The sequence below is a fragment of the Neolamprologus multifasciatus genome, chromosome 23 (genome assembly GCF_963576455.1).
Source record: "Neolamprologus multifasciatus chromosome 23, fNeoMul1.2, whole genome shotgun sequence".
Lineage (NCBI taxonomy): Eukaryota > Metazoa > Chordata > Actinopteri > Cichliformes > Cichlidae > Neolamprologus > Neolamprologus multifasciatus.
The window spans coordinates 23619801-23742115 of record NC_140460.1 but is presented as its reverse complement, the minus strand read 5'-3'; the positions used below and the strand labels follow the sequence as shown (position 1 = coordinate 23742115).

General features: G+C 40.7%; 2 protein-coding genes and 1 long non-coding RNA gene across 8 annotated transcripts; 1 reads left to right on the top strand and 2 right to left on the bottom strand.

Annotated features, from left to right (window-relative positions):
- Window positions 1–2146: 2146 nt before the first annotated feature.
- LOC146491614 (fibronectin type III domain-containing protein 5b-like) lies at window positions 2147–66489 on the bottom strand. Its single transcript, XM_085152242.1, has 7 exons — window positions 65610–66489; window positions 31459–31574; window positions 24329–24430; window positions 19813–19915; window positions 13189–13278; window positions 12814–12980; window positions 2147–7282 (listed from the first exon to the last, which is right to left on the bottom strand). The coding sequence occupies exons 1-7, from the start codon at window positions 65692–65694 to the stop codon at window positions 7241–7243; spliced, it is 705 nt and encodes a 234-aa protein (XP_085008368.1). The 5' UTR covers window positions 65695–66489; the 3' UTR covers window positions 2147–7240.
- Window positions 66490–91728: 25239 nt separating this feature from the next.
- Window positions 91729–122010, top strand: LOC146491612 (poly(rC)-binding protein 3-like). 6 transcript variants are annotated; one of them, XM_085150915.1, is made up of 13 exons: window positions 91729–91834; window positions 101749–101917; window positions 102054–102077; window positions 102178–102210; window positions 102301–102417; window positions 108506–108637; window positions 108948–109076; window positions 112017–112160; window positions 114477–114518; window positions 116452–116530; window positions 117045–117103; window positions 117789–117958; window positions 118727–122010. In XM_085150915.1, exons 2-13 carry the CDS (start codon window positions 101843–101845, stop codon window positions 118779–118781), a joined length of 1059 nt encoding a protein of 352 aa, XP_085007041.1. In that variant the 5' UTR covers window positions 91729–91834; window positions 101749–101842; the 3' UTR covers window positions 118782–122010. The 6 variants fall into 6 exon arrangements, with proteins under 6 accessions (XP_085007041.1, XP_085007045.1, XP_085007042.1 ...); XM_085150916.1 differs by lacking the exon at window positions 91729–91834 and adding an exon at window positions 93152–93427 and having other exon boundaries at window positions 116455–116530; XM_085150914.1 differs by lacking the exon at window positions 91729–91834 and adding an exon at window positions 93152–93427.
- Window positions 105168–107556, bottom strand: LOC146491613 (uncharacterized). Its single transcript, XR_014872310.1, has 2 exons — window positions 106949–107556; window positions 105168–105802 (listed from the first exon to the last, which is right to left on the bottom strand). It is a non-coding gene; the product is annotated as an uncharacterized LOC146491613 (long non-coding RNA).
- Window positions 122011–122315: the final 305 nt, after the last annotated feature.

The window sequence follows — 122315 nt, the reverse complement described above, 5'->3', positions numbered from 1 at the left end:
AATCAAAAAAGGCAAATAAAAAAACCAAACAAACAAAAAAACCCAGAACATAATAATTTTGAGTTTAATGCAACTTAAATATATAAAATCAAGGGTTTATTTATTCAAATGATTAATTGTTAAGGAAAATATGGTTGGTGTAAACTGACTGTTTAACAGTCAAGTCAGAATAGATTCCATTAAATTAAATATTTTGCATTCTACTTATGTTTATATGTAACATAATTACACACAAAATGTAATTAAATTACTTAAAGTCAATATCCTTTTGAGAGCAGTCACTTCAAGGTGCTTTATATTAGGGTAAGGTAAAGACCCAAAATATTAAAAAGAAACCCCAGCATTACACAAGTCTCTTTGAGCAAGCATTTGGTGACAGCAGGAAGGAAAAACTCCCTTTTAACAGGAGGAAACCTCCTTCAGAAACAGGCTCAGGGAGGATGGCCATCTGCCATAAAAAGGACAATTAGACTTTGAACAATGAGTTAACGTTAATGTTTGTTCTTGTTCTTCTGCAGGGCTCCAGATAAAACTGGGAGCATTTTAGAAGCAGTAGTCTGGCTGGGGTCTTTTATTTTGAAAATTGGCCTTATTCTTTATGCTGTTTAGACAGCTTCATGTGTCTTCCCAGAAAATAGAATCAGTGCCGTCTTAAATGACACAGACCAGGTGGACACTTCTGGGATGCTTCTTTATGCAAGTCTCGTATTGAACGTGTGCGATCAGCTGGGCCCATCTGATGTGATCTGAAATGACCTGTGATTGGTCAGCGTCTCCTATCATGAGCTAGGGTTTTCAGAACCTTACAAAAAGGTGCAGAGTCCCCATCTTTGAAGCAATCATTTAAAAGACAAAAAGATCTCAAGTTGCGCATGTCCATCATTGCACATGATGGCAACAGCTGTGTTCCCCAGCTGCTGTTTGCTTGTTTTTTTGTGGCATTTTTGCCTTTATTAGATAGTTGAACAGTGAAGATAGACAGGAGAGTGGGGAAGAGAGAGCGCAGGAAAACATTCAGCAATGGACCCCAGGTCACACTCAAAGCTAGGCCGCTGCTCTCCGGCTAAGCTAAACTACAACCCCCCAACAACTGTTTTTCCAAGTGTGACTGTATCATAGCTTTACACTAGGGCTTCATGAGCAGTGTTATACTGCACGGCCTACACACAGACATAATAGTGTATTTACAGGATTTTTCATTCAGGCAATTTTGAAAGGAAACTTGTCAGGTCAGTTCTTTGGATAAAAATATGGCCACTTTTATGACCCTCAAAAGTCAGGCTTTAGGATCAGCTTACCTCACTTACCCACAAATTTTGCTTTGTAGTATGTTTCTCAGCTGGCGAGACCGCTTCAGTTTAAACATGCTGAAAGGTTATGGATGTTTTTTTGTCACATTAACTCACAAATTTCCTATTTTAAACAGAAAACTTTACATTAAGTCTCATTTACTGTATGTGTTTTTCAATTACTTGATTTTATTTCTATTTATTTTACTAGTTTCCCTCTAGTAAATAAAACTTAAAAACAAAACAATAGTTTGTCTTTGCTGTAGGTTCCAGCAAGTAAACTGATATTTTCTTTCTGTAATTTATTAAATGAGGATATAAAGTGGATGTTTCACATTTTTAAAGCTTGATATTAGATGTTATGACATCATGCGTGTGCTTGACAGGCTTTTCGGGGTTAATTTTAATCACATTTGCCATAATCCGGCCTCATCATGCATATGGTTGCAGTGTTAGCATCTATTCAGTCCCATGAGCTCGAGTGCCAGTGTCAGTAAATTCTAAGTGGGAATTATCAGCTATTCGCCCAGTTTGCACAAACAAGTTTCAAAATAATGCCCTTTTGATGAGTTTTAATTAGAGTGCACCGGGACCAGAGGGCCCCACAATGACCCGCCAGGGTGTTAATAATTATGGTAAGTAAGGAGATAATTAACTGATGGCTGGAGAAATTAATCACATCGACCACTTGTGAAGAAGGAAATGTTCAATTATTGATATGAGAGGGCAGGTCTGACTAATTTAATATATTGCTATTTAACATTTTTTTTGATGTACAGCTGATTGCAAGTGGAAGTCGTTAAACCTGAGGTGGTTTTTGAAATGCGGATGCACTAAAATGACTACCTGCAGTCGCTGATTGATTCTCCAGGGCGCTCTTGGTGACTTTTAGGGGGGTCCGAAAGTGAAAAACCTTCATTTAATGGGGGAAATAATGGTCCAGACCTTTCGGGGGCCACTCTTGAACCTTCTCCCATTGAACAAAAGGTGTCCTGACATTTACCTGGGTCATTGGCAGGCTTTGTGCCTCTCAGCGTGCAGACGGGAAGTTCTTTTAGCTGCGTTTCAATGGATACCTGCCAGTCAGCCGAGAATCTCAACTCCACAATCATACTGAATCCGAAAGGAGAAGAGGAACATTAACATCAATAAAGAAAAAAAATCCCTTCTTCTCAAACAAGGCTTTTTTGTTTCAAAGAGCCACCATTGGCATGACCAAATATCTCAATGAGAGGAATGTGCACTGCAGTTTAGTGATGCTGGCTACTTCTGATTCCTCCTACGCAAGTGAAAATTGAGCAGTGTCTTTATGAAGAGTTTCCTAATCTTTTGCCTTCCTCAGACTGTGTCCATGATGTGTTTCTCCCTGGCAACAATGCCTCCTTTCACGTTGGACTCGGCACAGTGAGTCATTCAGCTGAATGTCCCTGGCTCTGAATGATTTTGAGTGGGCTGACCAAATGTGTTGGGAGATTCAACACTGAAACAGCTCTTTCTCTTTGAGAGACTGGATGCTTCACTGTCATTTTAGACATATTTTGTTAGAGTTCTGCAAGGCTTTCATGGAGGCATGCAAGGTCAAAATGTTATAAGACTCCCAGGAGAGTTGTGGTTTCAATCCAGTAACACTTCCTGTTGCTGGACATTTAAGAGTTTTAACTCTTTCCTCAAGAGGTTGGGTGCCTCTTCCAGAGGTTCAGGACTAAATATTTTGACCGGTAGAACATTGGTCGACTTTATTTTCTTTACTAAATGTCTCTGACGGTGAAAAAAATATAGAGATTTGATAAATATTAAGGCAAAATAAATAAATACAAATTGAAGACTTCTTCAAAAGTATGTCTGACAGTTTGCTGAGATGGCTCTGCCGGGTAAGGCCCTGCTCTGGAGCTCGTGGGTTTTAATTCTTCTGTGTGTCAATGAGTTTTAGGCAAAACACATCATGAAGCCTGAAGAGCTGGAAGAAACTAATTTGAAGTAATTGTATAAATGAATCTAGCAGTTAAAGAAATGCCTCAGTATCAAGCTGTGTTAGATTCTGGTCTTATAGACCTTATAGAAACTTGGAGTTTGGATGTTTGTGGGTTTCATCCTCTCAAACTCAGACCAGTAAAAGTCCTATTTCTGTCAGTATAAAGAAGTTTAACAACACATTTAATCCTTGAGGTCACCCTTAATATGAGGGAAAAAGAGCAATTTCCACAACACATCTCAGTGTTTTCTACATGATAAAGAAATGTTGGAGTAAACGAAAGAAATGTGGCAGCACAACTCTTTAATTGGAAGAAATACATGTGTAAAATTGCACATTACAATTAAGCGTATAAGCATGTACAATGGGTACTGTGCAGTCTCTACACAGTGTATCTTGTGTATCCATTGAGCAAGCTAATGTGTGCTGGTTTGGGAATATTTTAGCCTATTTATATGATCATCTGACTGGTGGCGTGACAGATTGTTAATTTGATCTTTAATTTCACTTCAGCTTGAGAAACATGTGAGGGTCCCTTACCGAATTTTAATTGGATGGAATAAAATAATTTAAAAAATACATATCTGGCCAGGATGTGTGTGGGTCGAGCGTACTGTAGAGAACATTCAAACACCTAAGGCAAACCTTAATGACTTCTTTAAATGTCAGTGTGGAGGGTGCTGTTATGTATGTCAGATTAAAATCTCATTAACTGAGAATGAATCCCTGGCACCTGCAGGAAAGTGGATGTTTTTTTTCCCTTTTAAAGAGGAAATGTGATGGGAGAGTCAGTACAACATTAAAGAAGAGGATTTATCCACAGTCAATGATTCAGTCAGCAGCGCTTGATCGATCCTGATCCCTCGCTCCTCTGCCTCAGTATTACCACAGACTTGTCGCAGACTCCCTCAGAGCATCAAAGAGGATGACGAGCCCCGGGCAAGCCGTGATATTTCAGACTGTTGGTGAAGGCGACCTGCCCTTTACCTCCGCAGTCGCTGAGGATTCCTCCACTCCTCTGTCTTTTTGTTTTTAGGAGGAGAGGACAAAACATTTCAGGAACATATTTCACTTTTAACTCAGAAGGTCGACACGTGCCTGAGGTGGAAGCCCTTCCTTCCTGTGACCTCTGACCTGGAAAGCCTTACAGCTGCAAATCACGCTCTGTGTGAGGTGAATTAGTGACATTTCCCTTTATTCAAATGAAGCAGAAATATACGCTTTCTTCTGAATGATATGCAGACCTTGCCTCTTGTTAACTGCAGGCCAGGTTCTGATGGTGTTGTTCATCCGCTAACGTGTGAAGAATGGGATGAATAATCCTCTGAAAAGAGGATAGTATTAAGCTAAATTCTTTTTGCTTTGAAAAATAGATGTTTTAAGATTTATAATCACTGAAGTCACTGAAATCTTAGAGAAAAAAACTTTCTCAGATTCTCCATGTTTTTAAGTTTTTTTAAGCATCAAGAGCAATCCAGTACAATAATAGCATTAAAACAAACAAAGAAAAAAAAGCTCATTTTAAATCTATGAGCTCGTCTTAGATGCTTTACCTGCACGGACAGAGATGCAGATGCACAAATATTGCTGCAGCTTGCAGAACAAAAAACTGTATGTGATGGAGTTCAGACGCCACCTTGTGTCCAATCTGCATACAGCAGTTATCAAAATTGATATTTCTTTAAGTCCATTTATAAAACCTGGCAGATAAAAGCTTCAAACTCAGTCTTAGCTCCATCAAAAGGATTTTTCTGTTTGAGCAGCAAAAGTGTCACGTGTTTGTGTGCACTGATGCAAAACCTTATTGATGTTAACATCTGCACTCCTGCAAACGGTGCCTATTGATTAGCTGGTGATCTGCTAATCATCCTAATGCACCAGCAGGCTCACACTGACAACATTTCATGTTAATTTCCTGCTTGATGAACCCATGACAGAAAATAATGGCCTTGCAGATAATAGCATTTGATGCAGTTTGATTATGTACCCTGGCCTAAAAGCTTTTTCAGAGGACCTTTCCAAAGACAGAAAGTTTGGCTTTTGGCACGAGAAAATTCACCAAGTGTCCATATTGTGCATAATGGCAAGGAGATGTCATCTATCCACATATATTATAGGCTTTAAACTCAATATACTGCAACCAGTATACTGAGAATACGTCATCCATCCCAAAATATGGCTTACTCTTATGAGGTTGTCATTGGTTGGCTGTATTGCACTAACCAATAAGAATTCAGATCCACTGGGAACAAGGATCAGGTCATTTCAGTGTGCGAGTTTCACTAAAAACTGAACAGTTCTGCAGCAGGAGAACAAACGGCTACAACAGCTGGTTGTGTTGTAGATGTTTAGTAAACTTACATTTTTTAAACAAATTTAGACATAAAGAAACGTCTTTCTAAAAGTGCCCAGAGGACAACGTCCAGGGATGTCTGGTGTTCGGAGAGTACCTCTAATTGCTTCACATTTTGTTTTCTGTTGGCAAACACAACTGCAAATGGTTTTCTACCTAGTTCATGTTGTTAATGTTGTGATTTACCAGACACTTTATTAGGTACACTGGTTTGGCCTTTCATGATTAGAATTTGCTGTTCAACCACATTCCAAATGTTCTCAATGGGATAGAGATCTGGTGACTGTGGAGGCCATTTGAGTACAGAGAACTCATTGTCATGTTCAAGAAACTAGATTGAGATGATCTAAGCTTTGTGACATGGCGTGTTATCAGAAGATGGTACACTGTGGTCATAAAGGGATGGACATGGTCAGTAACAATGCTGTGGTGTTTAAATTATGCTCAGTTGGTACTAAGGGGCCCAAAGTGTACCAAGAAAATATCCCCCACATCATGACACCACCAGCAGCCTGAACGGTTAGTACAAGACAGAATGGATCCATGCTTTCATGTTGTTACACCAAATTTTGACTCAACCATCTGAACGTTGTAGCAGAAATTGAGAATCATCAGACCAGGCAACATTTTTCAAATCTTCTATTGTCCAGCTTTGGTGAGCTTATGTTCAGTAAGTCATTTTGACCATGTCTACATGCCCTGAGTTGCTTCCACTTGATTGGCTAATTAGAAATTTGAATGCTTAATGAGCTGTTTATCAGACAAGCATAATGAAGTGGCCATTGAGTGTAAGTTAAGCTGTAAAAATAGGTGTTTTTGAGGGACAGACAAGGTTTAGCGCTGTACTTTTAAGTGGCTCAGATAGAAATAAAACCTTTTAACAAAATCCGAAACAACAAGGGAAGCTGCTGGAAACTTCAGGTGATATATCTTGAGGGTTGTTCACATCATTTCTGCTTTTAGAAACAAAAAGCTTAAACTTAATTTAAAAGGCGATCACACAATTTCAATGATTTAATTAAACTAATTATGAATTGTTTTACAATGTAAATTCCCCACTACCACCTTCTACATTCAAATGCTTCTGTGAGTTACCTTTACAATCACCTTCAACCTATGTACAGATTTGAATCGCGATGCTAAACTACTGAACATGAAAGTAAAGTGAATAAATCCCATTAAATAACCATTAGACAGGATTTCAAACGTGTGGTTCTACAGCGGATAAAAAGAAAAAGGGATGAGCTGAACACCTCAGCGAGATGAAAGAACGTCTGCTGAAAATGAATGAGTCTGAGGCGAGTGGGACTTGGCACACGGTCGGGCCGACATGCTGCAAATATTCACACTTCAGTCTTTGACATCAGAGAGAAGAAAACGGGAGATTAGTTTGGCCGCACTTCAGATGAGTCCAGCTTCCTTCCAGCTGTTTCTGAGCCCCCCCAAGTCTCTGGCCACTAGAGAGCAGCAGCCGTCCACGGTCTCCGCAGCATGGCTCCTCGCTCTCATTTCAGTCTGATTTGCATGGAGTGGTTCCTTACTCTGCCCATATTTTACAATAGATTGGACTCTGAGTTTGTAAATCCTCCTCGCTTGTCCAAGAGGCTCCGATCCGGCACCCACATCTTAGACCCTGATGATGCTGATGGAGGAGGAGGCCCTGTGCAGCTGAAAGAGAAGGAGCACACCGTGAGACACATGAATCACAGACCACAGCATGTCATGCATGTCAGAGATTTACTTAAGATAAGATAAAGATAAGATAAAACTTTATTAATCCCTCGGTGGGTTCCTCTGGGAAATTCGGTTTCCAAAAAAGCACAGCACCGACAGAAGTTACAGAGTTACAGAATATTATATATATATATTAGGGGTGCAACGATACTCGTATCGATATCGAACCGTTCGATACAGTGCTTTCGGTTCGGTACGCATATGTATCGAACGATACAACATTTTTAATTTATTTTATCAACTTTCCTTCTGATGATGCTGTCTGTGTTGAGCGCTCAGTGGATCTGCGCTCGACAGTGCAGCCTAGGCGGAGTAGTCGAACACAGATTCACTGAGCGCAGGGCAAGCTAGCGAGACAGAAGCTAGGCTAGTTGCAACATGGCAAATTGAACCTCCCCCACCCTCATTCAGATCTGGCGTTTGGAACTATTTTGGTTTTCATGTGATGTATGACCCTGAAGGTAAGCCTGTCATGGACAAAAGTAAAACAGTATGTTGGATGTGCCAGCAATGCTCAATTGGTGGGAACTAGTGTGTTAGCGCAGTTAGCTCGTTAATGTGTTGACGTCTTCCAGCCCCACTCATGAGGTGATCCGCGGTAGCTCGTTAACGGAGATTTGCCGTGTTGTGACGTTAATGTCATTTCAGATTTACGCTGACAGCACTAGTGGGAACACAACCAATATGACTGCACATTTACTCCGACATCATCCTAGTGCAAAGACAAGTGGAAGCAGAGAAAAACAACAAGCAGCATGCTACAAACTTTACCCGAGTCATTTAGACAGCCGTTAGCACACGATTCTCCTTATGGGGACCTGATATGTTTAATATGCTGCTGAGAATATAGCCCAGAAGAAGCGTATAGTATAGCTTTTATTTTGGAAAGAGACATTTCTCCATAATAAACTCTCTTTTCCAAAGATGAGTGATTCCTCAATCAGATACAGGGCTCGCAAAATCGCTAGCCCGACGGGGCTTTTTTCCAGTCGGGCTACCAAAATCTATCTCTGCCCTGCCCGTCGGCCTATCCTAGGAAGGAAAAATATATGTCAATGCTTTTGCATTCTTTTGGAAATGTAGCTGGGTAATTATGTCATTGGCATCGGCCACTGTCAATATGTGACATACTGAAATCGCGTTTGAATTTGCGCTTGTTTTTTGCTTTCACTTTGCAATCGCGTGAACTGTGTATAGAGAGCGACAGTACTGATTGGTGAGTGATGATAATTTGCGCACCAATTCCTCTGACATCGTCTTATCAGTCGTTAGCTTACTATGCAAACATGACAAGTGAAATCTCCCGCAGCTTAAACATGTGAGAGGTTGATCGCGCAGAGAATCGCTGAGCGTTATGTTAGTGCGTGTGTAAAAGCAGCAGGATATATATTTTAGTTCTGCTGAGCCAAATAAGACAGGTCAGCGTGAAGAAGTGACAGCCAAAGAAAAGCTTACCACAAAACGGAAAGGTTATGACAAATCAGACTATAAGGAAAAAAGAAAGTGCAGCTTTATGGTTTCATGGACAAAAGAATTTCTGTGGCTGCAATATGACGAGCTAAATAACCAGGGCTGCACATAAGTGGTCCGCAGGTGCGCATTCGCTGTCAAAATAAAAACCCGCACAAGATAAGAAGTTGCAACGCGTGTTTGCGTACATAAGATTTTCAGGAGGACAGACATTTGTTTAGAACTCTTAAAGATGTCGAAGAAGCTCCTTTAAGCAGTTACTGTGATGTTCCTCCACCTCCAAAGAAATGTCAGAAGGAGTCCGAACCACAAAAGAAGCGCGTATTCTCTGAAAAGTGGTTGCAGGAGGTGAGCTGGCTTCAAACAAATGATGAACGCACAGAGATGTGGTGCAGAATGTGCCGTGAAAATTTAATAAATGACAAATTAATAAAAAGGCATGAACATTTTTTTTTGTATCGAAAAAATATCGAACCGTGACACCAAAGTATCGAACCGAACCGAACCGTGAATTTTGTGTATCGTTGCACCCCTAATATATATATATATATATATATAAAAATAAAAATACAAGTGAATTGCACATTTCAAGTATTGAGGTCTATTGCACCGTTGACTATTAACAAAAAGTATTGCACAAAAGGTAATTGCACAGTGAAGTGAAGAGGCACTACAGCTTGGTTGTTCCCCCCTCTTTTGTCCTCCTGTTTCCCCTCCCTCTCCCCTCCAGAGAGGAGTTAAACAGTCTGATGGCGTGTGGGACAAAGGAGTTTTTAAGTCTGTTGGTTCTTGTCTTTGGGAGAAGCAACCTGTCACTAAACAGACTCTTCTGGTTGTTTATGGCCGTGTGCAGAGGATACCCAGCATTGTCCATAATGTCCAGCAGTTTCTTTAGTGTCCTTTTCTCTGCCACTGTGACCAGAGTGTCCAGCTTCATGCCGACCACAGAGCTAGCCTTCCTGATCAGTTTCTCCAGCCTGGATGAGTCCTTCTTTACTGTGCTGCTCCCCCAGCACACCACAGCATAGAAAAGTACTCCAGCAACCACTGACTGGTAAAACATCCTCAGGAGCTTCCTGCAGATGTTAAAAGACCTCAGCCTCCTGAGGAAGTGCAGTCGGCTTTGGGCTTTTTTGTACAGGTGCTCTGTGTTGCATGACCAGTCCAGTTTGTTGTCCACCCACAGCCCGAGGTACTTGTACTTGTTGACCACCTCCACCTCCTCCCCCTCTATCTGAACCGGCAGTGGACCTGCTCTGGACCTCCCAAAGTCCACAACCAGTTCCTTAGTCTTTGGGGTGTTGAGTTGCAGGTGGTTTGTGTGACTCCAATGTGTGACTACTTGCCAATCAACGCGCGAGGGTGAGCAGAGAACTAACTGCTCCCAGGAGCTTTTCATTTAAAGACTATCCTATTTAAAGTAGGATGCTTTTATTTTTAATCCATCATTAGGCTTTGGTATTTAAATCTCTGCAGAAATCTGTGTGTGCACATATATCCCCAGGAAAGTAGACATAGCCCTAAATGAATTATTTTTTTAAAGGATTAAACTCACGAGAAGTAGCTAATAAACTGTAAGGACACTTAAAAGCTGCAGAAATGCCAATAAGAAAAGACTAAATTAAGATAAGAGTGGTGTTTTTATAATTAAATTAACCATTAAATCCAGCCAGTGCAGTTTCAGCTCCGTAAACGCTCAAAGTAACGCTGCCTTTCTCTCATTTTGACACCACTGGAAGCCGTCCTGTATGAATAAACAGTGCGAGCTGCGCGCGGTGGGCGGTCAATTGACCCATACATTGCGAGCAGTGAAGTCACAGGTTCTTGCAACGGGAGAGACCAATTAGAACGGGAAGTGTGAATTAACTTCCGACAGACAGATGCCCTGCCAAAATGTTCCGGGACGTTCTCTCCACAAACACTCTTTTATACATATAGACAGGCTAATGGATTAAAGGAAAAGATTTTAAAACAGAGCGCAGCAGAGGACAGAAATCTGTAAACTCCACATTTATGATTTGGAGTCACACAGGCTGTCTCTCACTTCAAACTCACCATGTCACATAGAAGCTTTTAAAGGACTCAGTGGCATTACATCTAAATGCACTGGCTGACCATGGTTCATTTTGTGAAGGGCCGTATTTTAATCCAAGCTGTGAACCTTTCCCAAACCAAACTGACTGTCTCCGTCACACTAAAGTAAAAACAGCATGTCAACCTCTTTGCGACCAGAAAATTGAACTAGAAAACTAGAAAAACTGGTGATTGCACTGCATTTTTTCATGATCGAGTGCTGCAAGTAGTTGCGACACCAAAAGCGTGACCACTTTTGATTGCCTGGAGGGAGGCAACCTGTCTTGAAACAGACTGCAATCACTCTGAGACAACTTGGCAAAAGTTTGCAAATGATCCTAAACGCAAATTCAGAAACACAGATTTCCAGCATGCAATCAATCTGAGTCAGTCTGCACCAAATGAGCATGAATCTCTGTGCAACATGAGACTCAACTTAACTAATACTCCCCCTTGTAAAAGCAAGGCTGCTGAGCACCAAGACCATTTTGCAGTTAAATGAGTCACGAGAGCGTCTGCTTCACGAAAATCCGCTGGCAATGAGTCTTTCACATCGCTGTGGAGGAATTTTGTCCCACTCTTCTTTGCAGAATTGTTTTAATTCAGACACATTGGAGGGTTTCCAGCATGAACGGCCTGTTTAAGGTCAGTGCTAAGCATTGCAATCTAATTTAAATCCAGAGTTTGACTTCACTCCAAAAACATTTTGTTTATTTCTGCTGGTGTGTCTCTGATCATTGTCCTGATGCATAACCCAAGTGCTCTTGAGCTTCAGGTCTTGAACTGATGGTTGGACATTCTCCTTCACGATTATCTGGTAGAGAGCAGAATTCATGGTTCTATCAGTTACAGCAAGTCGTCCTGAAGCAGCAAAGCAGCCCCATCACACTACCACCACCATGTTTGACTGTTGCTGTGATGTTCTTTTTATGAAATGCTGTTAGTTTTATGTCAGATGTAACGGGACTTAAACGTTCCAGAAAGTTCAGTTTTTGTCTCGTCAGTCCACAGAATATTTTCTTGGGATCATCAAGAAGTTTTTGGTAAATGTGAGACGAGCCTTTGTGATCTTTTTGGTCAGCGGTGGTTTTCTCCATTTTTGCCCAGTCTCTGTCTTATTGTTGAATCATGAACTCTGACCTTAACTGACACAAGTGAGTCATGCAGTTCTTTCAATGTTGTTGTTTTTCTTTTGTGACCTCCTGGATGAGACATCGAAGCTGTTGGAGTAATTTTGGTTGGTCGGTCACTCCTGTGAAGCTTCACCGCTGTTCCAAGTTTCCTGCATGTGTGGATAATGACTGTCACTGTGGTTCACTGGAGTCCCAAAGACTCAGAAATGACTTTTTAACCCTTTCCAGACTGATAAATGTCACGACTTAAAACATGATTTAATAAAGGGGGCAGTTACTTTTTCACAGCACCGGATTCAGGCTGCTGGATAGTTCCTTATTCTATTAACGTGCAGCCTCGCTTTCTCTACTCAACACCGCAAGTGAAGAAATCTTCTTCTATCTGATGTTATTCTCTGCACCAGTAATCTTGCAGATGACGAAATGGGTGATAAATGAAATGTGGCCATTAGGGGGCGCTGCAATCAGGACACCTGTAGCTGGTGTGTCTAATTAAAGCTGCTCGCATGTGCAAAAACAAAAACAAATCGTCTGCCTGCTCACTTTAACTGAGGAGATGCTCAGCAACAACTGAATGAGCGTTTGCGCTCCTCTCTGTTTTCAGCCCGGCTGTTTTATATTTAGCTGCGATGGCAGTAGCTCTAGTTGCTAGGAGATCTCTGATGCAACTACAAAGACTCTACAGAGGAAACAAAAAACTCCTGGCAGCCAGGAGCGAGCGTGCATTATAGAGTTCTGCAGCAAGACGAAGAGGGGAGGAAGAGGAGGAAGTTTTAGTAAATGAGTCACCCTGCTGCTGCGGACGGCTCCGTTGTGGTAGATGGGCGAGCTGCCAGCTGAGGCATTGTAGTAGGAGGAAGTGGCTCGGACCAGCGGCCGCTTGGCTTTCTCCTTGGTGCCGTTGGAGTCGTTGTCTTTGATGATGTCGTACTGCCGGCAGAAAAGGGCGATGACGGCTGGCGGTGTGGAAAGCAAAGAGAAAAGAAGTCAAAAACATCCCTCGCTTGATGAGTTTGCGGTCTCAAGCACTAGATTCAGGTCATATTAAATTAACACATGAATTTTATTGAATACATTAAGGCGGTTAACGGAGCTAGAAAGGAAAATTATTCAGAAGAGATGCTTAGAGTGTCCATTGGATGGTGTCTGTTGGTGCAAGCTGACCTGCCCACAGCAACAGCACAGTGGTGATGATCAGCAGCTCTCCAGTCTCCAGTTGTGGAGTCATACCCAGACCCTCCATCGCTGGCTCATCTAAGGACAAAGACAAGTCCGGTCAAACTCTACTCAACAGAATATACTACAGTTCTATCTTCTACCAGCAAATCCCATTAAAAAAAACAAAAAATCTGAAAGGCTCACAGTACATTTAATATGGACTATTTTTAGTAGTGGATTGATCCACATTTGCTGTTGTTTTCATGGTAATAACGGAACATGTGAGTCAGTGCAACAGTGTGACTCACTGATGTGTTTTTAATGACCACCGCAGTGGAGCTCTGAGGCACACAGGAGTAACATGTACGCTATCACACTTTGTAAACACAGTACTTGATGGGATTTTTTTCCCCAGATGTTTGTAGTTGCTATGGCTACTTTACAGGTATTATTTTTACTGCTACTGTTCCACCCTTATACTACAGTGCTATGCAAAAGTCTTGAGTCAATCCTTTCTTTATATCTTTCTAGGAAAATGTGATTTACTGAAACGTGCAAATATATGAGGCAAAAACAGAGTTTGTACAACTCTAATGAGTTGTACAAACTCATTAGAGAGTCACTCATGTGACCATCTTTATTCTTCAGGACAGTCTTAGGCAGCAGGAATAGTTCTCCAGGCTTCTTGAAGGACATTCAAAGCTCTTCTTTGGTTGTTTCTGCCTTTTGTTCCGTTCTCTGTCAGCATGATCCCACACTGCTTCGATAATGTTGAGATCCAGGCTCTGGGGAGGCTACATCCATGACCGATAGTGTTCCACTATGTGTTTTTCTATCCAGGTATTATTTTACTGCATTGGCATTGTGTTTGGGATCATTGTCACGGTGAAAAATGAAGCTGCTGCTAATCAGATGGTTTCCAGATGGTATTACATGATGGATCAAAAATTCATAATTCAACAATTGTGACAAAGATCGCCAAGATGTCAGCCTTTCCTCCCTGTTTCCCTCCATTAATGATTGCTTCCTGACAGCCACGCTTTCACTGAGACCATTTCAGTGAGGCTTCAATGAACAGTAGCTGGATCAGCTGAAGGTCCAGATGCATTTCTCGTGTCCTGTGTCTGTTAGGAGACCTGGGTCGTTCACCCAGAGTTTTGAGTTTTCATTATTGTTGAACTTTGATCTAGCCATTTTTGATCATTTCTAGTCTTTTGGTTTATTTGTTAGAGTTCTCTGTCCTATGGTTTATGTCTCTGTGTTCTATAGTTGTTCGGTCTCCTCTGTCAGCTTTATCCCCTTGTCAAGTCCACGTCTCTGTATTATGTTTCCTGTTTTACTTTGAAAGTCCCTGATTTTGCTTCCCTTGTCTCGTTAGCCCTGATTTGTCCCAGCTGTGTTTCCCTCCTGCCTTCCATTCCTTGATTGTGCCCTCTGTGTATTTAAGCCCTGTGTGTGTCATGATCTACCGTCTTACCATGCTGTGTGTTCTGCCTGTCAGCCTGTTTGGTTTTGTTATTTTCAGTTTAGTTTTTGGTTTTTATTTTACAATAAATCTAAGTTTGAGTTTACGTTCCATCTCTGAAAGTCTGCACTTTGTGTCCTCCTTACCACTACTCCTGCCTGCATAAAGCCTCACCTGACAGTGTCAGGCCTTTGCTGGATTTTTTCCCCCTGTTTCTTAAGAACGTGACTTTTAGATAGTGTTCATCTGCTGTACTTATCCAGTTTCCTCAAATTTTTTAAGGACACAGTGCACACCATGCTGAGATATTGCAAACTTTCAGCTATATCTCTTTGTGAATCACCTTGCTGGTGCAAAAATACAATTTTATGTCTGTCAAACTGTGTTATCTTTGATATTTTTCACAGATTCAACCAAAGAAATTGAAACAAATGGTGTGTTTTTATGATAGGTTGCTAATAACAAAGTAACTAAAGATACAAAAGAACTATAAGTCTGAGACCTTTGAAGTAAAACAAAGAAATGAGGAGTGGCTCAAGACTTTTGTATACTGAATAACTCGTACAACATTACAACTACATCATTTTATTATTATTGCCAACGTCTGTGAAGGTTCTCAGTCATCCAGGTCAACATAGTCTAAGGAGCTTGGAAAGAAAAGTGTCTGGACTTCTTTAAGTTGCTTGAAGACGTTTCACCTCTCAACCGAGAAGCTTCTTCAGTTCTAAGGTCAAATGGTGGAGAGTCCCAGATTTTAGCCCTGTGGGAGTATGCCCCCCGAGAGGGACAAAGGACTCCCTAATGATCCTCTACCTAATCACATGAGCCAAGGTGTGAAAATAGGTGTAGCTCACAATCAGCCAGGGTTTCGTGTGGGCTCATTGTGAAACCTAGCCCCACCCTATCATGTGAGTTCCTGAGTTCAGAAGGCCCAGGATGTGTGTGGGCGTTAAGGCGTCTGGGAAGGGATCTCAAAACTGAATTTTAGATAGCAGACAGTTGGTGTCGTAAAGCCCCGCCCTCTGTTCAAAGATGGTCGTTCACAGTGTCTATGGCTACGTTCACACTGCAGGTCTTAATGCTCAATTCCGATTTTTTGATCAAATCTGATTTTTTTGTCTGCTTCTTCACACTACAAATAAAATGCGACAGCAAACGCGCTCTAGTGTGAACCCTCAAAGCGGCCTGCATGCGCAAAAGAAGACGTCACACACAACGCGCTCTGTTTAGATCCAGAGCAAACAGTATTGTTTGACTGATGGCCGTTAATATTAAAAGATTTGTTTCGGACTTTACGTTTCCCAATATTGCTTTAAGTTATAAAGTTATTTTGTTATTTACGTATGGCCTAATAATTATCCTTATTGCTGTTTTAGAGAGGAGAGGTGCTTCAAAGGATAGTTACAGATTTCTGTCAGAATGTGCAGATTATACAGTACTCTTAAGGGTACACTAGTACTGAAGGTCCAGATGCACTCAACTCAAATGCTGCTCATGACATCCTTCCATCTCGTATTATTAAAGATGGGTTTAACATTATCGAGCCCTGTATTTTATCATTAATTAACCTGTCATTGTTATCGGGTTGTGTTCCGGCTGCTTTTAAACATGCTGTAGTGCAACCTATACTCAAAAAGACCTCCCTTGATCAGAATGATCTCGCTAACTTTAGACCCATTTCCAAACTCCCGTTTTTGTCTAAAATCCTAGAGAAGATTGTTCACTCCTAACTTCAAACTTATTTGGATGCAAATAATATCGAGGAAATTTTTCAGTCCGGGTTTAAGCCACGCCATAGGGTTAGGGTTAGGGTAACGTCCTTTTAATGAGGCTTGAGCATCTGGTGGGAATCACGGGCAGTGCCCTTAGCTGGTTTAAATCCTATCTCTCAGACAGGTCCTTTTCTGTCACCAAGGGTACCTACTCCTCCTCCATTGCCCCTGTTACGTCTGGTGTCCCCCAGGGGTCTGTGCTGGGTCCCATGCTGTTCTCTTTGTACTTGTTACCCTTGGGCCGAATCTTTGAGAAATACAATATTTCTTTTCACTTTTATGTGGATAACATTCAAATCTATTTTGAACTAGCTGAGGATGTCACGTTGTCGTTGCAACACTTCTCCGATTGTATGAATGAAGTTAAAATCTGGCTACTGAGCAATTCCCTCATTCTAAATGATAAGAAGACTGAAATTGTAATCTTTGATACTCCCTTCTCGTGAATGCTTCCTGGCTGAACTAATTGGTATTCTTGGGCCCTTTGCCTACTCCCTTTCTGACACTGTGAGGAACCTGGGTGTTGTCTTGGACAGTTCCTTCAAGTTGCACAAACATGTGTCCTTTGTAGTTAAATTGAGTTTCAATCAATTACGTCTTATCTCTAAGGCCAAGCCCTACATACCATGTAAGGACCTGGAGAAACTTATCCATGCCTTTGTTACATCAAGGTTAGATTACTGTAATTCCCTTTATACTGGTCTCCATTCTGCCCTTGTTCACAAACTGCAGCTCGTTCAAAATGCAGCTGCGCGTCTCTTAACTGGAACTGGCAGGTTTGAGTCTATTACTGCAGTTCTTTCCAACCTGCACTGGCTCCCTATTAAATTTCGTATTGATTTTAAAATCTTATTGCTCACTTTTAAAATCATAAATAACACCGCACCCAGCTATCTTACGGATCTCCTCAGCTTTTATACCCCTGGGAGAGCGCTTAGATCAGCAGGCCAAATGCTCCTGGTGCAACCTAGATCTCGGCTCAAGACCAGAGGTGACCGCATTCGCCGCTGTCGCACCCTACCTCTGGAATAACCTCCCTCTAGCTATTCGGGCGTCTGATTCAATTCAATCTTTTAAATCTCGATTAAAAACTTATTTGTTTAGCCTTGCTTTCCCCGCCTCCTAGAGCCTGCATTTTTAGTTTACTGTAACGTATCTTTTTAGCTTTATTAATGTTTATAATGTTTTAACCTTCAGCCTTTCAGGTTGTGCCTACTATGCCTGGTGTATTATTGGTTAGTTATGTCTCCCGCCTGTTAGTATATTTTATTTGTATTTTGTATTTTGTGTTTTGTACTTGTATTTATTATTGCTCTTAACTCGTTCTGTGAAGCACTTTGGCATACCTGTGGTTTTTTAAATGTGCTATATAAATAAAATTGTATTGTATTGTATTGTACAAATAAAATGTTCACGGTCTTAAAGTCCAGACACTCTTCTTTCGAAGCTCTTCAGACTATTATTGCCAGTATTTAACATGTGCATACACACCTTGAAAACTTGACTTACAGTTTTTCTCCATTGGTTTGGCTCATTTCTTTAAACAGAAATTACATTCTCAAAACTCTAAGATCATTTGGCAAAACGCTCTTACAGTTTAGCACAACACTATAGCTCACCTGCAAAAGCTCATATCTCTTCCAAAACTGTTCACTCAGGCTTCAATCTAAATCCCTTTCTCATTTAAACAGTCAGTGTCTCCAAAATGGCAAAGATCCTTCTCAATAGCTTTGGCTCATTTCTCGACACAGATCGGACATTCTCATCATTCTTGGTGCTTTTGTCAAAATAAACCTGGATGGTTGATCACAACAACATGGTCCACCTGCAAAAGCTCATATCTCCCCTAAAACAGTTCACTCATGTGTCAAAACTACATTTCTTTCTAATCTGAATAGTCAGTGCCCCCAAAATGCATCGTCCCTTTGGCATTGTGTGAGTACTGCCATACAAAATGTTTAGATGTTTTGTCACTATGGCAGAGGACCAACAATATACCACAGAAAAGAGTAGCCTCCAAGGTTTGACATCACAGATTGCACTCACACTACCAAGGAAATGATAACCATTTTTTATTCACACGCAAAGAAAGTTTCATACATATGTAAAAAGAAAATGTACATTACAGTAGTAAATTGTATGAACACAAAATCAAAAAACAAGGACTTATTCAGTGTTCACTGTACTCATTCTCCCGCTGCACAGTGACTGGAATACTTCTCTAAACTGTATAAATTATGTAATTCCATAGTTTACAGTAATTTGTTCAATATATTTCTTGTCATATTTAGTATCAAAACATTCCACTAGTCCTCTCCACCTGCTAGTATAGACCTACCACTGTAGGCAGATGCACACAAAATCTCTACAGTAAGTTATACATTTTTTGCCTCACGCACAGTGCCCTGTCCTATACAACATATAATTCCATCATAGATTACATAGAGTACATACCTGTTTTCCCTGCGAAAGGTTTGGATAATGGAGGAGACTGTAGAACGAGGCACATTAGGCTGCACTCGACGACCTGCCTCTGCCATTGTGAGGCCATGGTTTATGACATGGTCTATAATTGTGGCCCGAATTTCATTTGGGACAGCACAGCACCTATTCCTCTCAGTCCTCCTCTTCTTCTTCTTCTTCCTCCTCTTCCTTAAGGAAGAACTTCCCCTTGTCCGTTTGCTTTGCCTTGTCTATCCATGTTCAGAGATCGGACTGGCTCTGGTCAAGCTCTATATATCTGTGTTTGGCAGCACACAATCATGGAACACACCTGTGTGTGACACCTAGTTTCACCTGACTGTCAATGACTGTCATCAATTTATCAAATATTCAAAGAAATTCATATTTGGTATTCATGGCATTATGTTCTTGACCAATTTTAACAATTGAACAGACGGTTGTGCATGCGAGTACTTATACAATGAAATCATGCTGACATGTTTTGGAGGGAATGATCATTAGACTGAGAATCAACTAATCAGTTTAGATCTACAAGATCTATTCATTTGGAAAATGTGCTAAATGTGGGCTAACTGTATAACTGTAGGCTACTTGTACTTAATCATTTGCAAAGATGCACTGAGACAATTGAGACATGAACTAAGGCATTTGCCATTTGATAAAATGAATGAGAAATGCCATTCTGTTTTGAACATTTGCCAAGAGGTTTGGAGGTTTGTCCATGTTATTTTGAGAATGTAATTTCTGTTTCAAGAAATGAGCCAAACCAATGGAGAAAAACTGTAAAACAGCGTTTCTGAGACACCAAACTTCTGCGTACTTTATGCAACAATAAAATACCTCAGATTTGTGTCTGTGCTGCTGTAACACGGCACGTCATGTGTTTTACTTTGGGAAGCCCCCCTCTGGAGTGTGTTTATGAGCACTCACGGTGGTCCAGGACTCCGGCTGGATAATGGTCGGTCCTCTCCAGAGTCCTGAAGTGGACGGCACGGCTGGGTGGGCTGTCACCGTGCGGCCCAACGGACTGCACCTACATCCAACAAGGGGGAAAAAAGAGTATTTAGAGGGAATGTTAAGATATTTTTAAGCAAAGGTAGAGCCAAGCTGATGACAGCTGAGCACAAACTCTGGGTGCATTCTTACAGTGGCATTAACAAAGGACAACATTATGCAATGATGGTAAGAAACTGGCTGCCGAGGATATATTTAGTGAGCAAGCGGTGCTTTGGCTTTTGGCCGTGATCCTGAATGATCATTGGAGGACGCTGAGTAAAAGCTTGAAAGGCAACAGAGAGAATATAAATTTGAGCTATAAGCTCATTTGGGGACATTTTCAGTCACTGGGAAAGATTATAAAATTAGGCTTTGTGTAAATTAACACGTTAACACGTGTTAATGGTGTTTCACATTCATATCAAGCTGCAGTGGAGTTTTATAACAGGAAGCACTCAGTTTAACGCACACACAGGGAAATAAATCAATCACAGAGATAAAATTGCATCCACACGAGGTCTCATTGTGCCACAGATGCTCTCTCCACCTACACAACACAGCCAACGGCAATACACAGCAAGTTTTCTGTGGAGTTTATGAAGTAAGTCCTTGAATTTAGAGTGTTTGTTCTCCTCTAATTCTACAGTCTGATGCCTGCAAAGTGTCCTCTGCAAGCTCTAATCTGTCCCCTCATCCTGGATAACAACACCCAACTCCATTGGGAAATTCATCCTTTAATTTTTAACTTCCCCGCCCGCCAAAGGGAGGTCAGAGGTCAAATTCAGCCCCCTCTGGACCTCACCGGGCAGCAATGCATTGCTCAATGACACTTTCGCAGGACATCTGTCTGCTGACAAGCACATTGAAGCAAGTCCTGCAGCTGAAGGACAGTCTGCAGTCTGCATCAGTCTGTTAGGCTATAATGGAGCATAAAAATTTTAATAGCACCACGATAATGGAGTCACATTAGAGACTCCTTCTTCAGAGAGGAGCTGCAGTTTTAGTTTAAACTTTCAGAACAGAGAGGTGTCACTGTTTAGGTTAATCAAACACTGACACTTGATTTAAGAAAAATTGCTTTGTCATCATCTAAGAAAGTTTCTCAGCTGTGATGCAGATGATCCATCTATTCGCTAACCAAGCATTAAATGATACTGAAATAATTAACATAATTAAAATGGTAATTAATGTTTTTATGAGAGGTTCAGAAGTGTTTTTCAGCCCTGGATAAGCAATTTGTAAGGTTGCCAGGTTGTGAAAATATCAAATTATTTTATATTTACGTGGACTTGTGCTTAAAATATGAGTTTATAATCAGCTTTCAGCTTCATTACACTGAGTAATACATAGATATACAGTTTTGGTCAGACGTTTACATCCACTCATCATAGGCATGAATGTCGTGGTAATTTTGGGCTTTTAATTATTTCTTGGAACTGTTCTATTTCTAGGCTGGGATGATTGTACAGGATAAATCTTTAATGACTTTGAAAAACAAGAACTGGGTAAGTTTCAATTCAGTTATCTATTTATTTTGGATTTTTTCTAATCCAAACAGGCTCAAAAATATACATACACTCTTAAATCTTTTACTAAGTGGTGCTGATTGTTCTATGATGTCTTTTAACTCACAAGGCCTATTAACTTCTCGTTAGTGATCATGACTGTGTACAGCTGGTAGTTTCTCTTTGCAGTATTAAAAGGATTTGTTTGACGGCACTCATTAGGCTGACCAATACTCGGAACAATGGGAAAGTCCAAGGAACTCAGTGAAGATCCAAGAAGGAGAACTGTAGATTTGGGAAGGTTGTGAAGGTCTTGCAGCCATTTCTAAACAACTGCAGATTCCAAGATCAGTGATTCAAACAAATGTACATAAGTACAAGTTATTCAGATGTGTCACCACTTCGTTGCTACATCATGAAAATAATGTTGATCGTGGACCAACATTATTATTACTGTCAAGCATGGTGGTGGCAGGTTCATGCTGTGGGGCCGTTTTGCTGCCAGTGGTACTGGTACACTGCAAGAAGTTGATGGAATAATGAAGAAGGATGACTATCTCCAAATTCTTCAAATTCACCTCAAATCAGGACAATGATCCCAAACAGATCAAAACTAGTTGGGAATAGATAGAGCAGGCTAGCATTGAGCTTCTGGAATGGCCTTCCTAAAGCCCCGACCTCAATCCTGTTGAAAATTTCTGAACTTAAAAGCCATCCAATTAGAATGAACTGGCAGAAAGTATAATAGGTGAGTTTTGAAGGTAAAGATATTTGACGTCTCTTCTCGGCAGAATTGACAAATGATGCTAAAGTTTTAAATAAAGACCTAAATTTGTTTTCTAAAAATGTGTGTGTAAGTTGAAAAAGTCATTATACCCCTCTCATTATTTTTTATTTATTTAATTTTCAGAACAAGCTGCATCAGGTCATCAATGATTTATTTATATGTTACACTGCATGTCCATGAAACAGGCTAAAATGAGCTTTCAAGGTGTAGGTCTTAAAGAGCAGGAGGTAAAACTACTTGTTCCAGACAGAGGATGAACTGAGGAGCTCTATAAACAACCAGTCACAGTTTTTTAAATTGTGACTCATGCAAATGTACTCTAGCTGACTCACAGAATGAAAATAAAGAAGAAGAGGATGATGATAGGTCTCTTTTTTCCATACACAGAGGCAAAAAAAAATCTCTATTTCAAAGCACTTACAAAGACCAAATTGTCCAGTTTTATTTCTAAATGTATGGCTTTGTTAATATATCATCTAGACCTCATGTCTATTTGTACAAACATGATGAACATTTTCTTACCTTATGGATCAATACTATGAGTCCCTTTTTGCAACATGCTGAAAATTCTTTGGTCTGGCATCTAAAAGATTGTCCTGACCTGGACAGACACATACTCTTGTGACACAACTTCATTCATTTAAGGTGCACAGAGAAGAGCATTAATCTGAAGACATTAAAGTTCTTTTGCAGCAACTTTCGCGGAATACAGGACAACTTTATTCTTTAACCCAAATGGTTCGGCTTAGCTTCCATGATTGTTGTCAACTTTTTAAAATTTGCAAAGTTAGGAGGACACCGACGTTTTTTCTTTAGTTGTTTCCTGTTTTATTCTGCTGGCTGATGTCAAGTCTACTTACTTCCTTTTTCTATTTTTCTATTCCTCTGTTGCTTTAGCCACTTCCTGTTTTATTCTGAAGTCTCAGCCAGTCTTACACTTCAGTCAGACGTACTTCCTGCCTGTTTTCAACTGCTTTTCCATCATACCTGTGTTCAATCAGTAATCAATCTCTTAATTTTTGAGGTTTTGTAGACATGTGACCGCTAACCACATGATGTTAACTTGTGCACCATTTTTGGACACCTGGCTAAAGCAAAAGTGCCATTCAGTGTCCGTTTTCCTCCATCATTTTTCAACTGTTCCTATCATAACAGCCTAAAAGAAACATTTGAAATAATATCAAGAATGTGGAAGCTGGCAGACACGCCAGTGAGCCCCCAGCAACCATCTGTAACTAAGGGAAAATGAATATTCCCCATCTACCTGGCAAAAACTTTGTTGTGATTGATTTTGTTGCTAGCAGATTGCTGTGGCCGTAATTTGAATTGTAGTGATGGGCTTGCCTACAAACACCTGCTCTCTCAGGCGCCGTGAAACTGTGAAAAGTGTGACAGACCAGAATTGGAGAAGGTTTGCCTTCAAAACAAAAGTTGCCTCTTTTGAAGAACGCTGGCTTTACTTTGAAACTTCTCTATTTTCAGTTCACATTGCACATTTTCAAGTTTCACTACCACTTGTGTAACAGTGAGTGATTTGTAGGAAAATATGGCAAAAATACAGGCAACTGGAGGAAGCTTAGGCCTCACTCACACAGACCTAAGGACACAGACCACCCCCCCTCGGTAAACACTGGTTGCTAGGGAGCAGTGTGTATTCCCCAACTGATTGGCAAGTGGTTGCTGGAGGTCTCTGGCAGTGAGACATCACGTGAGAAACCTCCTTAAATTTGCCAGATTGCCTTGTTGCATTCCTCAAACTTCCCAGTCATCATTCCTGGTTATCCAGAGTTTTTTCTTGTTTCCTTGTGTACAGCTGTGGGCTGAACACTTCAGCCCTGTTCACGGTGCATCCTGCATGTCGTTCCTCCTCCTGGGTTTCACAACTGCTCCAAAATACTTCTGAATTATCAACTTCTTCTTCTTCTTTTGCTATTTTGTGTTTTGTAAGCCTACATTTGCATAAGATATTTTGTAATGGCAGTGTTTATGGGTTACATAGCCAATAAAAATGGTTAGTTACACCATTACACACCTGCCTTTTAGAAAAGGATACCATCCAACTAATACATACATCAGTCTAATTAGCTATTAGCTATTACATAGCTATCATTAAATAGGTAATAGCTATTAAACTTGTGTGTTTGTGTGTTTCCCTCACCTGGACACTGTAGTGTGTGTCTTCGTCCAGGTCCCACAGCACACACCAGCGGCTGGACGTGTTCACCTCTCGTATGGAGCGCTGCATCAGGCCGTCCTGCCTCTGGAGACAGGATACGTGCACACATGAGGAATACATGTGGTGGATGCTTTTGCATCCACACACAAAGACATTAATGTGCCACACGTATGGCAAATTTAAATCAAATCTCGGGATCTGATCAGCGTATCCGGCTGACAGCTTAAGTATTATGATCTAATAAAAGCAGTAATGGCCTCGTACTTTGCTCGAGGCAGATAGTGTTGTCTTAAAAGGAGAAGAATCTTTTCTGTTTTCTTTTAAAGTAAACTTTGCTAAACTAATTTACCAATAAAAAATTCATCATTATGTCACATTTAAAGGCAAATACTTGAAATGCAAGCAGAATCCCTGCAGTAACAAGCAGCTTTGCCTCATAGAAATTCCCCTCACACCCATAGAGTCCCAGTGGGAGAAATTAGGTCTGCAGGCAAGGTAACACCAGCAATAGTCATTCAAAAGAAACAGAAAAACACATGTTCAGGCAGAGATGCTCTGTTGGTATAAGGAGCTGCAGAATTAATGAAGAAATGTCACCTTCTGGATCAGCAGGTAAACAGATGGTGACCCTGTGGAGATAAATTTTAGTTTTTAACAGCTGTCTTTAGTGAAAATTTGGGGATGGGTGGATTTATAAATTGTAAATACAACACAGACATATTATCATCTCCATTTTTGCAATCAGAAGGTAAAACACAACAAGATAATTATTAATTTAGAGCCATGCTTTAATTCAAGGTCACAATTTAATCAGTTTTAGCTCCATTTTGGTCTCCACCACCTCCCTGGGGAAATATCTGATTTTTCAGCTGCTTTAGCACTGAGAAGATCACATTCACCGTGTTTATTTAAAGTCCAGTGATAAAAGGTGCCTGCAGAAGAAGACAAAGTTACTGGAAAGACAACACAAAGCAGCATACATCCATGAGGGGCCGCGAGAATCGAGGCAAGAACATTTTCACAAGGTTACCCACCAAACTCTACAGTTCATATCTTTAAAATGAGCTGTGGATTCAGAAGGTAATATGTAAATACACTGTACGCGTGGATTCAAAGTAACAATCGCAAATCAAATCCTTTATGTTACGTGAACATGAAGACTGGTGGAGTCCCAGGACCCTGAATTGATAAGAGGAATAAAATGGATGGTTAATAATAATAATGTCTGCAGAGGATTCTCTGCCAGGCAGATATCTGCACTATAGAGGTTTATGGAGTAAATAAACTTACTAGTAGTTCAGTTAAATTAAGAAAATGGCAAAAAACAAACAACAACAGAAAACACAAGAGCTGCTGCAGCAGGTTTCCACTTAACATGGCACCATGGTAACAGCAGTTCTTCATTCCCCTCGGACACAGAAAACAAGCTAAGAGTTTCCAGCATAATTTGCATTTGTGTTTGTGTGTCTGGAATTGCTAGGCCAACACAATGAGACCTGATTTTAGCCTTTAAGAGTGCTGAGTGCTGAAACTGCACATGTGGCAACGCTTGATTGCAGTTCTTGCGGCCAAGTGTGGCACAGCTAGTTATTAGATTTAATTTAATTAATTTAAATTCAATTCAGTTTTATTTATTTGGCGCTAAATCACAACAACAGTTGCCTCAATGTGCTTTATATTGTAAAGTAGACATTCTACAATAATACAAAGAAAACAGAGAAAACACGACAATCAGACCCCGTACAGGCTTGGCGAGAATGGGGATTAAAAAACTCCCTTTTAACAGGAAGAAACCTCTGCCAGAACCAGGCTCACTGAGGGAAGGCCATCTGTCACAACTAGTTGGGGTTAAGGGGGGAAAAAAAGACGAAAACATGTTGTGGAGAAGAGACAGAGATTAATAATAACTAATGATTAACTGCAGAGAGGTGTATAAACACATAGCAAGTGGGGAAAAAATTAAGTGAAGAAGAAACACTAAGGGGGCAATTACTCTTTCACACAGGCCCAGGTAAGTTTGGGTAAATTTTTCTTCTCCTAATAATCAAAATTATAATTTAAAAATTGCATTCTGTATTTATCTTGTTTACCGTGACAAATATGGAAAAAAAAAAAGAAATCATGTTTTTGTGTGGCTAAGTTTTCCCGACAACACGAGACTTGCACGAGACTTTAATTGATCTGATTGGAGACTCTGTATGAAGGAACCTTTAACTGTCTTCTTTTTAACTACAGACATCCTGATGAGCGCTGCTCAGAGATAATTGGTGTTCACACAAGAGCACCAGCCTGCATTCTTGTTTTTGAGATTGTAGAAAATGGCTCATCATATATTCAAGCTTTTCATTATTGTCATTTCCGGCCATTAAACACCAATTACACCAAATATTCTAAAAAACCACCAGCTCGGCATCAGAACAGCTCATAACGAGGATTTTTTAACAACTGCTTGGTAAGCATCATCTAGCGACAGCTAGTCCAGTTTTCAAATGAGAAAGTTTCCCAGATTGCGAACGTGCCTGTGGAGCACTGAAGGCTGAGGAAGAGTCAATAAATAGAAAGCTGTCAGGACGCTCGAGGCGCTCCAGATGTCTCGAGTGGAGAGTCAAAGTGGTGTTTGCTGCTCCTCTGGCAGCCCTGCAGGCAGCGAGTCGGCCAGGACACTTTGATCGTCCTGCAGCACTAAAAGGCTGTGATATAAAAGTATATACTGAATCGACGGGGGTTAAAAGGATTGTTAATCAGCACCAGTGACTCAGCTGGGATTGAGGCATTACCATTTTGGAATAAAAACTCCAAAACCATCTAATTTTGAAAAGTGCCGCTGACGTAACTCAAGATACTTTCTAATTTTCAGGATTTGTCAGTTTACCTCATAGGCACATTTAATTCTGCAGTTTTAAGTAAGACAGTAAACCAGGAAATCAAAACTAATGGACACTTGTCACAGCCATCTAAAGGTCTGTGCAAAAGTCTTGAGCGACCCCTTTTTCCTTTATATTTTTGTGCCACAAAGGTCGGCTCCAAAATAGATAACCGCTTTTAAAAAAGCTGGTCATCTTTATATATACTTTCTAACTGTAGTCAACATGGGAATACCCTCTCAGCTTTTTAAAAACTTAAAAGTAAAACAGATTTTTTCTAATTCTTAACAAGCAAAAGAGCATTTGATGATGAGCGTTTTATACTGTTTGGTGACAGAAGAAAGTAAAGCCTGCAGGTTTGAGGTGCCTGCTGAGAGTCAGTCTTTATATTTTCAAGGTAGGTAAAACAAACGTTCTACATTGACAGACTCTCTGGTTTTAGTTGATTTCATAAGTGTTTTATAATCCCTGCATCCATTTACAGGATGGCAAAAATAGGATTTTTAAAGTATGCATAATTCAGTAGTTTGTAGAACCACCTTGGGATCAGCGACAACTTGAAATATCAGTCATATCAGTCTCTCACATCGTAGAGGACTTTGGGTCTGCTCTCCTGTCCAGCGGTTCATTGAGGTTTGAGGGCATTTATTTATGCACAGCTCTCTTTTGCCAAGCCACAGCATTTCAATCAGGTCAAGGTCTGCACTTAGAGGTGGTCATTACTTTGATCCACACTTTAACTGCCTAACAGATGTCTCTAGAGTACTTTGGTATGCAGAGGAATTCATGATCGACTCAATGTCTGTAACTTGCCCAAATCATTACGCCTCCACCTCTATGCTGACAGCGGGTATGAGGTGTTTGTGGTGATACGCGGCATTTGGTTTTGTGCATTATGAGCAAACATAATAACAAACTTTAGCCTCATTCCAGGGATTTTGTGGGTTGTTAAGAGAGAAGAGACTTTCTCCTGGAAGCCCTTCCAACGACGCCATACTTTTTCTGTTTTTTTGCTAATTGTACTGTCATGAAGTGTGGTGTACCTCTTTTTGCAGTTTCTCTGAGCATTGCACAGTCTGACTTTGGGGTGAATTTGCTGGGACGTCTACGTCTTGAAAGACTGTAGCATTGTGATTTCTGAAGACCAGCAAACTGCCCAAATGTCTGCTTTTATAGAGGTGCTCACACTCACTAATGATCAGTTTATCAAATGGATTTGATTATCAACAGCTGGCTGCTACAAACCCTCTTAATCTGTGCTCTTGGAAGTTCTCTACATTTGACAATTGAAGTAAATATTTTCTTGTTCTTGCAGGGGGTTTCAAGCTTTCTTTTAATTTTGGCAGCAGTCTTAAAGTTTGATTTGTCAGGGTTCAGCTTCAGACACTTTAAAAAGGAACAGAAGGCGCCTTTACTTCAGTAAAATGTGACCGTGAAGTCTGCAGGTGAACACGAAGTTTGGGTGCATCGCTATTTTTAGGTCAGGAAAGAAGTCAGCAGCAGCCTAATGCATTTCAGAAGGAAAGTGGTGCAGAAAAACAAATCTCTCCTCTGATGTTGTCACAGTCTGACAATCTTCTTCTGGTACAAACATCACAACACAAGTTAAAAACAGGCACTCTCTGCAGGTTTTATTTGATAACCATTGCCCTTGCACTAATCATCAATTAACCCTGTGTGTTTGATATTTGAAGTCATAGAAACCAGGACTGCTGGGAGTCTCAGACACAGAAACTTAAACTGGGTTACTTCATGTGTTTGTGTGTTTGGGAGCGAGGTTGTGTAACGCGTGCATCTTGGCAGCCAGCACCGTGGGATTTGGAACAACTTTAGATGAGTGAAGCAACTCTTTGTCTGGGCACATTCACTCGTCCTGCTTCTCCTTCACATACAGAAGGCTCGGCATGTCACCGAAAGATACTGTGAATGAAATAATCCCACAAAGCAGCCATGTTTGAATCCTAATCAAGACTTAAGCCTGATGCGAGACCACTCTTGCAATAAGGAAAATAGAAATGGTGGAAAACATACTTGATTGACAGAGCAGCCTTTTATATAACAGCATTTTTTGCCCTTTTGTAGCAGTTCACTCTGATCCAAGGCAACCTTTGATGACTAACAATGGAAAATACGGTGTCGGTAGATAAAACCTGCAGCACGGATACCCGCTGCATCCACCTGCTACCATCACCTCCCCGATTAATATTTGAGTAAGGGTTTTTTACATAAGTGCTTTCTGAGGTTAAAGCAGGAGATGTTTTACATCCCGATCCTGTGTTTTCTTGAAAATGCCAAAAGGTTGATGGATTCTGACTCAGATGTGAGGTGACTTGGGAAAAAAAACCAAAAAAAAAAGAATAAGAGTAGTTTGGCATCGACACCGCTGTGGATGTTTCTCCTGTGAGACAAATCCTGGCCAAATAATTTCCGCTAATGGAGACGACACCCACTCAGAGCTCAGCTAATGTCTCATTCTCCTTTTGCCAAAACTGTAGGTGGTGAAGACTGATTAAAATGAGCCAAGCTGAGCTAGCAGCCGAGGTTTTTAAGAGATGTCAGACAGACAAAATGTTGTTATGTAACAGCAGAATTAATGTGAAACGTCTCTTACAGTGACGCAAACTTCTTGTACTTTAGGTGGCAGTTGTGTTCTTTAAAGGTGCTACGTGGAAGGACTGCAGCGTTTAATTAAATGAAATGTAACCAATGAATCGATGAATTCATGAAGAAAAAGAAATACATTCTGAACAATCATATTTTGTTCAACCGCTCATTAATGCAAATATCTAATTAACCAATCAGCTGGCAGAAACTCAATGTATTTACACAAGTGGACATGGTTAAGACGACCTAGTGAAGTCCAAACTGAGCATCAGAATGTGGAAGATTATGTTAATATGGTAATGTTGTTGATGATTTAAGTATTTCAGAAACTGCTGATCTGCTGTGATTTTCCTGCACAACCATTTCTAGTGTTTACTAGTGACCTGAAGAAGAGAAACTATTCGGTGAGCATCAGTTCACTGAGGGAAAATGCCTTTTTGATGTCAGAGGAAAATGACCAGTGTGCTTTGAGCTGATAGGAAGGCAACAGTAACTCAAATAACCACTTATTACAACCAAGGTATGCAGAAGAGCATCTGAACAGCAGCAGAAGACCGCACCTGTAAGCTGAGAGCAGTCTGTATTTCTTCTTCCAGATGTTAGGGTCAGAAAGAGGACAAAATACACTATTGTTCTACTGTCAGCTGTCTGAAAGGCACACAAACAGCTGTATGAAGTACAGCTGAACACAGTATCTATAATACTAGACAGAGCAGTAATGAGTGAATTCATGGCTTTTAATAAAGCATGTGCTACCAATGTGTCTGTTGCTTTCAGCTATTTGTTTGAGTCTTTTTTTTCCTGAATTAATTAAATACCTGCAACTTCTTATGAACATCTCCAAAGCCCATTTTTGCATTAACACACTGTTATGCATATGGCACGACAGCTGTGCAACTTAATTATTTATGATAAATTACCCCAAACACGGGCAGATCATATGACTTTTGTTAGCCTCACACAGTTGAGCTGACACACCAGTGCACAGCTGTGGATGTCTTACTTGTGGGCAATTTTTTCCCCCTCAAATCCACGGCAGGACCTTTCCTCCTGGGGGATATTTAAAGATCGATTACTTCGATTATCAGGTTTTTCTTGCTAATTGGATACTTGGAAAGTCCTTCTTTTGGCTGCACCTTATGTAATTAAGAGATTTGGTTTTTTATTATTACCTACGTCAACCAGTAGCTATCCTTGACATTAATGAGCTCCTTAAGAAGTAAAATGTTTATGAGCAAATTCCTCCGAGAGGTTTCCAAACTTTCCCACCCCTCATGACTCAAAGGGTCTTTGAGCCCAATGCTGACTGCCTACCCGGCTAATGAATGACGCAGCATTTTAATAAATCCCAGAAGACAGCAGCAGGAGGACAAAAGAGAAAGAAGTGAGCCCTCGTGAGATCGAGATGAGCACGAGAAATACATAATTTATCTTTGAAAAGCTGTTCCAGCCCCGAGCATGGCACCGGTCCAGCTTTTCTGGGCATTCAATTCATAATTTGGATCCCTGCAAAATTAATCGGCCTTCAGCTGAATGAGAGGGCACATCAGGATGTATTTGACATTCAGAAGAAAAAGCATGGTTCATTGGCCGTGCGTGCTCAGTGTATGCATGCAGCGATGATACGAGGCTGCTGTATTGTACCTGCTGTGAGATGGCGTATCCAATGACGGTGTCTCCCTGAGGAACATTCCAGGTCACCATGGCCGAGTGTGCCCTCAGCTGGGTCACCGATACATTCACCGGGGCTGCTGGCACAGCTGTTAACACACACACACATAAACACACGCATGCATGCACACACACACACACACACACACACACACACACACACACACACACACACACACACACATTTATATAGTTTGTTAGCAACCGTCAGTGAAGGCCAGGTAACACATGCAGTCTGCAGAGCATTTAAACTGAGATGATCACAAATATGTGGGCACACCAACATTACTTGCAATTCATTTATAAACTATGGGCTCCTTTTTTAAGTATTTATTTATGCCTTTATTTGATCAGGATAAACAGAACAAGTGGAAGGAGAATGATCAAGAGCCTTAATCGAAGCAAGGAGGACCTAAACCTTTGGTCCATGCAATATATTTCAATCAGTTATAACATTATTACCACCTGCCTAAAATTGCATTTGTCCACCTGACTCATCGAGGCATGGACTCCTCTAGACCCCTGAAGGTGTGCTGTGTTATCTGGTACCAAGATATTAGCAATAGATCCTTTAAGTCCTGTAAAATGTGAAGTGAGCCCTTCAGGGGCCAGACTTGTGTGTCCACCACATCCCACAGATGCTTGAGTTGAGTGCATAGTAGGGCTGGGCCATATCATACCGTTCACGGTAATACCGGTATAATGTTATAAGAAAATGAAATATCGCGATAGAATATGGGTAAAACGCGCAGTGCCTTTGTTTTCATACACACATGGCGGAGAAAGCACGGCGGAGATGGAGAATGAGAAGGCCGAAAGCGGATCGTTGAATGAAACAGATGAACCAGAATTGGTTTGTACAAACGGCGCAGCTCCAGTGGTGTGGAACTGGTTTGGCTTTTATCCGTCAGATACACGCCAAAGCACATTTTTTGGTAGAGCATGCAAGCGGGCCATCGTTATTACTGTTATTACCAAACCGATTTTATGTGGTACACGGCGCTCAAAAATCTGTCAAAAAATGTTTTAGTACGACTTTGCTAACCTACAGTCTGAACTCTCTGTTACGCCTGATGGATTGTTGGAGCATTACAGCTACCGTAGTCGGGAGCCTCGCGGAGTAATACATACTGTGTTTCAACATAATATTATGGTATTGTGTGTGTATAACCTCTTTTTATGTTTTGTGGATATTATACATGGTTATGCTCAGGATATGTCGGCCAATTTCCACTGGAAATGCCTTTTAGCAAGTAATTTGCATTTGCACTGTTAAATTTTTATATAGCTTTAATGCACATAAAAAACAGCTGCTTGTTTAAGTGAAAATACATTGATGGGTTTTTTTGCACTAATAAAGTTGTGGAGTTGTAAAGTATTTTGTCTCACGTCAATTATATCGTCAGTTGTATCGTTATTGCAAATTTTCAGATATATATCGTGATAAATATTTCTGGCCATATTGCCCTGCCCTAGTGCATAGTGCATCCTGGTATCAGGTGTTCCCCAGGTAAATGACTCACATGCACCTGGCAATCCACATGATGTAAAAGAAAATGTGATTCATCACAGACCACCTTCCTCTGTAGTCTAGTCTGATGCTCACATGCCCACTGTTGGTGCTTTTGACACTGTGCAAGGGTCTGCATGGGCAACCAGAGTGATCTGCAGCTATGCCGCCGCATACGCAACACACTGTGATGCTCTGTGTATTCTGTCAGAACCAGCAGTAATGTTTTCAGCAGTTTAAGCTACAGTGGCTCGTCTGTTGGATTGGACCACTCGGGCCAGCCTTTGTTCTCCACAAGCATCAGTGAGCTTTGGCCTCCCATGACTCTGTCGGTGGTTCACCGCTGTTCCTCCCTTGGATCGCTTGTGATACATACTGACCACTGCAGACCAGGAACACCCCACAAGAGCTACAGTTTTGGAGATGTTTTGACTCACTCGTCTAAGTCATCCTCAACTTCGCTTAGATTCTTACACTTGTCCATTTCCCTGCTTCTAACAAGTCAACTGTTTTTCACTTCACCTGTCATAATGTTGAGCCTTTTCGGTGTAGAGACATCCAGCTGCACCAGATGTTTTGTCATTTGCTTCCAATTACTTACAGGGGTATTAGTGAAGGCTGATGCTGATTTTCGATTTAAAATCTTTCCCATAGTAAAACTGAGCCAAAAGTTTAAAGTCAAATTTTAATATCTCTGCATCTGCGAAGTGTTCTAAAAGCTTTCAAGTCTTTATCTCTGTCAGGAAAATCTATCCATTAAAGATGGATTCACTCATATGAATAATGTACTCCAGCCCCCTGGCCTTTCATAAAGACCGTTCTCCCATTTATTCATAAAGAAATGCAATTTAAAAATGGCTTATGACCTAGAACACAAGCTGTGTGCATTTGCAGAATTATAAGTGAAACTGTATTTAACTGTAAAATAGCATTATTATGATAATAATTTAATGTACTCTGCCAAAAGTACAAAAGTATTTGTTGCTGTTTGTTGAGTGCCAGGACTTGCTCCAGTGGATCAAACAACAGATTTGAGAGGTCCATGGATCTATTCCAGCCCATATTTCATCTTTCATAGAAATTCTAGCAATTATTTGCAGTCCCTTCATTTTAAAGAGGCCATATGCTAACTGGGGGGTAACTGGATATTTTAAAATGTCTATGTTTAAAAAATATGTTTAAAATGACATGGCTGGATAATTTGTAAAGGACAACCATAGAAACACGCTGACAGCTGCACAGGCTGTGTCTATATATAACCAAAGCTAATGTCCAACACCAGTCCCTTCATGGATGTTGAAAGATGAAACTATTTTGTTTTCAACTGAGACAAGTTTTTGATGTCAACAGAAACAAACATTCATCTGTTTAACCTCGTTTCACTCTGGTGTGTGAAAGCCAGTGTTGGGTAAGTTACTTTAAAATAGTAACTTAGTTACATTACTAGTTACTTCTATCAAAAGTAACTCAGTTACTTCAAGTTACTCGTTACTTTCAAAGTAACTAGTTACTAGGGAAAGTAACTTTGGTTTTACTCAGAATTCTCTTGTTAATGTGTTGCTTCCATAACTTTGCCAGTCTTCTAGCTTGCTTACTTGCCACAAGTGCACTGTGCCACCTACCAATAGAAAGGAAAAGATAATGTGCATATTTCCACGAGAGAAATCCCACGCCTGGACCATCATTGACTGCTGCCATGATTCTAGCCTACGTCACAGCGTCATGTGCGCCTTTTACATCCAACACAAAAACTGCAGTCGTGGTGCTTTGATTGTACTCAGAACTCAGAAATTCTGCCTTCTGAATAGGAAGATGTAGGTAACACCAGACTGCAGATGAGCTGCATACAGGGCTGGACTGGGACAAAAAATCGGCCCGGGCATTTTGGCTAGAGACTGGCCCGCCATTATAGGAAAAATCATAAAGCCTTTAAATGAAAACAAACACTGTTGTGACAGTGATGTACACTGTTTTGATGGTATATATGCATCAATCTATCAATCCTTTGTTGTAAGATTCAGATAATTGTTTTTTAAAAGCTAGACATTTTAAATGAGAATAAGAAAGAAAAGTATTTCTTTGTGCCCCCCTCTCCCTGTTAATGCCCTACCTGGCCCCCCTGGCAAAACTTAGCTAGATCGCACCTGCACAGTTACCAGCTGTCAGCTAAAAAACAGGATCCTGGTGTTATTTGTCTCTCAGAAACAGTTCATAACTTCCCTTCAACTCATTCATATCACCTAAAAGGTAAACCTGTTTCTCCATCACCTGCTCAGCTCTGATGATTCAGTAAGGACATCTCCTGGTTTCATCTTTATGTTTCCCTCTCACCAGATAACCAAACCGATATCATGACCAGCAGCTTTTTTGCAGCTGTGGCTCCAGCAAACATCAACTGATACTAGAAAATATTATTAAATAAATTCTAACAACAGCTGATCAAGCTTAAACGTGCTGCTGTTGTTTAACGCACATCGGCTGGTTTCCTGTTTCTGGCGCAAAGTGGGCGATAAACAAACAAGAGAGAAAAGCCGATCAGCTGATCATTGATCAGTTTTCATGATTGAAGTAGAAACGGGAGAGGGAGGGGGGAGAATGAAAGAAGAAGAGGCAGCTGTGCAGCAAAGACACAGAATAACTCCAGCTTTGTGTCTTTTTCATTGTAGCTGAAGTCCGGGACAAACTGTTCCTGTTCACCTCAATAAGAAACGCGTAATATTTTCTCTGAATACCAGACAGGACGGTTGGCAACTCTAATAACTTATGAACAAAATAAAGTTCAACATCATTAACTTCATAGCACCCACCCAGCTGTATAGAAACTCCGTCATGCTAGCTAGTACGCAGTACGGAAAAAGTCAGAATAACGAAAATAAACTCCACCTAAACTTGGTTTATATCTGACCCAGATAGACTGCAGGTCATAACTTCTTACCTGAAGTTCAGTTCACACTTGGACCGGCGGCCGCCTCGGGTCTCTGCTCCTCCTGTCTCCCCTTTCCCTCATCCACCTGCTGGCCTCCAACACTTCCTAATGTTACAGAATCTGTGGAAGCTCCGCGATAGCCACCACACGAAGTAACGAGTAACGACCCTATCTAAATCCCAGTAACGACTAACGCGTTCCTGATTTTGGCATAATAACTAGTTACCGTGCTCGTTACCACAATAATAACGTAGTTACTGTAACGCGTTACTTAATAACGCGTTAGTCCCAACACTGGTGAAAGCCCATCAAAACTTAACCCTGTCATGCATGAATTATGACAACCTAAATCAGGATTTTTTTCTTGCATTTTTATTCATCTTTAGGCATGAAAAAAAGATTTTTGAACTTCATTTTTTAAACATGTACTTTTCAAATAGTTTTTTACATGTTCACTTAGTCAGTCCACTGGCTGACCAGTGGGTGGCAGGGTATGGAGTGACACATTAGTGTCCAATGTAGTAGTTTATGTGCAAGTATACCATCAACACTGGCACGAATACAAGAAAAAAGCCTTTGAATATGTTATAACTTCAGGATAAAAATGCTCGGAAACTCAGGTGCCACTTTTAGGATGTTTACTGACAACTTTTAGAAACAACCACAGCTAGTCGCAACACAAACAGGAAACTGTTTCTCACATAACATTCCGACAGAGAAAACCCTGAAAAACCTCTGAAGGTTCCGGGGTGCAACACCCCCAAACATACATTAACATCAACACTGTCTATAACAGAATAGCTGTCCACTGTTATGACCACTATGCGTGAAAGGGTTAATGCAGATGTTTGGTCATAATGCACAAAACCAAACACAACATATTAGCACAAACACCTCGTACCAGCTGTCAGCACGGTGGTGGAGGGGTCATGATTTGGGCTTTTTTTGCAGCCACATTAGCACCTTACAATCATTGAGTCCACCATGAACTCCTCTGTATTCTAGAGTCAAATGTGAGAACATCTGTGAGACAGCTAAAGCTTGGCTTAATCTGGGTCATGAAACAAGACAACGATTTCAAGTACAGCAACACATCTACAACAGAATGATTAAAAAGGAAACATCAAGGTACTGCAGTGGACCAGTCAAAGTCCAGACCTCAACCTGACTGAAATGCGAGAAAGCTGTGCATAAATGAAAGCCTGCAAATCTCAATGAACTGAAACAATGCTGTAAAGAAGACTGGGCCAAAGGTCTTTCACAATGATGTGAGAGAATGATAAAGTCATGCAAAAAAACAATTACTTTGAGTTATTGCTGATAAAGTGGTTTACAAACTACTGAATCACGGGGTGTAATTAGTTTTCCACATGACTGCAGAGAGATCTGCAAAAACGTTCTTTGTCATGGCTCTCTATATATCACAAGTTATTCCTGCTTTCCTGGCCGATTTATAATCTCGAGCTTGTTTTATATCTTGTCAATAGCAGGAAAGGACTATAGTGCCTATAAGGTACCTGCGGTAAAGCTGTAAGTGGTTATCAGCTTTGTGAAACAAATCATAAGATCGTATTAGATTTTGATAATGATCAGAGTGTGATTTTAGGTGTTGGAGGGCCACTGCAGAAGTCTTTAGTTTGGGAAGAAGTCAGGCACAGGAAGGGATTACCAAACTTTAGATGTTCTCACAGGTTGTATAACCTTTGGACAGAGTCAGAATAACAGTTTCCCCCTGAGGGTGTGCTATGCTACAAAACTGTTGGATCCAGCTTCATATATTATCATGACAGTGCTACCTGTCACCTGTCTCTCAAACTAGTCGTCTAACTCTCAGCAAGAAAATAATTACAGTGTTTTGTATTGTTTTGTATTTTGAGTTTGAACGATGAAGAAATCAAAGAAAAGTAAGAAAAATGACTGAAAGTCTTTCTAACTGATTAACCTGAACCTTGAAAACATGAGATAATATTTCCTTTAAAATCTTATGTTAGACAGGTCTTTTAAGGGGGTGTTAAAAATGTTTTTGTCCCCAAAACAACTTTCTCCTAAACCAAACTGAGTAGCTTTCTTCCTATAACTAACCAGACCGAGGCTGAAAGGCATTCTTTATCGTTTGCTTCCATCAGCGTTCTTTAGTACGACCGCTCCTCCCGCACTCTGATTCAGATTGAAGTACCAACTAAATGGCTGAAATGTAAATGTATGATCACACCCACGCACATACTGTACTTACAGGCATGAATGATTCTCTGGGGGCCGGTTAAAACTGATGGGAAATCTAAAGCACTCACAAATGAAGTGTGTGATTTCTTTTCTCTTTTTTGTATTTTAATGTTACTAAATCATCAGGAAACATCATGACCTTCACTGAGAGTGAGACAGGGAGAAAGTAAACTATAAATCGGAGTTTAAAAAGGGATATTTGCTTTTAATGGAGAAAACAGAAATGGAAAACAGGGGAAATGAACATTTATGGTTACAGTAACAGAAAGTGGATGATTAAAGGACTAAGCTTTTACAGAAACCACAATTTGTTTGCATTTATTTAGTTAAATCTATGAAGAAAGTCAAAGACAACAGTTTGACAGACATAAAGTAACATTTTTCCCATCGTTCCCTAAAAGCTATTAGCTGAACATTTGTCTAAACCTGACAGGTGAAGGACAAAAGAAGATGTGTCAGGCCTAAAAAAAAAACTATCTACAGCAGATGAATATTTTCTGAAAGTCACTCTCTTAAGAGACAGGAAAAAAACCCAGCAGACCTGAAACAGACCTGAGAGACACATCTGAACCTTCAGCTGATTCAGCTACTGTTCACTAAAGCCTCACCAGAAATGGTCTCAGTGGAAGAACTGGACTGAAAATCAGTGGCAACTGTTGGAGTGATGAGTCACTAATCGCTAACAGTATGTATGGAGGAGGTAAGGTTTGGGTCTGCATTAGAGCCAGTGGTGTTGGAGATCTTGTCAAAATTGATTAATTATAAACAAAGAAAAGTACCATCAGATATTGATCCACCATGAAGTACCATCTGGAACTGCACCTGATTGGCACCGGCATCATTTTTTAGCATGACAATGATCTCAAACACACTGCCAATGCAGTAAAGTCATACCTGGATAGAAAAACACACAGTTGAACTCTATCAGTCATGGATTGGCCTCCCCAGACCCCGGACCTCAACTATTGAAGCAGTGTGGGATCATGTTGACAGAAAATAGAACGAAACGCAGAAACATCCAAAGAAGAGCTTTGAATGTCCTCCGAGAAGCCTGGAGAACTATTCCTGAAGACGACTTAAAGACATGACAAGAAAGCTGCCTAAGAGAGTTCAGACTGTGTTGAAGAATAAAGGTGGTCACACCAAATGTTGACTTTCAAGCTTGATAGAATTGTACAAACTTAGGTTTTGCTTTATATACTGTATATAAATGTAATTTGCACGTTTCTATACATTGATGAACCTATTTCACAATTTCCTAGGAAAACACAAAGAAATGACGGGTGATTTGAGACTTTCCACAATACTTCAGACTAAAAAACAGGCAAAACATGTTAAAAAGACAGAAAACAAGATGAAACGAGCTTCAAAAAAGTGAAAAAAGAGAATACATAACGCAACAACACAAAAAGCTGAAGAAGTGAAATTTAGAGTCAGGACACTTCCAGGAAAAAAAATGAAAGTAAAAACAAGAAGAATTCTAAATAAGTCAGAGAAAGAAAGTTTGAAAGCAAGAGACACAAAGACAAACCCTGGAACAATGAAAGGAAAAGACAGATGAGCAGCCATCCCTACTTTCATATTACTGATGATAAAACATCTAATGGACTAAATAACTACTTCATAAGCCATCAATGGGTCTAGTCTGCCCACTCCAACTCCTCCTCCTTTACTGCGGGACAGGAATAGCACCCCACATTTCTCTCTTTAGTTTTCTCATCCTCAGAAAGCAATTAATGAGCACCCACTGGTAGAGTGTGTGTCCTTGTGTGTTGGTGTGTGTTTGTAGTATGGAAAAGACACAAATACACGATGATGAGGGAAAAGGAATCAGCGCAGCAGCCAATTAGGACATCAAGGCTAAAAAAAAAGGACATTAAAATGCTGCGATTTTGCATTACACAGCACTAACTTGCATTCCTTTCTGAAAAATGATGCAGCATATTGTTATGCTCCAGCTTAAACTGCATTTTACTCAAGAGCAGCAACCTCTTATTTCATGGCGGAGGAGAAAATTATGGTTTTCAATCATTTTTATGCAAAACTGAGTCAAACTAAAGACTAAATCCTTGACTCTTACTTTCTGCAAACCAGCATTTATTTGTTTCTGCAGTACTCAAAAAAGCAAACTTATAGATTAAGGTGTGTGAAATGGTGTCTTAAGTAGCATTATACTACCATGGTCAGGATGTTGTGACTTCTGTGCTACTGTTTCAAACTAAATCTGAGCAAACCTCTACTCTGGACATCAAATATTTTTTGCAGAAAAACTAATTAAAAAGTGAGGTCTGCATTTCTTTCGATGTTGTTCTGGGGTCTTTTGTGACCTCTTAGATGAGTTATTGAGTCGCTCTTGGAGAAATTTTTGTCAGCCAGCCACTCCTGGGAAGGATCACCACCTTTCCATCTGTGGATAATGGTTCTCACTGTGGTCCCACAGCTTTGGAAATGGCTTTTCCAGACTAAAAGATCTCAGTGACTTTGTTTCTCATTTGTTCCTGAAACTGCTTGGATCGTAAGATAAGATGAGATAAAACTTTATTAATCCCTCAGGTGGGTTCCTCTGGGAAATTTGGTTTCCAATAGCACAGCACCGACAAAAGTTACAGAACGTGAGCAGAATATTATATATATACACATATAAATACAGAGACATATATAAATAAAATATACAAAAGGGATAAATAGTATAAATAGGAATAAGAATACAAGGGAATTGCACATTTCAAGTATTGAAGTCTATTACACCGTTGACTATTAACAAAAAGTTTTGCACAAAAGGTATTGCACAGTGAAGTGAAGAGGCACTACAGCTTAGTTGTTCCCCCTCCTTTGTCCTTCTGTCTCCCCTCCCTCTCCCCTCCAGAGAGGAGTTAAACAGTGTGATGGCGTGTGGGACAAAGGAGTTTTTAAGTCTGTTGGTTCTTGTCTTTGGGAGAAGCAACCTGTCACTGAACAGACTCTTCTGGTTGTTTATGGCCGTGTGCAGAGGATGCCCAGCATTGTCCATAATGTCCAGCAATTTTTTTAGTGTCCTTTTCTCTGCCACTGTCACCAGAGTGTCCAGCTTCATGCCGACCACAGAGCTAGCTTTCCTGATCAGTTTTCCCAGCCTGGATGAGTCCTTCTTTGCTGTGCTGCTCCCCCAGCACACCACAGCATGGAATGATGTCTGGCTTTTGAGGATCTTTTGGTCTCCACTTTGTCAAACAGGTCCTATTTACATGACTTCTTGGTTTGAGAATAGGTGTGGCAGTAATCAGGCCTGAGGCCTACAGAAATTGAACTCAGCTTTCCAAAGATGTGATATACCACAATTAGTTTATGTTATAACGGGGCCATGAATGTTGCAAAGGAAATTGAGACTCATCAGACCAGGCAACTTTTTTTCCCACTCTTCTGTTATCTAATTTTAGGTAACCTGTAGACTCATTTTTCTGTTGTTAGCTGACAGAAGTGCCATCCAGTGCAGGCTTCTGCTGTTGTAGGCCATCTGCTTCAAAGACCAACTAGTCACTTAAATCACCTTTCCTCTCCTTTCTGATACTCAGTTTGAACTTTAGTAGGTCACCTTGTTAGTGTCCACATGCCTAAATGCATCAAGTTGTTGCCATGTGATTGGGAAATTAGATGTTTGTGTTAATAATCAATTGAACTTGTGTACCAGAGAGTGCAGCAGCATGCTGTCATTTTGGAATGACACTAACCAGCAGTACGCACTCTCTGCAGTGATTCAGTTTTAGGTTAGTGAACATAACGCTACCTTTTATTAATTATTTTTGGAGTGTTTCATTTCCTTTGAGGATGGCTTAGCCTTAGTTACGTTACTACTACATTATCAGACAAGTGTCTGAACATGTAGCTTCATGCTGAATCAATTTAATCACCGGAGATCCATATTTGTGCATGCTTTCTATTAAACTACATTAACTTTGAATCGTATATGTTGTTTATGCTGGTATCCAACTGTCCTCTGAGCAGGCTTCTTCTCTCTGCCATCATTGCTCTCGGGAGAGAAGGTGGTGGTGGGGGGGGGGGGGGATTTTTTCTGCTTAGAGGAGGCAAAACCATTTAATGAGCGCTGCAGTTTTCTCCATACAAAGGTCAAGTTTTGAAACATCCTCTTTATTTAATTCATTATGTTTTTCTGCAAATGACATTTTAGGCACATTCTGTGTGATGCTGGGCTAAAAAAAATAACATCATATTTGAGATAACTGGATATTTCTCTCATGAACAGGTTTCCATACCGGGTAATAATTACTCGACTTATCTTCTGTTGCCAGCTTTTTGTGCTTGTCCTCGTGATAAACAATCAATAGCAATAACTTAAAACCTGGTGGAGGCGTTACTTCAAGTGTAGAGAAGGGTGGACGTGGAGCCTTCTCATAGATTAAATTTGACCATATCAGGTTGGTCAGTTACCCGATTTTGTTCAGTAAATCTACCAAAGTCCTCTCCATTGATGGACAGTGATGCAGTTTTTGTGATTTTGCAGCTTCACACCAGCACAATTATTTTTACTAAAGCAATAAAAACACGATTCAAGTGGAGATTGTGAGCTTTAATTAAGGTTCTTAACAAAAGTATTGCATCGAAAGCATGAGAAAATAATGGGACAGTTGACTGATGTGATTAAAAAGCTGGCGATCACCCACTTCTCTACAGCCTCACAGCGCTGGTCTCTAGCCTGATTACGCAATCCGCATGTCAGTGCCACCTTGTCTGGAGGAATGACAACCAAAACAGAAATGCCAGCACTGCCTTTATTTTGTGGTAAGACAACTACAAAGGACACAACTCAATCCCAGGCTGGCGGAGGAGCCGAGCACGACAAGAACTCTCCAAACCGAAAGCATCTGGCTTGGCTCTGTGGACTGTGACCATGAATCTCAAGCTCTATCTCAGGCTAACAATCTAACCTCAGCTCATTATGCAAGCCAGCTTTCCCACACTCCCTGCAGGACACCCAGGCCTGGGTGTCCTGCAGGCTGCTTCAGAGTGGTTAAAGGGAAAAATCCACAAAGTGTCTGTAGCATGACGCAAAACAATCATCAATCTGCGAAAAAGCAGAATCCTGCTCCTTCTGTCTCCCTTGTCTGCTTCCATTTGTGACTTCTTACATTTCCCTGGTTGCCCTTTGACAGCTGACACAGAAGGATTATAAATCCGTTGCATCCATCATGTGTAGGTGGAGTGAATGAAAGCATGGCAAGAAGCACAAGTAGGTGGGAGTCTTTTTTTTCAGTTGAGAAAAAAAAAGCATTTTACTCAAACTGTCCTGTGGCTGCACTGAATTCTGGTCTATTTCCTGATGCTGTGGGCGTTAGAGTTGGCCAGTGTGCTCGTTTTCTGACAAATTCCTCCCTCTATGATAACTGAAGACTGTGGATGCAGAAAAAAGCACTTGCACTTTACAGCTGACCTGAAAAAAACAGATGTTTTTCAATTTCTCTTGCTTTATAAAAAAACAAAAACATTTAGGTGAATATCCAAAGATTAGAGTTGCATGTGTGACCATAGTTGTAGATTTTTTTCTCTCAATGAGCCACAGCAGCCTGTGGTATTCTTCAGATGAGATGCACATTTTAAAGCAGCAACAGCAATGAGAACATGCTGTATGAGATGAAAAAAACACATCCACATCCACTGAAAATGTTTTAACTTGGGCAAAAATATATGTGGTTCTACAGGAGCTCTATGAAACTAGAGCAAAACAGGAAAGCAATCGAGGGAAAAATCCTTGTGAGTTTCTTGTGAGATCACTGACAGGTTCAGGATGGGATACGCACTACCAAAACTAGACCCCCATGGAAGATTTCCCGATCTCTGATCTGTTTTTTGTATTTAAGTAATTCACGTCTATAGTTGAGTACAGTAGTAGGTTTAATCTTAGGGTCCAGCCTTTATCCAGCAACACAGCTATCCATGTCAGTTTGGCGATTCCCACCTTGAAAAAGGTGCAAGGCTTTTTTCACCACAAAGTTATCCTACCATCAGAGCCTCCTGTCAGGCTCTGTGGACTGTGACCATGAATGTCAAGCTAACAAGCTAACCACAGCTCAATATGCAAGCCAGCCTTCCTCCGCTCTCTGCAGGGTATATACAGACCTGTCTGCCAAGACTGCTTCAGAGTCATTAAAGGAAAAGTCCAACAATTCTCCATCAGTGTGACTTGGAGCTGCTTATTTCACATGGAGGCACCTTACTCTATAAGTCATTTCAAGGCCAATTAGAACTCAAACCCATCACAGACTTCTGAGCATAACTGTTTCCAGATCAAATTTTGTGTAGCAAGACGTTAATGATGAAAACCCTCATCGTAAACATTCAACATCTTAAAGTTAACTTGAACATTAGACAGTAAAGTCTCCAATTGGTGACTTTTATGAACTCTTCATGCTTATATTTCAAGGTTAGGTCTGGCTTTCAGTCAGTTTTCTAGTTCATCCCAATGGTTTTATGAAGGGTTGAGGTCAGAACAGTGAAGGCCACTCAAGTTCTTGTGCATCAAGCTTCTACTGGAGTTAATTTTAAGGGATTTCCTTATTATCCACATACATTTGTCCATGATGCCAGATGAAGACTTTAAATAGACAGTATTTAGGCATTTAAAAAAAGACAAACACATGTACATGTAATGAAAATATGCGGTGAAAGCACATCCTGCTCCTCCTCCTCACACCCTCCCTGTCTCTGCCAGTGACAGCCAGGATCCCCCCGAACTCCCATCGCGCTACGGCTGCTAAATCCCAACCGCTTTCATCTGCCAGCGCTGCAATGGAGTGCTCACACACTGAATAGACTTCTGCAATTACATTATACACAGGAGAAGAGAGGAGATGAGAGGGGAGGCTCGGATGGAGTCAGGAAGACAGAGGAAAAGAGATAGAGATGAAAGAGGTGGATAAAAGACGACAGGAATATGACAGAGCAAGGAATGAATGAGTCAGGAGGGGGAAAAAGAGATGGGAGAGCGAGAAGAAAGAGCAATTATCCTGCGCAGATATCAAGAGATGGGGACGGCGGGGTTTTCAATCTTTGGTTTTGGAGAGAAAAGACAGACGAAGGGCAAAGTGAGATGGATGGACGGAGGGGGGGGGGGGGGGGGGGGGAGAAAGATCAATGTGCAAGGAAAAAAAATGGAGAGAGGGTGGAGGGACAACGGGGGTGGGGAAGTAGTATGTGGATATTGATTAAATGATGAAATACAGCAGTGATCAGGTGGATGTTAGAGCACATACACACACACAGTTTCTACATGCCCTTGTTTGTCCTTCATGTTTGAGTCGGGTTTGTTTAATTACATATTTATGACAATCCATTTTTAACTTCTGGAATATTTCAGGACACATCTGGCTGCTTTTAAAGTCTGTGTTTCAAATGATCCTAACTTGAGATTTTCATTTGTTTTCTAAGATTATACATACACAACAGGCAATAAAATAAACTGACTTAATAAAAAAAAACATGTCAAGCACTCAACTCTTTTTATTCAAAAACGCCCCTAAAGCGGAATAGAGCTAAACAGCGGTTGATTAAGGGCTTAACTACGTTTAAGTCTAGCTTAGTCAAGCTTTATTTATTTTTACTGATAATTTAGAATAAATAAACTATTGCTGTAATTACAATTATATATGCACAATTATGTATTTATAATTTTCAAGTTTTTTGTCAAGGAAAAAGTGACTCTCCCATTTATCTATAAAATATAAGAGGTATGATCCAACTGAGCCAACCATCCATCCAACCAACCAACCGACCATCTATACAACAAACCATCCATCCCTCTCCAGCTTATCTGTGGTTCGGTTGGTAACTATAGGTAACCAGAGACTAGTGATGCGCAATGAGCAGTCACTTCCTGTGTGGACACCTCTTTAGCCTCAAGCCAAGAGCCAATTTTGGGGGGCTTCCAATTAATCCAGGGTATCCGGTAAATGGATAACAAACAATAGACAATGTCTATTCAAATCTGATTCCTCAGATTCTGTACACTGTTCACTCTTTACATCAGGGGTGTCCAACTCCAGGCCTCAAGGGCCGGTGTCATGCAGGTTTTAGATGTGTCCTTCACCCAACACAGCTCATTTAAATGGCTAAATTACCTCCTCAACATGTCTTGAAGCTCTCCAGAGGCCTAAGAATGAACTAATCATTTGATTCAGGTGTGTTGACCCAGGGTGATATCTAAAACCTGCAGGACACCAGCCCTTGAGGCCAGGAGTTCCCCACCGCTGCTTTAGGTAGATTTCTAAAAGGGTCTCTTTTGTCCTCTACAATACTTTTGTCAACACGTACCAAAACCTGCTTAAACATGAAATGTCAGAATGCAGGCGGATTACAGATGTGAACGAGGAGGTTGAGAATTAATTTAGAGCCAATCAACCTCATCTGGATGTGGAAAACCAGGGCTAACCATCTTGGAATCAATGGAGTTATTATTTTGCTTGGTTTTTGTTTTTTTGATGATGTACAGGGTGGGCCATTTATATGGATACACCGTAATAAAATGGGAATGGTTGGTGATATTAAAGTCCTGTTTGTGGCACATTAGTATATGTGAGGGGGCAAACTCCTCAAGATGGGTGGTGACCATGGTGGCCATTTAGAAGTCGCCCATCTTGGATACAACTTTTGTTTTTCAATAGGAAGAGGGCCATGTGACACATCAAACTTATTGGTAATGTCACAAGAAAAACAATGGTGTGCTTGGTTTCAACGTAACTTTATTCTTTCATGAGTTATTTACAAGTTTCTCTTTGTTCACTGCCATTGACATGTCGAAGAGATTAACACATGAGGAGCGGATCAAAATCGTGTTGATATCTGGTGAACGCAGTAACCGGGTCATTGCAGCAGATTTCAATGCAAGACACCCTACGAGACCACCCATCTCCCATGCTACAGTTAGCAAACTGCTTGCTAAGTTTTGTGAAACTGGTTCAGTGTTGGATTTGCCAAAATGTGGACGCGAGAAAACTGTCACTAATGAAGAAACATCAGTGGCTGTCCTAGCTTCATTCAGCAAGAGCACACAGCGTAGCACTCGCCGCATGTCACTGGAGAGTGGCATTAGTCAAACATCCCTTCGGCGGATATTAGCTACTCACAAATGGCACCCTTACAAACTCCAGCTACTGCAGCATCTCAACGAGGATGACCCAGATTGGCGCACAGGTCCATTTTTCATCAATGGAAACCTCAACCACTGGATATTTGAAATTGCTACATGATGATGTGTTTCCCTCTTTATGCACTGAAGCTGGCACGTTCCCTGAGTTTTTCCAGCAAGATGGTGCACCACCACATTATGGGTGCCAGGTCAGAGCATTCCTAGATGAACAGTTTCCTGGAAAGTGGATTGGTTGTCGTGGGCCAGTTGAATGGCCTCCAAGGTCTCCTGATCTGACCCCCTTAGACTTTCATCTTTGGGGTCATCTGAAGGCAATTGTCTATGGTGTGAAGATACGAGATGTGCAGCACCTGAAACTACGGATACTGGATGCCTGTGCTGGCATTTCTCCTGCGGTGTTGCTATCAGTGTGTGAAGAGTGGGAGAAGAGGGTTGCATTGACAATCCAACACAATGGGAAGCACTATGAACACATTTTATAAGTGGTCAGAAACTTGTAAATAATTCATGAAAGAATAAAGTTACGTTGAAACCAATCACATCATTGTTTTTCTTGTGACATTACCAATAAGTTTGATGTGTCACATGGCCCTCTTTCTATTGAAAAAAAAAAAGTTGTATCCAAGATGGCCGACTTTTAAATGGCCACCATGGTCACCACCCATCTTGAGGAGTTTGCCCCCTCACATATACTAATGTGCCACAAACAGGACTTTAATATCACCAACCATTCCCATTTTATTACGGTGTATCCATATAAATGGTCCATCCTGTATATTAATAGAAGTGCCACTGCTTAGAATATGCTATGTAAAAAGGGTGGGTGGAATAAGATAACTCTTTACAGCACGGGTGTCAAACTCATTTTAGTTCAGGGGCCACATGGAGAAAAGTCTATTCTCAAGTGGGCCGGACTGGTAAAATCACTGTATATATAACTTAAAAACAACAACAACTTCAGATTGTTTTCTTTGTTTTAATACGATCAACATAAAAAATAAAGCTAGAGCCTGTGGATAGTATGTTCAAAATAGTACAGGCACAACATAGCTAATAATTACAAAACATCTCAAGCTATTTGAAAGTTCTGAGGACAAAGAACACACAAGCACAAAGTGCCTCAGTGATTCACAGAAGTATATCACAGAACTATATCAGGGTGTCTCATGCAACACTTTCAGTGGGGTTGCATAGTTTATTTGACTCCTGATACCTGGCATCTTTTAGCTTTCACCAGCCCATCAATATCGATCGTCACATCCTGAGCGGCAGCTAACTTCAGGATGTGATTCAAGTGCTTGTGCGTGAGCCTCAGATAAAATAATTATTGTGGGTGATTTTAACATCCATGTAGATGCTAAAAATGACAGCCTCAACATGGCATTTAATCTGTTATTAGACTCAATTGGCTTCTCTCAAAATGTAAAAGAACCCACCCACCACTTTAATCACACTCTAGATCTTGTTTTAACATATGGCATAGAAACTGAACATTTAATAGTGTTTCCTGAAAACCCTCTCCTGTCTGATCATTTCCTGATAACATTTACATTTACAATAATTGATTACGCAGCAGTGGAGAGTGGACTTTATCACAGTAGATGTCTTTCTGAAAGCGCTGTAACTAAGTTTAAGAATATAATCCAGCCACTGTTATCATCTTCAATGACCTGTACCAACATAGAGCAGAGCAGCTATCTGAACGCTACTCCAACAGAGGTCGATTATCTTGTTAATAATTTCACCTCCTCACTACGTACGACTCTGGATACTGTAGCTCCTGTGAAAACTAAGGTCTCTAATCAGAAGTACCTGACCCCGTGGTATAATTCTCAAACACGTACCCTAAAGCAGATAGAGGAAAATGGAGAGGAAATGGCATGTCACAAATTTAGAGGATCATCATTTAGCCTGGAGAAATAGTTTGTTGCTTTATAAGAAAGCTCTCCGCAAAGCCAGAACATCTTACTATTCGTCACTGATTGAAGAAAATAAGAACAACCCCAGGTTTCTCTTCAGCACTGTAGCCAGGCTGACAAAAAGTCAGAGCTCTGTTGAGCCAACCATCCCTTTCACGTTAACTAGTAATGATTTCATGAACTTCTTCACAAATAAAATTTTAATCATTAGAGAAAAAATTACCAATAATCATCCCACAGATGTAATATTATCTACAGCTACTTTTAGTACCATTGATGTTAAGTTAGACTCTTTTTCTCCAATTGATCTTTCTGAGTTAACTTCAATAATTACTTCCTCCAAACCATCAACGTGTCTTTTAGACGCCATTCCTACAAAACTGCTCAAAGAAGTCCTGCCATTAATTAATTCTTCAATCTTAAATATGATCAACCTATCTCTAATAATCGGCTATGTACCACAGGCCTTCAAGCTGGCTGTAGTTAAACCTTTACTCAAAAAGCCATCTCTAGACCCAGCAGTCTTAGCTAATTATAGGCCAATCTCCAACCTTCCTTTCATATCAAAAATCCTTGAAAGAGTAGTTGTCAAACAGCTAACAGATCATCTGCAGAGGAATGGTTTATTTGAAGAGTTTCAGTCAGGTTTCAGAGCTCATCACAGCACAGAAACAGCTTTAGTGAAGGTTACAAATGATCTTCTTATGGCCTCTGACAGTGGACTCATCTCTGTGCTTGTCCTTCTTGACCTTAGTGCAGCGTTCGATACTGTTGACCATAATATCCTATTAGAGCGATTAGAACATGCTGTAGGTATTACAGGTATTGCACTGCAGTGGTTTGTATCATATCTGTCTAATAGACTCCAATTTGTGCATGTAAATGGAGAGTCCTCTTCACACACTGAGGTTAATTATGGAGTTCCACAGGGTTCAGTGCTAGGACCAATTCTGTTTACATTATACATGCTTCCCTTAGGCAGTATCATTAGAAGACATAGCATACATTTTCACTGCTATGTAGATGACACGCAGCTCTATCTATCCATGAAGCCAGATAACACACACCAATTAGTTAAACTGCAGGAATGTCTTAAAGACATAAAGACTTGGATGGCCGCTAACTTTCTGCTTCTTAATTCAGATAAAACTGAGGTTATGCATTTATTACTTCCAGGCTGGACTACTGTAATTCATTATTATCAGGATGTCCAAAAAACTCACTGAAAAGCCTTCAGCTAATCCAAAATGCTGCAGCAAGAGTACTGACAGGGACTAGAAAGAGAGAGCATATTTCTCCTGTATTGGCTTCCCTTCATTGGCTTCCTGTTAAATCCAGAGTTGAATTCAAAATCCTGCTCCTCACATACAAGGTCTTAAATAATCAGGCCCCATCTTATCTTAATGACCCTTGTAGTACCATATCACCCTATTAGAGCACTTCGCTCTCGCACTGCAGGCCTACTTGTTGTTCCTAGAGTATTTAAAAGTAGAATGGGAGGGAGAGCCTTCAGTTTTCAGGCCCCTCTTCTGTGGAACCAGCTTCCAGTTTGGATTCGGGAGACAGACACTATCTCTACTTTTAAGATTAGGCTTAAAACTTTCCTTTTTGCTAAAGCATATAGTTAGGGCTGGATCAAGTGACCCTGAATCCTCCCTTAGTTATGCTGCAATAGACGTAGACTGCCGAGGGATTCCCATGATGCATTGAGTTTTTCCTTTCCAGTCACCTTTCTCGCTCTCTATGTATTAACAGACCTCTCTGCATTGAATCATATCTGTTATTAACCTCTGTCTCTCTTCCACAGCATGTCTTTTATCCTGTCTTCCTTCTCTCACCCCAACCAGTCGCAGCAGATGGCCGCCCCTCCCTGAGCCTGGTTCTGCCGGAGGTTTCTTCCTGTTAAAAGGGAGTTGTTCCTTTCCACTGTCGCCAAAGTGCTTGCTCATAGGGGGTCATATGATTGTTGGGTTTTTCTCTGTATCTATGAAGCGCCTTGAGGCGACTTTTGTTGTGATTTGGCGCTATATAAATAAAATTGAATTGAATTGAATTGAATTCAGATAGGGGAAGTGAGCTGCATCACCACCAGCGAGCTGCGTCTCCCACAATGACAGCTTCAACTTGAAAGAACGTAGGCTTTCATAATACTGCGTGACAACTTTGTTGCGTCCTTGCAGCTGTTTGTCCAAGTTATTCAGGCGCTCTGTAACATCCACCATAAATGCAATGTCCTGCATCCATTCTGCGGAATGAAATTCTAACACTGGTTTGCCCTTTTCTTCCATAAACTGTTCAATTTCTTCTTGTAAATCAAAGAAACGTTAGTCCTTTATTTATCCAGGTAAAAAAATCTCATTAAGATTAAAAATCTCATTTCCAAGAGAGACCTGGCATGATGTGGTCTTTCTCTCTGAGAAGGCTGTCAAACTGAGGGTGATTGAGGCTTCTGGATCGGATGAAATTACCAGTTTGGATGACCACCTTCATGACGTTATCCATTTTCAGTGACTTGCAACACAAAGCCTCCTGGTGCAAAATACAGTGAAAAGTCCAAAAATCACGTCCTCCATTTGCAGATTGCACTTTATGTCTGAACTTTTTTACAACGCCTGCGTTTTTCCCGATCACTGAGGGCGCACCATCTGTAGCCAGGCTGACAGTGGAGGACCAGTCCACTCTGACCCTGTCCAGCACACTGACAAGTGCAGTGAAAATATCAGCTGCAGTCGTTGTATCTGTCATCGGCACCAACTCCACAAACTCCTCGGTGATGGTCAATGTGTCATCAACTCCGCGGATGAAAATTGCCAGTTGTGCAACATCTGTAATGTCCGTGCCTTCATCAATTGCAACTAAAAACGCAATAAATGACTTTATTTTTTTTGCTTCAACTGGCTGTCCAAATCTGCTGAAAGATCAGAAATCCTGTTGGCAACTGTGTTTCTTGTCAGGCTGATATTGTCACGGCGAGTGAGAAGAGCTGTGTGGAAGAAATGAAGGAGGGTCCAAACGCAGGCAGTTGTGAAGGTGTTAAGGTGGTTTATTGAACAAACGGCAAAGGGAAAGTGGCAAACGAAGACAAACTAAACTGGAAAACAACTGAACTACAGCGCAGAAACCAGAACACGAACATGAAGGAGGGCGAGCAGTTTGGATGCAGAGGCAACTAAGGTGTGTTGCTTATGTCCTCCAGTTCTGGGGGTCGGCCGTGCACACAGCAACGGCGGCGACTGGCAAACAGTTCTGAGGACCGACCGTGCACACGGCAACGGCGGCGACAGGCAAACAGTTCTGGGGGTCGGCCGTGCACACGGCAACGGCGGCGACGGGCAAACAGTTCTGGGGGTCGACCGTGCACACGGCAACGGTGCAGACAAAACCGATCAGGAGGCCGGCCACTTGGAAGGCAGTGGCGGCCACAGAGCAGTTCCGGAGGCCGACCGTGCACACGGCAACGGCGGCCACAGAGCAGTTCCGGAGGTAGGCCGCGAGGCCAGCGGCGGCGACGAACTCTTTCCGGAGCCATTTCCACAATGGCCATGATGCCAACCTAGAGGCCTGGAAAATGGCCGCCAGAGGCGAGGCAGAACAGGCCAAGTGGGCTCTGACGGTAGTGTTGCAACCGCAGGACCAGACGAGGCAGGACCAGACGAGGCAGGACCAGACGAAGGCGGAGCTGAGGCTGGACCAGACGAAGGCGGAGCTGAGGCTGGACCAGGCATGGATGAAGACACAGAGGCTGGACCAGGCGGCAGCGGGACGGCTGCAGAACCTGACGTCAGCGGGACGGCTGCGGAACCTGACAGTGGTGATGCTGCAGGTGGTGATGCTGCAGGAGTTGATGTGGATGCAGGCAACAGTGTAGAAGTCACAGGGGATGATTCAGCAGGTGGTGGCTGAACAAACTTCCCCGGACCGCCAGCAGACGTCATGTGCTTGCTGGGTCCTCCAGGACCCCCAGCAGACGAGGCGTGGTGCTGGGTGGGCTCCTCGGACCCACCAGCTGACTTGGCTTGAAGCTGGACGGGCGACTCGGGCCCTCCAGCAGACGATACTCGAGGCTGGACGGGCGACTCGGGCCCTCCAGCAGACGACACTCGAGGCTGGACGGGCGACTCGGGCCCTCCAGCAGACGACACTCGAGGCTGGCTGGGTTCTCCCGAACCCCCAGCTGACGACACTTGAGGCTGGCCGGGTTCTCCCGAACCCCCAGCTGACGACACTTGAGGCTGGCCGGGTTCTCCCGAACCCCCAGCTGACGACACTTGAGGCTGGCCGGGTTCTCCCGAACCCCCAGCTGACGACACTTGAGGCTGGCCGGGTTCTCCCGAACCCCCAGCTGACGACACTTGAGGCTGGCTGGGTTCTCCCGAACCCCCAGCTGACGACACTTGAGGCTGGCCGGGTTCTCCCGAACCCCCAGCTGACGACACTTGAGGCTGGACGGGCGACTCGGGCCCTCCAGCTGACGACACTTGAGGCTGGACGGGCGCCTCAGGCCCTCCGGCCGACGAGGCAGGACGCTGGCTGGGTTCACCTGAATCCCCAGCTAACGTGGCTTGAGACTGGACGGGCTCCTCGGGCCCTCCAGTGGAAACAGACACTGAAGCAGCCGGTACGCAGACCTCTGCCAGTGTGGACACTGGCTGGGACTGAGCAGCACAGTGGCTAGACTCAGGCAGCAACAGTGGGCTGCAGTCCTCAGAGGGCTGAAAGTGTTCCCCAAGACACTCAGCAGAGGATGGAAGCGGACGGGTGAACTCACTTGAACTCTCAGGGGGGGCTGAGAGCCGAGACTGTTCTGGTGAGTTCTCCGGGTGAGCTGCTGGCGCTGGCGTCTTGACCTCTAGGGGTCCAGAGTTGGCTGGATGAGCGACACCCTGAACTGAGGGCAGCTGGCCTGCTGACTGAACTGAGGGCAGCTGGCCTGCTGACTGAACTGAGGGCAGCTGGCCTGCTGACTGAACTGAGGGCCGCGGTTCAGTCAGCTGAGACAGCTGGCCTGCTGACTGAACTGAGGGCAGCTGGCCTGCTGACTGAACCGCTAACTGAATTGCAGACCCAACGTTAAACTGTGGTGAAAGTGTGGATGGGAAAACATGATCAGGAAAAACTGTTTCGGTGAGGTTTACAACTTCCCCTGAATGAATCAGTGCAGGTGAAAAAGGGTCCCAAACATCTCCATTCTCTAAATTCATAATACCAGGCTTGGAAACAGAATGGAAACGGTCATTAACACAGAGCGTGGGCTCAGGAGAAACAGTCTTTGAAGCAGCGGCCATAGAAAAAACACTATCATTTCCAGTGGAAACACAGAAAATGGCCCCAGAATAAATCGTCCTTGTTTCTGGCAACGCAGAAACAGTGTCCCTCTCACTCACCACTGCCGGTGGCTTACATGTCCCGACATCCGGCTGTGGGGTGCTACGCCGACGGCGCGAACGTCGCTTTCTTTTCGGAGACGGCTCCGACGGGCCGGGTAATCCCTCGTCCGGTGGTTCGGACGGCACGTCCTCCGTGGAAGCGAGCGGGCGAGCGGTAGCGGCGGGGGGGTGAAGGTGGAGTTCGTGGAGGATGATGTTTTGTACCAGTGGGTGCAGTGAGTCCAATAGCCAGGGATAATCGGAAATAAGCTGTTGTAGCCTGGCTTCCAGAATGTAGAGAAACGTTTCTCCCTCATGCTCTAACCACAGGTTGATTAATTTTGAAGCTGAGTCCGTTATGAAATTCCGAAGCTCCGTGGGTGGGGTGACTGCCGCTGGATCCATATTGGGCTGGTCCGTACTGTCACGGCGAGTGAGAAGAGCCATGTGGAAGAAATAAAGGAGGGTCCAAACGCAGGCAGTCGTGAAGGTGTGAAGGTGGTTTATTGAACAAACGGCAAAGGGAAAGTGGCAAACGAAGACAAACTAAACTATACTGGAAAACAACTGAACTACAGCGCAGAAACCAGAACACGAACATGAAGGAGGGCGAGCAGAGGCAGACGATGGTAGACAGCAGGGAACACACGGATGAAACAGGGTAGATACACAGACGGACCAGCGACTACAAACACAAAAGACACGACTAAAATACACTCAGAGAAACACAGGGAGATTACACACAGGTGGGGGACACAGCTGGGAGTCATTAACGAGACGAGAGGTAAAACTGAACACACTCACATGAGACGCAGACCTTCACAATAAAACAGGAACAAGAAACCAGGAACAAGAAACCATCACACTAAGACGCAGACTCGACATTGAGAGACAGACAGAAAATGACACATGGAACTAGACCAGGGGTCTGCAACCTTTAACACCCAAAGAGCCATTTGGACCCGGTTTCCATGCAAAAGAAAACACTGGGAGCCGCAAATACTTTTTGACATCTAAAATGAAGATAACACTGTTATTGTTTTTTTAACTTTATGCCTTGTTTGAAGAACTAAGGTGTGTTGCTTATGAAATCCTTGAAGTGCTACAGAGAAAATTACACTTTATTTATGTAATTAACACATTTTGAACTCTTAAAGAAATATAACAAAAGTGAAAGACACCCTGCTGAACTAAAATGATCCATGTAGCAAACAAAAACTGTTATATTGCCTTTGGGCTTTTGGAGCCTTGACCTGACTTTTAAAAAATAATTGGAAAAAAAGCACTATGCTGCTAAAAAATGAAAAATAGATATTTGAAAATTCTTCCTAAATATGTATTTTACCTGGTTAATGTGTGTGGCGGGGCGTGGCCTGCAGCGCCGCTGCAGGGGAGGGGGACGCACCTGAGCGGCACCCGCAATCACACCTCGCCGCCCTAAGTCTGTGCTGTTGTGTTGGTATGCATCGGGCTGTGAAAAGTGGTCAATAAAGAGGTGCTGAAAAGCGTGTTCATGCAAACATCGTTGGGTCTGCCGTGATATGTTTACAATGGGACTTCTGCTCCTGAACCTCTGCGCACAGCGTCTGCAAATCGGGGCTGTACGAAATCACTTTCATCTTTACGCGGGACTGTAAGCTGGTGTGAGCGTGAGCGGTGTTTGTTTTTAACATAGTTCACAGTGGAGAACAGCTGCTGACATAACATGGATCCCAAGATCCATAAATGGCCTACCCGGGGTTGAAAGTCTGGGTATACCGGCTTCCGCGAGTGTGACGCTTATTTTGAGCAATGAAAAAATAATAGAATATAATTTTATTTTTATATTTCAATATCACAATAATCTTCCAATTTAGAACTACAAGTTAAAAAAGAACTAACATAAATAAAATACATTTCAGCTAAATAGTTCTAATTTATTTTCCCAAACCACGCGGAGCCGCACTATAAGGACTAAAGAGCCGCATGTGGCTCTGGAGCCGCAGGTTGCCGACCCCTGAACTAGACCAATACAAAGCAGACACAACCAAAGAACAAATCCTAAACACAAATAAACAGAAACATGAAACTCCAATAATAAACATCATAATCATTAACACAACAAGAAAACAATCCCTGATGCAAAATTAAACCAAAACATAATAAACTCAAAATACTGGGTCCAACGGACCCAGAACCGTGACAGATATTTGCAAAGGCCTGTCGCTTTTCAGGGCACACAATCTCCGATGCCTTCATCATACATGTTTTTACAAATTCACCCTCTCTAAATGGTTTTGAAGCTAGTGCAATTTTGTTAGCAATGAGCAACTAGCTTTCATTGCAGTGTCACTGATGGCTGTGAGTAAACACAGACTGCTGTTTCTTCAGATCCGCCAATAGTTCATTCACCTTGTCTCTTCTCCGCTGTCCTTGAAAGTTGTCATATTTATCGGCATGAAGACTCACATAGTGGCAACAGAGGTTATATTCTTTCAGCACTGCAACATGCAGGGAACACACCAAACATACAGCTTTCCCATTCACTTCCGTGAATAAATAGGAGTATGACCATTTTTCTTGGAACACTCTGCACTCTGCATCCACTTTTCTCTTTTTTGACAGACATATTGGGGCAATAATAATAATAACAATAATCATAAAATACATAAAATAAGTTAAAATTGCAAAACAGAGCTTGACAACAGATAAAATCAGCACTAAAGCGAATAAACCAGTTTAAACAGATGTGTTTTGAGCTGTGTCTTAAATACGGAAAGGGAGTCAATATTTCTTATGGCTGGAGGAAGAGAGTTCCAGAGACAAGGAGCAGAGCGACTGAAAGCTCTGTTCCCCATAGTGATAAGGCGTGAGGACAGAACAGTAAGATGAATAGCAGATGATGATCTGAGAGGGCGGGAAACAGTGGTGATATGGAGCAGGTCACATAAATATGAAGAAGCAGATTTATGGATACACTTGTATGTGAGAAGTATGATTTTAAAATGTATCCTGGCTTTTATGGGCAACCAGTGAAGCTGCTGAAGAACTGGGGTAATATGAGCTCTTAACGGAGTGCAAGTTATGACTCGAGCTGCAGCATTTTGAAGAAGTTGGAGTTTATGAAGGGACCTTTTAGGGAGACCAAATAGGAGGGAATTGCAGTAATCATTACGGGACGTAAAAAGACTATGGACAAGGATGGCAGCAGCATGGGGAGTAAGGAAGGGACTGAGTCGGTTAATATTATGTAAGTGAAACTATGCAGACCGGGTTATGTAATTAATGTGAGACTGGAAGGAGAGAGTATTATCGAGTATGACACCCAAACTCTTAACCTGAGGGGAGGGAAGGGTAGGATAATTTTCAATGTTAATGGAAAAACTGTGGGATTTGGTTAAGATAGATGGTGTACCAACAAGTAAAAGTTCAGTTTTATTACTGTTAAGTTTGAGAAAATTGGAGGAGAACCAGGATCTAATCTCAATAAGACAGTTTGAGAGTGAGGTAGGTAGGAGGGATGAATTGGGTTTAGAATAAATGTAGAGCTGAGTGTCATCGGCATAACAGTGAAAATTTATATTATATTTTCGAAATATATGACCAAGAGGGAACGTGTAAATAATGAATAAAAGAGGCCCTCAACAGCTCATTTTTATACTTTACAAAAACATCTCTCGGGCCGGATTAAACCCGTTTGGGGGCCTGATCCGGCCCGCGGGCCGTACATTTTACACCCCTGGTCTACAGCTTCATGATCAGTAATTTAGGTTCTTTCTGTTTAATTCAATTCTTTGCTGTCATTTGTTTATGTTTTATTGGTTTTTTATTGTTCTTGTCATATCAAACTGCAGTATTGAGCAAAATAAGTTAAAAAAAAACCCTCTTTTGTTCTGGAGTCAACATTTTAAAATAGGTTTTTGTTGCAAAGGAGAAAATGCACAACATTTTTCCCTCTACGGCCAATTATCAGCAAGAAAATGCAGCCTGTTCTCAATCCCAGGGTTTCAGATACCTTCTTTTGTCAAAGCATGTCTGGCATCTCCTTGTGCGCACAGTGTCCTTCTGCACCTGCAGCAGCATGTTTGACCTGCTAAAGGCTGAAGGTAACTAGTTTTTGTGGCACGTTCCTTCAAAATCAGCCCTGGAATTAATAAATGCCACAAAATGTTATTGCATTTCTCCAAAGCAGACCTCAGAATGCAGAATAATAACCCCTTCTTTAGGTCTTAGAGTTTCTCTCACAGCTGAGTTTTGGAGACAGTAATCCTAATCCGGGTTTTAACAGGAAAATAAAATGATAATGTATCAGAGATGTGAAGTTTGGTCTGGATGTACTCACTTGGGAGAATTTCCCTAATCTTCCTGTCCTTATTTGAAGTTCAAAAAAAACCCCACCCACCCACACTGTGGTTTGATCTCTCCACACGATGCTGTATCCGTGTGTTGTACTATGAAATGGACGAAAGCCAAATCTACTAAATGTGGATTTTTTCGTCGGCCTCCGACCTCGTGTTTCTGTGCAGGACCACAAGATGAAAACAAAAACAAGTCCGGAGATGGCAGCTGTTTACCTGACGTGTGACTCGAGTCGGACGTTCAGCTGTAAATCACAGCGAAGAAACAGTTTAACGATTGACTCAGACAGCCTAATCTCACTAATGGCTCCCTATCACTCTCTGAGATGGATGGATGTCCGTGGATGTGCACGATCTAATATAGTAACATCCTCTCCATACTGATTAAATATACAGTATGAGTGCATTATGACACATTGTTCCCCTCACTCCTCTTACATAAGAGCGAGACAGAATGAAACTTGTTGTTGCTTTACTTTGTGGTCATTATGTCTTCTGTCCCTGGCCACCTTTGAGGTCATTTCGTGCTGCACTAACTTTCTTTGGTGTCTCTTTGCAACTGTTTGTGTTGATTTCCATAAAAGTCTTGATTCACCATTCATTTCTTTATGTTTTCCTCAGAAAACAGGAACTTAGGATGTATTGAAATGTACAAACATATAAGGCAAAAAAAACCCAACCTCTGTCAACATGATCCCACACTGCTTCAATAATGTTGAGGTCCGGACTCTGGGGAGGCCAATCCATGACTGATTATTGACAGTGTGTTTTTCTATCCAGGTATTATTTTACTGCATTGTCATGGTGAAAAATCTTGCTTTTGTTCATCAGATACTTACCAGATGGTATTACAAAGTGGATCAAAATCTGATGGCGCTTTTCTGTGTTCATAATTCATCAATTTTAAGTGGCTCAACAAAAAAAATGCCCCCCGAAATACTTGGGGGACTGGACTGGGCTAAAAATGAGTGGAAAAGTAGCCAAAAGAAACACATTGGAAAACCTCCACAAAGTTTTAAGAACTATTGGTCCAGAGACAGAAAGTCTGGCCCCTTGCCAATTTTCATCCATCCGTGACTCTCTCTGGTCACTCTGTAACTTTGCTGTTTTCGGATGTCTTCATCGTGTACCACGGAGGCTCTGCTATGCTTGTGATGATTTTGTGTTCCCGCAACTTAATTTTCTTCTTCTCTGTGAACCATTTGCAAATCTTTTCAGTCCTTTTGTGTCATTTTCCCATCATTTCTGCCTCAATTTGTTACTATTTGTTGTCATTCTTTGCCACTACTCATTTTTTAGGATGCTTTCCATTCTTGTAATAATTTTGCATGATTTTTCATTTGTTTTTGTTTTTTTTACAACTCTCTGTTTTATTGCTTTGTGCATTTTTTTTATGTGTTTTGTGATTATTTTGTGTTTCTTTTCCATATTTTTTGTGCTTTCTGTGTCTCATTATGATGAATTTAGGGTCATTTTTGTGTTGCTTTTCAATATATGTGTTACAAGGACACTTCATTTTTTTGTTGTTTTTTCATTTGTTTAGTGAATCAGGAGACACTCAGCTTTTGTGGTTATTTTAAATGTTCTATTTACACTGTGCATTTGTGTTGTTTTCCATTACTTTTGTGCCCCTTTGTACACATTTTGTGCTTTCCATTATATTCTTGCATTACTTTCCTGTTTAGTGTAACTTTTATATTGTCGCCTTTGGGTAAATTTTCAAATAGTGACTTTTTTGTTACTATTTGTGTAAATGTCATTCACTGGATGTCTGGATGTGACCAGGTGCACTACTCTTGTGATAGTTTTTGTGATCATTTTGTTTCTCTATCTACGTGGCAGAGCTATGCTTGTTTCTTTCATACATTTTTTGTTTCTTTGTGATTATGAAAGATTAAATGAACCCTAGCGGCTGACACTACGAGTCCTCCTTACCCCTGGGTGTGTGCCCTGCATGTCCTATTAGGAATCCTTTCATGAGAATGGCAATTTACGTTTGCTGGCCTAGCAACTGTAAACTGTAAAGGGGTGGACATGGTTGGCAACGAGTCTTAGTAATATCCCCCACACCATAACACCACCACCACTAGCAGCCTGAATCTTGAAAGCATGGATCCATCCTGCCTTGTATTAACCTTGTTTATACCAAATTCTGACCTTACCATCTGACTGTCGCAGCAGAAACTGAGACTCATCAGACCAAGCAACATTTTTCTAGTGTTACATTGTCTAATTCTGGTAATCCTGTGTGAATTTTCATTTAAATCATCAGGTTGCCATGGAAAGATAAGGACAATCAGCACTGAGCTGAGGTAGTTATGTGAGGCTGAGCTGAGTATAAAGAGAGGCTTCGCTGCTGGAATAAAACAGCACTTTACCCTGCTCCTTTTAAAATAAATACCTCCTGTGTCTGCAGTTGGTGCATTTTTATGATCCCCCTACAAGCTCTATGCTCATCTTTCTGCTTTGTTCTCCTTTCTGAAGACCTGTGTAGGACAGCTTTCGTCTCACTTCCGAGGTTTTCATCAGGGAGCGGTGAGATGCAACAGAGAGAAACACAACTGCAAATAAATCTTGGGAATTTATTCTTGGCTTTGACAGCATATGGACTAAAAATATTGTCGTGCGAGGTCCAGTTACTTGGCTAGACTTTTTAGCCATATCCCACGTAAGCTGGCAAGAGCTTTGCCACGCGATAAAGAAAGCTCAAATATATCGACTCCTTTACAGAGCGCACACACACGCCTTTTAAATATAAGTTTATAATGAAGGTCAGAGCTGTTGGTGGTGTCACAGTGGACTGCCTTATATTAAAAAGTGTGGCTAATACTCTCCTTCCTCTGTTAGAAATACTAGCTTGTAATCACTGTAGAGTACAGATGCAATAACAAACTCATATTGAAGTAGTGCCAATCAGAACTAGACACTGAGTGCATGCCAAATAAAGCAACAAAGTGGCCTCTGCTGAATTCTCTGCTGGTACAAAGACTAAAATGTCACCCCAAACTATTCAAAATATCAGCTGAGCATGTGCATGTGCAGCTTAAGCAAAGGACACAAACCTGCACGTGTTTAAATTTTCATTTTTGAAAAAAATGTAAGTAGACTGACCTTGCACATCACCCACATTTACTCTTAATATCCAAATTAGTTTAGACTAAACACTCTTTGACCTGTAACTGTTTTCTCAGTTTCCTTAATAAATAAGACTTGGGATAAGATATTCTAATTTAGTCTGTCATTCTAGATGTGGAATATTATTTGAAGGTTGACAACTGAAGCAAGAAATTGGCTAAAATGAAAAGACGACTGATTCAGCGATGCGTATTTCTTGCCTCAGAGGTTTTCAGAAACACATTTTGCTGAAGCATCTTCTTAATTCGTAAAATGAAAATTAGCTCCAATGTTTGTTAAAATCTGGGACCTCACAATCAACATAAGCTATTCCTCTGCATGGTTATACAACCATGTAGGAGAAGGAGATCACTGTGTAGTACTGGCCGTCAAGCATCCATTGCAGTGATGCAAATATGCCCCTATGGCTAAGCATATTGTTATTTTGTCAGAACCACAGGCATCCAGGTTCATGCATGAGGTGTCCTTTCGAGCGTGCACCCAGACAGACAGGGTTGTGGCATCGAGCAAAAAGATCTGGCACTCCCAGCTCATCATTTGCCAATATTCCTAAACCTAACCGAGTCAGGTTTTAGTGCCTAATGCTAACTACTGAAAGCAAAAGTTAAAAGTGAAAAAACAAAACAACAGAACAACAACAAAACAAATACGCATGTGAAGAACAAAATAAGCCAAAAGGAAAACACACGATGCCGCCTAGCTGAGAAACCTGCAGCCTCCTGAGGCAGACTCGGTAGGTCTCTAAAATAAGACCTTTATCTCTCTGTGTTAGAGCAGCAACACCAGAGAGCAGATTCCAGGAGATGCAGCTGATAAATCAGCATTTCAGACCAGAATCATACAAAGCAAAAAGAGATGGTCATGCTCAAATGAAGACTTGTCACATGTTAAATGACTTGTCAGGCACAAGTCATTAGCTGAGCAGTGTGTGGCTTCAGAGCCAGACGCTCAGTTCGAGGCTTCATAACAGGACTTCACTGTCGGGAGATGTAGCAGTGACTATGTCCATCTTCAATCTGTGGTCAGGATGACAACATGACGGCACCACAACAAAATATTAACTGTGGGTAATGTAACTCATTCCACATAACCCCCTGTAGGGCCCAACATACATAGAAAAGTTAAGACCGATACAGATACCAATACCTAATACTGATATTGATCAACCATCTACCAATACTGAGCGTAATACCGATACTTTAGCTAATAATTTTTTTGATATGCGTAGTTATTTATGAGTTCTTACTTACATGTCGTAACACTATGATATATGATATATATAATTGTTTTACTGACCCAAACAGTGGTTGATTACATGTTTATGCCCAAAACTGCTCGAGTTGGCAGCTGGTTGTCATTTGTGGTCTTCCAAACATGCGTTTTGTGCAACTATTCAACATCATTTTCTTTTTAGATTTTTACTATCGGCTAATACTCATATATCAGCAAATAGCTAATATGAGGCCGTCCTGGCAGAGCTAATCCCCGGGATGCATTTTTTCATTTTTACTTTCAAACAAAGACATAAATTGGATCAAAAATGACTGATCATGCCTGTTGAGCAAAGATTTTAGATTTGCACATGTTGGAATTTTAATTTTCTGATTCAGGTTGGTCCCTAGTTTAACACCCAGTGAACAAATTTCATTTGTTTCAGTGTTAAAATCTTTTTTATTTGACTGAAGACTCTTCAGCCAGTTAACATTGCTTATAATCCTGCTCAGAGTCTGGGATAAGCTAACATCCACCTCTTTTTATGGACTTTGTGAGTATATAAGGTATGCAAAGGAAGATACTTATAAAACAAGAACATACATAATCATAAAGGATAAAGCAACTCATTTATTATAGTCCCCCGTGTGCGGGTAATGCATTGTTAAGAATGTAACTCACACTGAACACAGATTGTTCTGCTAGCCAAAGCCTTTTGTTGAAAAAGCACAATTTTCAATCTCATAAAACATAGAACAAATATTTTTACACAAAGCTATAACCAGGTGTAATTTCACCTGCTGCTTCAAAGTCATGAATCAATCTTTTTAAAATAAGACGCCGGTCGCTTCCTGAAGTGCCGCTGTCTGTGATTTATGGTGAAGGAGGGGAAAAAAGGCTTCCTCCCGCAGCTGTTTGTCATGACTGGAAATCTGCATTTAAAATTAATGGGTGGCAGAGAGCAGGAAAACGAAGCGTGGTTGATGAGCTCCCATAAAGACATGACGTCTGTGATGTGAGCTGAGCAGGTAAAGGCCGTGTGGGGGGATATAAAGACACAGCAGCTCATTGGATAAATCTATACAGAACCTTGTAAGTGCAGATTAGCTGCTCTTTGGTATTCATCCAAAAAGAAACATGTTAATTTGGTGCTATTTGCCAAAGGCTACTTTGGATTAAACCTCATGGGAAGGCGCAGAGGAGGGGGATGTGACCAGTGGTCTGGGTGATTTAGGTGCATTCCTGCAACAGCTAATTAAACAGAGCAAAGGAGGAGTGAGAGAGAGAGAGATTGCTTTAAAATTCTAATCCCCTGATATGCATTCAATTAAGGTTGGGACACTTTTACAACAGCTGTTAGTCTAGTTGAAATATGAGGCGTAAACAGAGCGCAGCAAACGCTCCACTCACCTCAAATCAAACAGGTGGACACACAAAGCAGTATGTCAATGTAGAGTCACACTGCTGTCACGTACTTAAAGCTGTAGATGATAACGAAATATTGATCATCTTTCAGGGCCAACAGCTTATTATTACTGCATATATTGCCAGTTTTTACAGGCTAACATCCAGGTTTTCCCTCTTTTGTCCCACATGGTATTTACACTGATGGTTGTTATTTGTGTTTGGCATCTTTGCAAACTTTTGCATCTTAAAAATTATGATGTGTGGGCTTTCAGCTGTCCATTTCCTGTGCAGAACACCGCGTGAACAGTATCGCCTTTTCATGATTGCTTGAAGATCATACAAAAGAATGAAAATAAAGAAAAATAAAAGCTTTTTGTGCAAAATGCAGACCTAGTCCCTGCTCACTGGACTCATTCTCTTCCTATTTCTTCTTTTATCACGATTAACACACACACACACACACACACACACACATATATATATATATATATATATATATATATATATATATATATATATATATATATATATATACATACATATATATACATATATATATGTAGGGTTTTTTGTTTTTTAACACTGCATTTAAATCACCATTCCACTTCTTACTTCTTATCAGTAGACAGAGGTATTTCGAGAGCCAAAGCAAAACGAGGCTCTTGTCCTTGCTCAGATATAACAAGGACATTAGGCTTTTTAAAAATTCGATGTTTTTCCAATGGAGTTTTGAACGCAGCTTGATTAAAAAAGACAACGCTGCTTCAAATGAGCTTAAATGGAGAGAAACAGCGTGGTAGCCATGTGTTCAAACACCTGTGTCCCATCATGCCGCAAAATGTCATAATTATGCGAGTTATGCCAGCTGTTTGTGCCAATCCTGTCACTGCTTCCTAAAGTTTCTTATATTTAGATTAACTATGAGACACAGAGAAGGAAAACGGGACACTCACTTCCTCCAACCATCACCGGGGTCTGCCAGCAGGCCAACAGGAGCAGCAGCATCAGCCCGAGATCCAGGTGAAGAGACACGGTCATAACCTCCTCCTGTGTCTCCACGCACAAATACGCACACACCACCACCACCACCTCTGGCTCCTTCTGCACGCCTTCTTCTCTTCCTCACCTTCTCACCTCCTTTACCCCACCTCCCCCTGCTGCTTATTTACTGAAGGTCTCGCCACGGGGTCACCACTGTTTCCACATCACCCGTCATCTTCTGCTGCTGCTGCTGGTGCTGCTGTGGAGGGCACAGTTTTGCCAGACCACACTGGTCGGACTCCCAACTTGCGCGAAGTAGGTCAGTAGGTGTGCAGCCTAAATCCCAGCCTCTGCTCTCTCACCGAGGGCACGGAAAAGCGCAGAGCAGAGCCCGGAGGAGCAGAAGAAGGCGGAGGGGGTGGGAGAAGCTAACAGGTAGTCTCCGTGTCTTGCGGTTTCTGGTTAAATGTCGGAAATTTCTCCGCAGCAGGTGGAAGGTCGGAGCTCGGTCATTTATGAGGAGAAACTGCGCTCATTCGGGGGTTCGTGTGGATACATAAGAGGACGGAGGAGCTGATGCCGAGGCTCCCGACGTCTCTCACAGGAGGACGCAGGAGCCCAAAAGGTGGTCCCGTCTCATCCGGAGAACCGCAGGCTGGTTTAATCTGGCAGATTGCGGGGAACCTCAGAGGATCAGAAAATATGTGTGTGCGTGTGTGTGTGCGCAGGAGCTTCAGCCGGGAACTCCTCACGTCAGCCGCAAACACAGCCGATCTGCACCGACACAAATCCTGTCACTACACAGAGCATGGAGGATGATGAGGATGAGGAGGGGGAGGAAGGAGGGAGAGCGAGAGAGGGAATGTGGGTGGGAGGGAGGGAGAGGACGAAGAGGTGCGTTTCTGTTCGCGGAATAACTTGCAAGCTGCTAGAGACGAGCGCTCTGAAGTGCCAACTGTTGATTATGTAATAAGCCTCGCAGCACTGATCTGAATTAATTCCTTCAGAGATCAACAAGTACAGCCACGAGGCCATCTGCCTCTGACTGGTTTTAAACTGGATGCTGTTTAACCCTCAATTCCAGTTACAGCCTCCCAGTGGTCTGTGACTCATACTCACTGGTTTTCTATTTGAGCTATAGCTGCCGTTTTGTTACCTTTAGCCATAGCCTGTATATAAAAGATGGACATAACCACTGAGGACTGTCAAAATAGTAATAATTAACAGATAGTTGTTAACTTATTTTATATATATATATATATATATATATATATATATATATATATATATATATATATATATATGTATATGTATATATATATATATATATATATATATATATATATATACATATATATATATACATATATATATATATATATATATATATATATATATATATATATATATATATATATATATGTATATTATTTGTAGGACTATTTTTTTTCTCTTAAGCTATACACATCACAAGGCAGGATGGACCCATGTTTTCATGTTGTTCATGCCAAATTCTAACCATATCATCTGAATGGTATTAGAACAGGTGATGTCTTTATAGTCTTCTATTGCCTAACTTTGGTCAGCCTGTGTGAATTTTAGCCCCAATTTTCTGTTCTTAGCTGACAGGAGTGGCATCTGCTGTGGTCTGCTGCTACTGTTGAGATGCTTTTCTGCACACCTTGATTGTAACAGGTGGGCAGGTATTTGAGTATTTGAGTTACTGTTGCCTTCCTATCAGCTCAAATGGTTTATTACCTATTCAGGTTGTGTATCATGTTTTTAAAAAGCACCTAAGCAACTAAGTAATAAAGTAACTAATTACTTTTGAAAAGAAGTAATCAGTAAAGAAACTGGATTACGTTTTTGGAGAAGTAATTAGCAATTAATTACTTTTTCAAGTAACTTGACCAACACTTCTGGTTAGTGAAGTCCAGTTTTGAAGCTCCAGCTGAGTGTCTTACTCGCTCACTGGCTGATGACTCATAAATGACAAGTGATTAGCCAATAGAGAGGCTGTACTACCAAGACTTACTTCTAGAAGCACTTTGGTATAAGAAACTCACTGATACCAAACCTCTTACTATTCTACAGGAAATGAATTTGTGAGCTCTGCCTGTTTGTTTTCTTTTTTACATAAAACACAACAAGCATTGTTGTATAATGTTATTTTTCTTTATATGATGAGCAATGTTCCCTCTAATTTTTCATGTGTCTGAGCAAACACACAAACTCCCTGAGCGGTCCCTTGGACCATTGTGCTCAACAGCAGACGTGTGCACTCTGGTCACGGCAACATCGGATTCATCTAAGTTACATGGTTTATTAAAAGAATCTAATTACAGTACTTACATTTCTTTTAGAATCCTTTTAATTAACTGCTTTATCCCACTTACAATGAAAAATTTAAAAAATCTTGTTCATGACCTGTGTAGCATGTTAACACTATTGGAAGTAAAATAACTTGAACTGTACCAATTTGCTACAGTCTGTATCAAATAAGATGCCACACAAATTATTTACACACACAAAACTATTGACTACACTACACACTAATTACACAATGCAACACACTAACTTTCGTTAGTGTTCGTCTTGTAATCGGAAGGTTGCCGGTTCGAGCCCCGGCTCGGACAGTCTCGGTCGTTGTGTCCTTGGGCAAGACACTTTACCCTACCGCCTACTGGTGTTGGCCAGAAGGGCCGATGGCGCGATATGGCAGCCTCGCTTCTGTCAGTCTGCCCCAGGGCAGCTGTGGCTACAACTGTAGCTTGCCTCCACCAGTGTGTGAATGTGTGTGTGAATGGGTGGATGACTGGGTGTGTAAAGTGCTTTGGGGTCCCTAGGCAGGACTAGTAAAAGCGCTATACAAATACAGGCCATTTACCATTTACCATTTGCCTTCACCAGTGTGTGAATGTGAGAGTGAATGAACAGTACAGTGCTTTGAGGGGTCCCGAAAAGCGCTATATAAATGCAATCCATTAACGATGTTGATTAGATGAGAATGTGAATCATTGGCTGGAGCCGCCACTCACTGGCTCACACTGCAAAACAGCACAGTATGAATTATTATGTATATATTTTAATTTGAATCCAGGTTGGAATTCTTTGTGCGTAGCGCAGATTTTCTGTGCTCGGAGACCGTGTCAGCAGTGCGCGATTGCGCACGCACGCAGCTTAGAGGGAACAGTGATGATGAGTTGAATCTTGTCAGCTGCCTTACAGCCACTAATGTGATGGAGTAATAATAACTTGCACCAGGTTTTTAGCATTTCCATGACTTTAGAAGCAGTTTCGACAAACAAATATGAGAAAAAATAAAAGTACACGTGCAAGTGTGCTGCACAATGTTTGAATCACATGTTATGCAAACAGCCCTAACCCTTTTATAAAGCAATACTGAACAAAAATAGCACAAACCACTTAGTGATTTTCTAAAATGTAGTATGGATTTAATGACTTGAAATAATTTTCAACACATGAACGCATATTAAAGCTTGTACAGAGGAAGACAGAACCCTTGAAACTGCACCATTATGTCTCACAGTACCGACTGTAGTTAGGCAAATATAGTTTCTCATTGATATGCTGGTTTTTCACAGGCCACAGAATTGTCCTTTAATATTTTAACCATTACTTGGGGTTTGTTATTAAGAGCTTTATTTCAATTATAAGTCTCTTGAGATACATTATGTACAATTCAGAATAGTTTTTTCTTTAAAAGATTCACTGGAAAAAATGACGTAACTACATAGAAATACTGTAATTCCGTGTTGCATGATTATAGAATTACACTATAAAGCCATCTCATTGTAACAATGTTATCCTAAAACTGTAACTAGAAAAAAAGCTGCCTTTAAATAAGCTAACTATGGGAGGTAGGGCTGAGTATATGGACATATACTGTATGGACTTCCTTCTGCAATATTACGTTGAAGCTTTAGTTATGGCAGCTATGAAGCTGTAAAACCTACTCAGTAAACTGAGTGCATGCCTTTCAGCCCTCTCCAAAGCCTTTATATCACAATAATGGTTCTTCCCAGATGTTGGATGGTGTCAAAATAAAGTTAGCTCAATATATTTTCACGGTCTTGACTTTGTTCAGACTCATATTAGACTCGAAGTGAAGCAATCGATATTTTCAGCTGATATTTTAATTTTCTTTTGTATACATTAACTTTAGTGTATTTACGGAAGCTTTGCCTTCATAGACTGAATATTTATGAGCTTCAGGCTCCCAGTGCACATCAGGAAGGTTCAAAATTTGGTGCTTTGTCTTTATTACCTCCACCAAGTCATTGGTCATTCTGCCTGTAAATATGAGAGCTCAAAAACTTTGGCTTATATCCACAAAGGTCTTTGAGGTCAGCTTAATGATTTGTTGATGGAAAATTGACAAAAAGCCTTGTAAGAATCATAGTTTCTAAGTTATAAGTGTGGTCTCTGTTGTCAAAATATAAAAAGTACCATGTAAAGGTTTACAATGTCACATCAGATATGACCTCTGACCTCTCCTTTAAGGGATATGAAAGATAGATTGATCTGAAGGTCAGAGTGATAAAAATGCTATAAAGAACTATGTAAAATGATTCATGCCTGAACATAAAAATAGTTTCAAATTTTTCCAAGAAGTCCAGCTCAAATCTGGATTCAGTTTGAAATTCCTGTTCAAAGGGTTAAAATTTCAAGAACTCACTGAAAAGGAAAAACTTGTATTAAGGCACTCCATGATGCTGGATGGTCTTTGAGAGAACCGTAGGCGTAAAGTGTTCTCACACTGTGGTGAAGTGTGCTTTGGAGTCGATTGCTGGGACAGGTACTTGCAAAATGCACCAAAGACTTGAATCCTATTGAACAGATTTGGGACAAAAGCTTCATCCGAAGCAAACCTCTGGAAACAGCTGGAAACTATTTGGAACTCAATAAAAAAAAGAAACTGTTCAAACTTACATATAAACAATGTCAGCAAGAATTTGAAAAGACTTACATGCAAACAAAGCTCTTATTCATAATTTCATCACTTTGTGTGAAAACGTGTGCATATTAAAGCTGTTAGATTGTTTGACCACACCTTGATTGCTTCAGTTCAAATCCACTGTGGAAAATAACCGAGGCAAAGACGTGAAACCTGTGTCGCGGTCTAAATACTTGTGGACCCAGTAGTGAAATACCTCTTTAATGAAGTCCTTGTTTAGACGCTGTAGGGTAGCAGCTGTCTGTTCTGACAGCCTTCATTTGTCATTTATCTTGAGCTGAAGATTTCGATTTTTAGCACTGCGAGAGAAACTTCACTGCAAAGCTACACAGGTTGACATTTTCAACATGATTTATTGATTCAAGATCAAAGGCAGCGCGAGCTTTTCTGGGATCAAACAGAGCCAAATGTCTTAAAAACCTCCGAAAGGGTGAACTAAGGAGAGATCTGAAAGTACACGTGTATTATACAGGGAAACAGCATGAGAATCAGGCTGCTCACCAGTATTAGGAATGAGCCACATCCTGTTTGAAAAGTGAAATTCATGTACTCAGCTGCAGATAAACCCTTCTTCCTACTAATAATTCAAGAAGTCTTGCTGCTCGTGTCTTCTTAGTCAGTCTCCAGCAGTTCATCCAAACTGCTTCAAAGTTGGCGCGTCAGTGGGGACAACAAGTAAGTGTAGTGTTGAGTTTGATGTTGTCATGAAGAGTGTAGATTTAGACCAAGATGCAGACTCATAAACAGAACTGAACAAAAACAAAGCTTTATTTGGGAGAGCAGAAAGTCCAAAGGCAGCCAGTAACAGAACCCAACAAACTCAAACTGGAAACACGGGAGGAAAGACCAACAGAGAGCAAACTGTGAGAATGGCAAGGAACTTATGGCAAACTTTATATATACTGAAGGTTAGTCAGAAGGACAAGACACAACCGAGGAAAACAGCTGAAGTTAATCAGCCATAATGAGACTGGGGATGAAAACTACAAAGCACACGTCTATCTGGGTCAGATATAAACCAAGTTTAGGTGGAGTTTATTTTCGTTGTGCTGACTTTTTTACCGTCAGTTACAATAACTCGTACTGTGTACTAGCTAGCATGACGGAGTTCATATACAGCTGGGCGGGTGCTATGATATTATTGATATTGAACTTGTTTTATCTTAGTTTATTTATAAGGTTAGTTATTAGAGTTTCCAACCGTCCCGTAAAAAACGGAATGGTCTCGTATTCAGAGAAAATATTGCGCGTTTTGTTTTGAGGTGAAAAGGAACACAGTTTGTTCCGGTGTTGCGCCAAAAAGTGATTGTCTGCCAAAAACTGATTTACGGTATTTGCCAAAAATTGATTGCTCGTATTTAATTCAATTCAATTCAATTCAATTTTATTTATATAGCGCCAAATCACAACAAAAGTCGCCTCAAGGCGCTTCATAGATACAGAGAAAAACCCAACAATCATATGACCCCCTATGAGCAAGCACTTTGGCGACAGTGGGAAGGAAAAACTCCCTTTTAACAGGAAGAAACCTCCGGCAGAACCAGGCTTAGGGAGGGGCGGCCATCTGCTGCGACCGGTTGGGGTGAGAGAAGGAAGACAGGATAAAAGACATGCTGTGGAAGAGAGACAGAGGTTAATAACAGATATGATTCAATGCAGAGAGGTCTGTTAATACATAGTGAGCGAGAAAGGTGACTGTAAAGGAAAAACTCAATGCATCATGGGAATCCCCCGGCAGCCTACATCTATTGCAGCATAACTAAGGGAGGATTCAGGGTCACCTGGTCCAGCCCTAACTATATGCTTTAGCAAAAAGGAAAGTTTTAAGCCTAATCTTAAAAGTAGAGATAGTGTCTGTCTCCCGAATCCAAACTGGAAGCTGGTTCCACAGAAGAGGGGCCTGAAAACTGAAGGCTCTCCCTCCCATTCTACTTTTAAATACTCTAGGAACAACAAGTAGGCCTGCAGAGCGAGAGCGAAGTGCTCTAATAGGGTAATATGGTACTACAAGGTCATTAAGATAAGATGGGGCCTGATTATTTAAGACCTTGTATGTGAGGAGCAGGATTTTGAATTCAATTCTGGATTTAACAGGAAGCCAATGAAGGGAAGCCAAAACAGGAGAAATATGCTCTCTCTTTCTAGTCCCTGTCAGTACTCTTGCTGCAGCACTTTGGATTAGCTGAAGGCTTTTCAGTGAGTTTTTTGGACATCCTGATAATAATGAATTGCAGTAGTCCAGCCTGGAAGTAATAAATGCATGAACTAGTTTTTCAGCGTCACTCTGAGACAGGATATTTCTAATTTTAGAGATGTTGCGCAAATGGAAGAACGCAGTCTTACATATTTGTTTAATATGTGCATTGAAGGACATATCCTGGTCAAAAATGACTCCAAGGTTCCTCACAGTGTTACTGGAGGCCAAGGTAATGCCATCCAGAGTAAGAATCTGCTTAGATACCATATTTCTAAGCTTTTCAGCGCCGAGTACAATGACCTCAGTTTTATCTGAGTTAAGAAGCAGAAAGTTAGTGGCCATCCAAGTCTTTATGTCTTTAAGACATTCCTGCAGTTTAACTAATTGGTGTGTGTTATCTGGCTTCATGGACAGATAGAGCTAGGTGTCATCTGCATAGCAGTGAAAATGTATGCTATGTCTTCTAATGATGCTGCCTAGGGGAAGCATGTATAATGTAAACAGAATTGGTCCTAGCACTGAACCCTGTGGAACTCCATAATTAACCTCAGTGTGTGAAGAGGACTCTCCATTTACATGCACAAATTGGAGTCTATTAGATAGATATGATACAAACCACTGCAGTGCAATACCTGTAATACCTACAGCATGTTCTAATCGCTCTAATAGGATATTATGGTCAACAGTATCGAATGCTGCACTAAGGTCAAGAAGGACAAGCACAGAGATGAGTCCACTGTCAGAGGCCATAAGAAGATCATTTGTAACCTTCACTAAAGCTGTTTCTGTGCTGTGATGAACTCTGAAACCTGACTGAAACTCTTCAAATAAACCATTCCTCTGCAGATGATTTAAACTGCTATAAGTTACTTGTTGGGCTAAAATATATGAAACAGATGTCAAATGCATCCCTCATGGATGACATAAAGTCATCTTGAGCCACAAACAACATTCGTGTAACAAGGTAGAAGCCGCAATCAGTTTTTGGCAGCGACTTTTATATAACCTTTATTTATGCAGTTAAAAAAAATCTCATTAACATTAAAAATGTCTTTTGTAAAAGTAAGTTGGTCAAGAGGACAGCAGAAATGGCAGCAAATATTACAATAGTTCTGTAAAAATATTTTAAGTAGGGATAAAGGACCGGATTGGTTATAATGTAAGTACAATAACAGAGTTGTAAAGATACTTGAAAAACGGATCATTTTTTAATTCTCTATATAACCCCTTTGTAAACCCTGTTCACCGAAGTCTATTTACGAACATACGTAAAGATATTACACATAAAAAATACACAGAAACATTGGAAATCAGTTTTTGGCAGACAATCACTTTTTGGCACAACACCGGACTTCAGCTACAATGAAAAAGACACAAAGCTGGATTTATTCTGTGTCTTTGCTGCACAGCTGCCTCTTCGTCTCTCATTCTCTTCCCTCCCTCTCCTGTTTATACTTAAATCATGAAACTGATCAGTGATCAGCTGATCGGCTTTTCTCTCTTGTTTGTTTATCGCCCACTTCGTGCCAGAAAGAAGAAACCGGCGGATGTCACGCTTAAACAACAGCAGCACGTTTAAGCTTGATCAGCTGTTGTTAGAATTTATTTAATATTAATTTCTAGTATCAGCTGATGTTTGCTGGAGCCACAGCTGTAAAAGCTGCTGGTCATGATGTCGGTTTGGTTATCTGGTGAGAGGGAAACATGAGGATGAAACCAGGAGATGTCCTTACTGAATCATCAGAGCTGAACAGGTGATGGAGAAACAGGTTTACCTTTTAGGTCACATGAATGAGTTGAAGGGAAGTAATGAACTGTTTCTGAGAGACAAATAACACCAGGATCCTTTTCTAAGTAGCAGACAGCTGGTAACTGTGTCAGGGGTGGATCTAGCAAAGTTTTGCCAGGGGGGCAGGTAGAGCATTAACAGGGAGAGGGGGGCACAAAGAAATATTTTTCTTTGTTATGTCATTGAAAAACTTTGAATAAATAATTATCTGAATCTTACAACAAACATTTTCATCTGATGTAAAATGTATAGAAATCCATTATTGTACATAGTAATTTTTTTAGGGTCCCATCATAATTTCTCCAGAAGTAGCTAAGTACTGTATATGATGCCAGTATTTTCCCGCATTTTCTAGATACTGTACCAGTACTTTGTGTAAAATGGCATCAAAAAGTCAATTAAGTTTTATTCTTTCTCACCTGTCTTTCTATCTCCTTTCACTTTTTCAAGGTTGCCATGTTAGAAAAAATATTTTGCCCTGCCATGCTGTTTATTGATGTGGCAAATGAATGGTTTATGAAAATATATCTAAATCTGTCATCAGTAATCAGTAATGATCATGTCTCACCTCTAGTCTCCTCTGTCTTAATTTCAGGTTTTCACCATGTGTTGTAGATAGTTTAGGAGGTTAACTCGACCAAGCAGTCTACTTTTGGGTACTGTTTAGAATACCAGAATAGGGAGGATGGTGTAGGTTTAAGTGTATTAGACTGATACCCGGTGGGCCGGCCTCTAGTCAAAATGCCTGGGACGATTTTTTGTCCCAGTCCAGCCCTGGGTCTATGAATATATCACAGAGAAACTAACCAGGTGGCATCTGCTGAATATAAATCTCGAAGTGCCATAAATGATAGGCTAAGGGTTTATGGCACCAAAGATGAGAGAGCATGACGCATGATGCCCCTTTTGTCATACAGCAAACAGTGAGTATAGCCAGATAGCAAGGCGATGGGTAGGTGGAGGTAGTCGTTACGTAGCAAAGACGTGTGCTTGCTCACTAGCAAGAGGCCGTTCATATGTTGTTTAGTGCTGTCTTGCCTACGTTTCACCTCCTTCTGCACGACCCACATGGAGAGGCATTCAGTAGCATTAATGTCACTTTCTCAGCGGCGAGACATCGATAAGAAACATCTCAATGTTTAAAGAGTTAATATGAAAGTAAACCACCCTGTTTTGCCTGGAATTTAGGCAAAATAAACTTCCAGCTGTGCAGGGTAATGCCAGACATGAAAAGATGGTGATAATTTTTTGAGTGTACCTCACAATTTTGTGATATCGCAGATATGTGCTTTGCCTCATGTCTTAATGAGCTGGTATGTTGTGTGGACGTGGGGGTACAAATCTCTTTAATTTAATTTTTGGGGAGTTTTCGAGGATTGAGTGAAAGTTTAGTCATAGATGTTTTATGTCTTAAAGTAACTTAAACTAATTATCCTGACACACAACCAGTGTTTTGCTTTGTTGACAGGAGCCAGGTGAGGTGATTCAGACATCTGCTTACAGCGCCTCCAGGACGCCTCCCTGTGGTGGTTATTTTGAGCCACTGGGAGGAAGACAAGAGTGGGGAAGATCAAAAGCATGCTGCAGGGTTTAAATATCCCATCTGGTATGGGAACGCCCTGGGATCCCCCTGCAAACACTGAATCATCTGCTGGAGAGATTTTTGATCTAAAGAGGCGAGAGAAGACAGAGAGGGAGGGAGAGAGAGCCCGCAGAAGCAACAAAGATGAGCACATAAGAGGAAAATATCTGAGGTCAATCAGCAAAAAGAGCCACAGATAAAAAGGCTGCAAGGCTTTCATTTTATGTCTTTACAAAGGATTATTTCACCCCACAAAAGAAGCACATAGTACCAGTTATTCAGTTGTTCATAACTCCAACTGGACACTTAGGTGCACCTGTTCAGCTGGTGTATATATCTAATCAACCAATCCATGTAGACAACTCGGGGTATTTAGGTACATAGATTAAGATGACCTGAGCATCAGAATGATGATGAAGACGTAATGATGAGCTCTGCTTTTCCATCTCTGCTCCTGGTAGGACTCGCTAGCAAAAATTAAGTTTTACTTCCTTATTTATGGCAAAATGCAAATCTGTGTTTCAGCTGCGTGGGGGAAAAAAAGCAGAAGGGAAGAGCCCTTAAGTGAGTATGCAGAGTAAAAGGATTAAAGATGCCTCTGGTTTGACTGTTACACAATGCAGGGTAAACTTATTTGACACATTTTAAGCCGATTTTTGGCTTTGAATATTTAAATTTGACCTAATTTTGTTGAAGCTTCTTTTCACTCAGGCCTAAAAATTAAAGATGCACCAAAGAATTTAATTATTTTGCTTCCTGAATACATTTCCATGCAGCTCTCAATCACGTTGGCAGGTTTTGTGTGTTTGTGCTGGGATAATTAAATCTGAATAATAGCAATGAGAGTACATCCCTCCTTTGACTTTAATGCCCATGGGTCATTAATGGCAGATTTTGGGGGAGCTTTAAATCCAGATGAAGGTGCACAGCAGCAGCACGCTCCTGTTTACTCCTGCAGCGTTTCAGTGTACCCATTCTGTCCACCAAGGGGCGCTAGCAGCCTGAACTTAATCATGTGTCCTTTGGCAGTGCCAAGATTATGAGTCAACCAACTTGAAATCATGTTTTCAGCACAGCACAGCACAGCACAGAAATCCAGTGAAGAGAGGCTGGTTCATGAAGGCCAAGCCTCATCGCACAATAGGATTAGCCAGAGGATTTGTCGAGACTTTACAAGCAGGAAATGGAAAGAAGAGCTGAAGACTGAAGAAGACTGAAAAGAAAAAAGCAAAATCATTCAGCGGGAAAATGAGCTGAGGCTGAAGGAAAGGTCTTTAGTTTTACAGATATTTTGTCAAGAATCTGAACTGATTTGAGGATGCACCGAATTTCAATTTAATCCACAAAAGCTGCCAACTATTATATTTAAGAGTGAAATATTAGCATTGTTTCAACATTGCACGCATAATTATATAAAAAAAAATATGTGCGCAGACTCGCAGACTGTTTTCTTATCAACATGAACTTGTATTTTTAATTGGTTTAATTAATTTGGTTAAAAATGAATTTGACTGGTAGCATTAATGTTACTTTTTAGGCATTTTTTTTCATTATTTCATTCAATTCAGTTTAATTTATATAGCTCCGGTTCACAATAACATTCATCTCAAGACACTACAGTGTTAGAGAGATAAGTCCAATAATTAAATGACCACTATGAGCAAGCACTTGGTGACAGTGGGGAGCAAGAACTCCCTTCTAACAGAAAGAAATGTCCGGCAAAAGAGGGTGAGGGAAAAGAGAAGGAAGAAAAAGAGAGCATAGGTAGATAGGACAAGAAACGACCCATGGGAGAGAGAAGGCACATTCTGATGGCTATAAAGCAATAATAAAGGGATGGTTCAGCCCTTATACTTTATCAAAAAGGAAGTTTTAAGCCTAATCTGAGGGGAAGAGAAAGTGTCTGTGTCCTGAATCTAAAATCCAAAATTTTATTTGAAATCCTTCTATGGAAGCCCATCTTCTATGGAAACAGCTTCCAATTTAAAGGGATTTAATGAAGCTATTATGAGAGAAATACACTCACTGGTCACTTTATTAGGTACAACTTGCTACTACTGGTTTGAAGCCCTTCAGAACTGCCTTAGTTCTTCATGGTATAGATTCAACAAGGTTCTGGAAATATTCTGCAGAGATTTTGAGACAATAGCGTCACACAGTTTGATATAGATTTGATGAGTCTATACTTTCAAGCTGTTTATGCTAAATGGTGACCCTACCATCTGAATGTTGACCAGGCAAAATTTTTTAATCCAGTTTTTATGAGGCTGGGTGAACTGTGGCTTTAGCTTCCTGTTCTTAGCTGACAAGAGTAGTGCTCAGTGTGGTCTTCTGCTACTGCTGAGATGCTCTTCTGCATACCTTGGTTGTCACAAGTTATTGTCTGAGTTGCTGTTGCCTTCCTATCAGCTCAAAGCAGTCTGCTTCTCTGATATCAACAGAAAACTGCCGGTCATTGAATTTTTCTGTTTTTTGAATCATTCTCTGTAAACGCTGGAGTTTCTGAAATACTCAGACAAACAACCATGCCACATTTAAAGTCCCCTAAATGATCTTTCTTCCCCATTCTGATGCACAGTTTCAAGTTCAGCAGGTCATCTTGACGATGTATTGACACCTAAATGCACAGTCCCTACCATGTGACTAGCTGAGTAGATGTTTGCATTAATGAGCAGTTGAGCATGTGTACCTAATGAAGTGTCCAGCGACTGTATCATTCTAGTCCCTGTTAATACTATTGCTGCTGTGTCTTTGAAAACAGCCTGATAATAATAAATAACAGTAATCCAGCCTACAAGTAATAAATGCATGAACTAGTTTTTCAGCATAACTCCGAGACAGGATGTTCCTAATTTTAGCGGTATTGCGCAGATGAAATAACACAGTCCTCTCTCTTTGTTTTATGCACAAGGACATATCCTGGTCAGAGATGACTCAAAGATTTCTCACAGTGCTACTGGAAGCCAAGGCAATGTCATGTAGAGGATTCTGGATTAAAATCTATCCAACATTTGCTTAAAAATATCACGCAAATGTTTCAGTTCAGCATAAAATACAAGGTAAACATGGTGTGTAAACGTTTGTTTGTATGCTTTTAACATATTAAATGCAAAACTATTTCATGACAATGACTTATTAAAGATACCCTTCTGTCAGATATGCACTGTGCTGAAGGGTTCATTCCCATTCTTCACAGCTCAGCGGTCCGGGCCACCTAAAAGAAACCCTCAGAAATGTGAATACAAATAATAACAACACATTAGAAACAACATCAAGAATTATGCATCACAAAGCCTCCCTGCTGGGGTTTAATAGATAAATTAATGCTCTTATTTAAAGATCGCCCTCACTTCATTTTGGCTTCTTGATTTGCCTTCTTATCTTATTTTTTCCTCTATTTTACACATTTATGCAGCCAGCACAAATCAGAAACCGCCCACTCGAGGAAAAAAACTGCTGGATCTTTACTGGAGGGTGAACAGAAACGCTTGAAATTACAAGGTCTAATTTATTTATTTTTTTCTCTATCCTTTGCTAATGATGAAAGCCAGTCATGCGTGGACTAAATGAGCAGCTCCGCATATGGTGCTGCAGCCATGAGGAATGTCAGTTTTAGTGGGCAGCAATTGTCTGCGTGTCCGTCCTGCACGATTCACCACGCTGCTTGATCTCGACATGATCTGCAAGAGTAAAAGAAATCAATGGAGGGGCTGGAAACCTGAGGTAGACACTGCCGAGAACTTTATGTTGTCAGAAATATAAATAAATGAGGCTTTTATCTCCATAGCAGCATTTTATCCACACATAGAGGAGCCAGTTATAATTTCATACAGGCATGAGTAGCAAACAGCTCATCTGGCCCGATCTCAGCTACAGCTACCTCATGCAAACATTAATGTCACCCCCTTGTGCTGAGCGTTAATATCGGTTAACTGTGCACTTTTGTTGATTGCCTGCTGTAGATGGTGTAGATGTAGAAAGAATCCATCCATCTTCATCCGCTTTATCCGAGGCCAGGTCGCGGGGGCAACAGCCTAAGCAGAGAGGCCCAGACCTCCCTCTCCCCAGCCACCTCCTCCAGCTTATCCGGGGGAACACCAAGGCGTTCCCAGGCCAGCCGAGAGGTATAATCTCTCCAGCGTGTCCTGGGTCTGCCCCGGGGCCTCCTCCCGGTGGGACATGCCCGGAACACCTCACCCAGGAGGCGCCCAGGAGGCATCCTTGTCAGATGCCCGAACCACCTCAGCTGGCTCCTTTCGATGTGGAGCAGCAGCAGCTCTACTCTGAGCCCCTCCCGGATGGCTGAACTTCTCACCCTATCTCTAAGGGAGAGGCCAGCCACCCTTCGGAGGAAGCTCATTTCTGCCGCTTGTATCCGCAATCTCGTTCTTTCGATCACTACCCACAGCTCGTGGCCATAGGTGAGGGTAGGGACGTAGATCGACCGGTAAATTGAGAGCTTCGCTTTTACACTCAGCTCCCTCTTCACCATGACGGACCGGTGGAGAGTCCGCATTACTGCAGCTGCAGCCCCAATCCGTCTGTCGATCTCCGGCTCCCTTCTCCCGTCACTCGCGAACAAGACCCCGAGATACTTGAACTCTTCCACTTGGGGCAGGAACTCATCCCCGACCCGGAGTGGGCACTCCACCCTTTTCCGGCTGAGAACCATGGCCTCAGATTTGGAGGTGCTGATCCTCATTCCCGCTGCTTCACACTCGGCTACGAACCGTTCCAGTGCGAGCTGGAGGCCCTCACCCGATGATGATGTAGAAAGAATTTCCAACATAAAACAACCTATGAAAAGAGCTCATAAGTGCCATTTACAGCAGTTCCACTATATTCAAGAGAAAGCCAACATTAGTATCGACGATCATACTGTTAACTATTAATATTTTTATTTGACTGATATGATTCCCATTTTGCTGTGTAGAGCTGCTGTTTTTATGTAGATGTATAAATAAATCTGATACAGAAATATGTACTGAAGAAGTGAAACTTGCAGCTTGTAACGTACACTTTTTCTCAAAGAAACAACATGGTCAGGATAGTCGCCACAGTGGGTAGCTCTGCACAGTTGATCTGGCAGATTTTTATATACCAGATGCTCTTTCTGATGCAACCCTGAAGAGATTTGTCTCTTCGCCTAGGATCAAACTGGGAAAAATGAAATTCTTCATACCTTGAGTCGTTTCTCTTCTTCTCCAAACGTTTTCTTCCCATCATTCTGCTACAAGTTCATTTTATTTTTTAATATGTCCAAATAATTTATTACTTTATTAATGATTATAACTATGCAGGCTTTCAAAATCTAAACTGATCTTCTTGTTCTTGAGTGCAACCAGTGGTTTGCACTCCACTGTGTTTCCATTCAAGAAGGCGTCTCTTTATTGTAAGCCTCGACAATGATACCCCTGCCTGCTCCACAGTGTTCTTGACTTGGTTAGCTGTTGTGAAGTTGTATTTATTAACTGTGTAAATAATTCTGTCATCATCTGCTTTAGTTTTCTTCTATGGTCTTTTAGTCCTTTTGGTGTGCTAGCGTACTCCTTTTTAAAAAGGAACCAGCCTGTTGCTTTGGGAACGCATAACGTTTTTGTTGTCTTTTACTTTCAGATTTTCAGCCTAATGATGGCCTCCTTCACTTGCATCAGCCTCTCTCTGGACCTCATATTGAGAATACAGAACAGCTACCAAATGCAAGTTTGTCATGGAATAATTAGGCTAATGATCTCAACTGGCTCTCAACTTTCAATTCAATTCAATTCAATTTTATTTATATAGCGCCAAATCACAACAAATGTCGCCTCAAGGCGCTTCATAGATACAGAGAAAAGCCCAACAATCATATGACCCCTATGAGCAAGCACTTTGGCGACAGTGGGAAGGAAACACTCCCTTTTAACAGGAAGAAACCTCCGGCAGAACCAGGCTCAGGGAGGGACCGGTTTGGGTGAGAGAAGGAAGACAGGATAAAAGACATGCTGTGGAAGAGAGACAGAGGTTAATAACAGGTATGATTCAATACAGAGAGGTCTGTTAACACATAGTGAGTGAGAAAGGTGACTGGAAAGGAAAAACTCAATGCATCATGGGAATCCCCCGGCAGCCTACATCTATTGCAGCATAACTAAGGGAGGATTCAGGGTCACCTGGTCCAGCCCTAACTATATGCTTTAGCAAAAAGGAAAGTTTTAAGCCTAATCTTAAAAGTAGAGATAGTGTCTGTCTCCCGAATCCAAACTGGAAGCTGGTTCCACAGAAGAGGGGCCTGAAAACTGAAGGCTCTCCCTCCCATTCTACTTTTAAATACTCTAGGAACAACAAGTAGGCCTGCAGAGCGGGAGCGAAGTGCTCTAATAGGGTAATATGGTACTACAAGGTCATTAAGATAAGATGGGGCCTGATTATTTAAGACCTTGTATGTGAGGAGAAGGATTTGGGGTAACTACAGTGGACTGTGTATAACTATGGCTGTAATTCCTAAAGAGTAAATGCAAGGATGTCAAACTCATTTTACATTGTGGGCTACATACAGGTGGACTAGTGAAACTCCTTTTTCTGGCAGTGTAAAGTTTTTTAACTACGCATTTAATCCCTGAGAAGTGCAACATCAACAGTACATTTCAGTTTTTATTCATGATAAGGAAATGCCACTGTAGTAAATTATTGTAATTATAAAAGATTTTGTTAATTCACAGAAAATGTCCTTTTTTTAAAACTGTAGACCCTTTGTTTAAAAAGAGCTATATTTTTAATGACTATTCTTTCATGTAATTGTTTATCTGTTACTCATTTACTTTGGTTTAGTATAAATGGCAATGATGGAGGTCTTTATCCGTTCCAAAGCTCTAGTCTTTGCTGAGTCGATTCTGTCCCTTCTCCTTAAGTTTGAGTTAATGCAATAGTTTTCTTAAACCCCTTAAATTAAGGCTAAAAGTCTGCACTTCACACAAGCCACTGTGGTGGTGTACAGAAGCAAACAATGGTGGCATTGTGGACCAAACTCTCTACAGGTTTATGTTGGGGGTCGAAACAGCAGGTACCAATGCAAAGCAGCAGTGATGACATCCCAGAGGGAGAGATGAATGAGACATTTTGCAGTTTAAACAGACTTCAAAATGGGAGAGTGTGTTTTGTATGAGGAGAAAAGTGTGTAGCTGCCTGAGCTGGCTTGCAGGCTTTTGCTCCATTCAACTCAAAAAAATGTGCAAAGAGTTTAAGCCCATTATTATCGTGACCTTCATACTGGAAGTAGAGTTTCAGCGCCACTCCAGCTTCATTAAGCCAAACTAATTCACCCAAGTGAGTCATCTTCATCTTGCCTGACACTAAACTGTTCATATCTGTCCGACTATCAAACATCCCCTAATCTGGTCTAATCTATGTTTAATACCTCAAACCAGGATTTCCTTCTGCTGCTTTGGTTGTATAGATTTTGATCAAAATCCTCAAATCTGCCGCTCAGATCTAAATGTGCTTGCATGGATTTGTGATCCCTGAGAAACACTTCCCATAAACATTTAATGCTTCATATAAACTGTGCACATGTTTGAGGTATTTCCCAGTACACCTTCTGCTGGCTCTGGTAAATGCAGAAGAGCACACACACACACACACACACACACACACACACGCACACACACACACACACACACACGCACACACACACACACACACACACACACACACACACACAGGCCCTTTGCATACAGTATGGAGACACTCAGACGTGCACCCACACGCTAACAGTGACACTTCCAGTATATTCAGGGCATCAAGGCTTCAGTCCTACTGACACCCAGGGGAACTTGTGTCCTTTGTCAAAGCAACTGGTTCTGTTGCAATGGCAGCTTCAGCTAGAAGGCAGCCAGACTGTGTGTGTGTGTGTTTGTGTGTCTGTCTGTGAGTGCGTGTGTGTGTGTCTGTGGATAAGAGACACTATGAAGGTGAAATAACTGTATGTGTGCTGTATTCGATTGGCAGGTCTACAGTAACACCTACAAACCCAATCTGCATAAAATGCAAATGCAAAAGTGCTCTCAGCTGCCAGGTTTGATTAGCATGTGAGCTACAGCTGCTGCTCGGCTAGTGCTTAGCAACAAGAACGGAGACAAGATGCATCAGCACTTAATCTCTTATCCTGAAAACATTTTCCCGGCAGGGACTGCAGCCAAAAAAGGAAAACAATTGCTGTATGTCAGAAACATCCACATTTAATTAGAAAGACCCACTGAGAAAACACTTATCAATAATCTGGAGTCATGGAGCAGTGCCAAATCTTACATCACGCCAGCATCCAGCATCCTAAGGTTAAATCAGTGGTTTTCATTACAGTTCCACCGTAATTAAAAACAAAAATCCATTATACAATACATAATAATCTAAAAAACCTAATATTTTGCATGGCCTCCTTTAGCCTTGATAACAGCTTGCATTCTTGCTGGCACTGTTTAAGTGGGAGAAAATGGACGGCTAGATAATCTCTGCAAAAGTCTTTCAGCGGGGCTTAAGATTTACAGAGTTGTTTGTAAAAAGTAAATTGAGATCATTTGCTCATCAAACATTACTTGCTTCAATCATTCCTTTGAAGAATTGCTCTTCTAATGTGAAGATTTGCTGCTTTTCCTGGTGTTCGTTTATAACAAACAGAATGATTTGATGGAGAAAAAAGGCAATAAATCCGAAGACTTTATTTGGGAACTACAGAGCAGATAATCAAGAAAATAACTAGCAGATTAAAGGAGAGTTTCTAGCATTTTTTTTTTTCAAATCCATGCCACTCTGGCTGCTTCAGTCGACTGTACTTGAGGCCCCCGAGGTTGTCTGGAGTGTTTGTGCATTACGGGCCCTCTAACTTTGCTAGCGTCAAAAACTGTCCTTCTGAGGTTCAGTGATGTTCCTTCGTATGTGTGTGTGTGTGTGTGGTTGTGTCTCATCTCCAGCCTGTGGCATGGTCAGGTCCAATTTCTATCACTGTGCTCTTTGGATGGGCTAAGAAAAATGGTTTGCTCTGCCTCTGCAATGCACCAGTCATCCGTCCATTTGCTCATGCATCCTCTGTTCGTCCACCTATAGATCATTCTGTCCATTGATTTATCCAACATGAGTTCTCTTCGCTTTAAATCATCTCCAGATGTGCATTCTTGTACTGCCTGCACTGCAGTTACCACACCCATAATCCCCTGGCTCATATCACTGCAGTTCAGCACATGGTTGCCCCTTGCAACATCATCATCCTCATCTGATTTCACATCTGCACATACCCCGCATCTTAACGCGTCAGATCTCATCGAATGGCATGAGTCTAAAATCCTATCGGGACTGTTCCGGAGGAGCCCACGTGTCGATGAGTTGTGATGATTAAAATAGATTTCAGTCATAGAGTGTTTGCCGTGACTCAATACTAATGTTCTGTCCTGTATTACCACCGAGGTAATCCTCGGATTGGAGCAGACACCCTCAGAGAGAGACTGTGCCACTTCCAACGCCTCTGCGTGTCTGCGGAGAGCAGAGAGACACACGCTGAAAATGTAAGCAAGGAGCACAAAAATCAACACAACTGCCGTGGTGGTTTTAAAGCTGAGCGGGGCAAGATTTTAATAAGATACTACAATTTTATCAGCACAGGCAAACGATTCATGAATCTGCCCTCAAGAAATGACAAATATCAGTTGAACACCATCAAGGCTGGTTTGCAGCTTAAAACAGTGACTTTGAGGTATTTGATGAAGTCTGATGCTCTGCAAAAATGTGTTTAATGTTATAATACTAGCATTTCCGAGAGGGTAGAAATGTTATAATAGGTGATAAATTAAAGCAGGAATTTCTTATGCTTGAGGGAAAAGGATGTTTTTCTTTCTTTAAGTCTCGGGAAAAGCTCCAGCAACAAGGCCTGCTGCTCATTTTAACCTGTTCACACAGCAAAATATAAAATAGTGTTCATCAAGAAAAACTGTGCCCTTTTGTTTTGCTTGGAATGAGCGTGAGGACTTTTGTTTCGCCATTTCACGGAGTCAGCAGATATACTGATGCAAAATGTTGTTGATGTAAAATTTTTTTAAAAAGGAGGGAAATGTCATATCATGGGAAAGTCTTGAGCCACCCTTCATTTCTTCATGTTTTGCTAGGCAAATGGGAAAAAGGTGCAACAATTTAATCAAACCTGTGCAAACCTACATGGAAATAAAGTATATAAGGTCTGATTTAGACTTCTAATCTATGTATGTGGCAGATGTCGTTATCAGCAATTACTGTGTGGACATGCCCCAGAGTTTTATATGCGGTACCAGCCGATTGAGACAAATAAAGTACTGTGACTTTTTCCCCTCCTGGGTCACAACTATTTATTGGGGACAGTGTTTTTCAAAGGCAAACATATTTGTCCCTGACGTTTTTCCACTTATTTGTGCATTTCCCTCAGGTCACTTCCCAGATGTCTCCCTCCAAGTAATTGCTGATGTTCGTGAGTTGATGATATTACTCTTACTGCTAAATTTAACAGCTGTAGTGTAAAAGTACCTAAAAATACTCAATATGAATTGACAGCACTGCATCGACCCGACGTGTGGTTACATTTCTCAGGAGGTGCATGTCAAGTTGTGTATGTAGAGTTTCTGAGTAGTTTGCGGTTACAATATAACAACGTCACCAATTTCATGCTGAAGTGTAAATCCCCAGTAAGGCCAAAACATAAAAACGACATCTAAACTAATTGCCTCCCCAGAGTCTGGACCTCAACATTATTGAAGAAGGTGTGCGATCACCTTGACAGAGAACAGAACAAAAGGCAGAAACATCCAAAGAAGAGCTTTGAATGTCCTTCAAGAAGCCTGGAGAACTATTCCTGAAGACTACTTGAAGAAATGACAAGAAAGCTGCCTAAGAGAGTTACAGCTGTGTTGGAGAATAAAGATGGTCATACCAAATCAGAGCAGGCAATGTTTTTCTAATCTTCAACTGACCAATTTTGGTGAGCTTGTGTGAATTTTTTGTGATGTTTCATGTTTCAATTTTTAAACAGTCAGGATCCAAAAAAGAGGCAAGAATTTATCCTAATGTTTATCTGCTAAGCAAGTTAGACCCTGACAACTGTGAAAGAGAAAGAAACGAGCCCCTAAGATGTTGAAGTCTATTTTTATTCATGCTTTTCTCTTCTTCTTTCAAGGTAGACAACATCTGCATTTCCTAAGGGCGTTTTGGTTTTTCTAAAGAGGATATACTTTGATAAGAGATTTGAAGTAATCTGCAGCTTTGGAGTCAAGATAAGGCCACGTTCAAGTGTTGAGAAATGTGCAACTTCGGAAACTTATGAGACCTGTTTTCCATACAAACTTGTGTTCATTGTTAAAATCGCTCCAGGAGATCAAGGTTAATATTTCATTGCATCCCCCTTCAGAGGACAACGAGATGGGAAACAAAGCCTCCCTCCTGACTCTGGTCATCAATGTGTAATATGTTTTGTTTTCCTCCTGTGTGCCATCAAATAAACTAAACTTCCTTACAGATAAATGCCTAACATATTTTGCATTTGTGTTGTTTTTGAACACTAGTAAAGTACGACCACAGCATTGGAGCCCAGAGGAGTCGCACACACTCAAAGCTCCTCACCAAACAAAAGTCTATTCATCATCGGTTTTTGCCAGGAGGCAATGTGTACCCATTATGGGCCGCATTGACCACATGAACAGAAAGGGTCAGACAGTATTTTCCATTAGGAGCATGGAGCAGCTTTAGAGTTGAGGGTGAAGGCTTTTAGAGCATGCTGAACACTTATGAGTGCTTTATTGTTCCCAAGACATAGGAGTGCTCCGGTTTGAGCTATCGGGGATAAATTCTCAACATAAAAGAGGATAGGAGCACATTATAAAAAGGAAATTTGTTCAAAAGGGCTTATATGTTGCTCTTCATTTTTGTCATCATTTATGTTTAAGCAAAGCTTCATCTTTATCACCAAACCGTATATCTACTTCTTTTTTTCCCAATACAGGCTTAGAAAAATACTGTTTTAATACCAATAAAATAGGAAATCATTGGAGGTTTTCATGTCCTCAGCCAGATTTAAAATATTTCAAGAAAGAGTGGAGAGGGTGTATCAACTGTTCCTGTAACAAATATTTACTTTAATCACTATTTATAAGAGGAAAAAAAGATCCCCAGCATTAATCCACCACCTTCATCAGAATTAAATGTTTGAATAACCATCAGAGTAATTTGATTTTGGTGTGACAGAAAGCAACCCTGAAATGGGTAGCCAAAGGAAAGATATGTAGATGAATGGATGGATGGATGGGTGGATGGATGGGTGGGTGGATAGATGGATTGATTGAGAGGAGCTTGACATTTGTGATTCTGAGTCAACATCTTAATCTGTTTCATGGATTACAGTGCTAATGGTCCAACTGGCAATCCACCCAATAAGGGTGATTAGAGAAGTCTAAAGTTGGCCAACACTGGCTTATTACCAATTCCTGCTAAGATTTTCACATGTTCAAATGAATATTGTGTCGTAATTATATTTGTGATGGTTATGTGTTGATTTCACTTTTGGGTTTGCAACTGTAAATACTGTGTCTTGTGATTTTTCTAGTGTCACCTGGTCCCTAGTTTGGCTTGTTGGTTGATTTTATTAGAACTTCCATTAGGCTGCAATCTAAAATGATTCAATTCATATCAGAGAGCCAATATAGGAGACCAGTGATACATTTTACAGACTCAAGCAGCCAGACAGCATTGAGAAATTCTTTTGGAGAAACCTGTCTGGTTTCTCTGCATTACTGCGTCTTCTCATCATGGAGTTTATCTGTTGAATCTGATAAGCAGCACTAACAGCACTGACAACAGAAGCTTGAAATACAAAAAAACCAACACTAAGTGCACCGGTTAAAAAAGAAGTATCAAATCTTACATGGTAACAATAGTAGGACAAACTTAACACTTCAGGGGGTAAAATGCTTTGATGTTTATGTATTTGAGTTCTTGGAAAGGGGCTCATGAAAGCAACAACATCAAAATTACACTCACCAGTCACCTCATTATAGATACGTGTTCAACGAGTTGCTGCCATATGACTGTCTGATTAGAGATCTGTATTAACAACCAGTTGAAGTTCAAAGTGAGCATCACAATGGGGAAGAAAAGTCATTAAAGTGACTCTGAACGTGGCATGGCATTTAGTCTGAATATTTTAGAAAGTGATGATCTTCTGGCATTTTCCCACACAGCCATCTGTAGAGTTTACACAAAACAGTCTGCAAAAGAAAATATATCCAGTGAGTAACAGTTCTCTGGGAGAAAATGATGATGTCAGAGGTTAGAGAAGAGTAGGCAGAATTCTTTGAGATAATAGGAAGGAAACAGTAACTCAATCACCACCACTTTACAACCAATTTATGCAGAAGAGCATCACTACAGCATCAGAAGACCACCCTTCAAACCACTCCTGTCAGCTAAGAACAGGAAACTGAGGCTTACAGTTCACAAAGGTTCAGCAACTGAAGAAAGTTTGCCTGGTTTAATGAGTCTTAATTTCCGCTGTGACACTCAAATAGTAGGGTCAGCATGGGTCTATGCACACTTTTGGTCCCCTAGTACCAACTGAGCATCATTTAAGTACCACAGCCTACCTGAGTGTCGTTGCTGACCATCCCTTTATGACCACAGTGTACAATCTTCTAATGGCTGCTTCCAGCAGGGTGTCACTAAGCTCAGATCATCTCAGACTGGTTTCTTGAACATGACAGTGAGTTCACTGTACTCACATGGCTTCCGCAATCACCAGATCTGAATTTAACAGGGCTGGGATGTGGTGGTTTTTTAATCTGTAACTGACAAATCTGCAGCAACTGTGTAATGCTGTCATGTTAATACAGACCATAGATGAATCTATATCTTCGTGGCATTGATGAATCTATGCCATGAAGAATCGAGACAGGTTTGAAGGCAACAGAGAGTCTAACCTGGATCTAGAATGATTTAAGTAAAAAAGTTTTCATTAGAAGCTGAGTGTATTTTTAAAAAAAGCTCTCGATCACATTTAAAGCCTCAGAGGAATTTACCTCAGTTTGATTTCGAAATAAGTCCAATAAAAACATCAATATACAACAGCCTTCAGCTGAAACAAGAAAAGATTTAAAGGTAGATACAGAACCTATATAAAGTTCAAAAAGAAGGTAAATGCTAACCTTAATATAGATTATCTGATGTGGGATGTAGAAAAACTGAGATCTGTATCTAGCTAATGGTAAAACCAACATTGTGTCCTTGAACACTTATCTGAAAACTCACTAGAATCTAGTATTAGAATAATAATAATATATAATATAACACACAGGTGAAAAATAAAATTACAGGAGGGCATGAATACTTCCTCGTGCTACACCAAAGTTTTATTAAAAAATAAATTCTGGTCATCTATGGACATGTCAGCTGTGTAATTTCTCATAAACATGACTAAACCATGCCTGCAGTCATCTTTAAACAGCCATATGGCTTTTTAAAAATATCATATTAGGATTATTATCAGCATATAAGTGACAACACATACAGACAGATGCAGGAGGCCCAGAATATTGCTTTATGACACATACAAGTTTTATTAGAATATTTTGATATAATTTATTTATTCTTTACTTATTTCATTTCCAATAATCAGCAGACGGTGTAGATTTTGAGGATATTTTGAAAGTTGAATGGCTGTAGCCCAAGTCTATGACAGTCAGTGATTACATGTTGTTGCTGTTACTCACGGAAAATCAATACTGATTGCAGAGGAAGGGATAACAGGCATAGATCAAAGTCAATATGTCCGTCACTCTCCTACTTTGCCTCTTTAATGTCCGCATGAAAGAGATTCATTACATTTCTAAGTTGTGGTGTTTCTCGGAGTCATTTTAGCACTTTTAATTCTAGTCTTTTATGCTGATTTTCTACTTTAGCTCAAGATGGCCTAGACTCAAGTCTGTGAATTGGAAACTCAAGGAACATGAGAGGCAATAAGCTGTATATTGCAACTTAGTGTTTTGCAAAAGTCTCGAGTCACTTGTTATTTCTTTATATTCTTCCCCCAAAAAAAGAAAAACAGGTGTAGCAATTTACACTGAAACAGCAAAAGAACACTGTTCATTTTGGAATTTCCTGTATTTTGTGACTTAATAATTGCAGTGATGGTTGATACTGGTACTTTAACTGCTGAGCCACCAGGACAACCCTTTATGAGTTTGAGTTTCACAACTAACATGGAAAAGTTGAATTCTGCTGCCAGCTCTTCCATCTCTTTCCCCACATGTGTGACCACTTTCATCTTCTCATCAACAATCAGTGGGATTGACTGTCAGTGCGATCTTCCCTCACTCTCTCCTTCACGCCTTTCTGCCTCCATTAGGACCCTGGTACCCTAATAGGGGATGTGGGTGGATATGAGGACAGGCTCTGTTTGGCAGGAGTGTTGGGGGTGGGGGTACATTTACTGGATCAGCCTGGGTTCATCACCTTGCTGGAGGCCATAGGCGGCGGGGGGGTTGACTCTACTTATAGGGCCTTGGGAGCTGTCCCAACTCTCAGTGTGCCCAAAATCTGCCATCTTGGTCCTAAACTCCCAGACTGCACCCAACCTGCTCTGCCCTGATCAGGAGCATCCCTACATCTTAACCGGTAAGCAGTTTAACCTTTGACCTTTTGGTCCTTGTGGCCATTAACACTCCATCTCAAAACATTCCACAGATTCTCAAAGGACTGCCGTACTTAGAACCAGCAAAGATTAGATTTAATTATACAAGGGTGTTACATAAACTAGCTTTTTTTGATGGTTACCACTACTCTTGGATCTTTTTGGAGTTCTGAAGATGAGCCAAGACATTTTTTTTTGGAAGGGGGGGGAAGGGGGGGGGGGGTGTCAAATATTGAGCAGATTTCCTCTGACGTGGTGCTCCATTTTACCCCACACTCTTTCTCCTTCTTTGCCTCGTATGATTCAATGTGGAGCAAATTTAATGCTCTATTTGGAGTTTATCCCATGGGCCATTTTACAGTCGGGTGGGTAGGTGGGTAGGCATGTTTACCATTTAGTGGTCTATAGGAAGAAAAATTAAAAGCCTCATCACAAAAACCCGCTTTTTGTAATTTGATACATAATTTTTACATAATACATAATCAGTTTTTCCAATGGAGTGCTTCGGTGTCAAATAAAAAACACAGACAAAGAGGTGAATCATGTTCTTCACTGTCTGCACTTGCCCCTAATCCAGACAGTATAACCCCACTGTTTTGCTTTCTCCTGGCAGCTCCCTTAAATGTTCTGCCGCTGCTGCCGTCCCACCCTAATAATGTCAGATTAAGCTCTGCACAACTGTCCATCTGACATGAGGGCTGGATTTGTGCTGGATTTGAAAATCTGGACGGGATGCCTCCATCCAAAAGCTCTGTAATTCTGCACACACACACTCACAGAAGCAGATTAAAAAGCAGAGGATGCGCAAGTCCACGAAGTCTGTCGGTCCGCCACGCTGCCGTGCACAGTTTGGCGCGGGTGCATTGACCTTGATTGCTTTGAGGTATCTGGTTGCGTCAAGCCCCGAAAAAGTTCCTCAACTGTCCTGAGCTGAGTCCCTCATAAACAAGCACTTTGGCAGCAGCGCCGCAGCATTGTTTTAATCTGAGGTTGGGATTATTTGAACATGTAGCTGGGTTATTCATGTGTCGATTGTTATCGGCAACGACAAGGACGCCGGCTTTGTGGATTTCAGAGATTTGGGGGGGTTGGTGGGTGCTCGACCCTCCCCTGGCACAGATGAACACCCCGGAGGCTACAGTTCTGATTCAGACCAGCCTCATCCCCAGACATGCCCCGGTGATGCCCGTGTGCCTCACTGGGCACGTCCCTATTTTGTTGCAGCTGACGGAAAAAAGGGGTGGGGGTGTTGGGGGTTGATGGGGTGGTGGGTGATGGTCACCCAGATTATGCCTCATCATACGGCCTATTTACAATTGACACCAAATAGTGCGGCAAACAGCGGCGCAGAAACGCAAACTGAGCTCATCGGGGAGTCGGTTTTGTTTCATCATATAATTTCGAGGTCCGTCACGTGTTCCTCTGGTTGCTCATGTGACCTGTCGGCAAGGACCAATAGGGTGTAAGAGTTTGTTCTGGGCAGAGCAAAAGGCAAAAAAAATAATTTTCCCTTTGCAATTTTTAATCGTCCAACGCCGAAAGTGGTCGTCAGCGACTGTCTCCTGCACTGCATAAAGGTAAACCCTCTTCTTGTTGCTTCTATTCAGGAAAAACTTGTTAAAGCTCCAGAGTGAGCCTTTTCCTTTACAATAATAATAATGAATAATTTGCATTCTTATAAAAATTATTTGTTCTCTACTTTAGTTAAATACATACTTGAGTTGATTGCTTGACTTCCAGGCACATTAAACAGTTGAAACTTTAAAAAATGCCGCTCCTCGCCGAGTTGGGTATCGACATCAATAATTAATTAACTTCGTAACTTACCCACAGCCAGGAATAAATCATTACGCACATAATGAGCTGTGACATGGTGCAACTTATCGACCTATTGTTACCTAATTTGATGCTTTCAAGTTTACGTTTTTTGTAAGTTAGCCTCAGTGAGTGCCAATAAGATGACCCATGCGGGAGGAAATATTTTGGTTCTCCCTGGGGAATTGTCGATTTTATGGTCAGTCGATTTTGCTTTCAGGCGTCTCTTGATTCACATTGTTTGGGTGTTCGTTGTCTTGGTTTAGATTCAAGCATGAGCGATTTTATTGTTTCGAGAATTAGCAGTGAGCACGAAAACAATAGTAAGTGGAAGAAAACCTGCTTAAATTCTGCTAACGATGAAGCCGGACCGCCCGAATTTATAGTAGAAATGATGCTCAGTGGAATTGATACATCAGCCCCCGTGCCGCCCCCCCAACAAAAGATCATTATTCCAATTATCGTCACATAGATATTAGCACTGCTGATGGCCTTATTTGCAGCTAGTCATAGACCAAAAATGTCATTTGCCATTACTTCAGAAGCGGGTCTCTGTGTTGCACTTGGAAACCGGCGATGAATAACTCCTTTGTTTGGGTGAAAAGCTTCTGTTTGGCACTCAGATTAATAAAGTCTGATACACTTGGAAATTTGCTGTTGGGAGGTGACAGAAGCCGAAAAAGAAAAGAGGATGAGGACCTGGATGAGGATGCGATTTCGAGCCGTTCTGCTTGACCGCTCGGCGAAAGCCCCCACGTATGGAAGCCATGACTTTGTGACAAGCAGTGATCTCACATTACAAATTGTGGCAAATCTAAAATGGCCGACTTAACGCTGGGCTCTTAGCGCCGCATTCACATCACAACATGGTGCGCCTGCATTGTAAAGCCTACTCCTCGCCCTCCCCATCCACCCCAGGACACTTGGGCTATTTTAAGGGAACGCAGAGTAGGCGGTGAAGTATTTTTAAAGCCACTTGGCGATACTTGGTCTTCACGTCTTCCTCGCTCAATTTGTTCTCTGATTTGACTGGTCGTGGTGAAGATGTGGTGGCCAGAGTTTTGATTGTGATTTGGGCTGAGGTATCAGGATGCTGGGCTGCTGATGTGGGCTGACAGCTCTTGAGAGCACTGTCATAGCGGCGTATAGGAAGGCTAACTGGGCGGACGCCCCCCCACTCAGCCGCGTACAACAAAAGCCTGTGCCAGACGAGACGAGAGCTGCTCATATACCAGGAAACGCAGGGCGAAAACCACAGGACTTAGAGCAACTCTTCCCCATTTCTTCTACTTGATTTTCCTACAGTTACTATTTCTGACAGCAGCTAGCAATTATACACCACCATTTTCCTGTTACTTCAACTATCACAAACTGCAACTGAGAAGAGATTTGTGGGTGTAAATGTAGAAGAGAATTGTCAAACAGTGATTTGAGCGGATCCACAGGAAACATATGAATCAATGAGGTCACCCTCTGCCCAACAGCCCGGTTTTGGGCAAACATATTGGCAACATTACAGATGCACCTTTTCTCTTGGTTGCTTGACATGCACCTGCACACATCTGTCAAGGTGTTTGCAGCATCATTAAATACTGCACCACTGCATTAATTAACCCCATAATTGAAAAGCAAGTGTTTACTGAACCTTCTGAAAAATTAAATATAAATGAATTAATACAATAAACATTAATTAGCATATGTACATTTTAATTTGCATCATATTTGTTCAGTTTGGCATTGTTGTGAAATTAATTTTGTTTTTTCAGAAGGAAGAAAAGATCACACTGATATAGAGGTCTCAAAAACTCATGCACCAAATACGATACAAATGGGGTTGCAGGTTCAACGTTAGCATGGTTGATGCTGGAGGTGGAGCTAACAGAAGTCAGAAAATTTTAAACAAATCTAGTCAACATTTCTTAGAGCCAAATGCAGTTCAATTTTTATGACACAAAATACTAAAAAAAATACCCCTAAATTTTAATGGAAAGAGAATCTGCTTTAGTCATATTCTCTTGGTTATCAATATGGTGGTCGACCCACATAAGCTCCACCCACCAAGTGCTTGAGAAAGTAGGACTGGCGACTAAGGACCAATTGCATATGTTGTTGTCGCCCTTGGCAACAGCGAGAGTGACAGCAGACTGTAAAAGTGCATTATCTTTTGTAAATGGTAAGATTCAATAGTAAAAATATGTTGGTTAAAAAACATGTATATGTAAAATACGGCACACTGTACTGTATTTTTACAGAATTGTTTTACCGTGCTTAAGCCACGCCTTCTCATTTTTTGCCTCACACAAAGGTTTGAGTGGTTTTATTGCAATTTAAACGAAATACCAGCTCAGAAACTTTGAGATTTTATACCGTTGGAATAGCTTAAAAAGGTGAGACTATTTAGAGAAAAATAAAAATTTGAATTTGTGGCAACACCTAACAATGAAGAGAACGCTGCAGCTGGTGACAGGTCTGTGCTGATGCCACTGTTTACAACACGTACAGTAAAAATAACGGGCCCTATTAATGAAGGCTAAATAAAACATGCGCTGATTGAAAGTCAGGCGTTTAATAGTTTGTTAGACATGTCATTAATGTCCTTTTACCTTTATCAGAACTGTTACAGAGATGGGAGTGTTGGGAGTGTTGGGAGTGCAGCTGTCCAAAGAGTTCGGGGAGACCTCATAAATGAACACCAAACAAGAAATTGGATGGTATTCAGAAAAAAGATGTCCATATATTTGCATTATTATATTAAAGGTAATTAATTAACTATCCCATGAACACTTTTTAATGACAGAAGACTGCACACAACTCGCTTGAAACTTGCCACCTAATCAGTAAAAATCTTGCCGTCTCAAGCTGCAGATTCAATTTCACAAACCTCGGCCGTGCAGCTTTGGCTCAGGCTCTGTTTGATGTCGAAACGTCATAATGACATATCTGTAGATATGTGGATTAGGATGGAACAGATGACAGAGGCTTTGGCCTAGATTAGACTACCGGCCGCCCATTTAATGATTTTTCTTTTTCTGCTCCTCTGTTATTCTCGTGACACGAAACAGCAGCAGTTAGTGCCTTGTTTTTCTATTCCACAGGGAGGAGTTTGATTAATTATCCTCTTTGTCTTTGACTTTCACATTATGGCGGTTGTCAAGGTGACAGTTTGCACCGTCATTTTAGCCCCGCAAAATAAAAACAGCTCACAGTTGAGGCCGAGGGTGGAATGAGAGAAAGTCGAAGAGAGTGACTTCATCCATAATGTAGCCCTTGAAATGCAAAGCACCGACAGCTTCTGAATTCAATAACCTACATTTTAAATCAGTATGTGAGGCACTAGATTAGTTTCCTGGCCAGATAAAGTTTCTCATTGCATCTTTAATCTATACAAAATGGCCTAAGGCTGAACATTTTATGCAGAAATCTGATATTCTGACCCCTCACACCAAGTTCACTTTGATCTGCAACCACCTCTGCCCAATAATTTCCAATTAACAATAGATAATACAGTTAATGTTAGTTTATAATCAATAACCAGCTTCCCTCCTTACTAAAACAATTTTCAAAAAGAGCCCCTTAACTTCACTTCTGCGAGTGTTTTTCCATCATTCACGCAACACCGGCTCTGCACAACAACAGCGTCTCCTCATTGTTGGCGGGAGATAAAAGAGGAGTTCGAGTTCTTCTAGAGCGGCGCTCGAGCCTTTTCTGCGGCGAGTGCCGAACAGACGCAGCATGAGATGATGGGAGGAGAGGGGAGTTGGGAAGAGTGTGTTTGCGGAGGTGTGTGTGTGTGTGGGGGGGGGGGGGGGCATTTTGTGCACTGCGTTGTCCAGCCGAGCGTAAAGCGTGATTAATTCAATAGCCGCCATAGAGGAGGAGGCTAGCAGTGCTGCAACACCGAGCATGACCCACTTTCCCCATCAGATGTCATGAAAAATTCCCTCTCTGCATTCCCCTTCTCCAACTTCCTGCCTGAGCAATGGAGACAAGGAGAGCAGAATTATATATATAAAAAATAAAAGTATATAAATCAGTGCAACAGCAGAAATGATGGACACAGGAGGAGGAGACCAATCCTTTAGCTTTTATCAGGATGTCTTTAAATTAGAGTTTTTATCAGGCTTGGATTTTTTTTTTTAAAAGCTGCAAGGTTTTTGCCCATTGGCACCAATGATTCACAAGGCTTTGACCCAATTCTATTATTATACAAGAAACATGAGCAGAATACAGTCTGAGAAAGCCACTACTGAAATGCAGCTCTTAGCGCTGTGACCCCATTCGACTCTGAGGTTCAGGCAGCCTCGATTTTTGTTGACCTAAATCTACAGAGAGGTTTCACGGTCTTAATCACAGGGAAGGAGGCTCCTCCATCGAGGAGGGTGGTTTTTTGTTGTTGCTGGGAGGGGAGCTGTATTGTCTGAAATATTTAAAAAAGAAGAAAGGATGTGAAATGATATTTAATCTGAAAGATCAATCTTCCCAGCAAAGAGCCTTCTTTAAGCACTTTCCTGCCCCTGATGTGAAGTTTAGAAAGGGATGAGGATCTTCCCTCGCTCATCTTCAATCCCGTTGTCAATCTTAAATGTTTTTGCTTTTTTTTTATTCCCCCCTCTCTCTCTCCAAGCCCCTGGAGAGGACCTGCACCGCTGGCTTGGGTCTTAAACCCGGATTAAAGCTTTTTATGTAATCTGGTCTCCTCTGGGAGATTGGAGAGACAGATGGCAGCAGAATCCCCGTCCTTATCTCTCGACCCTCCTCTGGCCTCCGACCAGCATCCCAGCGTAGATTAAAGGCTGAATCTACGGCTACCGTTTCACAAAAAAGCATTATTTTCAACATATGTCTGTCTAGGTTAGAGGATATAAGAACTGTACATTACAAAAAGAAAGATGAGGCATTTAGTCTACTAATCAATTTTGATATATTCAATTAATTATTTAACCCTGTGGGGTCACAGTTCATGGCATGTTTCTTTTCCCCAGCACAAACCCAACCATGAGTCTTACGTCCAAGCGTGAAATTTCAGTTTAAGACAGTAAAAAATAAATAAATAAATGAATAAATAAATGCTTTACAGGCATGAAATGCTAAATGAAATGATACTTTGGTTTATTTTATTATCATAAACTCAGTATATTTCAGTTTCTGGACTGCTGGTCAAACAAAATGAGAGACGTGAAGCCATGTTCTGCACTTCATGTTGTTAAGGTTTAGGGTTTGGAGTTCCTTCATTTCTTTAATGTGAATATTTCCTGTTTTTATATGAAAATCACCTAAAAATCTTCTGGTTTTGGTACCTCTCTAATCTCTAGCACCCTGACTCCCTCACTTGGACTTTTACCCTGAGGAAAGTACACAAGTCTTGCACATTTTTACATACATTTCTATAAAGGGCGTCACATACCGTCCTTTAGCTCAGAGCACCGAATAAAGCCGCCTGATCTGAAATGCGAGGCATCATAAAAGCAGATTTTTTTGCCACGTAACAACTGCGACTCGGTCGACTGAAGGCCTCGACAAACATCTCACCAGCAGGCACAGCTGGTCGGGTCACCGTTTTAAGCAACACTCATTTGAATGATTCACAGCTACAAATGACATCAAGTGATTAGAAATTACTCAGGAAGGCAGCCAGAGAACACATTACATACATGCATACATATATACACACACACATATATATATATATATATATATATATATATATATATATATATATATATATATATAGGGAGAGAGAGAGAGAGAGAGAGAGAGATATGTATAAAACACAGCAATGATGACTGTGATTGGCAGACTGTGACATTATCTGTCTCTGCAGTCAAGGTCAGCCACTTCAGGATCTCTCCCATCCATATTTCTGTCTTTTTCTTGACTGCATTGTCAATCACCAGTATAAATATTCATACTGACTAAAGGAGAGGTTTCTAAAGCGTACTTGGGAAGGTTAACTCGTCTTGTACTTCCTGTCTCTGAATTTGATCTGAAAAAAGGGACATCTCTCTTCTCCCCCCCCCTTTTTTTTCTCTCTCCATCTGCAGTGCATAACTCTTCTATTCCTCTGATTTATTTTAATAGATTTCCTAATAATTCAGGCTCACAAAAAATGGCTTTCCCTTCTGGAAAAAAAATTGGATTATCATCATTTAAATCTTGTTATATCAGACAATTCTCCCCGTCAAGATATTCCTGATTTATTTATTAGCAGGCACAGTTTCCAGTTGTGGATTTAAAAAAAAGAAAAAAAGAAAAGAAAGAAATCCTGCAGAGCCACGTTCAGGTACATAGCGCCATCTTGTGCGTGCTCTTGTCACTGCGAGTCCTGCCTGAGTCATTACATCACTTGTCAGGCAGAATTAGAGGCGATCCGGCTGAAATGGGCTTGATAAAAATAAATATGGCGCTCGCCGTTTGATGGCTCATCTCGTGACTGTGGAGACATATGCTGACCTACATTTCAACTGCTTTTATTGCATTGGATCAGGAGACCACTTATCATTCCATGTATTCTGTAATATTTGTGGTATTACCGATATATTTAATACCTAAGGGGAGAATAACAAGATGCTCTTCTATTATTGAACCCCTTCTCCCATCTATGCTTCTGTGTGTGCAGTGGTTACTGGTCATTTTTAAATACAGTTGAGGTATGTGTCACAAAACCTGCACAAAAAAGTTGCAAAATCCAGTTTTTCTTAAAAAAAGACAAAGCAGCGACATTAAAACCCGGATAATCTTCTTATAACACCTCCAAGACTATTAAAAACTCAGGATTGAGCCACACCGTTGCACTGACCTGTTTCTTCGTTATTATGAGCAAAAACACTGTTGTTTATTTTCACTCAGTCCCACAGAGACTGAGCGTGGATTAATCCACAGCTAAAAATAGTCGACAACAAATCCAGTTTTGTTTTGTTGCTGTTTGAGTGATGGTTGCTATAAACTGCAATTCACATCCATTTTGTTAAATTACATCTTTTTTTTTTTTTTTACGACATTCCAAATTTAGTAAGAACAAATTAGGCACACAGTCAAGAAAAATACTGAATGTAACCATGTTTGTAGTATTTTTAAATGTACATTTCCAGGTGATTTTACACAGTCTGCATAATGAGCCTGGTCCCAAAGAGAAGCTCTCATGCAGGCCTACATTTTCATAAAAGCTTAAGGCAAAGACTGTAAATGTCTACAGCTTTAGACTTGCATGGTTTAGATCTATTAAACAAAACAAAAAGTGCTGCACTGAATCTCTGTCCGACAACGGCCCCCAGTGGGCCAAGAAGGCACTGAGTTAATATTTTAAAAAAGTGTAAAACCACAAAAACTAAGCCATGTCGTTATATTATTACTACATATTTAGTTTCTTATTATATATGTACATATATATGTATATATAGATATAGATATATAATTCTGAGGATTATTTTTAATTTCTCCGACCTATTATTGGCACAGAAAGAGTTAAAACTCCTCAGAGGATCGTAAAAGGATAATAAGTACAAAAATATAGTACAATGTAATGTTTAATTTAAAGGAATTTTCCATATCAAATTCATTACAGATGTTAAATTTTTCACAGTAAGGGTCAAAGGCTGGATAAAAGTTATCTCCACAACTAAAAAAACATAATTTCCATCTTACAAATACTAGAATAATGTAGTGTATCAACCGCACGTTTGTATTTACGGAGTATTGTGGTTTTAAATAACTGCTGTAAATCTTGTTTGTTCATTGTGGATGTAAGAGCCAACAAAGGATACATGTTTACAGCTATAAACTCTACGTTCAGCACATCAGTATTATAACCACATTAAACATGAATTGCCCCGTTTAAATACATAAATACAAATAAAAAATACATTTTTACAGATTTTACGTACTTTTTAATCACACATCAAATTTTAACACAAAAAAGTAGAATTTACTGGCATTTTCTGTTTCTTTTACAGTGTGGGTTGTAGAAAGTGCTCTGATAGGTCAAATTTAAATTTGGGAATGGCTGCCTTACACTAACTGAAGCAGAATAAATCCAAATGAAAGCATCAAGCATTTTTTGCATGTCTGCGTTTCTTTTACCTGGCAGGTGACCGGTTGGCTGACTCTACCATCACACTCGCATTGGCCCTCGACTTCCTCTGTCACGTGACCACGCCCCTTCCTTCACATCCAATCCCGACATGGAGCCCATTAAGGTCCAATCAGAAGGTGGACTGAATGTGACCCTCACCATCAGGCTGCTGATGCACGGCAAGGTACAAACACACAAATTCAAACTTGACTTTTCTTGTTCTGCTTCTGCTTCCAATTATCTGTAAAAAGAGCAAAGAAAACAAAAACTAATTTCAAGGAGCCCATGGCATCTAACATTTCTTTCTGTTGTTTCTGCAGGAGGTTGGAAGCATCATAGGAAAGGTATTTATCACAAGCACGACAAGCAGAGGATGTAAAGCATAATAACGCCGGTGGGAAATGCACAAAACATCTCACTGCTCTTTCTCCCCTTTGCTTTCAGAAAGGAGAGACGGTCAAGAAAATGCGTGAAGACGTGAGACGAATTTTTCTCAAACTCTTGTTAATTATTTTTGTCCTATAATCACGTATTTAATGCTTTTTTGCTCTCTCTTTCGCTCTAAAGAGCGGCGCCCGTATCAACATCTCAGAGGGGAACTGCCCTGAACGGATAGTCACCATCACCGGGCCAACAGATGCCATTTTCAAGGCCTTTGCCATGATAGCCTACAAGTTTGAAGAGGTACCGTTCATTATTTTACACCACAAAGAATGTTTTTACAACAACAATAAACTTGGTATTATTTAAGCACTGATTTCAAATCAAATTTGAACCATTTTCCTCTATAAGATTTTTTAAAAATGGCACATTTTAAAAGAAAAATTAGCAAATGTAGCAACATTTTTACTTTAACATCTTAGTGGTTGCATTCAAGAATCTTACAACTGTATGTAAAGTAATGGCGTAAAGGCTGTATGTGCATCTGAGTGCGACCGTACTTATGAGAGAATCCAGCACCACTGGCTGGCTTTAGCACCTGCACTGACTCATTTCCAGGTGGAATACAAAGCAGCTTTGGCCCTGATATGTAGGACAGAAATGTGCTGATCTAACCTTGCAACACCCTCTGAAAATGGGCCAGTGCTGTGTTATGATTTGGGTGCCGTATCAGCATACTTTCAGCCCGACCGAGCCAAGTGTCTCCATAATACAATAGATAGACTCAACCACTTATTATTCACGCGCTGCACACAAGTGCAGCTTTAAGTAAGTGTGGAGATTTCAGGGTCAGTTGTTGTACTACGACGCAAATACAAGTCACTTGATTTTGTTTAACTCTGCAACTCAGCTACACTCATATATTAGTGTAGTCAAGGTGTTATCGATTATGCCTGAATTCACTGTAAAGTAAGTGTGAAGGTACCCACATGCAACGCTTACCAAATTATTAGGACCCCACCCCATGTAAGGTTTATGTCCCTGTAAGGGTTAATTCACCAGCATGTGCTCTTTAATCTAAAATATAGTTTTAATGCTAAAAATAAGGATTTTCATCACTCTTAATCAATTATCCATGAATGGAGCCCATTTACAAAAAAGGTGAAAAAAAGGCAAAGCACATTTTTAAAAAATATTACAGTCTTTGCTGAATAATGATACGTTTAGTTTTAAACGGGTTTTTGACAGATTTCTGAAATATTTATCTTTTTCTCCTTTAATGACAGGTGGTAGTAATCACTGTACTTTGTACTTTTACAACCCCCCATAAAAATAAATGTTGTGTTTGCTCTGTGTACTGTAGGCAGTGTTGGGAAGGTTACTTTTAAAATGTATTCCATTACAGATTACAGAATACATGCCCCAAAATGTATTCTGTACGTTACTCAATGAGAGTAACATATTCTGAATACTTTGGATTACTTAATATATTATCATGCTGTTTACAACTACATGAATGTTCTATTGCTGTGATTCATTACTGTTACTGAAGGTCCGCGGCTCCGAACCGTAGTAAAGGGACCTCTGGCTCATACGGTTCTGTGTCGGGCTCGTAGCCGAAAACCAGCTTTACTTTGTTGTCTGGGTCAACTTTGCTAGCAAGAGACAGAGAGAGGCGTTGAAAGGCTGCTCCAACGGAACTTATTGTTTTTGGAGGAAAACACGAACACAGTGTACAGTCGAGTCTTAATAGCTTACTTACAACTGGGCTCGTCAGCCTCTCTTCTTGGCTGCAGTGGTTATTATTATATTTACATGCTTCCAGCTCCCGTTTTTGCTCGATGACAGCTCATACTTTTCCTTTTTCTCCCTCCCTCGCTCACAGACACATAACGTGTATGGCAGTCCATTCTCCCTGCAGCACGGACTACACTGCCTATGATGCTACATTCTTTAGAGCTATACCTGTAGCATTGTGCCTATTAGCTTAGCACAACAACAACAAAAAGGCGCTCTCTCACCCAGGAAACAGCAGAGAGAGAGCGTCACCCTGTAACCATGGCAACCGTAACGCTGCCGCCTGGAACAACAGAACGTAGCTGTCAAACAAAACCCAAAAAGTCCTGACCCGCCACAATATGAAACAGGGAAGTACCGCCGTGTAATCCATTTATTTCAACAAAGTAACTGTGTTCTAAATACCACCTTTTAAACGGTAACTGTAACGGAATACAGTTACTCATATTTTGTATTTTAAATACGTAACGGCGGTACATGTATTCCGTTACTCCCCAACACTGACTGTAGGTGAACAGGGACTACAGAATGTTAATCACTTAAATGCTCTATTTAAGTGAAAATATTTCACGGACTGCATATTAAATTGGCAAACTGAGAAACTTTTTATTTTTTAGGAATCATGGATGTCACGCTCTCTAGATAACAAGATCTGTATTGTTATCAATGATAAGTTTAAAAGCCAGAATCTGTGATGCTAATCGAGTGTTGTGCCTGCAACAATGCATTTATACATGGCTTTACTCAAAGCACTATTATGCAGAACTTTGTTCACAGCTAGCTTGTGGAAAATACATGTAGGCACAGGAAGATCATCTACTCCACACAGAAAGGCTCCAGCCAGGTGAGGCTTGAAAGTGCTGCCAGCGGACGTGGTATTAGCATGCAGCACATCTGTGAAGGCCCCATTAATGCTAAACAAAGCACACAGGTTTTAGAGCAACGCTGCCAACCAGACAAAGTGTTTTTCACCAACGTTGTTGCTTATTTCAGCAAGACTACGCAAAACAACAGTCACATATCCCAGCAGCAGATCTTCATAGAAAAACATACATTTAAAAACAAAACAAAACAGAAAAAACTGTACAAGCAAACAAAAATGGCCAAAACTTTTCAAAGTTACAGAAATTTGACTTCTCAATGCCAAAACACTTGAAGTCTGGTACAGTGGTCCCTCGCTATAACCCGGTTCACCTTTCGTGGTCTTGCTGTTTCGCGGCCTCGCTGTTTCGTGTATTTTTTTGTGAAATTTTCCATGTTTTGTTTTTGGTTTTTTTATGGCACATTGTGTTCTGCGTCCTGATTGGCCGTAGACCCTTGTCAATCAATCCCCTGCAGTGTCTCCTGTACAGTACAGAATGCATTCAGCTTATCAAATTTACATAAATCTTCTATCGCTAGCAGTGTGACTCTGAAGTGCTGTACTGTAAGTTTGTAAGTTTTCTCCCCAACAAACACAACAATGTCGACGAAACGTTTTGCACCGTCAAAGGCAGCCGCGGGTGCCTTTGGTTTCATTCTATAATACTGGACTTATTTTTCTACAAAGGTTTGAACTTTGAGAGTGTTTAAACAAAAGAGAAAAGTGTGAAAATGTTCATGCCTGTCTGAGAAAAGTGTATAAAGCATGTCAGGGCCGTGCAGAGACGTTTAAAGGGGTGGGTGCTCAAAGTTCAAAAGGGGCACATTGAACCAGGCTGAATAACAACAACACACATTCATCAAGAATCTAATATGGGATCGCATCATACTATATCGCTGTTGTGAGGTGGCGACAAGGCAAAGCAAACGTAGCCGATGTTTTACCTGATGGGTACAATGTTGCTGTTGAGGGGTTGCTGCTGCTCCTGCTGCTGACAGTGCTGGAGGGCAGGGCTGTGTTGATCTGAGACTGTGGACATTAAAAAGTCCATAGGAGAGATGGTAGCTGATTAAACAAGTGTCATGAGATAATAACAAAATGCAAAGATTGGTGACAGCGCTTGGAACTATAAGGCAACAAAAACTGTGAGAAATAATTTAGGCTCTGCCTGTGAATCACTCTTTGCTTCTCTTCTTCCTTCCATCCCATCATTTCATATATCACTCTCCACTTGTTGTCTATCTGAGAACAAGGCACAACTTGCTATTGCAATAAACTATAACTTAATTATCCACACCTAACAACTTTTGCACTTAATCTATAATAAAATGATGACAGAAAAATGTTATAGCACTGCCTTTAGTAGCCTCACACAGCTCCTACTGTTTCCTCCTCATGTCCTTACCAGGCATGTCTGGACAATGTTATATCATGAGTAATAATTTAAAATAATCCATATACATAAAACACACACATGCACGCACACACAGTGACATTTTAGACCTTCTTCAGAATACTGTATATACTATGGGCATCACGGTGCTGATCCAGAATCCTTACATTATTATTTATTACTAGAGCTACAATAATAAAGCAATGAGGAGGGGCAAGTAATAAATATGAAATAATGTATTTATGATGATTCCATTTGTTTCACTATCCACTCTGTGCAGGGGCAAAGCTTATTACATTTTTAAACTGTAGAGATACAATAATTTTACTGCTGTAAAATCCAAATTTTGTCTTATTTAAAAAATAAATCTAATATAATCTGCTTCTTAATGTATGTTCTTTAAAATACAGCGTGTGTTTTTTAAAATATTATAATTATAATAATGCATAATTATGTGGACATGCATATTAGATCGTTTTCTAGTGAAATATAATCCCTCCAGAAAGGCAGGAAACGCCCGGTAACTTACTTTAAAATATGTTCACTAAAATGGTGACAGAGCTACAGACCCATGACAGCCTTACACAGGTAGCCAGCAGCTATGACCAGCACTACATGTGCAGTTAATAAAAGGACATGTAATGTTTGTCGCGCTGTTGCACACACAGCACGCTCGTTTGTTTCAGTTCGTCAGTTGCCACAAGACAACTTACCAACGTGTACATAATAAGCTAATACTCCTGTGTGCTGTAGACTACAGTGTACGCTGTACACCTACTTACTGGTTTTGTCGCATCAGTCTGTGTCTCTGAGTTCATTTGTGTTTCTCCTACAGCTCCGGACCGCAAAAAATGCGCGTGCTCTTTGTGAGCTCGTTCCCGGCTCGTAACCAGCGCGTTCTGCCGTCAAGAGCGATCATTGGTTAAATGTGATCAAGTGACTGATGCAAGCCAGATCCTTTTATTTAGCAAAACTGTGATTAATAGTATATATTATTGTTGAGGGGCACAGACAGGACTCCGCACGCACACAAACATTGAAAAAAAAAAATAATAATTTTGTTTTAAAGTTGCCTCAACAAAAGGGCACTTTGGGCACCCATCAGGAAAGGGGCGGGTGCTCAAGCCCCTCCAGCCCCCCTGCACGTGCCTGAAGCATGTAGTGAGGGGTTTTACAGCCTTACAACGTCTATAATAATTGTAAGAAATAAAGTTGGCGACTTCGCGGATTTCACTTATCGCAGGTTATTTTTGGAAGGTAACTCCGGCAATAAACGAGGGACCACAATATCGTTAAAAGCCCCTACCTTGACCATTTCACCTTTTTTTCTCCTCAAAGGAAGTCATATGCACATGATTTAGACATGCATTTGCCCATTAAACTTGTAAAAATCCTGCAACCACAGCTGTCTCTGCCACAAGCGCATAATAGTACATGTTATAACATGTACCATGCTATGATATTACATGCTTATGCTATTACATAATGTAATAATTACATAATGTAATTATGCTATAATAATAATAAACCAAGGTAATACACGAGATCATGTGGGTAGAAATAAAACAATAGAGACTTCCATGTGTGGCAATCATACATTTACATGGTTCTATGATAAACTCTTTTTCAGTTTCCTTTACTTGATAAACAACTTGGAGTTAATTTTAGCTAACTGCAAAGGACTAGCTTTCTTTTGCAATAACTAGACTTAATTATATTTCTTGAAATATGATTTTTGGACCGTGTATCATGATTTTATGCTTCAGTGGCACTGATTTATTAAAGTAAACTCTCTTACTGCTCTGGCAGCCAAATTTGCCTTTTTAAGTGAAAAAATGGCTCATATCTCAAAATCTTGCTCTCATTTTTTCAGGAAATGTATGCACTGTCATCTCGACAGGATACCTTCTGTTAGTGCTTCTTTATTAAATATGATCATATTAATAATACTGCTCTGGTCAGTTTCTACTGCTGTACACTGGCTGTGCAGTACCTTATAAAATAGGATTAGGTGGAAAATATTATAATTATAGCCAACAGATAAAATGGTCAGTTTTAAAGTAGCATCATCCTGAAATACAGAGGCTTTAGCCCTGTTTATTAGAACAATATTAATAAAAGCAGCAACTTAAAAGTGTGAAGAGATGTTATTGCCAAAAAGTAAATATCATTCTAGCTTTTTAAAGGTCATTTTGTGCCAAAGCAAAGAGTTTTCTCAAACACTGATGGTGAGTTAAGAACCATGAAGGTAGATTTATTACAAAGCCTCCGCTTCACAGACAGAAAAACACTATGAAAGTCATCGCATCTGACAAAATGTGGCCTTTCCTCGCCCGCAGGATATTATCAACTCCATGAGCAACAGCCCAGCCACCAGCAAACCCCCCGTAACCCTGAGGCTCGTCGTCCCAGCCAGCCAGTGTGGATCCCTCATCGGCAAAGGAGGCTCCAAAATCAAAGAAATGAGAGAGGTGGCGGCACATTTTTCATCCTAACGATGTCTATAAACATAAAATCAATTATGTTTTTTAAAATAATGACACTGCCAGAGGATATGCTCATATTTATCCCTCATATAGCTCCCATGTAAGCTTCCCAAATCCCACATTTCTGGTTCATGTAGTTTCCATTTAAGTGTTCAGTTTTGCAAAATCCCGGTGTGCACTGCTCCAAGAGCTCATTTTGCTCTCACATATTGGTTTCTGCTCAGTTTGAAGGGATGCAGGGTCATGTAATGAGATGAGATTAATTTTTAAAAAAATGTTTCTTTCTTGCCTCCAGTCCACAGGAGCTCAGGTCCAGGTGGCAGGAGACATGCTCCCCAACTCCACTGAGAGAGCGGTGACAATCTCAGGGGCGCCCGAGGCCATCATCCAGTGTGTCAAACAGATATGTGTGGTGTTGCTCGAGGTACGGTGAGGGGGGTGGGGTGGCCACACAGAGGACATGAAAGAAATGTTATGTAGCTGAAAATAAGTTTGATACGGAGAATTAAGAGGCTTGACTACACTTTTAAAAGTAATTTACTCCTAGAGTTTCTGCTGTATCCAAAGATTTGTTTCTAAATGTAATTTTTCACATTTAATGTAACCGCATGTTTTGATATTGTTTATGTTTGCAAGTCTGGATTATTAACATTACTGCACTGCTGCAGACACATTTCTTTGCCTTTTAGACGGCAAATGTGACACCAAGTACTCAGTACATGACGCCAGAGACGTGCACATGTCCTGCACTGACTTAATGTTTGCACAGTCGGGAGAAAAGCAGGTTTCCATAGGTCGAAAACAAGAGCCTTAAAACCTCATGTGTGGACTTTTGGGTGATTTTTGTTGATACAGATAACGAACTGACACATCTGCAAATAGGTTCAAGCCATAAGCTGTACATAAAAGATGTACACAGTCATCGTAAAGAAACTCTTTGTTTTTGTGAACTCCTATTCTGAAGCCTCAAATTTGGGGTGTAGTGCAAAGTTGTGAACTAATGCTAATTAGCTGGGTTATTACAGTTCATACAAAGACCGGGGACTTAAATATGGTTAGCTTTAAATAAATGCTAACTTCAGGATAAAACACTAAAATTTCACTCAGGAAAAACTGAAGTACAGACTCCCTCCAAACCAGAAAATAAGCCGACAGTGAAGAAACCTTATAGAGCTCAACAGTGAGCTTCCAAAAATCCCATTCCCATTCATATTGTTCATACGGATTTTGATTATTACCATAATGCTGTGAGTCAACTTACTACAACCTGCGACACTGTGAAACGATGATAATCTCTCCTTTAGAAACCATAACTCTGCATTACATCTATAGTCCAAAAATACAGGATTTTTAATCACCAGTAGTGATATTGATACCAGTACCAATACCTATACTGTATTTGGTAAAAACCCAATATATTGGACAATAAATTTTCTTTCACAGATATGAAACTCAAACAGAGTTACGAAGCAGTTGTTATGTGTCGTTATTTATGAATCCTTACTGAGATAATATGTCAGTATAGTTCAAAAGTTACCATGCGTCATTGTCACAACAAGTCATGAATTATTATGCTCGGTCTGATTCTGCTCTTCAGCTGGTTGATCTCTTTGTGGCGTTCCAAACATGTGTTGCCAAGAGGGAAGTTGTGGAGTGCCCTCTGGTGGACAAACTATGCAACAGCAACACTCATAACAGAGCTGAAGGGTGTTTCTCCCATCTGTTCTGTATAGGCCTTTAGAAATGCCAGTACTGACATATGAGATCAACTTTGTTTTAGCAAAAACACAGTTTAGTTGTAACTTTGGGGGAAAAGAATACTCTTCCACTTTCCTAAACTGAAACAGCAATTTCTCTGTTTTGTGAAAGTCACTGTTTAAACCTACGAACATCAGGTCGCTTAGTGAGTGTAAAACTTGTGGTGACTGCAGCCAAGAACTAAGCACCATCAAAAACAATACCACAACCTTACAAACTCTGAAAGCTATGACAATGAAAAGGAGGAAATTTAAACAGGCTGGAAGCCAATCCCATTTGTAGTGCATTATGGGATAAGTTGTTTCCTAACCCTAAAAAGTAATTATGTACATAGTCTTGTACCTCTGTCTTTTTTTATTATTATTATTTTCCTTTATTATTATTTTTATCCAAATCTAATTTTCTAATGGTCAGCATGGCTTTACAGTGGTCATGGCTTAGATCAAGGATAAAACTCTTTATGTAAGGATCTTATGAAACATTAACAGAGAAAGTTCACTCCTGGAACCGGACTTCTTAAACAAGTGGGCAGTCACTGCTGAGCTCAATCTATCACTATCTCACATTTACACCTTATTACAAGTCAAGTGTTAAAATCCCACCCAACCCCAGTTTTAGAGTCAGCTTAAAGATATTACAATTACAGATTAAATTTTTATAGCCATGGAGTGTAGTCTATTAAATCCAAGATTAAACTTAGGATTGTGTTTAAGCTAGTTTGGATCACTGAAAGCTTTAACTTATGATATTTATATCATCTTCTAATGAAGGTGGGTGTTGGTGCAAAATTTCACAGCAATCTGTCTCATAGTTGCTGAGATAATTAAGTGATGGACAGCATAAATAGCATTAACCCTTTCACGCATAGTGGTCACTACAGTGGACAGCTATTCAAAGACTGTTTTCTTGTATTTGTGTCAGTGTGTACTTACACATTAACCACTACACTGGACACTGATGTGTCATCCTGATTGAGGTTGTCATAATTCATGCATGAAAGGGTTAAAGCCTGATGTATCAGTAAGAAAAATTCACCCAAAAGATCAAAGCAGGAGGCATATATTTGATGTTTTTGACAAAAGTATTGTCACCTTCTTGTAATTCTGTGTCAAAAATGGAAAAAAAAAATGCTTTGGATCAAAGGGCTACACGGTATTTAGGTGTCTCTCTTTTTCTTGCACCATTAATTTGAACTATCTGCACAGCCAGTTCTCCATTGGGCCTTCATGATGGCACCAGCCATGGATACTAGGACATTTGTGACATGACTGTAAGTCTCTAGACTTAAGAAAAACACAACTTAAATAACAATATATTGAGTCATCATTATCCAGTTGAAAGTGGTGTTCCAGGTAAATCCAAGTTTAGTTGTGCACTGAACCACGATTTGGACATGTAATGTCAGCATGAACGCACAGTGAAGAGCACTTTTTGTGTGGGTGTCCACAGGTTGTCTTCCCTAAGGCACTCTCCCTTCTGGTCTCACTTTATGCAACTTCTTTCTTTCTCTCTCTCTATTATTTTCTGTCTTCCCGTTCTAACACTCTCTCCACATCCCGCCCCTTCTTCTTCTTCCCCCCACTCTCTCCTCCTTTGCTCTCCTCAGTCCCCACCGAAAGGTGCCACTATCCCCTACCGCCCCAAGCCTGCCTCCACCCCTGTCATTTTTTCAGGTGGCCAGGTAAGAGCAGACCCACTGGGGGCGTCCACAGCCAACCTCAGCCTCTTACTGCAGCACCAGCCACTGCCTGTTAGTGTCGCACCAGGTTTTACTCACTTTTCCTCCCTTCCTCACTCCCCTCACCCACCCAAATCCCAACTAGCATGAAACCCTCACTGCTTTTATTTGTTTTTAAACTGTCATCCATCACCCCCAGCCACTCGAACCAGAACTGAGATCAATTGCGTTCAGCTCATCTGAGTCAGAGGATCCATCAGGTGACTTACCTTTTATTTAGTGAAAACGGATGCTGTTGCTTCTAGCTGAAAACACTCTGCTTAAAAGTCTAAAAGAAAATCAGGAAAAACAAATGTTAAGCTTGATGAAGCTTGGGGAAATTAAACTTTACTCTAAAGCCTAAAACACAAGTAACCAAGTGACCAAGACAGGAAAAATCCTCTAGAGCAGATACTCTTGGAAACACAGCTTTTTCTTAGTTTGGAACCAAAAGCAGTAAAAATACACAAATATACTTCCATAATTTTACTTCAGCCATAAACAGACATAGGGAGTAAAGGAGCTCATAGCAACAGAGCCAGCCACAATGGGGAGGCTCACGGGAGCAAGGTGCGTTGCTAAATAAGGTGGTCTGCAGGGGAAGGGAAACTCAGTGGCAGCAGCTAGTGGATAGGGGTAGTATGGCAGGACAACAAATGAAGCAGCAGCTTATATTAATTATATTTCAAAGGGTACCTGTTTTATTCATTTCAAAGTACATATTTTTATTTTTGGACTCTAATAGAGCAGCTTTGTATGATTCACAGTTAAAAATAATCCCAGTTTATCTTATACTGAGACACGTGCAGCTCCTCTCCTTTTATGGAAATCCATTGGTCAAGCAAGCTTTCTTGTGATTGGCCACTCCTCATTAAAAACAGTAGGGTGGGGCTTCTCTGCTCAGAGGCGGAGCTAATGGAAAGCAAGTTTGTTTGTTTTTTAGAGTAGTCCAAAAACTGCTTTTGAGCTGTAGGTTTTGGCTACAAGTGAGGTGTGTCTGGCTCACTTGTAGAGTGCTAAACACATTTTTAGATCATCTATAACAAAAGGAAGAAAACACCAATATTTTAGAAATCTGTCTGTTTAAAACAAAAAAAATTATATTGGTATTTGTTAATAGTATTATCATTATTATTATTGAGACACACACGCACACACACAGGTCTTGCTTTTCTTTACTTTAGCTCCAATTAACTAGAGCTTATTTTTTACTATAGGCTATGTTCACCTCAGCTTTGCTGATCAGTAGGTTGGAGGCTTTCTATCCTCTGCTATAACAGGACATGAGTGAAAACACCCAGCAAATGGCCTGGGGCAGATTCACACCTGTGCCTCTGCAACAGCCTTAAGGTATATGAATCACTTGAGCAACACTGTGAGTTAAACTGGCACCCCTGCTTGGTGGTTACATCAATTATAAAACAGGGCAAAATTGTGAAGGAAAAATCTTCAAAATCATCTAAATTAATAAATATTCACATCCAAAAAGCTTGAATTTGTGGAAACTTGGCTATATTTACAGTATATTCAGCTGTGCAAATTACTGCTGGTTGACAAATCTATGAATAAAAAAACTGCTTCAGCTCTATGTTATTCAGGTCAGGCTTGAGTGAAAAGATTCAATACTTCCCTTTAATTACCTTTAAGAGTGGAAAACCTTAATACAGGAACCCATAACAGGAGTCCGGAGGCAGATTTTTAATTAAATTATTCAGTTATTCAAATAGTTGCAGGCAAAGTTCTTGTGGATTGACTAACTGATTAATCACTTTAACTACATTCCTCTACAGCATCTATAATTTGTTTGTTTGTTTTTAGATTTTAGTGGTTGATGTCAGACTATTGAGAAAGGCAGTAAAATATCTAAAGCAGAAGCCACAGACTTGGTGTGTTTTTATTCTTATATTAAAAATCAGCTTTGTATCTTGTGGGATAAAATTCAATTTTGCTCAGTTCTGACCTCTGTGGCTCCTATAAACCACATGTCCAATAGGACACAACACCTTACTCCCTTCAGGGTCGCTCCTCTGGTTTACTCCACACCCTCCCAATCACCTTCCTGCTGTCTGATTTGTCCCTTTTTTATTTAGTTCAACTGGATTTGATTGATGAATTGTAGGAGAACTTGACAGGAGATCTATAATGCATGACTTACATGTAATATGACTCATAAGATATAAAAAAATATTTAAGTCTATGTTGTCCTTGAGCTGTAGAAATGTTGACAGTTCATTTTTTCTTGATTTATATTTTGTTTCAGTCCACTTTTGTTTATTTAGCTTTTCAGAACTTATTGAATAATGTGTCTTGTGGTATCGTAACAGTGAGCTCTTCTCCTCATGTTTGCAGGCGTATACCATTCAAGGACAGTATGCCATCCCACATCCAGATGTGAGTGCCCCACGAGGCAGTCAACCTTGCACCCTCTATAACTCTGTCTCGCTGCATCCAGATTTTCTTACTTTCTTTCCACCCTTATTAATATTAATTGTTAATATTAATACAGCTTTTATTCTGATATGTTATTTCCTATGTTTTCTAACTTTTCTTATTCTTGCCTCTGTGCCCTCTGATTGGCATTAAACCTCATGGGGCTTGGCCTGAAGAAGTTATCAGATTAGTTTTGAAGTTCTTGATGGACTTCAGATCAACTCCCGACCTCCACTCCATTTCTTTTTACAATTTAATTTTAATTAAACTAACTAACTTTAATTAAACTTTCCATTTGTTGGCATGTTCAAACAAGCTCAAGAGGAAGAAGAGGAAAAATTCTGTTTTTGCAAGTAGGAAGGAAACTGTATGGAATAACAAAATGAGGAATTTTCATTAATTAAAACGGCTGCTTTGATGGTAAAGATGACTTTGAATACAAGAAGGTTTTGAAACTCTCAGTGTTCAACTCACCTCCAATTTGAGTTATTTATCTTAAAGATAATCCCCTGTGGGCAAGCACTTGGTGAGAGTGGGAGGAAAAAGCTCCCTTTTAAAAGGAAGAAACCTCCAGCAGATTCAGGTTCAAGGAGCAGCAGCCATCTGTCATGACCAGTTGGTGGTAAACATTCAAAATGTAAAGTTACAGCTGTTAGAAAATGTAAACTCATGAGCCTGATTGATTTACTGACAGTCAGTGAGCGTGAACAATATCATTGACTGACATATGAAAAGGTGATATTGGGCATTAGGGGAAGGTGACATCAGGGGATTACATGGGCAAACATCCACCCATCCATCCACTATCCTCGACTATCTAAAGTTGGATCACAGTTACCTATGCAGCCTATTCCAGATATCCATCTTACTGGCAACACATTTCAGGAGGTATCCAGCAGTCATCCTAACAAGATCCCCAACTCAGCTGGTTGGTTGTTCGCTTGTGGACATTCAAGGCTTCAGTTGCCTAGATAATCCTCTAATGTTGTTACCACCAGGTCATATCTCAAAGGTATTTTTCTCTCTCATTGCTTGTAGCTTTAATCACTCACTTGGAAGTTGAGAAACGCTTATCCCAGGTCCTGTCCACTTCGCGTCACCAGTAGTGTCGTTGGAAGGTGCTTGAAGTCGTGGAATGTCATTCAAATTCTGCAGTTTCTGCTCAGCACGTTGCTGCAAATCACTTTCAGTTTGTATGGCTTTAAATGATAGTCACTAGTTTCATAATTTCATACCCTCTTTTGCTCTCCACACAGACTGTTTATCTGCATTCAAACAAGCTGCTTTAAAAAAAAAAGGCAAATAAAAATCAGTCAAGCACATTACATATGGCAACCAGAATGCTTCTGCTACTAAAACTCTCATCTGTGGTCACCAGATTCTGAATGTGAACCTGTGAAGAGTAATTAGTTGATTGCAGAGTTCTGTTCTAGAAATGCAGAGTTTAGTTCAAGAGTTTAGTTTAACAACTGCAACGGTCTATTTCAGAACTGCAACAATTATTTTAGCAAGTGCAGGATTCCAGGCCAGAACAGCACAGTGACATTTTATTCCCTAAACTGCAGTTTCAACATAGACTGTTCCACGTGTAGCAACAGTAACAATGAGGGGCGGGGCTTATGAAATCCTCCCAAATGCTCCAATCTCAGGCCAAGTCCTTCATGAGGTTCTCCTCTTCTTCTTCTGTCTTTCTTTCACGGTCTCTCTCTTTTCTTTCTGTCTTTGTCCTTCACCTGTCAGTGTTGTTACTTCTCCTCAGATCCTTACTTTACTCTTGTAGCATTTCGGACTGACCTTTGTGCGTGCGTGTATGTGTCTGGTGAGCGTGTGCGAGTCAGAGTGCGTTTTTAACGATGACCTCATAGCTCTGCTGTCCTCCTCCTCCCCCCCTCAGCAGTTGAGCAAGCTCCACCAGTTGGCTATGCAGCAAACCCCCTTTACCCCCCTCGGACAGACCACCCCTGCCTTCCCCGGTACGTACCCACCTACACAATGACCCTCTTCACCAAAGATCCTTCTCTCGTTTTTACCTGTAGAGACGAACACATTCTCTTCCTCCTTTTTTTCTCTTTCTCTTCTTTTCCTGTCTCTGTCCTTTCTTTCTTCTTCTCGTTGTTCTCCTCCTAATGGTCTCTGTGGTTCACTGCCATTGACATGGCCTGCTGGTGGTCTGCTCTTGTTGATGTTGAGGCTTCTTTTGTTTTTTGTTTTTCCCTTAGTTTCCTTATTGTATAGAATTGCAGTTGTCTTGGATTTTTTTTTTTCTTCAAAAGTTAGAACTCAAATCTGTGTATTGCATAGGCTCTACATAGGGCTGAGCCACATTTCCAGTGACATGCGTTTGCTGCTGGTTTATAGATAACATAGATAACATAGATAACATAGTATTTTATAGTAGATAATCGCAGTTTGCCTCCTTAACGTGCCAAACTGTATTTTATGTCCTTTCCCTTTCCTCCACTCTTTCTGTCTGCTTCCTGTGTTCAGCAGCAGGTCTGGATGCCAGTAACCAGGCCAGTACTCATGAACTCACCATTCCCAATGATGTGAGTACATTTGTCATGATATGCAGACACCCAACAATGCGCTTTCACTCACCATTCGTCACTTTCATTTTTTCCTGACAGGGTTTAACGAAACTTGCAAACAGCAGTGGTTTAAAATGAGACATTTTTCACGTGATCTGACAGAGAATCAGGTTATCCATTATCAGGCTTCAGGCAAGTCAATATTGTGAATGCTGTTGCAGAAATACTGTTGTCTTCTTCAGTCACACTTATTCAGCAGTTTGGGTAATTTGGGCCCACTTTCTGCTGTTTTGTCATTCCCTAAAGCTATAATCGGGGTGAATGCTCAAAACTGCTACAAAGGAATAAATAAAACAACAGAAAGTCTGCATTAAACTGGTAAAACTGGTTATCAAAGCACAAACTCAAAGACATGCTCTGTTTTATCATCTTTTCACATGGCTTCCTGCTGAAGTTTCCAGCTATGCAATGTGACAGCAATTCAGCTGCAACAATCAGAGACAAAGTGTAGCCAAAGGCAGTTAGCTTTGCAAAGTGAATGTCCTTAATGGAAAAGACTTGTTGGACCTAAATAAGGAGCATTTAAGTTATAGTTGAAAAGCTGTCAAAGACTGGCCAGTACTCACACGCTCCACAGAGAATCTATCAAATGTCTCTTTTATGTGCTCTTGCCATGCTAAGTCCCATCCTCTTTTCTTCCCAGCTAATAGGCTGCATAATCGGACGCCAGGGAACCAAAATCAACGAGATCCGTCAGATGTCTGGGGCGCAGATCAAAATAGCTAACGCCATGGAAGGGTCATCGGAACGCCAGATTACCATCACAGGGACTCCCGCCAACATCAGCCTGGCCCAGTATCTCATCAATGCAAGGTCAGAGATCAGTGACTGTTTGACTGCAAAAATAGCCCAAAGAAAGAGAAAAATGTGAAAAACTTCCTCCTTGTGAACATGGATGATATCTTTTGAATTAGTGCCTAATTAGCTGCTCTCACTTTGTCAAGATTTTGCAAAAGCTTTTTTCTTCTCTTAATGAGCTCTCAGTGAGTGTTATTTGTTTATTTTATTCTTTGTTTTTAATTGCCTTTCTATCAATGTTTTGCTTTGTAACATCACATGTTTTACCACCATAACTGTTTAAAAATACATCATAAATAAATAGTAATGTGCAAGAGTTTTGAGCCATCCCCCATTTCTTTATATTTTAAATTGTATATTTAGGCTTTTTGTTTCTAGCAGCCTATCACAAAGACAAATATTTCTATAACTCAATCTATGAAAAATACCAAAGATAAATATAAAATGATATTTTAAAACATAAAAATACATAAAATAGTACTTTTGAGTTACCGAACTTCAAATACATCTGTAAAAATTTAAGAAGGGCAAAAGCAGACGTGTCAAAAACTATCTACAGCAGATGAACAATATCTGAAAATCATGTCCTTAAGAAACTGTTAAAAATCCAGTAAACACCTGATATAGGACCTGAGCAATACATCTGGACCTTTAGAAATGGTCTCAGTTGAAGGGTGGCAGTCAATAAGCCATTTTTAAGGAAAGGAAATGGGGAAATGGGGTGAGGTATGCTGAATTACACAAGAACTGGACTGAAAATCATTTCCAATCATTCTCCTTTAGGTTCAGAGACGTGGCGGCTATGTGGACTGACCCATCTTCCATGACCACATCCTGAGATCCCTGACTGGCTCCTCCGTTTGGCCCTTTCCAATGACTGACTACCGCAGACAACCCTGATGAAGCCCTTCGGACTCTGGCTCTGGCTCTCCGAAAACCCTGACCACCTCCCCACCCTGGTTCAAAGCACCTCAGGGAGGATTGGGTGCTCACTTTTGTTTCAGAGAGCCAAATTAAATTAACAAAAAAAGAAAAAAAGAAAATGGATAACAAAAAAGAAATTCTCTGTTGCTTAGATTTTTTAGAGAACTGTTGAAGCATGTTGAATGTTTATTAGGAACAACTTGTGTTACTCTTTCTTCTTTTTCTCTCTATCTCTTGCTTTTGCTTTCTCTCTGTCAGTGCTGCGTCATAGAACATCATTTAAAAGTAAAAAAAAGTACTAGTAAAAGACTGAACGTTTTTTGTAGGACGTAGTTATTTGCATATAACAGCTGCTCAGTGATGCTATCGGTAGAGTGCGTGGTGGGATGTAGCCAAATTATCAAATTTTGATAATGTATTTCTGAAAAGACAAAAAAATTGGACAGTTCTGCTTTTGTCCTAATTTGCATCTCTGTCGAATCTCTACCCATGACTCTTTGCTGCATCACATGACCCTTTCAAGCCAATGGTATCACTCCTAGAGCCTCCCTTCTCATGTTAATTTCCTAGGTTTGCATTATATTGCATGTTTTCAGTGTTGTATTGTCACGTATTTCAGTAAGCCTGTTCCGTGTACTTCAGATGTTATTATTATATCTTTGTTTTCCTGTTCTTTTCCACAAACTGTTTTCAGCATTTTTGGCCACTCACGTCTAGTTCTACTCCCTGCCCAGACAAACAACCTTCCGACACAGCCTCCTTCTATCAACACCGAATATTAGTATATAGATGCATGAATGGGAATTAGTGAATAACCAGTGGCTAAAACACTGACTGAAATTTAAAATGATTGTTTACTAACTTATTATTCTACTGTATTTGTTTTTGTATGAGGACTCTTGTGACTTAGCACATTAGTCGACTACGCGGCGCTCATGCAATAGACTACTCAACACTTTACTCTGGACTGCCTCTGATGTAGGGAGGATTAGTTGGACTTAAAAGCCAAGCGTTGCGTCCAAACCTTTCGGCTTCTTTCCCTTGTTTTGGAAAAAACTTGCTAGGCTGAGAGAGGTTTCTAAAAAATTAAAACTAAGAAATTGGAGGGAAAGAAGCCGAATTTTAATGGCACAGAGGCCTAGACGTTTGGACGAAGCCAGATGGTATTTTTTGGGCCAAGGAATGTTCAGGGGTTCATTGGGGGGAACCCGCGGGGCCTGGGCGGACGTGACCACTCAGTCTCTTTTTCACGATTGTTCATCTCGTCATGTTCTTTTCATTGTCATGCGGTTGATTTTAACGCTTTAGGTTTGAATGTCATTTTATTGTCGCGACTGTGTCAGCAACATAATTGTTTTTATTTTAAAAAGTAAAAAGAGGACAGGTTGGATGACAATTCCTGCTTTGCTGTTTTCTAGTAAAGCCAGCATGTATTTATTTATGGTGTGTTGATGCACTTATGAATTTTCATTCATTGATCATGAACATTAAGCTAAGTTAGTTTTGTTGTATTGTACTTAATATGAGAGGGAGGTGTGGGTGATATGTGTGGGTGGTATGATTCAGTAATTCAACTTCTCCCACCATCTTCTGCTTATGAAGATGCGCTAAATATAATAGACAGCTTTGGGTCATCTTTACTTCTGAGTTTCAGCTAAGCTCTTTTCAGCGTTGACGCTAACAAACAGCTGTTGAATGTTATTGTCGACTCACATTATCTGCCATCCAACACAGAAACTTTCTGCATTTACAGAACATTTGTTTTATTGCCAGTAGCCTACACTGAGCTTAAAGGAGAAGTTTAACAGTTTGGGGGAAAGTTTTTAGGGAAATATGCTTATTTCTGCATTTTTACATTGAACAATTGATGTTTGCATGCTAAACACTGACTAGCACATAAAGACTTTTAAATTGTATGCAGCACCTTATTTATACTATTAGAAATGGTCAAATCTTTATGCTAAGCTAAGCTAACTGGTTCCAAGCTAAAGTTTCAGATCCCCTTTTCTTTTTTTATGTACCAGTGGTTCCTGTAGTTCATCCTACTAGAAAGCATAGACAATCTAGTTGTCTCTGTTTTTCATGCTAGGTTGAGTAAGCTTACTGCTAACTTAGCCTAGCTATAAGTACACAAATAAGCATATTTACCAAAAGTGTCTATTCCTATGACTTTTAGGTGCGTTGATGACATAAATGGACCAAATGCTGTATCGATATACTGAAGGAGGCATAGTCAGTGATAATTCTGCAATAATTCTTACATTTTAATGTGAACTCAAGTAGTAGTGATAGAAATGACATTTGGGATTCGTGTTTCTTTTTGTTTTCATTTGTCATAGCTTGTATTCTAATGGGAATTTTTGTCAAATTACAAGAAATTTTGTTTTTTGGCAAACTTGTTTTTTTTTGTTGTTGTTTTTTTTAGAACTGTTAGCTAATACCTGTTAAGAGGATATTCTTTCTAAAATTTCCCACAACACTGTAATGGTGAAAAAATATCCTCAAGGGTATTGTGGCTCTTATAAAACAGTTATCAGTGCATGCTGAAATGTTTGCTTAAAACGTGAATAATCAATAACTAGACAGCCAGAGTGTGCATTTTACAAATTTAATCTTGTTGTGTTTTATGAATTTGATTAATAAGCAGGAATACTGACTTGTAAGTGATGGCAGTGTGACTTCAATAACATCAATTTTCATGTGTTACTCAGTGTTTGAAAACTGTATTTACATTTGTGTATATGCCTGAGTATACTGCAACTTTGAAACAAACTGCAACTAATGCAATAATAGGGTGCAATGTGCAATTATTTATTCAGTTTATTATTAGCATAGATACAGAAGAGCGGTGTAGCTTGTTTAAAAAAATGCTTTTTTGAATTTTATCCACTTTTTGTTTGGTGGCAACAGCGGGGAGAAAAGAATGGCTAGACATGTTTTTTTTTTTGGTTTGTTTGTTTGTTTTTCAGCTTTTCTTTGTGTGTATTGCAGTTTGGGGGGAACAAAATGATAGAACTTTGTAACTATTTTCAATTGATTTATTTGCTATGTGCAGATCTATATTAGTTGTGAGTAATTACATAGGTTTTAATTTTACAGTGTTGGTAAGTATACAAATAAATAAAGTTTCATTTTTTTCTTTCTGTGACTTGCCTTTTGAAGTCTTTCTCAATTATTTTTTTCTACAACAGCTGATAAAAATCCCATAGAGACATTTTGAAAGTTCTTGAATGAAGCTAATTATTGTGCCACAATGAAATTACGATAATTAGTTGATGAGATCTTAATGGAAAGCTCATCTGTCCTTTTTTGAAGGTTAGGTTTTGCATAAATCAGATTAAAGAAAGTCACCTAATTATTACCAAAGCTGCAGCATGCTTATTGTTTAGAGAAATGGTTTTAAAGTAAGGTTAAAGGGACCCTGTGAGGTCTTCTTACAGTTCTGCAG

Coding starts and splice junctions, on each gene's coding strand:
- LOC146491614 (XM_085152242.1), bottom strand. CDS start 65,694: ATGACCGTGTCTCTTCACCTGGATCTCGGGCTGATGCTGCTGCTCCTG. Junction 31,575..65,609: donor CCCGGTGATGGTTGGAGGAA/GTGAGTGTCCCG, acceptor GTGTGTTAACAG/CTGTGCCAGCAGCCCCGGTG. Junction 24,431..31,458: donor GATACGCCATCTCACAGCAG/GTACAATACAGC, acceptor TCCTGTCTCCAG/AGGCAGGACGGCCTGATGCA.
- LOC146491612 (XM_085150915.1), top strand. CDS start 101,843: ATGGAGCCCATTAAGGTCCAATCAGAAGGTGGACTGAATGTGACCCTC. Junction 102,418..108,505: donor TAGCCTACAAGTTTGAAGAG/GTACCGTTCATT, acceptor CCTCGCCCGCAG/GATATTATCAACTCCATGAG. Junction 108,638..108,947: donor AAATCAAAGAAATGAGAGAG/GTGGCGGCACAT, acceptor TCTTGCCTCCAG/TCCACAGGAGCTCAGGTCCA.